The sequence below is a fragment of the Cervus canadensis genome, chromosome 2 (genome assembly GCF_019320065.1).
Source record: "Cervus canadensis isolate Bull #8, Minnesota chromosome 2, ASM1932006v1, whole genome shotgun sequence".
NCBI lineage: Eukaryota > Metazoa > Chordata > Mammalia > Artiodactyla > Cervidae > Cervus > Cervus canadensis.
The window spans coordinates 19,447,217-19,572,511 of NC_057387.1; the positions used below are offsets into that span (position 1 = coordinate 19,447,217).

General features: G+C 48.4%; 7 protein-coding genes and 1 non-coding gene across 17 annotated transcripts; 1 reads left to right on the top strand and 7 right to left on the bottom strand.

Annotated features, from left to right (window-relative positions):
* Positions 1-1,370: 1,370 nt before the first annotated feature.
* MRPL9 (mitochondrial ribosomal protein L9) lies at positions 1,371-8,376 on the bottom strand. Of its 2 annotated transcripts, XM_043458451.1 has the most exons (7): positions 8,134-8,376; positions 7,784-7,940; positions 6,943-7,067; positions 6,681-6,731; positions 4,917-5,018; positions 2,012-2,095; positions 1,371-1,899 (listed from the first exon to the last, which is right to left on the bottom strand). In XM_043458451.1, the coding sequence occupies exons 1-7, from the start codon at positions 8,284-8,286 to the stop codon at positions 1,765-1,767; spliced, it is 807 nt and encodes a 268-aa protein (XP_043314386.1). In that variant the 5' UTR covers positions 8,287-8,376; the 3' UTR covers positions 1,371-1,764. The 2 variants fall into 2 exon arrangements, with proteins under 2 accessions (XP_043314386.1, XP_043314394.1); XM_043458459.1 differs by lacking the exon at positions 2,012-2,095 and having other exon boundaries at positions 8,134-8,324.
* OAZ3 (ornithine decarboxylase antizyme 3) lies at positions 8,330-13,579 on the top strand. The gene is given in 7 exon segments (XM_043458474.1): positions 8,330-8,709; positions 10,615-10,764; positions 11,041-11,104; positions 11,106-11,180; positions 11,925-12,100; positions 12,580-12,665; positions 13,330-13,579. Coding segments are annotated over 6 exon segments (564 nt in total). The 5' UTR covers positions 8,330-8,709; positions 10,615-10,744; the 3' UTR covers positions 13,473-13,579.
* Positions 13,580-15,076: 1,497 nt separating this feature from the next.
* On the bottom strand, positions 15,077-38,640 carry TDRKH (tudor and KH domain containing). Of its 2 annotated transcripts, XM_043458432.1 has the most exons (14): positions 38,521-38,640; positions 22,284-22,420; positions 21,543-21,649; positions 20,741-20,930; positions 19,706-19,845; positions 19,278-19,599; positions 18,018-18,178; positions 17,668-17,840; positions 17,372-17,436; positions 16,939-17,090; positions 16,610-16,711; positions 16,268-16,361; positions 15,977-16,064; positions 15,077-15,798 (listed from the first exon to the last, which is right to left on the bottom strand). In XM_043458432.1, the coding sequence occupies exons 2-13, from the start codon at positions 22,405-22,407 to the stop codon at positions 16,012-16,014; spliced, it is 1,683 nt and encodes a 560-aa protein (XP_043314367.1). In that variant the 5' UTR covers positions 22,408-22,420; positions 38,521-38,640; the 3' UTR covers positions 15,077-15,798; positions 15,977-16,011. The 2 variants fall into 2 exon arrangements, with proteins under 2 accessions (XP_043314367.1, XP_043314376.1); XM_043458441.1 differs by lacking the exon at positions 22,284-22,420 and having other exon boundaries at positions 38,521-38,612.
* A 7,396-nt stretch (positions 38,641-46,036) lies between these two features.
* On the bottom strand, positions 46,037-51,553 carry LINGO4 (leucine rich repeat and Ig domain containing 4). Its single transcript, XM_043458497.1, has 2 exons — positions 50,910-51,553; positions 46,037-48,487 (listed from the first exon to the last, which is right to left on the bottom strand). The coding sequence occupies exons 1-2, from the start codon at positions 51,302-51,304 to the stop codon at positions 46,690-46,692; spliced, it is 2,193 nt and encodes a 730-aa protein (XP_043314432.1). The 5' UTR covers positions 51,305-51,553; the 3' UTR covers positions 46,037-46,689.
* A 145-nt stretch (positions 51,554-51,698) lies between these two features.
* RORC (RAR related orphan receptor C) lies at positions 51,699-76,547 on the bottom strand. Of its 5 annotated transcripts, none has more exons than XM_043458529.1 (11): positions 76,437-76,547; positions 73,756-73,785; positions 61,971-62,056; positions 61,550-61,691; positions 59,768-60,280; positions 59,306-59,427; positions 58,329-58,461; positions 58,093-58,164; positions 57,764-57,874; positions 56,172-56,281; positions 51,699-53,208 (listed from the first exon to the last, which is right to left on the bottom strand). In XM_043458529.1, exons 1-11 carry the CDS (start codon positions 76,474-76,476, stop codon positions 53,047-53,049), a joined length of 1,521 nt encoding a protein of 506 aa, XP_043314464.1. In that variant the 5' UTR covers positions 76,477-76,547; the 3' UTR covers positions 51,699-53,046. The 5 variants fall into 5 exon arrangements, with proteins under 5 accessions (XP_043314464.1, XP_043314450.1, XP_043314459.1 ...); XM_043458515.1 differs by having other exon boundaries at positions 58,057-58,164; XM_043458524.1 differs by having other exon boundaries at positions 76,413-76,531.
* On the bottom strand, positions 69,048-69,120 carry TRNAG-CCC. Its single transcript has one exon. It is a non-coding gene; the product is annotated as a tRNA-Gly (tRNA).
* A 7,940-nt stretch (positions 76,548-84,487) lies between the features above and the next one.
* On the bottom strand, positions 84,488-87,260 carry C2CD4D (C2 calcium dependent domain containing 4D). 4 transcript variants are annotated; one of them, XM_043446619.1, is made up of 2 exons: positions 86,770-87,260; positions 84,488-85,804 (listed from the first exon to the last, which is right to left on the bottom strand). In XM_043446619.1, exon 2 carries the CDS (start codon positions 85,718-85,720, stop codon positions 84,680-84,682), a length of 1,041 nt encoding a protein of 346 aa, XP_043302554.1. In that variant the 5' UTR covers positions 85,721-85,804; positions 86,770-87,260; the 3' UTR covers positions 84,488-84,679. The 4 variants fall into 4 exon arrangements, with proteins under 4 accessions (XP_043302554.1, XP_043302545.1, XP_043302562.1 ...); XM_043446610.1 differs by having other exon boundaries at positions 86,737-87,260; XM_043446627.1 differs by lacking the exon at positions 86,770-87,260 and adding an exon at positions 86,606-86,659.
* Positions 87,261-99,161: 11,901 nt separating this feature from the next.
* On the bottom strand, positions 99,162-111,612 carry THEM5 (thioesterase superfamily member 5). The gene is made up of 6 exons (XM_043446639.1): positions 111,375-111,612; positions 109,170-109,371; positions 107,861-107,999; positions 100,245-100,355; positions 99,681-99,805; positions 99,162-99,361 (listed from the first exon to the last, which is right to left on the bottom strand). Exons 1-6 carry the CDS (start codon positions 111,495-111,497, stop codon positions 99,315-99,317), a joined length of 747 nt encoding a protein of 248 aa, XP_043302574.1. The 5' UTR covers positions 111,498-111,612; the 3' UTR covers positions 99,162-99,314.
* Between the last annotated feature and the right edge of the window lie 13,683 nt (positions 111,613-125,295).

The following is a 125,295-nucleotide window of genomic DNA, read 5'->3' on the forward strand; positions in this document are numbered from 1 at the left end:
TTTCCCAGAACCCGAAGGATCATTTTAGGACTTATGAAGCAAATGGGTCTGAAGAGCACAGTAAGTGGACTGTAGTGGACACTATGGTGTGCTGCCCTGACGCCTGCCTTCAGCACCGAGGCACTTATTTCCCAGGCTGCTGAGAATGCATACAGCTCTCATCTATGTTCCCCCTGGGAACTGCCTGTGCCTGAAATTAGTCACCTCACCCAAGACCCTCTCCTGGTCAGTGTTGGGTTCTACAGATCTGGCCACTTGCCTAAGTGGTACATATCTCTGTAGAGCCATTCCTAGCTTCAGCCTCCTGTGGGACTAAGACCTTTGCTGAAACTGCATCAGCTCAACTTCTGTCTCTACCTAATCTTGCTTCCTTCATTCCCCAACAGGTGTTAATCTAGAGGACTCCCCCCAGTAAACCTCACCCACATCACGGTTTTGCCAAGAACTCACCTTATGACAAGTATTTAAACACTTTTTGAGATTAGCTGTGTGGAATGTTGTCTGTTGCTCAATTTCAGAGAGCTTTAATGTGGTGATGATGGCGGTATGGAATGATGCAGTGTTAAATGACCTTTCCATTTCAAGGACAGCAGGGATTGATGCAAATTTGACAGTAGAACAGCAAATTTCAAAGAATACTAGTGCTCGACCTGAGTTATGGAATTCTGGAAAGTATGAGGTTGGATACAGATAAAAGTGCTGCAACCACTAATGAAAGAACTCTTATTAGGAAGGATGGCTACATGTGGATGAAAGTAGTTAATTGGCTTGGCAAGGCAGGTGAGCTCAAACAGGATAAATCAATTTCTCTGAGCTTCTGGTAAGGGTAGCAAAGAGTCAATGGTCTCATCTTTATCCTTCCTAAAAATCTCACATTTGAGTGACTCCAGCACAATCCTCTTAACAAGAGTTGGTCTTTCTTCCAGGAATGAACCTTGAACTTATGCAGAACTATCTACTTGCCTCATCTCCCAATCCATAATTACTTATGAACTAGCCCCACATCTTAACCTTTGTCTAGAAACCAAGGTATTTTCTTTTTCAAAATTTTAGGAGTTCCCTTTTTAAACTTCTCTCATTCCAGCTTTATTTTCTCCAACAACTGTCCTTAGGCCTTATTCAGACCTCCTTAGACAAGTAGACTCCATTGTGCTTATTTGCATTGAAGACTTTATATTAATATACTTAATAAGTTTTAAGACCATAAGGCATATCAGCTTGTTGAGTAATTTGTCCATAGCAACTGTGGGCTGTAGCCCCCCAAATTTTCTTTTTCCCCTTTTAGCAGCAAACCCCAGGGGCTTTCCAAGAGGACATTCCACTTGGAAGTCCTGTCCCCAGTCTACTCAAGTCAGTAAACAACACCTAAAAAGAACACAAGCTTTTTATTTTTTCTTAGATACAGTGTTCAGTTTGGATGATGAGAATAAGCTAGCTAGCTCTACCATTTATTGCAATGAATTCCAATGAAGGAAGAGGCTAAGTAGGATCTAGACTCTTTTGGTCTATTAACATTTAGCTTATCAAATCCACAGCCTGTACTTCTGAAGCAGGCATCCCCAGTAAGGCCAAACGTGATAACTGTTGAAGATGGCAAATATGGACGATTAAACACATACATACAGTCCGGTCTGCTGTTGCTGCCTCTGTACGTTCTCTAAAATCCCGTGTTTGGTCAGAGCTAGGAGCAGCATCACAGTGCTGGTTCATCTTTGCTCCACTGTTCCTCTGTTTCTGCTTCACTGCTTTCGAGGGAGAACAGGTTCAGATCTTCTGGAAGCTGGTGGAGGCCATTCCCTTGGCAGCCTGCTGGGCTAACCAGTACTTATATCTTTTGGTTTTGGGCCTCTCAAAGTTCACCACGGACATAGGTACCCTCACAGTGTCAAGTCCATTTACCTGCACACAGAACAATAGGAATGCTTCAATCAGTTGGGCAAATAGGGCTACCACCACCCAATCCCAGCTTTCTACCCAGTCAGAAAAAGGAGACCGTATGTGGGACACTCACCGTCACCTCGCACCAGTATTCACCCCTCCGGGTGATGGGCTCTTCGGGCAACTGTAACGCATGTGGGGCAACCACAACGCCAAGCTGCAAAAAGTCACAGCCAAAAGGAGCCCTGCTTACACGGCTGCCACTCCGGGCAGTCTCAAGAGGATTTTAGACTTCCCTGTAGAGGGGTAAGTAAAACTAGGGAGTCTACCCTGGCTGATCCCACGGAAAGGCACAAACCTCCACGAAGAGTGGCAGGGAAACCCAGTCCTGATTTCTCAGGGAGGTGGTTTCAAAGAGAAACAGGGTTTGAGATCAAAATCACTTCATCCACATAAGTAAAAATTCTCCAGTGTCACAATTCCCCAGCTTTTCCTATCTAGAGAAAATAAATGTTCCCATCTTCTATCAGTTTTCAATTTCTTTGTGACCATCCTTAGTCATTTCCCTCCCACACTCCTGCAAACCAGTCAAGAACACTTTCCCTAAGATGGACAGCCACATGTAAATTAGTGAAGTTAGAAGACTCCCTCACACCATACACAAAATTAAACTCAAAATGGCGTACCAATGATTTCCTAGGTTAGTCTCCCAAGGCAACAGAAGTAAAAGCAAAAGTAAACAGTGATACCTAACCAAATTTACAAGCTTTTGCACAGCAAAGGAAACCATAAACAAGACAAAAAGACAACCTACAGACTGGGAGAAAATATTTGCAAATGATGCCACTGACAAGGGCTTAATTTCCAAAATATACTAACAACTCATATACAACTCAACAACAAAAAAACCAACCCAACTGGACTTCCCTGGTGGTCCAGTGGTTAAGAATCTTGTCTGCCAATGCAGGGGCCATGAGTTGAATCCCTGAGGATTTCACATGCTGTGGGGAAACTAAGCCCATGCACACTGGAGCCCGTGCTCTGAAACGAGAGGCCCCGCAGTGAGAAGACTGCGCGCTGCAACTAGAGAAAGCCTGGGCGCAGCAACGAAGACCAAGGGCCACTAAAAATAATAAAAATTGAAAGGAAAAAAAAAAGCCAACCCCATCAAAAAATGGGCAGATGACCTAAACAGACACTTCTCCAGAGAAGACATACAATGGCTAACAGACACATGAAAAGATGCTCATCACTGCTGATGATTAGAGAAATGCAAATCAAAAGTAAATGAGGTACCATCTCACACCGGTCAGGACAGCCATCATTAAAAAGTCTACATGGACCTCCCGGGTAGTCCAGTGGTAAAGAATTCACCTGCCAATGCAGGGGACATGGGTTCAATGCCCTGGTCCAAGAAGATCTCACATGTCGAGGGGCAACTGAGCTTGCAACCTGCAACTACAGAGTCCACACGCCACAACCACTGAAGCCCATGATCCTCAATAAAAGTCACTGCAATGAGAAGCCCATGTACTGCAAGTATAGAGTAGCCCCAACTCACCACAACTAGAAAAAGCCCCCATGAAGCAACGAAGGCTAGTGTATCCAAAAGTGAACAAAAGTCTACAGATAACAAGTGCTGGAGAGGGTGTGGAGAAAAGGGAATCCTCTTACACTCCTGCTGAGAATGTAAACTGGTGCAGCCAGTATGGAAAACAATATGGAGCTTCCTCAAAAAAATAAAACTAGAGTTGCCATATGATCCAGCAATACCATTGCTAGGTATGCACTTAGTCGCTCAGTTGTGCTGGACTCTTTGTGACCCCAGGAACTGCATGCAGCCCACCAGGCTCCTCTGTCCATGGGGATTCTCCAGGCAAGAATACTGGAGTGGGTTGCCATGCCCTCCTCCAGGGGATCTTTGCAACTCAGGGTTCAAACCTAAGTCTCCTGCATCATAGGCAAATTCTTTACCATCTGAGACACCAGGGAAGCCCATTCCTGGGTTTATATCTGGACAAAACTATAATTCAAAAAGATACACGTGGGACTTCCCTGGTGGTCCAATGGTTAAGAATCTGCCTGCCAATGCAGCGGGCATGGGTTGGATCCCTGGTCCGGGAAGATCCCCCATGTTGCAGAGCAACTAAGCTCCTGTGCCACAGCTACTGAAGCCCCCACACCTAGAGCCCATGCTCTGCAACAAGAGAAGCCACCACAGTGAGAAGCCTGCACACCACAACAGAGAGTAGCCCATGCTCGCTGCAACCAGAGAAAGCCTGCGTGAAGTAACAAAGACCCATCGCAGTCAAGACATGCAAACAACCTAAATGTCCATCAACACATGAATGGATAAAGAAACTGTCCTATATATATATACAATGGACTACTACTCACCCATAAAAAAAGAGAATGAAATCATGTCATCTGCAGTAACAGGGATGGACCTAGATTACCATACTAAGTGAACTAAGTCAGAAAGACAAATACCATATGCTGTCACTTATATATGGAATCTAAAATGTAACACAAATGATCTATGAAACAGAAACAGATTCACAAACATAGAGAACAGACTTCTGACTGCCAAGGAGGAGGGGGCATTGATTTACATATAGCTGTCCAACTTAGGGAAAGCATTCCTGACTGGCTTGCACAGCTGTGGGAGGGAAATGACTTGTGGCTGCCAGACTGGGGAGGGATGGATTGAGAGTCTGGGATTAGCAGACTATGAATTACGACTATACAGCACGGATAAGCAGCAAGGTCCTACTGTATACGACAGGGAACTATATTCAATATCCCGCGACAAACCATAACAGAATGTGAAAAAGGATACATATATATAAAACAGTCATTTTGCTGTATAGTAGAAATTAACATGTTTTAAATCAACTATAATTAAAAAAAAAAAGCTTTCCCTAACTTCAACTGGATGATCACACCCTTTCCTAACAGAGGGATCAATCCTGGAGTAGCTGCTGCTTCCCAGGGGTAGCTTCCATCTTAGGGGTATAGTGGTGTTTGGGAGTACTCACATTTCTGAGAAAGTGGCGGGCAACTATTTCAGGGTTTAGCTCCCATTTGACATTGTTCTTCATTCCTACCTCCAGGTGACAACTCCTCAGAAATTTCACTGTCTGAGAGGAATTATAAACAGAGGGTAGGTTAGAGTTGGAATCAAGGAGAGGAAACATGTTAGCAAGAGGCCAAGAGGCATAAAGTCTGAGAGTTCAGGCAAAGCACAATTCCTGCCTCATAGCCAAGCGAGGTGAGATGATGAATAGGAAAGATAAAAATTCCTATTGTCTCAAGACTGACATTATGGAAAGATGTTTTAACAATGCTCTGGAGGGGAATGCTGCCTATACTTGGCTATTCCTAAGCAAGGAGACACAGGCCATGTCAAAGTTAGGCTCATCGACTGTTCGTCTCAGGATGGAAACTTTCATAGACCGTTTTAACCCAATATTCTGGCCCTTTAATCTTACCACTACACCATTAATGATTCCTCCTTGCTTACAGAATGAAGTATAAATTCATTAGCTGAGGATTAAAGATGTTTTATAAATCATGCCTACCCCACTTTCCAGTCATGTATTTCCTAATATACTATTGTCCTCTGCTTTAACTAGACTGGTCTACTTTCTATTTTAAAACATGCTTTAACTGAGCTTTCACTTCACACCTGACATAATGGTGATCATCAAAAGAAAACAAGTAACAAAAGCTGGCAAGGATGTGGAGAAGAGGGAATCCTTGTACACTGTTGGTGGGAATTTAAATTTGTGCAGCCACTGTGGAAAACAGTAGAGCAGCTTCTCAAAAAACTAAAAATATTAAAACTACCATATTATCCAGAAATTCTACTCCTGGGTACATATGTCCAACCCCCCTCCCAAACACTAATTCAAGAAGATACACACACCCCAATATTTATAGCCATGTTATGGATGCAACCTAAGTGTCTATTATGAATGGATAAAGATATGGTATATGCAAATACACACACACAAACACATACACAATGGAATACTATGCAGCCATTTAAAAGAACAAAATTTTGCCATTTGCGGCAATAAGGATGGGCTTAGAGGGCATTATGCTAGGTGAAATAAGTCAGAAAAATATGGTATGATATCACATATATCTGGAATCTAAAAAATACAAATCAGTGAATATAATGAGAAAAGAAACAGATGCACACAGATACAGAGTGTAAGATAGGTTATAAGGATGTACTGTACAGCATGGGGAATATACCCAATATTTTGTAATAAGTATAAATGAAGTGTAACCTTAAAACATGCCTTAATTATCTACTGAGACTTTGTCTCCCTTAATACCTTTCCTACCTTCCTGGTCTATCCAAAGCCTATTAATCCCACAAGGCCTAATTCAATCCCATCTGAAAAAAATCCCTCCTCAGTCACCCTCATCTGTTTCGGTCCACGTCACTCATAGTTTATTGTCTTGAGTTTATGTATCACTTTCTCTGTGTCTGTGTTCTCTCCAGCCTGTCTGTAAACATCCCTGAAGGCAGAGTCCTCATCTCACATTTTTCCATGGGTCCCCTGGTGCCCAGGTTGGGGCCTCCCAATAAGCTAGAGCACTTAACTCAACATGTGAGGATCTCCTAGGAGGTCTTAGTATTAATATCAGTTAGAGTAGCCACAATACTTCCCCTTGCCCCTACCTTGTGCCTGAAATCAAGAGACCTCAAGGAAATCAAGAAGCCTTTTAAGGGAGAGGTTGGTGACTTCTCTAGGTGACCAATAAAGATTTTCTACGTTTCTACTTACCGCCTCACCTGCCTTGGTCTGGATCTTGTCTAGTTTTCCTTCTTGTCTCAGCTAGAAAAGAAAGTTACAGATTGAAAAAGAGGAAGGAGTCCATAGTAACTAACAACAAAGTCTTACTATGCTGGGCATAGTATGGGCTTCTGAATTCCTCTTCTAGTCCCTACCTCATTTTCAAAATAAATATCAAAGGGAAAGAAGTTGTCAGAAGTAATGTTCAGGTTTTACTATCTTTTGAGTCCCTCTGCTTTCTTTTTGGGCTCACCAGTTTCTCCTCTTCAAACAGCTTCTTGTTTTCAGGAGATGCATACACAGCCAGTCCTTCAGGAAGTAGTCGATTACGACCCACAGATTTTTTCACCGAGACCAGGTCACCTCGGACTCCAAGTTCTGCCAACAGAGAACAGGGGCACAGGATCAGAATTATCTAGCAGTCCCTGAAGAGGAGATGATCAAAGAAAAAGAGACCTCTTATTCTCTCTCAGTGCTTACTCCTCCCAGAAGAAATATCAGTACTCACTAGGAACAGCACGATTTCTAATTCATTTCTTTAGGGCCTGATTGAGAAACTCAATATTCCATGTACAAAGTGAAGCATTGTCCCATCACGGAGATTTCAGTATGTGGTGCCTACTGTCAGGCCTTTCTCCCCACACTCTGTAAAAGATGCTGCGCTAAGTGGCTTCAGCCCTGTCCAACTCTTGGCGACCATGTGGACCGTTGCCCGCCAGGCTCCTCCATGGGGAGAATACTGGAGTGGGCTGCCATGTCCTTCACCAGGGGATCTTCCCGATCCAGGGATCAAACCAGTGTCTCTTAAGTCTCCTGCATTGGCAGGCGGGTTCCTTACTACTAGCGCCACCAGGGAAGCCCATGCATAGGGAAAGTAAAAATGAGGCCTTCCAAGGCTCTGGAACATAAAATTAGATGATGCTGCATTCATATTCTAATTTTCTATGTAGGAAATCAATGTCACAATCACTTTTTACTTTTTACCGCTGCTGCTTTTCAGACAGCTGATCATTCCCCCAACGGAGTGAAAGGGCAGAAAAAAGTTGATGCCGAACAGAACCAGGCTGAGTGAAGTACCTCTCCCCGGGCCTTACCGTCCACCGACTGGGTGAGGATGAGCTCCAGGCTGCCTTTGGGCCGGTGTTTCGTATCTTCCACGAGCTTGTAGACGCGGTGTCGCCGGTGCAGGCGCGGTTTCCGGCCTTCCCCCGCTAGCGGCACTTTCCACCAGCGCTCTACGATGACCGTGCCCTGGCGGCCGGGGGAGCGAGGGTGAGCGAGTATTCGAGGAAAAGCCTCCTCCACTGGCCGCCGGCACCTCAAGGAGAGCCCACCACCCTCGATTTGGGGCCCACCCGGTCTCAGCGCGCTTCTCAAAACAAGCCTCGGCCATAACTAGCTCCACCAGAGGCAAGGAGCCCCAGAACTCAGACCCGGCCCTCACCCGACTGAGAGACAGGCTGAAGTCGCGCTCCGAGCCGGGGGTGCTCCCTAAAGGTCGCGGCCGGAGGAGCTCCCGGACCCCTCCTCGCAGCAGCCGCTCAGCGAACACCCGCAGCTGAATTCCCCGCGGGACGGCGAAAGCGGCTGCCGCCATGTTCTCGGGCGCAGAGGAAGGACCGCAAGGCGCAGGCGGCAGGAAAGGCCCCACGGGCTGCCCGCGGCGCGCCTGAGCCGGCGCGGCTCTGCGCGCTGAGCTTCAAGGAAAGCCTGGCGCGGATTGAGCTGCGGTTTGGATGTCTGGACCAGAGATCTGGCTGGCATGAGTGCTCCACGATTCAGCATTTCCGCCACTCCCCTTTCCCGATTTCTTCTCGGGGAGGGATACCCATAGCCATTGACAGATAGTGGAATGACTGTTAGGTGTACTGACACCGGGAAAGACACGCTGTCTCTCCCTTGGCTTCACTCGTCTTTATTAGTGTCTTTATTATTGGGGGCTTTTTATTTAGCTCCAGTCGCTCTCTGAGATCGCTTCCAGTTCTGACGTTCTGTGATAGCTGGATGCTGAGAGGAGAGGGTACTGCTCTCCCTTTTCCTTCCTTCAAATCTATCTAAAAGTGGTGGAAGGATGGAATCCTCTGGAAAACTGCCCACCTCAGGATCTCTTCTTAATCGTTACACTACAGTATTTAGTCCTCCTACCCTGGAATAAGATACTATCTTCCTTCAGGATTACTGCAATAGTCTCCTACCAAGTATTTAAAGAAGTGTAAATCACGATGGAGACAGTTCCCTCTGTGGAGGGTCTCAGTATTGGGGAGTAAACCACATAAGTGGAATGAATAGGGCCTGTTTGGCATAAGAGGTTTATGGAAAGATGCTCTAAGCATCATGTTATACGACCTATAAACAGCCTTTGGCCAGTAGTCCCTTGTAATCACACTTTCTTTAGGTAGCTTCCAGGACACCGATTTACTTTTCTCCTTCCGGTCTCAACATGCTCCCAGAAACAAGCGGGGAGCTTCACTCATTTTCTTCAGTCTCCTTTGCTGATTTCTTCTTTATTCTTCATCTCTTAGAGTGCCTCCAGGACTCAGTCTTTGGATCTTTACTCTTCTCAATGCCAGCCTTTACTCATATGCCAATGACCTCAAATTTGTCTTCACCCTAGACTTCTAAACTCCACACATGACTATCCAGCTGCTTACTTCATCTTCCCCTTATACATCTGTGGACAATTCAGTTAAGCTCCAAACTAAACCCATCTCTATCCTCTGCCCCATACTGCCTCACCTGCAGCCCTTCTCCTCTCAGTCGATGGTAACTCCATTCTTTCAGTTCTTGGACTCACCTTCTCTCCTACTTCAGGAAATCCTGTGGGTGCTACCTTTATACTATTTCCAGAATCCACCTACATCCCATCACCTTGAGCTCTCCACCATGGTATAAGATACTTTCTCCAGGATTACAGCGATAGTCTCCTAACAAATATCCTTTAGAGCTCTACAGTTTATTTGCAATATACCCATCAGAATCTTTTGAAAAACATGTTAGATCATGTCTCATCTGTCCAAAACCTGCAAAGACTTCCCCCTTTAGTCAAAAAAAAGGCCATACAATGGTCTACAAGGCCCTGTATGACCCAGTCCCATTAGCTCTCTTCTTCTTCTACTCCCCCTATAGTTTACAGGGCTTCCCAGGTAGTAAAATTTCTCAGATTAAAAAAAAATCTTTTTGAGAAACTTACCACAAAAATCTCTTTCCAGCTTCTGTTGAAAATCGTATGATCTGGTCTGCATTCCTGCATGGAAACTTGGAGCTGAGCTGTGTCACCACCACCCCCCCCCCACCCCGCCTTTTTTTAAGAGTGTGTGAGCTTTTCCTTTTGCTATAGTCCCACCCAGCAGCTCCACTAATTTCCCCTAGCTGTCCAGGCCCCTGGAGGCATTGAGTTTGCAGTTCCTACCCCATAAGGCACTGAGAAAGTTCAACAACATGTAGAACCATTGGGTTATTAAAGGTAGGGATAATAAAAATATTGAACTGATAGGAACAGGGAACTAACCAATCAAGTCAGATACTGGATCAGGGCCTTAGAAGCCTCCTGCAGTGTCAGACCCCAATCTGTTACTGAAGTGTGTTTTTGCCACATGCACATGCCAGAGGGAAGCCCACGTTTTGTGACCACAAGTGGTCAGCCAGGGGTGTTTACCAACCATACAGAAACAAACAGTATTTTAATTTCTGGTACAGCCGTGAAGTCCATAATAGTTGAACAAGAGCTTTGGGGGCTACCTAAGCGGCTAGGGTGGGGTAGGGAGCAGCAGAGAGGAGTCCTGAAGTGACTGAAGGGCTGAGCCTTTGTCCACGTCACAGTGCTCACCGTGTCACAATAGCACCAGTGGCCTGAACCCCTGCCGCCAGCCCCTGAACCTCACTTTGCCGCGGGGAGGCACTGAACTAAGAAACTGCCTTGTTACAGGTCACGCCCCTCTTTCTACTCCCTTTCTTATATCAAGAGGGGAAAAACACGGAACTACCTCTACCCGTTCTGGTCACCATACGCTTATTACCTTTACTGTTACAAGTACCGGATCACCCTCCGGGAGAAGATGCTGCCTTGCTGTAGAAGGTACTTGTTTTAATCTCTACCTGTAGTTGTTTATATAAACTGTAAAGAAAAATAAAAGAATTTGAAAGGACTCCCTAAGTGGCAAAAGATAATAGCAAAATAGGGTGAAAGGCTGGCATGAAACTTTGTAAACCTTTCTATCTGGCTGGCCTGGGGAAATGGAAATAGATAGGCTGGTTCACGTAAGATACAGAAGACAGTGCCAGAGCTTGGCCCAGTGTACCTGGAAGGTAAGTCTCTCCTCATCTCAGACTCAGAGATCTTTTTCCTCATCAGCATCACCACTTATAAGGAAGAGGAGGACTTGACACTCCGGCCCCGTTGCTGTCTTCAGTGCTCCTGAGTCCCTGGTAGGTCTTCAGGGGGGCAGACGCACCCAGCAGGGTGATCAGGACCAGCTTAAGGAATTATATTCGGTAAGTGGACTGGGAGCTGCTGCTGGGACATGGCAGCCCACTGCTTGCTGTAATATGATATCTTGCAAAGGGACATGAACTAGTTGGAAAATAAATCATAGAAAGCTGTGAACTCCTGTGTAAAAGTGACTTGCTTTTATAGACAAGGATTCTGGTCCAGAGAACTTAAGGCAGGGTCCTAGAGCTGGTGTTGAAAAGCAGGATGGGAAAAGAGGAATTGAAAACAAAGACTATGTTAAGACATAAAGCTGTATTCTGGGACTTAGATGCTAAGTGTTGGGTCTAGAATCCAGAACTCCTGCACTTGCCTTTGTATCATCATGCCTAGGTATGAGCTATGCATTTTTAGATAAGAAGTGGCAGAATTTAGAGAAAACATATATGATGGGGAAAAGTAGAAGAGTATTATTAGTGAGACAGTAAACAGATAGCACAGCTTTGTTTAAAGAATAAGCTGTTTGATGTAAGTAAAAGTTTCTGAACCATTAGTGCACCCCTGAGTGAAGTCAGCAGGTAGTATTGACTCTAGATTCCAAATTTTTATCAAGGAAAACTCCGTGGCAGGGACAGAGTTAGGTCCTAGGACTAAGAGATATTGAGTAAGGCCTGGCTCCACTTTATTGAGGCTCTCCATCAGCCCCCTTCTTGCTTCCAGACACACCCAAACAGGTCTGAGATCTGATTTGAGGGTTAGGTGAGCACAGAAACAGTAGGCTGTTATTCTCACTTTTACTCCTTTTCTAGGCTGGGAACCTGACGGTGCTGTCTACTGACCCCCTGCTTCACAAGGACCCAGTGCAGTTAGACTTCCACTTCCGCCTCACCCCCCAGACCTCTGCCCACTGGCACGGCCTTCTATGCGACCATAGGCTCTTCCTGGACATCCCGTATCGGGCCTTGGATCAAGGCAGCCGGGAAAGGTGACTGAGCCTGGATGGGGGGAGGGAGAGGTGAAGGGAAGAGGTAAGGTTTTCACTCTGATGTCATAATCAGGTTAACGGGCATGCTAGCCAGTGAGGGCTTATTCAGGAGCTGGATACATTCAAAACACTGAACCAGCCGGTGAGCTGAGCCAGGATCTGGATTCAAGGGATAACAGCCCATAGGAGGTTGCTAAACGGATTCAGAATCACAAGGTAGAATCCATAAATACTTGAAAGGAAGTGATCTCCAGCGGTTTGTGGCCCCTCTTCCCCAAGCCCCTTCCACAGCAGGAGTATCAGGCCATAGTGTATAAACCCTTAGCTTCAGAGAAAAATCCATCAAAACTAGTTTGGAACTTTCACTTCCTTGGGTCAGGAAACGCTGAGCAATAAAGTATCTTCTGCTGCAAATTAGCACCTTTCTCGATTTTGAGTTTGCGAAACATGCCATTAACCATTTTCCTTCTGATCCCTAGTTTGACCGCAGCACTGGAGTATGTGGAGGAGAAGACCGATGTGGATTCTGTGTTTGTAAACTTCCAAAACAACCGGAATGACAGAGGTGGGGAATCTGCTCTATCCTTCCTGGCCCTTTGTGCTGAAGCAGCTGACAGTGATTTCCCCTTTATAGGAGACCTTCCTCACCTCACTCGAAAGGGCATGTTCAGGCAGTTCAGGGATTCAACATCCATCCCCTTCTCCCTACCAAGGAAATTAAGGCATCTAGCATTCTGTTCATTCAAGTCATAACTGTCAGGAAGGCCCTGCACACAGATTTCAGAAGCTAGACTGAAGGAGTACTGGTGAAATTACACAGAAGCCATTCAAGGGGTGTGGCTGGTAGGACAAAGTCTCAAATGTATTAAGCACCCATAGTGTGAAAGGGTCAGGCAAAAGGCCAGGAATATATTTAACCAGATGCAAGGTGCACATTACAGAAACCCTCACTCCCTCAGGGAGCTTATACTCTGTTGGATATGAGAGACAGGCAAGAGTTTATTATACCATCATTTGTGTTAGGCACTTTGTAAACATCTCATTTAAATTCTGTGATCCTCATTTTACAAACATGTAGAACACTGAAGCCAGGTTAGAGTCCAGCTGTTTGACCCCAAAGCACATCATCCCTGTGCCCGCACCACACTGCTCCCTGCCCGGTCATTCCCCAGTGGAAGAAGCCAAATCTAGGGGAATGAGAGTATTCTAATTTTGTTCTCTTTTCACAGGTGCTCTGCTACGCGCCTTCAGCTACATGGGCTTTGAGGTGGTCAGACCAGACCACCCAGCCCTTCCTCCCTGGGACAATGTCATCTTTATGGTGTATCCCCTTGAAAGGGATGTTGGCCACTTGCCCAGTGAACCTCCCTGAACATGCATATTCCTACTCTGTGAGGGGCTGGGAGCCTTGTTAAGTGAGAACCAAGCTTCCAGGATGTGACACCTTCCATCTAGGAGTAAAGGGTAGTGCAATCCTCAGGTGTTTACTATTTCTTTGCAGGGGGGCGGGGGGGAGAGGGTTGGCTGGAGTGAAAAATGAGCCTTACAGAGCTGAATTCACTGTAGGATAGACAGACGTTTGATGACTGAAAAGCTCAAAGGGGTCTGAGCAAGACAGGGGAAGGACCCGAGGATTTTAAGCTTTCGCCTTTCCCCTGTCCCCAAACCATTCCCTCATTTGTTTTAACCATCTGAGCACCTGCCAGAAGCAGGAACCAAGCACCAGGGAATTCAGAAAGACTTAAGCTTTACTGGGATATTTTTATCCATATATTTCGGTTCAAACTGGAGACAAGTGAAGGAAATCAGAGAAGGTACATGGTTCCTGTGGCACTAGTTTAAGGGCAGGAACATTCCAGGAGGCTGCAAAAGTAGTGTTGTTAAGAATAGGGAACCCATCAGGATGGGTTAAGAGGTCTTAAAAGCCATATTAAAGGAAAAGGCTTTCATACACAGTAATAAACTGTAGCTAAGAATGAGACACCACTCATTTTTCAGAGAAGTCCTATGAACAATTTATATCAGGAGACCTCTTTTTAGAGTAAAGGCTGATAAACAGTAAGGTCCTACTGTATGGCACAGGGAATTATACTCAATATCCTGGGATAAACCATAATGGAAAAGAATACAGAAATAAAAGAATGTCTGTATGTGTATAACTGAGTTACTTTGCGGTACAGCAGAGATTGTCACAACACTGTAAATCAACTATACTTCGATGAAATAAAATTTTAAAAAAAGAGTAAAGGCTGAGGAAACTGGGGACTGACTAGCCCCATGATCCTGTCGTAGAGTAGCTCCAATTCCAGGGCCGAGCCTGCTTCAGTGAGCAAGTGCAGCCAAGGTCTGAAATATCAAATCAACGGCACGCTTTCATTGATTCCTGTGGGACTACCCAAGCTACCCAGAGATGCTCCTTCACTGAAGTCTTTCTGCTAATTGGTACCGAGGTTTTTCTAAGACAATAAAATTTGAAAATTGTGTTTCTGGGAAAATATAGTTGCCATGTAGTATACGGGTAGACTTCATTAACTCCTAGATTAAAAAGTCCCACATATCAGTGTCTTATATACTAGTTTTAAGTCTTCTACTTTACCTTGCTGATCTTAAAAAAAAAAAGTTAATTTACTGTTATTCTCCCGCCCACTTTCAAACACCTTCACAGTTCTCACTGGATCCTTACAGTACTGTCAGAAATGGAGAGATGCTATGTAAGGAAACAGGCTCTGTAAGTTCACAGCAAAGATGAGTCCTAGAACCCAGGTTTCGATAATTCTAATCTACCTCTTTTAGGTGAAGTGTTAGTGAATAATTAATCCTGAAGTCGCTTTAAGGAAAGAATATGATCTGCACATGAGAGGGACAGCTGTTTCATAGGTGGTGTGAGCTGTTTGGCAATTTTACCAGATTTCAGTACAGAAGGTACCCATAGGCTTGTTTCCACCCTGTGATTCAACCAGCACTTAGTTTTAGATAACTTTCTTAAGAACTTTATTTAGCAAAGAACACCCCAAGTGATCTAAACAGCTCTACAAGTTCTCTGTGGCTCTGTGTATACATATATTGATATAGATACTATACCAGCAATATAGCAATATTTCCTGAGTTACCTTTCTCCTTGTCTACTTGTATTTTAACCAAAGTTTACTGGGAAATAGCTAGAGCACTGTTACAAAAATCTTGTCTCCAGCAACACATCAGCAGTTGAGGCTGGGAAGCAGTATTCTCTTCTTACTTCCTGAGGCTTTTAATATAATTATGCTGATTTTTGCCTTTGCTGTCTGACTTAACTGTAATCTTTGAGTTTACCACTCAAAAGATTTCCCCTTAACCAGAGTCAACCTGATGCGGTGAGTCAGTCTGCAGAATCATCACTTCCAATAACCAAACCCTGGCTGTTTCCCAGCCTCAAGGAGGACATTGCTTAACATCTGCGCATCATGACTGGCAGAGGGGAACAAGCTGGATCCCGAGAGTCTGAGCGCCGTGCGGCAGTCCTCACACTGCACAGGGCGCAGGGGCGGTGGTGGAGTGGGGGCATGTGTCTGTCTCCCCCCACCCCACATGCCCTCTGGCAGTCCAGTGGAAGAAGAAAATGCACTTGGTTCACAGCAAGCCAGGTCATGTATATAACGAAGGAAGAACTGCATAGATCTCTATTACAGGCTCTTCTCCAGGCACCAAGTCTTACGCCAAACCTGCCAAAGACACACACACAGAGACACAAAAACCTTGAAAGGGCTCAAACTGAAAGTAAAACTGCAGGAAGGCAGCTGCAGAGAAGTAGTAATATGATGGGCTACAGGGAAGAGGCAAGGCCCTGTGGTCACCCTCATTACTCTCTGCTTGCTACAGATAGAGGACAGTTCTACTCACAGCAAAGTAGATGGCCGAGGCAACTGAAGGTGACTTCAGAGTAAGTAGTCATCTTCAAGATTATCATCACCAGACATAGAAGCAGCTTCTATTCAGACATGAGGATAAAGTTAGATACTGCCCTACTGTGGCAGGCACTGCCATTGAGGATCAGAGAAAAAAATAGGCTTTTTGGTGTTCAATGACCACTCTGGTTAGGAGATAAATCCTGACACAACTTCCCTAGTTCGGAGAGGCTGACTAAGAATTGGTAACTTCCAGAGATGCTCAAGGGAGCAAATGATGTTGTACCTGATAAACTGAGGCAGGACAGGGTGTTTGCTATCTCTCCAGGGCTCTTCTTGGTCTCAGTGAGCATGCTCAGTGAGACATCTGTTTCTGTGGCCTGAGGGCATAAACAGGAGAAAAAGGAAGAATGTGTTTGGCTGGTGGGAAAGGAGAAGCCACTGCATCATTTTGCTCAAGAGTCTGGTGTGGCTGCTGAGGGACACAGTGCTTCCCTTGATCAACTAGTGGAGCAACTCAGAGTCCTTAAGCGTGCTCTACAAATTGCATGCCTGACTAGAAGCCCCCTGTCTTGAGGCACAAGGTTGGTCCCAGAGCAGCACCCCATGACGGTAAAGGCTCACTTACGAGGTCGTCCAACATCATTGGGGCAGCTTGGCTTTTTTCCACATCTTCTGAAAGCTCGATTGCATATCCTTTACGAACTAATTCTAGCCCAATATCAAGTTTCTGAGAAAAAAAAAAAAATAAGGCTTCTTGGTGTTCAAAGAAGGGCAAATCAAAGGAAGGGCAGAAGAGCTGGGATTGATACTTTAAAAAATTCCTTTGGTGGTTCAGTTAAGCAGGATCTTACGAGGCAGGACTATCATCAAATAAGGATTTCTGGGAAAGGAAAAGAAGATGAGCCTATAAATATACTGAAGAGACAGTGAGCAACGAGTGAACCTCAGTCTTACCTTCCCGTCGCTGGTATCATATAAATAGATCTTGGGCCAAGTTGAGATCCCAGACTGGACATAGCTAGAGATCTTGGCCACCAGGGGCTTCCAGTCAGCACAGTGAGTGAGTCTGTCAAACTCATCCAAAGCTTCCTCTTCCCATTGTTCACCTGGTTAAAAAAAATTGTAGACAGAGCCTAAGAAGGGGTCAGTGCTGACAGGAGTGGGATTATGTCCTGGAGGGAAGCTGGAACTACCTCTGTCTACTTCAGAAGGTACCTGTGTCTGACTGCCAGGCAGGTTTCTGGCTGTTGCTGTCTGGCACTGGTGATGAAAAGGCGCCTGAGCCCCCAGAACTCAAAAAGCCTGGGAATGTGAGAATCCCCACCACATGCCCTATGAAAGTTATTCTATTTGGACGCAGAGTCAATAGTTAATAGGACCAATTTACCTGAGGGGGCAATCCGTGCCAGACTACACTCTATTGCTTGAAACGGAAGGCTTAGAAAATCACTCCTAAAGTGAAAGAAACTGAAATTAGAATCCTAGTGCCAGGAGGGCCTTCTTATATTCCTTGCTTCTAGACAGCACCAGTTAACCCAGCAGAAGATAATTAACTGAACTCTGTAAAGAGGTTATCTTCCAACCCTACCCCCACCCCCTCCCCAGTGAGAAGTGTCAACAGCTCACCATGCTATGGCCAGGACTGAGTCAACGGATGAGACTCCAGCCTGATGCCACACTGACCTGAGCACCCTGAGATCCTTCAGTGGGCAATCTCCATTATCTCCAAAGTCAACAAAGTAAAGGTCCAGGTTCCCATTCTCCAAGGTGCCGAGGACCCGGGCGCGATACCAGGAACCATTTGTCGGTAAAGGTGCAGCGACGATGTCTCCTGCGTGTACAGTCAAGTCTTCAGGCTACACAAGGAAGTGAGGAGTCAGGAGACGGCAGAGTTAGGAAGGGAGGGGCTAAGAGATTGGACACCAGAAGGAAGAACAAGCCACTGCTCCACAGGAAGGGGAAGAGAACACATCACAGTGAAAAGGATATGTCCCCCTTCATCGGACCCCAGCCCTGTCCCCGCAGCGACTCACCAGACTATTTTCGTAGTGCTGGGTCATCTCACTGACAAGCTTATCCAGTTGCAGGCTGCGGGAGCCAATGATTTGGATCCAGAAGTGGTTAGGATGTTCAGAGGCAGAGACATAGACTTCTAGGAATTCATCAGCATGGAAACTGAAGTCCGGACTGGGAACTAACCACAGGCATAAGCAAGTTAAGCTACAGAATCATTGTTATCTAATATGATGACCATTATCAGAATCATCTCCGGTTGAAATGGGAAGACTGCATCGGTGAGGTGACAGGTACAAATACCAAGTGGCTAATACCATTTAAAAATGGCTGGAGGGACAAGTGGATGAATCATACAAGAAAATCCTGAAGGAAAGGTACGATAAGCTATGTTCTCTTCCTTTCTATGTAATTGAATAACTAGAGTTCATTCACATTCTTTGTCATCTGCCATGTATTCAACTCAGCACCAATTAAAATGAAGGGAAATGCCCATATGCTAGCTACAGCAGGACCAGGGAGAAGATATGTGGACAGATGTGGGCCTGCTCCAGATTGTATTCCACCACCGACTCATTACAGACCCCGGACACGTCTATGAACCTCTTAAGGACTGTGGTCTTCCCTGCCCATCCCAGTGCTTATGCATAGAAGAAAAAGCCCACAGCCTTTTCATTCTTCTTGAATGGTGAAGATTTTTAAGAACAGTAATGAGACAGGAAAAAATATTGGACTCAAAAGTATTTTACTTATTTGTATATTTTTGAAGAAAGAATATCATATAATTCAATTATTTGATGTATTACTTACAGACCAATTTCCTGTGAACGAGCATATTTCTATATTGTTCTCTAATTATTAGCTGGTTTGTATTCAGAAAAAAAATTGGTGTTCAGTATTAACCCAAAGAAAATATTACCAGAAAGTCCCATCTGTAATTAAAGAACTGTAAATGTAGTCAAGAAAACAGAAATTTTTTTTTTATTGTTTCCTTATTCTGGGATATTTAAGCCAGTATTTCTGGCTTCCCAGGTAGCAGTGATAACGAACCCACCTGCCAATGCAGGATTGGCAGAGGGCTCGATCCCTGGGTTGGGAAGATACCCTGGAGAAGGAAATGGCAACCTGTTAAAGTATTCTTCTGGGGAAATCCCATGAACAGAGGAGACTGGCAGGCAACAGTCCATGGGGTTGCAAACAGTTGGACACAACTGAGCATACACACATAGCCAGTATTTCTATCTTTCATATGGCTAAGGGGTTCCCCCTTTGTTACATACTTTCAAACATGGACATCTCTGGACTGGTCTGGACACCAGACCTCTGAAAGCTGTCATCATTAGGTTTCTCCCAGGAACCCTCTTCTGGTCCTACAACAGCCACGTCGCCATCTCCTTTGTGGGGAGGAACTGCCAGAGGTGCAGCCTGTTTTAAGCTAGCGCCAGTGTTTTTCCATAAAGCTGGCTCTCTGGTTCCACCTGGCTCTGTCCCTTCCTCTCTTCTTACGCTGATTGGCTGCTTCCGTGGAACTCTGGTTTCTGCAGAATGAGCAATTCTCTTCCTAAGTTCTTCATCTTCTGAAACTTTCTCGAGTATCAAATGCTGTGGAAAATAAGAGAAGGGATGGTATCTACATGGTCAGATACTGACCCAGGATGGAGTGAAGGGTTCTTCTCACTCTCAGATACAATTCAGGTTAGCTACTTGCCTTAGCTGCTGCCACTTCCTTCTGCGTTCCTGAGATTTTTATAAGTCTTGATAGTAGCAATGTTCCTTCTGATTCTTTGTCACAGGTGATTTTGGCTCCTGAGGCCTTACAGATAGAACGAATTGTCTCGCCGCCTCGCCCTGTATTGAATAATACGTGAAACACTGTCCTTTCCTCTGCTACTACTAGTGATGCCACTATCTTGTATACACTACGAGGGGAGAGTCAGGGCTCGTTTTCAAACTAAACAGGATAGTGAATGGAAAACAGAAGCTACTGAAATCCTTACTATAATAAGGGGGGTACTTGATTATTTGCTCTATCCATTTTATTTAAATTCTACACACTGGCTAAGTTAATGTGGTCATGTCACTTTCATCTTCTGGCCACTGAGCAGACTTCACAGCCTCACTTTATTAGAAGATATCCTACATGAAACCACTGGACCAAGAACAGGACACTTCTCTGCCTCTCACAGCAGCATGAGGAATGCTCTAGGGGAAGGCATAAAAGGTCCTTTCTAGAGCATGGTCTTGAGAGATTTAGGATAAAATCAGCATCCTTAGCTTCCCTTTAAAAGTCTAATATGAGGTAAATACATTTACCTGAACCCTTGTGGAACCTATTTGTAAGGTTCAGATCATACTTTAAAAAACTTTTATTATTTATTTTTGGCTGTGTTGGGTCTTAGCTGTAGCATGTAGGCATCCCTCCAGTTGTGGCACACAGGCTTAGCTTCCCTGAGGCTTGTGGGATCTTAGTTCCCTGACCAGGGATCGAACCCATGTTCCCTGCACTGGAAGGCAAATTCTCAACCACTGAACCACCAGGGAAGTTCTCTTACAACTTCTTGAGGTGCTGAGTTTTGCTCTACCACTAGTTCTATAAAAAAGTAAAGCTCTGGTCTCAATTTCCCTGTCTTTTTTTCCTCAGCAAGGTGAAGGGGAAGTAAGCCATGAAAAACCCTCCGGAAGGTGTGAAAGAAAGGCAAGGGGAAACAAAAAGGAGACAGCAGAGAAAGCTGTCCAGGGGTACCTATTATCCTGCCCACAGATCTCTGGGGAACCGAGAGCTGCTCAGACACTGGGGTGTTCTCTGTCAGGATCTGATGAATCGCTGCTTTGGCCTTGCACACCTGAACAGGAAAACCACTGATAAGCAGCACCCGCTCATCTCCTATATCCTCCGTGTCCACATCGATCCGAGCACCTGTCTTCTTTCTTAGCTGCAGAGAAAAAGATACGTGGCAGTATGTTCTGGAAGAGCTCTCATCTGGGTCAGCTAAGGGTACTCTAAACCTAACCCTGGAGGTGGATGAACTGGACACAGCAATCAGTGAAATCGGGTGCCATAAGCAGTCTTCAATTATATGTACTTATGGGAGGAGAGACAAAGGTAACCCTAAACAGCAGTTAATCCAAAACAGCTTCTCTGTGTTTAGACTGGTCTTTCCCCAAATTTGGATTAAAGAATCAATTATTTTGCTTCCTTGACATTCCAACTGAATAATGGAAGATGGTAAAAACAATCAGGGAGCAATTAATTTATTACTGCCAATTAATGAGTTCATAATTCCATTGCAGAAAGGAATGATTCGAACTATACCAGGATGAGAACCATCCAATTAAAAATCCCCATTTCAAGCTAAGTCACCCATTCTATAAGAAGTCGAAGTACTCATCTCTGGAAGGAAAACAGCAGCTAGAAACTTCCTATTTTTGTTGTTGATGTTGTTTGTTTAAAATATACATAGTGTAAGTGGGTTTTACAGAATGGGGACAGAGGATGGACAGCAGAAATCAGTCCCTGGGAAAGCTGCTGCCGCTCACACACTCACTTGTTTAATATTGGCTCCTTGCCGGCCAATGATGAGCTTTACAGCCTCCTGGGGCACTCGCATCTCTATCTCGATGTCATCTTCCCCAACAAATGTCAGCCGTTCTTCTGCACAGATCATCAGATCAGACTTAGACAATACCCAAAGCTATTACTTCCCCTCCCCTGAATCAAAGCTGTCAAAGAGACACTGATGTAAAAGATAAATTGAGGATTTCAATCATAAAGAGAAGGAGAAGCAGCATCTGAGTGGGAACTAAAAGGTCCTGAAAGACCAGAAGATGGGCATTCTCTCTGGGATACTGTTTTCAAATGCTAAAATGGGAAAAGCCATTGGATTCTGGGCAAACTACTTCTCCCAAGACATGACTCCTGGAGAAGAATGAAGGCCAGAAGTTGCCTGAGGAGTCCACTAGGCTCAGAACTTCCCTTGTTTATACACAAATCATTTTTGTAAGTCCTACTCTCTAGGTCCAGCCTGTGGGGAAACTGGACTCAACAGTTAGCAGAATCCCTTACAGTGCTGACGTTGCTGAAGGGAACAAATCAACAGAATTATAAAATGACGCTTCATTTCACAGACTAGCTTCACATTAACATAGAAAAGAAAAACTTTGTTTCAAAGGTCCCTCACAGAGAATTAATTACATCCCAACAAATGATAACTTGAAAGAAGTTTCAAGTTAACAATGCCAGAACATAGTCTAACCATTTCGGTATGTACAGCCATGGATTCACATACCTCTGCTTTCCCTATATCTGCGGTATAGGATATAGGCAATTGTTGCACTGGCAGGGATCCCAAGGCCCAGTGCTATTTTTTGAATAGTGGACAAACTTGTCCAAGAAGTCCGTTCAGTGGACATTTTGGGCCGCCTCCTGAAATAAGCAAATGAAGAGAAAGGAGCTTTCATACAACTTTTATGTCAGAGAGAATGGAACACATTACAATATTACAAAGAATACTACAGCCTAGTTTCCCATTTCAAGAGCTTGAACAGTCTCAAGGTGTACTTCATGTGAAAGGCTACAGGGTATTTTTTCAGAAAGTTAGCTGAGGGACACATACACGTATGACTAAATAGAGGAGTACTACTCCCTTCTCAACCCCTGCAAAGAGAACTATCTATTGATCAGCTTTAAAAGACAAAGGAACAAGAAATTAACTGAATCAAATATTTTAAAAAATTTACATTTCATATCAAACTATTTAAAATTCCTTACATGTGCACTTCTATGCCTCCTGGCCTTTCCAGATGCTGTTGTCTCTGAAAGGAATGGCATTCCAGGCCCAGGTTTAGGTTTTGCTACTTCTATTTCTCTTTCTTGGAAGTGTGATCTATTTATTCTCTGTACTCCTTATTTCTATTTACTCCTCAACTAACAGTGAAAGGGGATTCTCTCTTGCTCCTTCATCAAAACTAAAACTTTCCAGGTAATTAACCTAGATGGCATATATAAGCCTTATCTAATCTCACCTCTGTTCTCTCTTTCCCATGGTTTCTATTTATCTAGAGGAGTTTTCTGAGTTTTGAGCTTGACTTCCAGTGGCCTCTATCCATTGCTATTGTCACTCTGCTCTCTTTGGGCAATTTTATCCATACTTGAAGCATGAACTACTATCTATATGCTAATGACCCTGACACTGTACCTGAACTGATTGCTCATCAAATCTCATTTAGACCACTCTAACGGTCTTCTTGCTATTAGTCTTTGACTGTATCTTCATTTTCTTACCAAGCATATCTCAATATATCCCTCATTCTATTTCTTTATTTCATGTATCAATACTTTCTTATCCTCCCAATTATTTTATACCATCTCTTCTCCAACCTCTAGTGCTTCCTTCCTCATTCTCCCTCTCAACTGATGTCTGCTTCCTATCTCACTGAGAAAGTAAAGCATTTGGAGAAAATATTCACTAACTTCCAAACTGATCCATCCACCTCCACCTCCTAAATATTTTATCTTCCTTCCTGTGGTCATGGATGAACTATCTTGGCTCTAGCACTGAGTCTTTCATATAAGTGTTGCTCTCCTTCCTTATCTTGCATCATCAATCTTTTCCTCTCTACCGAATCTTTCCAGGAGCAGACAAACACGCTATTATTTCTTTCTTAAAATTCTTTCTCAATTCCACTTATTCCTCTAAATACTACTCATTTCTTTTCTTCCTTTTACAAGAAAACTCAGTATCAATGCTTCTGTGATAGATTTCTCTTCTTGAGTTCACTCCTGCTGCTCCAGAGAAGGTCACCAGGGATTTGGATTTGCTAAATCCAGTGACCAAGTCTCAGTCCTCCCTCTACCTGCCCCACCACCAGAGTCTGGCACAGCTGGTGACTCCCTCTTCTCTGACACTTTCTTCACTTGGCTTCACAGTACTGTTTCCTGGTCTTTCTTCTCCCTCTCTGGCTGCTCCATCAGCCTGCTTCGTTGGTTCTTGCTCCATTTTTTAACCTCTAAACACTGGAGTGACCCAGGGCTCTGTCCTTTGCCCTCTTTATTCAAGAATCATTCTGTCTTGGCTTTAAGCCCCATCTATTTGCTGATGTTTAACTCCCAAATTCATAGATCAAGTGAGGACTGTTCTCCTGAACTCCAGGTTTGTACATCCAACTCCTTATGAAATATCTTCATTTGATGTTTAATAGGTATCTCAAACTTAGCAAATGCCAAGCTTGCTAAGCACTCCAGATCTCACTCCTTTCTTCTTTGCCCTATCAGTTAGTGGCAACTCCATTCTCTCCAGTTCCTCAGGCTAAAAATCTTACTCTTCTTCCCCTCAAACAGCACATCTATCCTGGAAGCAAATCTTATTTGTTTTACATTGATTATCCAGAACCTGACTACTTTTTAACCTCTCCATTGCTATGACCAACATCTGCTCAAAACCACCATTATCTCTTGTCTAGATTATTAAAAAGCTTAATTACCTCCCTGCTTTTTATCATCGTACAATTTATTCCCAATACAACAGCTGGAGTAAGTGAAAGTGTTATTCATCTGCTCAAATCCTTCCACGGTTTTCCATTTCACTATGATTAAAACCCAGTCATTATAATGACCTGCAAGGTGTTCATTTTGATTGTTTCCCCATTGGAAAGTTAACTCCCCAGAGGCAGGAATTTAAAAAATTTTTTTCCTCAGTACTTAGCACATGAAAGTGAAAGTGAAGTTGCTCAGTCGTGTCCGACTCTTTGCCACCCCGTGGAAGGTAGCCTACCAGGCTCCGCTGTCCATGCGATTTTCCAGGCAAGAATACTGGAGTGGGCTGCCATTTCCTTCTCCAGGGGATCTTCCCAACCCAGGGATTGAACCCGGGTCTCCTGCATTGCAGACAGGGCTTTACTGTCTGAGCCACCAGGGAAGCCCCTTAGCATATAGTAGCCACTTAATAAGCATTTGGTCAATAATAATCTTTGAATGAACACACTTCCTCTTATTCTTCAGCAACTCTCTTGCCTACACGTAAGCTCAGTGGTATGAAAGGTTCTTTATAACCTAATCTCTGCCTATCATCTCCACAGCCTTATATTCTAACACTACTTCTACTAGGGGAACAGGATGTGCTTTCTTAAGTATCCCTGCTCTGTCACACGTCACTTCTGTCTTCACAGACTTACTCCTTAGCCCATCAATACACTTACAACCATTCTGCTTTTAACTTTAACAAATTACGTGTGATGAAATAAAAATTCATATTCTAAGGCAAGTCGAGGATAATTTAAACATTAAAAAAAAAAAATTTCCTCTGCCCTTTGGCCTTCTCTCTCCTCTCCACTGTGCACTGTGTATCTGCACCACGCATTGACCAAACCATCCCACTGGCAGAAAATACCTGCCTGAACCATAAAGCATAACATTCTTGGGGAGCTAGACTCAGAAGCAGCACACATTCGATTCACTATACTGCCCTTATAATGTTGCTCAGACTGTATCTCATATCTGAATTAGGCTGCCAAGTTAATAATGGGAAATTGTGCCTCGAAGGCCAAACTCCCGTGCAGACAGACAGCCACCTACAGGAATACCAGCTGGGTTTATGTATGCTCGCAAATACTTAACTAAAAATTAGAGGAAACCCCACCCTGAAATGGCCAAGACTGGGTTCTCTTTTTGGCATTCCAAAACTGATTTTCTGAATGCAGTTAAAAGCTGGCAGTCTCCTGAAAACTCTGCCTGCAGGGTCTACTAGAAACAGTGGAAAGAATTTTTCTCTTTTAAAAATTAGGTTAGCAGGGAGAAATATTTGTACAGGGCTAGCTTTTTAAAGCTTTGGATCCTGTGAATTAAAAAACTTCCAAGTTAAAATTTTAGACAGCTCTCATCTTAAACTATTGTACCTATTTTAACTGATATATAGAAGCCTCAAAAGACTTCAAAATTTCAAAATAGCCTCATTTAAAGATTTGTTGTAGAAGGCTAATGAAAGACTAATGATAGGTACCTAAAAACTGCTCCCCTCTATCTTTGAATACTCATTCTAATAATCTTCTGACTTGCCTTTCCACTCCGGAGACACTATTAAATGGTTACCTTTAGAAATGGGACCACCTGAGGAATGCAAGTTGGTATAGCCACTATGGAAAACAGTATGGAGGTTCCTCAGAAAACCAGAGTTATCATACGATCCAGCAATCCCATTTCTGGGCATACACCCAGACAAAACTATAATTCAAAAAGATACATGCACCCCTCTGTTCACAGCAGCATTATTCACAGAAGCCAAGACATGGAAATAACCTAGATGTTCACTGACAGATGAATGGATAAAGAAGATGAGACATACATATACACAATGGAATACTACTTAGCCATAAAGAACTACAAAATAATGTCACTTGCAGCAACATGAATGCAATTAGAGATTATCATACCAAGTGAAGTGAGAAAGAGAAAGACAAATATCATACTTATATGTAGAAACTAAAACACAGCACAAATGAACCTATACAAACAGAAACAGACTCACAGACACAGAGATCAGACTTGTGGTTGCCAAAGGGGAGGGAGAGGAGGGACCAGCTGGGAATCTGCTGTTGGTAGATGCCAACATTTAGAATGGACAAACAACAAGGTCCTACTATATACAGCGCAGGAAACCATAATGGAAAAGAGTATTTAAAAAAAGAAATATATGTGTAAAACTGAGTCACTCGCAGAGACTGGCACAGTACCGTAAATCAACTATACTTCAGTTAAAAGAAAAAGAAATGGGACACCTGAGGCTGTAGACCATAGCTAAATACTTTCTTAAACCCAGGAAGAATCCTTAAAAGTGTTTGTAAATGGATTGCCAAGATGGGTGACCACTGGCCTGACTATACTGATCATAGCTGATATTTAGAACCTGACAGAAATTTTACTGGGGAGAGGTGGGGTCTCTGTCCCCCAAGCTAAATGAGGGAACATAAAATTCCAGCATTGGTCAATGCATATGTCAGTCCTTGCACTGAGGTGGCTACTCAGTTTTATGAGGAATTAAAAACCACTGTCCTTGTGTTGCAGGAAGGGGGACCCCTTCCAGGGCCCAAAAATGGGTTCCTGTCTGACACTTGGAAATGAACTGTCCGAGTAGACACATGTGCTAACCAAGCAAGAAATATTACTGGAAAGGGCTCCTGGGCAGAGAGCTGAAGGGTAAGGGAATCCAGGAAAACAGCTCTGCCACATGGCTCATAGTCTCAGGTTTCATGGTAATGGGATTAGTTTCCAGGTTGTCTTTGGCCAATCATCCTGACTCAAGAGTCCTTCCTGGTGGCACACGCATTGCTCAGCCAAGATGGATGCCAACGAGAAGGATTATGGATGGTGGTTGGACACATGGTGTCTCCTTTTGTTCTTTCCTGAACTCTTCCGGTTAGTGGTGGCTTATGAGTTCCGTGTTCCTTACCAGGAACTCCTGTCATAAAATAACTCAGGCAAATAGTTACTATGGTGCCTGGCTAGGGTGGGCAGTTTTCAGTCAGTGTGCTTCCCCTATCACTTGTTTTTTAAAATCTAGTCTTTATAGGACCAGAGTGTGGCCTCTAGAAATAATACAAACCTCACAGGTGGTGCCAGTGGTAAAGAACCTGCCTGCCAATGCCAGAGACTAAAGAGATAAAAGTTCTCTTCCAGGGGTTGGGAAGATCCCCTGGAGAAGGAAATGATAACCACTCCAGTATTCTTGCCTGGGAAATCCCATGGACAGAGGAGCCTGGCAGGCTACAGTCCACAGGCTCACAAGGAGTCAGACATGACTTAGTGACTAAACAACAACAAAACCTCACTTATTAAGAGGCTTGAAAGTACTGAAGAACAAAAATCTAGCCCTTAAGGAACAAAGTAGTCCAAGGAGGAACTTCTGTTTTTCTTCCCATGCCTTTGGGATGCAAATCTCCTGGAGCTCTTATCTGGACCCTTTGTTTTTTTCCTGCACTGTGTGGCTTGTGTAATTGAACCAGGGATTGAACCTTGCACTGGGAGTGCAGACCACCAGGAAATTCCCCGGACTATTTTTTAAAAACACAAATTTCATGCAAATCAAAACTACAATGATGTACTACCTCACACTGTGCAAAATGGCTATCATTAAAAAGTCTACCGTATATTGAAGAGATAAGATGGTGGAGTAAAAAGACTTAAGCTTACCTCCTCTCATGAAAACACCAAAATCACAACTGTTGAACAATCATTGACAAAAAAGACTTAAACCAATAAAAAAGATATTCTACATCCAAAGACAAAGAAGAAACCACAATAAGACACAGGGGCATTTCCACAATTTAATCAAATCCCATACCCATTGGGTAGGCAACTGACAAACTGGAAAATAGTTATATTGCAGAGGTTCTCCCACAGGAGTGAGAGTTCTGAGCCCTGCGTCAGGCTCCTCAACCTGGGGATCTGGCATCAGAAGCAGGAGTCCCCAAAGCATTTGGTTTTGAGGCCAGTGGGGCTTGAGTGCAGAAGTGCCACAGGACTGGGGGGAAACAGACTCTACTCTTAGAGAGCACATAAAAGGTTTTACATGTATTGGGACCTAGGGCAGTGACTCCATGGAAGCCTGGGCCAGACCTACTTGGAGGTCTTGAAGGTTCTCCTGGGGAGACAGAGGTTGGCTGTGGCTCACAGTGGGGGCAAGGACAGGTGGCAGAGGCCCCAGTGAATATTCAATGTGAGCTCTCCAGGAGTTCCCCGTTTGGGCATTGAGACCTGGCCCCACTCAAAAGCTTACAGGTTCCAGTGCTGAGATGCCTCAGGTCAACCAACCAACAGGGACTCCCTGGTGGTACAGCGGATAGGAATCCACCTGCTAATGCAAGGCACATGGGCAGATCCTTGGTCCAGGATCCACGGATCCCTGGTCGGAGAAGATTCCATTTGCCGTGGAGCAACAAAAGCCCATGGACCACAACTATTGAGCTCACATGCCGCAACTACTGAAGCCTATACTCTGCAATAAGAAAAGCCACTGCAATGAGAAGCTCATGAGCTGCAACAAAGAGCAGCCTGTGTGCAGCAACAAAAGACCCAGCAAGGAAGACCCAGCACAACAACAACAACAAAACTAAGGAGGTGGGAACAGAGCCCCACCCATCAGTAGACAGGCTGATTAAAGTTGTCCTGATCCCACAGCCACCTCTAAACACACTCCTGCTTAGCAGAGGGACAAGACCCAGCTCCACCCACCAGTGGGCAGGCACCAGTCTCTCCTTCCAGGAGGCCTGCAGAAGCCCCTGGACCAACCTCACCTACAAGGGGACAGAGAACAGAAGCAAGAAGCTACAATCCTGCAGGCTGAGGAACAGAGGCTACAAACATAGAAAGTTAGACAAAAGAGAGTAATGACAGTAAACAAATTATATCAAGCATCTTTTCCAATCACAACAATCACAACACTATGAGATCAGAAGTCAACTACAAGGGAAAAAAAAGGTAAGAAACAAACAACACGGAAGCTAAATAATATGTTACTAAACAACCAATGGTTTACTGAAGAAATCAAAGACGAAATAAATAAATACCTAGAGAAAAATGAAAATGAAAACAGTGATCCAAAACCCATGGGACACAGCAGCAGTTCTGAGAGAAGTTTACAGCAAGACAATCTTACTTCAAGAGACAAGAAAAAATCTAACAACCTAACCTTACAACTAAAGCAACTAGGGAAAGAAAAAATCCAAAGTTAATAGAAGATATCATAATGGTCAGAGCAGAAATAATGAAATAGAGATGAAGAAAACAAAAAAGATCAATGAAACTAAAAGCTGGTGCTTTGAAAAGGTAAAATTGATAAATCTTTAGCCAGACTCATCAAGGAAAAAAGAGGGTGCAAATCAATAAAATTAGAAATGAAAAACTGATACCACAGAAATACAAAGGATCATAAGAGACTACTACGAGCAACTATACACCAATAAAATGGACAACCTAGAAGAAATGGACAAATTCTTAGAAAGGTACAGTCTCCTTTCTTGGAAGAAAGGAAAGAAAACCAGGAAGAAAATAGAAAATATGAACAGACCAATCACAAGTACTGAAACTGAAACTGTGATTTAAAAACTTTTAACAAACAAAAGTCCAGGACCAGATGGCTTCACAAGTAAATTCTATCAAACATTTATTTAGAGTGAACACCTATCCTTTTGAAACTATTCCAAAACACTGCAGAGGAAGGAACACTCCAAACTCATTCTATGACACCACCATCAACCTGATGCCAAAGCCAGACAAAGATACCACCAAAAAAGAAAATTACAGGTGAATATCACTAATGAACACACATGTAAAAATTCTCATATACTAACCACGTGAATCCTACAATACATTAAGAAAACATACACCATAATCAAGTGGGATTTATTCCAGAGATGCAAGGATGTTTCAATATCTACAAATTGATCAGTGTGATACACCACATTAACAAATAGAAGAATAAAAATCATATGATCATCTCAACAGATGCAGAAAAAGTTTTTGATAAGAATTCAATACCAATTTATGATTTAAAAAAACTCAGGCTGTATATTGTCACCCTACTTATTTAACTTATATGCAGAGTACATTATGAGAAACGCTGGGCTGGAATAAGCACAAGCTGGAATCAAGATTGCTGGGAGAAATATCAATAACCACAGATATGCAGATGACACCACCCTTATGGCAGAAAGTGAAGAGGAACTAAAAAGCCTCTTGATGAAAGTGAAAGAGGAGGGGGTACTCTTTTGCCCCCTTCTGATGCCAATGTCAGAAGCTTTCTCTATCTCCTTTATACTTTAATAAAACTTTATTACACAAAAGCTCTGAGCGATCCAGCCTCGTCTCTGGCCCTGGATTGAATCCCGCGTCTCATCGTTCAGCAACAACCTTTCATCTTGGGGGCTTGTCCGGGATCCTTTAGGACAAGATGGGCCTGATAATCTATGTCAGCCTACTTCTGCTGACTCCAGAAATCCTGAGTCTGCTGTTTGATCCTCAAGACAATGCCTTCCTGTCCTGGGCTCACTTCTATGCTGCATTCCACAATCAGTTTAACTGCTGGGTCTGTGGAGCACTCCCCTCTTCATCAGTGAAAGGCGTCCCATGGTGGACATCTCCACTTCAAGGAAAGGACTTTCTCCAAGTCTGCAAATACCTTCAACAATCGCATGTGATGCCTCTTCTTAAACTGATGACACCTAACAACCTTAAGATGGACTGATGTAACGATGGACATAATGTGACTTTTCATTTTGATTTTAACTTGGTTTAATGACTATTTTGCCTTACATCTGTAACTGTATAATGGGGTTTTCTAACCGTCTAAAAGCTTTTAGTTTACAAATAGTTGTCCGAGCTCCTATGAGTGCCACAGCCTCCTCCAACTATTACTTGGAGCCCCTGGATCAGACATCCTCACTATGAGGATTAGGAGAATATGTTGCCTCACCAATTTAGGGACAACGCCCCTTGTCAGCTCGGAAGCAGTTATGGAATGAAAACGACGCCCCTTTTCCCTAGGCAACATAATTCTCCTAAAAGAAAAGGGGGGAATGAGAGAGTCATTTCCTAGGCCGGTTGATAAGAAGTCTAGGGGTCCCCAAGGAGAGAGAGGTCTGGGATATTCAAGGAGGAAGAAAGGACAAACTTTTTTACTTTTTTTCCTCTACATTCCTTAGGATTATATAACAATAATGTATCCTGCCTGAGGACAGTCTTTGGATTAAACCCTCTGGCTAATTCTGTTATCTTAAAACATAAATTATGGGAGTAGGTCTGGTCTTTACAAGGATGTATCCTGCCTGAGGACAATCTTTGGATTAAACCTTCTAGCCAGCTCTGTTATTTTAAAATGTAAATTATGGGAGTGGGTCTGGTGAGGTCTTTGCAACCTCCAGACATTCTTTGGATTCATTGGAGAGTATATAACTCCATTGCTAACACTAGCAAAGGGGTACTCTTTTGCCCCCTTCTGATGCCTATGTCAGAAGCTTTCTCTATCTCCTTTATACTTTAATAAAACTTTATTACACACACACACACACAAAAAGAAAGTGAAAGAGGAGAGTGAAAAAGTTGGCTTAAAGCTCAATATTCAGAAAACTAAGATCATGGCATCTGGTCCCATCACTTTGTGGCAAATAGATGGGGAAACAGTGGCAGACTTTATTTTTTTGGGCTCCAAAATCACTGCAGATGGTGATTGCAGCCATGAAATTAAAAGACACTTACTCTTTGGAAGGAAAGTTATGACCAACCTAGACAGCATATTAAAAAGCAGAGACATTACTTTGCCAACAAAGGTCCGTCTAGTCAAGGCTATGGTTTTTCCAGTGGTCATGTATGGATGTGAGAGTTGGACTATGAAGAAAGCTGAGTGCTGAAGAATTGATGCTTTTGAACTGTGGTGTTGGAGAAGACTCCTGAGAGTTCCTTGGACTACAAGGAGATCCAACCAGCCCATCCTAAAGGAGATCAGTCCTGGGTGTTCACTGGAAGAACTGATGCTGAAGCTGAAACTCCAATACTTTGGCCACCTCATGCGAAGAGTTGACTCATTGGAAAAGACCCTGATGCTGGGAGGGACTGGGGGCAGGAAGAGAAGGGGACGACAGAGGATGAGATGGCTGGATGGCATCACTGGACGGACATGAGTTTGAGTAAACTCCAGGCGTTGGTGATGGACAGGGAGGCCCAGAGTGCTGCGATTCATGGGGTCTCAAAGAGTCGGACATGACTGAGCGACTGAACTGAACTGAATGACAAACTCACAGCTAACATCATACTAATGGTGAAAAGCTGAAAGCGTTTCCTCTGAGATCAGGAACAAGACAAGGGATGTCTGCTCTTGCCAATTTTATTTAACATAGTTCTGGAAGTCCTAGCCATGACCATCAGAGAATAAATAAAAGGAATCCAAATTGGAAAAGAAAAGAACTGTCACTGTTTGCAGATGACATGATATTATACACAGAAAATCCTAAAAATACTACCAGAAAACTACTAGAGCTCAATGAACCCGGTAAAGTTGCAAGATACAAAATTAATACACTCTTGCATTTCAATGGGGCTTCCCAGGTGGCGCTAGTGGTAAAGAACCCACCTACAGATGTAAGAGATCTTCCTTGGGTCAGGAAGATCCCCTGGAAGAGGGCATGGCAACCCACTCAAGTACTCTTGCCTGGAGAATTTCATGGACAGAGAAGACTGGTGGGCTATAGTCCATGGGATCGCAAAGAGTTGGACATGACTGAAGCATGAAAGATTAGAAAGAGAAATTTAACAGACAACCCCATGTATCATCAAAAAGAATAAAATATCAATACTTAGAAATAAACCTATACATGGAGGCAAAACACCTGTATTCTGAAAACTATTAAATGCTGATGAAAGAAATCAAAGATGACAAACAGATGAAAAGCTATACCATGTTCTTGGATTGGAAAAATCAATATCGTCAAAATGAGTATACTACCCAAAGAAATCTACAGATTCAATACAATCCCTGTCAAATTACCAATGCCATTTTTCACAGAATAACAGCAAAAAAATTTTTACATTTTTATGAAAACACAAAAGACCCTGAATAGGCAAAGCAATTCTAAGAAAGAAAAGAGCTGGAGGAATCAGGCTCCCTGACTTCAGATTATGCCACAAACAGCTCATGCAGCTCAATTAAAGAAACAAAATAACCCTATCAAAAACTGGGCAAAAGATCTAAATAGACGTTTCTCCAAAGAAGACAGATGGTCAAAAAACACATGAAAAGATGCTCAACACACTGTTAATTATTAGAGAAATGCAAATCAAAACTACTAGGAGGTATCATCTCACACTGGTTAGAATGGCCATTACCAAAGTCTACAAACAATAAATGCTAGAGAAGGTGTAGAGAAAATGGAACCCGCCTACACTGTTGGTGGGAATGTAAATTGATACAGGCACTATGGAGAACAGAATGGTGGTTCCTTAAAAAACTAAAAGTAGAACTACCATATGATCCAGCAATCCCATTCCTGGGCATATATTTGAGAAAATCATATTCAAAAAGATACATGCACCTCTATGTTCATGGCAGCTATGCACAGTAGCCACGACATGGAAACAGCCTACTTGTCCATTGACAGAGGAGCAGTGAAAGAAGATGTGGCACAAGTATTACTCTACCACAAACATTACTCAGCCATAAAAAAGAATGTAATTTGCAGGAACACGTATGGATTTAGAAATCATCATGCTAAATAAGTCAGAAAGACAAATACCATATGATATCACTTACATGTAGAATCTAAAATAAGACACAAATGAACTTATTTACAAAGGAGAAACAGACTCACAGACATGGAAAACAAACCTATGGTTACCTAAGGGAAAAGGGAATGGACAAGGGATAAATTAGGAGTTTGGGATTAGCAGATACAAACTACTATATATAAAGTAGATAAACAACATCCTACTGTATAGCACAGGGAACTATATTCAATATCCTGTAATAAACCATAATGGAAAATATGAAAACTAACACGTGTATATATGTATAGCAGAATCACTTTGCTGTATACCAGCAACTAACTTAACATTGTAAATCAATTACACTTCAATTTAAAAAATAAAATGCAAATTTCAGGAAGGGTGTAGGTAATTTGGAATTTGTCAATGACAAAGTCTTAACTATCTTCTCCATTAAGTATTAGTAAAAAGGGTTTAGCCATCTAAAAAGGTAACTGATTTGTTCCATCTGCCAGAAACCCAATTTGAATCCAATTTGAATTTGTTTGTAACTGATGGGTTTAACATTATTGTCCCTGATTCATGGCTGAAATTTTGGAATGAAAACTATAGGGTGTCTGTTATGTATCTGTGTTGTAGCTGTGCTGCTGCTGCTAAGTCACTTCAGTCGTGTCCGACTCTGTGCGACCCCATAGACGGCAGCCTACCAGGCTCCTCCATCCCTGGGATTCTCCAGGCAAGAGTACTGGAGTGGGTTGCCATTGCCTTCTCCGGTAGATGTGCTGTATTGCCAAAATTAATTTGTAAAAGAACTCTATATAATTGGCTTAAAGAAAATAAAACACCTATATAAATACTCAAGAAATTTCACATGATCTTGTAAGCAGATAGATAAGAGGTCCCTGGACACGTTTTCTTGACAGTAGAGAAGCCATTTTTAGCCTAAGTCATTTTGTGATCTAAGCCTGGCCACAATGCTTGTCCTTGAACAGGTCTCATGACAGTAACTAATGATTTTAAGAGAACAAAGAATCCAGAAAACAATGGCTTATCAGGCAAGAGAAGTAACAACAGCTAAGATAATATTATCAGTTGTTAACAGAACTCCAGGTTCTGTTTCCATCTTAAAGATTAGCCTGAAGCACTGACCCACCAGATCAACTGACACCTAAGGGATGATGTTGTCTTTTCCTGACTCTCCTGACTTCAATCAACTAAAGCTAGGACTCTCAATCACCCAAGTCCCTTCATGAATATGCATGTGCCCTTACACAGCCCCACCAGTTTTGCTATTTGAGGAGACACTGTTTTGGGACAGATCCGCAGTGTTCTCCTTACTTGCTGCAAGTAATAAATCCTTTTTTCTCCCAGTCTTTGACTTGATTTTATGGCTTGACACCCACCAAGAGGTGAAGCCAAATTTGTTGGTAACAGCTGGGAAATACTCAATATTGAATCAATAGCTGGTATTAAAGTTAGCTTAAGTTTGCTGAATTAATAATATATATCTCTTTAGAATCATTAACATAATGGATAATATTTTTATTGTACTGATTTACTAGAAATCAAACAAGACCTTAAATCTGTTGTGAAATTTGCTGGCAAGAAAATAACTTGATATGATGAAACTTTTAAGTAAATAGAGGTAAATGAAATAAAAGTCTTTAGGTAAACTCTTTCGGACTAATTATGTTTTGGGAATGTCTATCCAAAATGCTCTCCACATTTTGGTAATTTGAAATTTTAGCATTTTGCTAAATTATGTTAAATGCTGAAAGTCTACCAAATAGATAATTACCAAATAAAATGAACTACTGTAGCATTAGTGAATATAGATTTCCTTTCACAAAGAAACTAAAGATATCTGAACTATTTAATAGGTTTGGTGTCATGCTAAGACATTTGCTGTTAAAAAGCACATGTTTTCTAGAAACCATAAATAGTATTTATGTACTATTTATGAGCATAAATAGTATATAAATATTTACATACTATATATAAACTTGCCAATCTACAGAATGCTAACATAAAAAAGTTAATTACGTTAGTTTTCATTAAAAATTAGAGTTTTAAGAGCTGGGAATTCTAATTAATACACACAATTAAAGCTACTAGAATAAGGGAAACATTGCAGTATCCAAGGAAAGAAAAATGTTTTCAGGAAAAAGATATGAGGAACAGAAATACATTTCTATATTTGCCTTTGAGATCTTTTATTGTCACTTTGGTTACGTGACTAAGAATCGTTCCACGTACAATCCTATTTGACCAAGTGTTTTAAAGCTTTTTGATATATTTCTTTTTTTTAAACTTTTTGGCCACATGGAGTGGCATGTGGGATCCTAGTTCCCAGACCAGGGATGGAACTGGCACTCCCTGCACTGGAAGCTCAGTCTTAACCACTGACAGAGAAGTCTCAAAACTTTTTGATATTTTTGACAAACTTCCCAAAGTTCAAATTCTAAATAAAGTTCATCTGACCTCTAATTAACTTTGAGGTTTTCCAAAGGGTCTCGAGAACACCTCAAAATGTTCTTCTCTGTCTCAGAGAGGACAGAATGACCCTAGTATGACCCTGTACTAAGCTGGGTTTTATTGCTATGGGTTTCCACAGTACTCCAAACATCCCTTCATAGCACTTGCTTGCTTATAATCATTGATTAAGGGCTATGTCTGTCTTGAGAATGAACTGAAGGCAGCAACAGCCGGTGTAGGGAGACCAATTCAGAGGCTAGTCCAGGTGTCAATGATGGAGATGGAGAGCAGCAGAGTCAGTTCAGAGAGCTTTCAAAGGAAGAATACACAAGACCCAGCAATTGATTTATGGAAAAGTCAGAGGGAGAGCCAAGGAGCCGGCTATCATGTTTCTCATTTGAGCACCTGGTAGATGGTAGTGTCTGAGACAGAATACTGATGATCTGGTGGGGGTGGGGGTGATGAACGTCTGTGACACGGATGAATTTACTGGGTGACTTCCATTTGAAACAAAACCTAAATTTTACTAACATCTCTTCAGATACTACAAATGAGGTTTGTGCTATAATATCAGCTGGTATCTCAAAGAATATCTCCTTGATTAATATTAATCAAGTATAATTGTTTACATGTCCTTTCACATTGCTAAATTTCTCTTAAAAATTAAAAGTGGAAAATATGATGGAAATGAGAATAATTCTACAGTGAAAAAAAGAAAGTGCAAGTGAAGTCGCTCAGTCCTATCTGACTCTTTACAACCCCATGGACTGTAAGCCTACCAGGCTCCTCAGTCCATGAGATCTTCCAGGCAAGAATACTTGAGCGGGTTGCCATTTCCTTCTCCAGGGGATCCTCCTGACTCAGGGATTGAACCCTGGTCTCCGGCACTGTAGGCAGACGCTTTACCGTCTGAGCTACCAGGCATTGCGCCAATTCTACATAACTAAATGCTAACTTGTGTTTGATTTTATTACTTCAAGTTGAACATGAGGAGGAGACTAGAACTTAAGATCATAGCTCCTAGATAAAGAACAGACATGTGGGTCATTTCAAGGTTGAGAAATGTAGTTAGGCAACGGTTTTCAGTAAAAGCTAACTTTGACATTTCCTGATATTTGTATTAAAACAGTTGCTAACAACTATCTGATATACATTTCAAAACACAAAGTGAACTCCATGGGAGCCAGGATCTGATATGTCACTCCAATATCTCCTAACAACCAGAACCTACAAGGTACCTAAAACACGGTGATCGGTTTGTTGAACGGAAGCAGCTCATTCAATTTTCTCATTTTTCTTTAAGCTTTCTCCTTCTTGTTACATTTATTTTTAAACCAGTGAGTGAAAAAAGCCTTCACCCATTTCTCTCAGCTGAGGAAAGAGTACCTGTGACACAGGAGTCTTGAGCCAAAACCCACGATTCTATCTGCATTAAAAACTAAAGAGGGAAACTGGAAAAACAAATACTTAAGACCATTAAAGAAAAAGCTTTGGGAAATAAGAGGCAAACTGATAATCAATGGCTTGGGGCAAACCCTCTCTTACGGTGCAAGGGTCCGCTGTGACTACCTTGGGACGAGCGCACTTTCATGGAAACAGTTACTAGCCCCGGGATGGGAGAAAGCTGCCCCCACATAGCGCCTCACCATGCCAGGCTCAGAAGCTAGCTCCCCGGCCCCACACCCTCGTCTCGCCCGGGGGCACCTTTCTTCTCTCAGCCCCACATTCCGCGCCTTCTTGTTGCCGGTGGTGTCCCTGGCTCAGCCTCCCCCACTCCCCAAACCTCCGCTCCTGGTCCCTGCCTTTACCGCTCCTGGAGTCAGCCGTCGCGCACTTTGCCTCGCACCTCACCCCTGAGGCGGCAGCCGCCTCTCACCAGCAGTAGCACTCCAAGGCGCGCCAGCCTCGCTTCAGCCGCCACTTCCCCGCCCCCGCAGCCGGCCCGCACCAATCAATGCCCGACTTGCAAGCCCGGCCAATCAACCTCCTCCTCGAAACCAATCCTCGCGGGAACTGCCCCTGAGCGACGGCGCTGTGCTGCGTGCTGGTACCCAATTACCCGGATGGAAAGCAAAGCCCGGCCCACCAGGTCAGCCAATAGACTCCAGGGAAAGCTGACTACGTTGAGACTGCACCTGCTGAGTATTAAACAGCCAATTAGAGGCTCAAGGAGTACTCCCAGCCCATCTCCAGGCCAATTACCTAGAGGCTTCCACTGAGGTGGGCGTGGGAGGTGTAAATCAACGCTCCGGAGGTGCAAGGGGGTGGAATCACGCAACCGCATCACCGCACAAAATTAGTGCTTTTGTACAAAGCCAGTGCCACTCTACAACCCAGTGACCATTGGGGAAGCCGCCTCCTGACGGGGGATCCTTTGCCTCGATCGGTCCGCATATCATGACAGAGACTCATGAGACAAGAAAAACGTACCCCCGCCTCATCCCGTGGGAAAACATTAAAAAGGCTTTGTAGAGATGAAGAAAAAGCCAAGCGGAAGGAATTGCGCCGCAGAGCGTGAGGATCTCTATTTCTCTGTCGAGGAGTGAACACACGACGACTGACACCACACAGCAGGAGAGATGAAGGACCCAAGTTCGGGGCAACGCGTGGTAAGGGAGCTGGGGGTAGTTCGGGCATCAGGGGCCCAACCCTTCCCTGGGGTTTAAAGGGAGACCGGTCAAGGCTACTGGCGCGAAGGCACAAGCTGCGGGTAGGGGGCCGTTTCTGTGGGGGCGAGGAAGGGGATGCAGACGGCGGTTTGCTTTGGAAGAGTGTATTCCAGTCGCCGCCTGGGTACTTGGACCGTTATGGACGGTTGGGCCCTGCTACCCACTCAGAACGGCGGAGAGCCTCGCGAGGCGGCCCCGACCCTTCCCCGCCGCCAGTCCCCGCCCCGCATTAGGGGCTCACCCTGCGGGCAGGGGTTGGGCGTTCCATGTAATGTGGGAATCTTCGCACCAGCTTCTCTCACAATGCCTGGCACATGATAAGCACGCAGTAAATGTTTGTAAAATAAATGCAAGATTATGTGTTTAGTTAACTAAGGAGATGCCATTGAGCCTCAGTTTTCAGTTTTGTATTAATCTAAAAAATATATGTGTTTTGAATAAGTAATACATGTACATTCTACCAAGGAATGAACAGGTTTCTCATCCTTAAAAGAAGCAACCCGGTTTTTACCAGATTCTTGTGGATTTTCCACAAGATTTCTATAATATGCATATGTTAAATTTATATATATTATCCAGTTGATAACATGTTAAAAATGACTATTTTGCAATTTCTTCTTGCATGGTCCAGATATTTTTCTGTAGCAGCACATAGGTATCTGCCTAGTAGTTAAGTTTCGCAGCAAGCTTGAGGCATGTATTAAGGTTTATTCAATCAGTCCTTTAACATTATATTGATACCCAAGTATATTTTGTTTGTCTCTTGTATATCTGTACAGTAAATATTTAGGGCTGCAAACATTTAAGTCTGACAAGTGTGTGTATTGTTTTTTTTTTAACTTAGCTATATACAATTTCACAAATTCTCTTTTCTTCCACAAAGATTTTTCTCATTTACATTCCACCAACAGCATTTGAAAAGGATTTGGTAAGTATGATATTGACAAATTGCCTTCTACAGGAGTTTTACAGTTTTCTGTGCCATCAGCAAGCTTATACAGCCTGTTATAAAACTTTTGGATTTTTGACACTCTGGTAGTGTAAATGGCATCTCACTGCAGTTTTAATTTTCATTTCTCTTATAAGGTTGAGCATCTCTTAGTATGTTTAAGTGGCAATTATATTTTTCTGTAAATTGTCTGTTCATATACTTTGGATATCTGATAAGGGTTGGATAAAAGCTTCCCAGGTGGCGCTAGTGGTAAAGAACCCCTCTGCCAGTGTAGGACAGGTAAGAGGTGTGAGTTTGATCCCCTGGGTTCGGGAAGATCCTGATTCCCCAAAGAACAGAATGGCTACCCACTCCAGTATTCTTGCCTGGAGAGTTCCATGGACAGAGGAGCCTGGGTGGGCTACAGTCCATAGGGCTGTAACAAGTTGGACACAACTGAGGTGACTTAGCACACGATACAAAATTGGATCTCTATTTCACACCTTAACACCCAAATAAATTCCAGGTGAACTAAATACTTACATATACAAAAAGGACATTATAAGAGTAAAGAAAACATATGATAATTTTTAAATAATCTTAGATGGTAGGAGGCTTTTCTAAATATGATATGAAACCTAGAAGTTATCAAAGAAAATGCTAACAAATTCAGCTACATAAAAATAAAAAATACTTGCATAACAAAAAAAGTCACAGTAAAAAGAAGATGACATAGGACAAATTGGGACTGGGTGAATTGTGATTTCTTTATTCTCATCTCCAGTCCTGAAGAGTCCATTTTATTTCCTTGAAGAGTATTCTGAACAAGGTGTAGGTGGCAGCAGGTGAAACTAGTTAAAGTATGGGTGGCCCAGAATTCAGTGGGCAGCTGTTTCCACTCCACAAGGCAAAGCAGGGAAGTAGACTTTAGCTAGAGGGCTGGACAGGGAGGGCTTCTCAATACAGTAGTTCCAGAGCCTGCTGCTTACAGAGTTCCCTTCTTGGACAACATGCAAACCATTCAAATGCTTCTCTATCTGAGGTTTTGGAAAACAACACAGTGGCTCTGCCCATTGTAGGATTCGCCCCATCACTCAAGGGTCTTCACCAGAAACCAGCAACTGGGAGCATGGGTCTTAGTATCAGAAATTATGCTGGTGCTACTCTTCTGTCTTTAGGTCAGATTAATGAGTTGTGGCAGGTGTCCTAGGAGAGAGACACTCTTCTCAGCCTCCTTGGCCACCACCATCCAGCTCGAAGTCTTCCTCCTTAATTCCCCTTTACAAAGCAGTTTGGAGGAAGAGGATTCAGGAGTTCTTTATCTCACACACTCTCCAGCCTGCATCACCACCACACTGACTTCTTAGAGCAAAAGTCCTACCCAAAGCTTCCTGCATCTCTCTGAGAGATAGATGCTGCGGGGAAAATGGTGGCGGGGAGGGGAGCAGAGCAGCTGGAGGCAACAGTACCTTTTCTTGTAGGATCTGTCCTATCACTTGCTCTTACTTAAGCAATTAGCTACTTCACACCATAGCCCTTCCTAGCCTTTTCTCTTTGCCGCTAATGGACCTGGAGAGCACAGGCAGCCTAAGCCTTCACCTTTCTCCCTGCCACCTGAGGCTTCTCCCAGCAGAGGTTCTAGAAGCATTTTTGTCCGTTGCATGCACCAGGTATTCTCACAGGGGTCTGTAACTCTCAAAGTTAAGGATCATTGCCTTGCAGCATGCTCTGCCTTTGAATCAGGGAAACAGCCCAGCAAAGGCCGTAGGGAAATTAGAATATCTCAGGAACCAAAATAGGGAGTGTGGAAGTGCTGCCAGAATGTCTTTGGGTCCAAACTTCTATTAGCTTAATTAGATGAGATCGTGTCTGAAATGAAAGAGAGGAGGGGTAGAGAGAGGATTGGGCAGGATGACCTCAGGAAGGTTCTCTCAAGCAGGAGTAGGCAGGTGAATAGAGCTGAATTCTTCTCGAGAGTAAAGCAGTTCACCAATCGTCCCACTGTACTGGAAATTCCTGAGCTGGCGCGCTATAACTTAAGAGGTTGTTGAGCTTAGGACTCTGAAAAGCACCTATGAAATCTGAAGCCTCCATTTTTAATCACAAGAGGCTGTATTGCTGGCATCCAGGCATTTCATCTGATTTCTGGAATTTCTGCTCCTTTCTGCTGGTCCCTGGGGCAGAGGTAAGGGCATTGGGAGAGGAGATTGAGAAAAAAAGATTAAAAACCAACAACTGATCCTCTGCTTCCCGAATCAGGTGCATTAGAGTTACTGAAAGAAAGTGAGGATCAACAACTGACCCCAGTTTTCCTTAAGAGTTGGTCAGAGTAGGTGGGGCGGAGGATGTCCCCTGGATTTTACCTTTCTCACAGGTCAGTTCCTGCAGCTGAGAGACCCTGGGGAAGCGGGTAATGAGAGCAGTGACTGGAGCTGAATGACAATGTCGTGGAAAGCATTTGGCTTTTGAGTCAGACAGCCCTAATTCAGAAGCAGCTCCCTTACTAATTAGCTCTATGTACTCGAGCATGTTACTTAGTCTACCTGACCTTTAGTTCCATCAGCCAAGATTCCCTATCTTATAGGGTTGATGTGAGGGTTAAATTAGAAATCCTACATATAACCACTTATATAAAATAAGTGTTATTTCTTTTCTATCTCCATGGCTGTCACCCCAGGGGAGAGCTGGCATTGGGGTGCCTGTGATGTGGACCATAACATTCCTGCACATACACACATACCACTTGCCCATGTCTTCGGTTGTCATCACACACTTGTCCACACACAGACACATACCACCACAACCCCCCACCCCCACCCCAGCTAAAGCAGCCTTTCCAGACAGGTGAGGTAAGCAGTTGGCTTACTGATGATGGTACAAGCTGTGGTACAAGTGCTCATCCCAGGAACCTTGTTACAGTAATTAGTGTCACTCCTTGAAGGTGTTCTGGAAAGGCTGTATCAGGAGAGCAAGGGGTGGTAGTGGGGGTGGGGGAGCCCCACAGGCATCTCCTCTAGGTTGAATGTATTTTGGGGGAGGAATACTTTTCCTACCTATGCTGAGGAGGCCCTAGTCTACACCTAGAGTTATAACATCTGGAGCTGTGTTGTCTAATATAGTAGCCACTGGCTACATGTAGCTAATGAACACTTGAATATAGCTGGTGTGACTGAGGAGTGGAATTTAAAATTTATTTCATTTCAGTTAATTTAAGTGTTAAAACCAGTATTTATTTATGGAAAACTTTTTTTGGCTACACCGAGCTACACGTGGTATCTTAGTTCCCTAACCAGGAATTGGAACCATGCCCCCCTACAGTGGAAGCACAGAGTCTTAACCACTGGACTACCAGGGAAGTCCCTAGAAAACTTTTAATATGGTTGGAACAACTTGGATATATGAGTTGATTTTTTCAACAGTGAATTTTATGAAACCTAAATACAGACCAGATATTTCTGGCGAAAATTTAGTTACCAAATTGAAATGTGCCATAAGTGTAAAGGATATGCTGTTTCAAAGGCCTAGTATGAAAAAATAATGTGGAATATTTCATCACTCATTTTTATATTGGTAACATGTTGAAAATGATCATAGTTTGGGTACACTGGGTTAAATAAACTATAGTCTTAAAATTAATTGTATCTGTTGCTTTTTTTTTTCAATATGATACCAGAAAATTTGAAATCACCTAAGTGACTCGCGGGATTTCCCTGGTAGCTCAACTGGTAAAGAATCCAGCTGCAATGCGGGAGACTTGGGTTTGATCCCTGGGTTGGGAAGATCCCCTGGAGGAGGGCATGGCAACCCATTCCAGTATTCTTGTCTGGAGAATCCCCATGGACAGAGGAGCCTGGCAGGCTACAGTCCTTGGGGTCGAAAAGAGTTGGACACGACGGAGCGACTCGGCACAGCACAGCACAAGTGACTTGCAGTCTGTTTCTCCTGGGCTGCTCTGGAGGCTGTGGGGCTCAGGCAACAGCAGCTCCTGATCTAGACACATGTCATCTGTTCCCCACTGCCTCAGGGTGGGGGTGCTTCCCAGAGAAGATTTCTCTGAACCTCAATGCTGCTCCTGCCCTTTTCTGCATTGCAGTGTGCACAATCGAAATGAGAATTTCTAGCACCTGTCCTCCGAGTCCCAATCTAACAAGCAGCTGGTGGAAGATTTTGGAGATGGGGGAAGAGGGGTGTGCCCCAGGGGAACCTTTCTGGTGTCTTATAACCTGGAGAAGAGAGGTTGCTGCAAGGCTAAGAGAACTGTCTGTGCAGTGGGGGGCAGGGTTGGAGGCTCCAGGGTACTCAAGATTGCCTGATTCCCCAGCCTCACTCTCCAAACTGCTGGGTTTCACATTCACCTCTGCGTCCTCCCCACCCCACCCCCACATTCCCACCTCTGCCCCGTTGAAGAGTTTGCCTACTGGTGAAGTCTGGCTGCCTCCACATGGCACCGGCTTCTCTCCCCTGTCAGGGATAGTTCGGGCTGGGAGTAGAGTCTCCCCAGAGCAAGGACTATGACAGCAGGAATGGCTCGGAAGCTGATGATGCTTGCAGATTGTTGGGTGAGGGATAGGTGGGGGCCCAGAAGATGGAGGGGAACTGAGGATGCTGTGCAGATGCTGCTGCAGAGAGAGAGGGAAGGAGAAAGAGAGGCTCCCCGGGACCTCGTGACTCTCCACTTCTTGGTCCCTCCTCCCAGCTCCTTTCCTCTCCTTTCGCTCCTATGATGCTGAGACTCCTCCTACCTCTCTTGAGCTCGCAGCATCTCCACTTTTTCTGGCACTGCTTTGCCCTCTCTTTGAAGCATTCAGAGGCAGTCAGCATCTTCTCCTCCCACTCCACCTCAGCATCTGGGGTCTCTATAAGGACAGCGGAAAGGCGTGCAGTTCCTGCTGCTCCTTCTTCCCTCCACTTTTCACTAGAGCTTGCAGTGCCCCTCCCACCTTGCTCCTCCAAACCTAGTCCTGTTGTGTTCTGGGTCTCTCTCCTTTGACAGCTGCGGATTCTCATTTTTGTTAGCATTTTGTGGAGGTTCTCTTGCTTTCCACCAAGGGCACTGCTGCTGCTACTGCTAAGTCACTTCAGTTGTGTCCGACTCTGTGTGACCCCATAGACGTCAGCCCACCACGCTACCCTGTCCCTGAGATTCTCCAGGCAAGAACACTGGATTGGGTTGCCATTTCCTTCTCCAGTGCATGAAAGTGAAAAGTGAAAGTGAAGTCGCTCAGTCGTGTCCAATTCTTGGTGACCCCATGGACTGCAGCCTACCTGTCTCCTCCATCCATGGGATTTTCCAGGAAAGAGTCCTAGAGTGGGGTGCCATTGCCTTCTCCGACCAAGGGCACTAGGGATCTGCAAAACAGGAATGGTAGGGAGAGTCCAACCAGAATGAGAAAGAAAAGGGAGGAGCTGGGTGTCCTGGGTTGGAATTTCTGCAGAAGGATCCTTTGGAAGGCAGAGACTCTGCTCCATCTCTGGAGATGGAGCACGCAGAGGAAAGGGCTGACATGGAACTGGACTGGGGGTGCTGATCTTTTCAGGCATGGCGGGCAACCTTTTGCATAAACCTTTGGCTGTCAGGCTCATTAGATTCAGGCAAGGTCACTGGGTTATAGGTTTAATAGGCAGGCAGAAGGGTAGGAAGCAGGATTCTGACAGAAAGAAGGGGTGGAAAAGACTGAAGTAAAGAAAACTCGAGTGATCACATTTAGTTGTGGCTGCCACTGTCATGGCCTTTTGATAGCAGGTTTAATGATAGGACAGCAGCTTTAATGACATGGCGGGGGTGGGGGCTCATGCAGACCCAGTGCCAGCATGTAGTCTGCCCACCCCCCATTCCCCACTCCCCCGTCACATCCTCTTCCCTTTAGCTTGCGGTCATTGGCCCTAGTTCCTTGTGCCTAGAGAGGGGACAGAGCAGCAAGAGGGAGAGAGAGACACCACCTGGATACGGAGCAGACTCCAAGAAGTAGTTGCACTTTCCAGCTCCAACCCTGAAGTAGCCTTATCGCTGCGGTTGGCAATTGGTATTGGTTATTAAGGGTATGTATAAGTGTGTGGGAAGGAAGTCGAGTTTAGCAGACTGGAGGGTTATAGTTCCTGCTTTGTATGTGGTGTGTGGGTAGGGCTGGGCTGACTACAGGATCTACACCTTCCGTTTCCTGGGACCCTCAGGGAAGAGATGACAATGCTACCCTTAAACTGCAAAAGCCTGAAGAGGCAGGCTATGAGGAGGCAGCATCTGCTGCTGGAATGGTGTGGGCAGGAGGTGGGGAAGATCTGGGCCGTTTGGGATGAACGTCCAGTCTGAGCAGCCTTGGTTCTCTCCCATTGTGGTATCTGAAGCTGGCCTAGATGAGGCCCCACTGTGGAAGGAAAGGTCAGAAGAGCTTGGCAGTGACCCGGTTACCCCCAGAGTTCTTATCCCCAGAGGTCCGAGGTGCCACAAAGTCGAAGGTCATGTGATGTTTGACCCGGCCTTTGCCTTTGCTCCAGAGGGCAATGAGGCCAAAGCAGAGGGTCACTGAAGTGAGGAATGGGAGGAAGCCAACTGCCAGCACCATAGCTATGCCTCTGCTGTCCAAAAAGAAAGGCCCTGGGATCCCTGGTGAGGTGATGTTGGGGTCAGAGAGAGTGCCATTCAGTGGTTCAACTTGGATCACTTCCAGCCAGGTCCTCAGGGAGTCATTCCCTGCCACGTTGCTGACCACACAGACATAGGCCCCTCTATCCCGGAGCTGCACAGAGCGGATCTCCAGCGTCCCATCCTGTAGGACCCTCACTCTCCCAGCCCTCCCCAGCCGAGCCCCCTGAGGCCTCATCCAGGAGATGGTGGGGGCTGGGTCCCCATCTCCAGAGCAGGAGAAAACAGCATGCCCCCCCTCCTCAGCCATGACCCAGCGCGGCCCGGATTTTCGGATCAGGGCTGGTCGGCAGGTGAAGTGCCCTGGAGGTAGGATGTCTGAAAACTCCCTCAGGCTTTTCCCCTGGACATGCTGGGGGCCAGCACAGGCAGGTGGGGTAGAGCCAAAGTCCAGGCGGCGGCGGAGCCGGAGCAGCCAGAGGAGGCGGCAGTCACAGGTCAGGGGGTTGCCTGACAGCCTCAGGGTGACCAGTTTGTCTGGAGAAGGGAAGGCTGCTTCCTCCAGTGTCTGAAGGGCATTGTCTGCCACATCCAGGAGGTGGAAGGCTGTCAAGCCGTGGAAGGCATGTGCCGCGATGGAGGTGAGGCAGGCACCCGACAGCCGGAGCTCCTGGAGCCGCACCAGGGAACTGAGCCTCCGTGCTGGGATGGCCGAGATGGGGTTCCGAGAAAGATCCAAGACCCTGAGGAAGCTCAGGTGGTGCAGTGCTTGGAAGGGCACCGAGCTCAGATTGCAGTGGGTGATGGCCAGGCTGCTGAGATTGAGCCCGCCCAGGCTCCCTGGCTCCAGAGCCTCCAGAGATGGCCAGTGGTGGATCTCCAGCTCCCTTAGCTGCCCCAGCCCCCACAGTGCTCCCGCTGGCAGCCGCCCGATGTCCAATTCTCGGAGCCTCAGGGCCCCCAGTGCCGGGAGACGTGCCAGGGCTGGGCCAGGCACAGTGCTGAGGTTGCAGCGCTCCAGGGTGAGGGTGCTCAGCTTGGCCAACCCGGCAAAGGCTCCCGGAGCCACAAACACCAGGTGGTTGTCCCCAACCTCCAGCTGCTGGAGGCTGCCTAGCTCCCTGAAAGCGCCGTCAAGGAAGAGGACGATCTGGTTGAGGCGAAGGTCCAGCAGTGTGAGGGCAGACAGGCCCGAGAAGACCCCGGGCCCCATGATTCGCAGCCGGTTGCCCTGCAGCCTCAGGGTGAGCAGGCTGTGCAGGCCATGGAAGGCCCCCGGCTCCAGGGTGGAGAGCTGGTTGTAGCTCAGGTCCAGTTCCCGGAGCTGGCCCAGGCGGGAGAGCATTCCCTGCTGAAGCCCCCACAGGCGGTTCCCACTCAGGTCCAGGAACTCGGTGTCTCGTGGGAGTCCCCCCGGGACAGCCTCCAGTCGCCGGTGGGCACACAGCACGGCCTGGGGGTGGGAGGTGCAGTCACACACGGCGGGGCAGGTGCCGCTGCTCCCCACCGCCGGCAGGAGGAGCAGGAAAAAGATGGGGGGCCATGGGGGCCAGGCTTGCTTTGGAGCTGTGGCCACAGCCATGCCCTCTTTGCTCCTGGAACAGAGGATGACATGGCCCTTTTTGGAAAGTGGCTCAGATGATGGGTACCATGGATTTCCCTGAGCCTCCATAGAGGAGAGGGATTGAGTTACCTGTCTCAGCGTGGCCAGGTGGTGTGCAGACACAGGAGAGATTCTGGCATATATCCCCTGGAGCCTCATTTCTGGGGACTCTCTACTCCCCTCCACCACCCCTGGGTAACAGGCCAAGTGCTTACTAGCTCATGGAACCCTAGTCCAGTGGGGAAGGTTTTATGGGAACATGACAGGAAGCAGCAGGGAAGTAACTTTTGAGTTTCCCTCTATCTCAGAGATCCAGAAATACCCAGGTCCCTTCTCCGGACAGCTGCTCTCCTAGTCTCTGCCCTGTCCCTCTCTGCCCACCCTTCTCTCATTTTATCTGCCCACAGCTTTGTCTAAGGCTTAAGGGGGTCATATCCCCGGATCCTGATCGGAGAGAGGCCTCACCTTGACTAAGTCATCCACGCCTGGGAAGCATGTGGGCCTCAATTTGGCCCCCCAGGCTCCACTCACTGCCTCTCTGCCCTCCTCCAGCCTGGCCCAGGGCCCGAGGCCCCAGACTAACACGAGGCAATCTCCCCAGAACGCCTTATGGATGACAGCCAAGCTGCACATTAAATGTGGCAGAGGATACAAAGCACACATGAATCCCTCACCAGGGCCCCAAGGGCAGCCCACCTCCTCTGTGGATGACGTTGCGGTGTAAGGGACCCAAGAGAGGCCTGAGCATTATTTGCTTGGCCCTCAGACTTAGGCTTCTCTCATGCCCCTCCATGGTGTTTTGATTCAAACCCAGTGTGGGAGTCTGAGAGAGATCTCTTGTTGCCTTTGGCCTCTGTTGCCTGAGAAATGCACAAGAGACACACTGGGAGCCAGGGAGGCATAGACGAGTGAGGAGGGACAGTGTCTGACCAGATACCGTGGTGGGAGTAGGCAGGCCCTTGGCTGGCATGGGAGATCTCCGCACAGGCTGTGTGCCCAGCCTGTCAACTTAAAGTAAGTTTCTGGGTGCCAGGTGCCTGGGCAAAATTAGGAAGATGGTGATTATGATGACCACTGGAGACTGAACGAGGTGACAGAGGAGAAAAGATCCCATGGACCCACCCTGTTCAATGACCACTGGGACCCCAAGAGAGGGGAGGTACTGAAATTGGCAAGGGATGGCTGCAGAGATAGGACAAGAGCAAACTAATGCTCCCTGGGAAGCAGGAGGCCTGGGTTTCTTTCTAGCTGCATATCCCAGTCACCTTTGACCTTTCAGACTTCTGTCTTTCTGGGCCCTATGATGTCAACTTTCTACCACATGGACCATTTTCTCCCAGGTGGAACTTAGGAAAGACAGTTTAAGAGAGAGTGTGATTTTTTTTCCCCTTTATTTCCCACACTGTACCCCCTCCCACAAGGATCATTCAGGTGGCTACCCTACAGCTATTTCAGAGGACCATAGTAGTTCAGGAACTGCAGAAAGAGACCGAAAGAGCAAGGGGTGTGGGACACTGTTCTGGGGCTTGGGCATGAGAAAGAATGGCTGAGCTGAGGCTACTGAGCAGGCTCCTCTGTTCCCAACCTAACAGGTATGGATGGCATGCTAAGAGTTCTCCAGGGAGCAATGTCCCAGCTTCCCTCATCCCTGCCCCCCTCCCCCAGTGCCTGTCCTGGGAAGTCCACCTGACAGCTAGCTCTTTATCACTACTGCTGCAGTTCCTGCTCTTCCTTCTTTCCTGCATTGAGCAAAAGTGCAGTGAAGCGTGTAACCCAGCTTCCCTCCTTCCCACTCTTGTGAGCATCCTCTTAGTCTCCAGAGCCCGCCAGACCAGGGGCTGGCAGCTCCAGCCCCCTTCTCTTTAAAGGTGGCTAATGTAATCACAAACTTCCTTTGCCAAGCTCCGTGGCTATGGGACTGGCTCCCGGCCACTGTGCAGGAAGAGATAGGTGTCAGAACCACTTCTTTCTCCCCTCATGTGGGCTGGGGTCCAGGGGCATCACCCTCAAGAAGCAGGGTGCTTTCTTCTTCTTGTCTCTGTGTGCCAGTCCAGGGACACATTTGATCCTGGATGGCCTCTTTAAAGCAGACCTGAGTGAAGCATGGGAAACTACATGTGGAGGGGGCTCCTGGAGGAAAGATCTCTGGAATATCCACACTGATTGCAAAATAATCCTTCCCAGAAGTAGAGAGAGCACCTGGGAAATGGAGGGAGATCTCCTTGGAGTCCTTCTGCCCAGGGGCACCTGGGACATCTTACTTTTCCCATCAGAGTCCTAAGGGGCCAAGATCAATGGTGGGCTGGGGGTGGAGTGGGCACAAACCCTCTAGCCCTCATGGGTCTGGCCTTGTCTCTGAGCATGTTATGGAGAAGGGCAGCTGCAGCTCCAGGACAGGAGGTGGGGGCACTTACCAGAGAAGCCGGAGGGTGGCATCAAGTTGGGCGCTGCATCTGTCCAGGGCTGGGGGCCCGTCCCATTCAAGCTGCCCCTCGGCCCGCACCTCCCCGTGTACCTCACTCCCCGCCTGCCCGCCTGCCGGGCCGCCGCTGCTATTGCTGCTGCGGCTGCCTGCTGCCAAGACCGAGGTAGACAGAAGAGCCAGAAAGCATTTCTCCTTTTTTTTTTTTTTCCTCTCTCTCTTTTTAAACCGGGCGAGAATGAGTCTGCAGCAACCCTGTTGGTGCAAAATAAATAAATAAAGCAACCAGGGAGGGCTGCAGCAGTCGCCACTACAGGCTGGCCGTGGAGGGGAGGGAGCGCAGGGGGAGGCTTGGAGCCCCAGGGGTGGGAGGGTTGGCAGCTCCATAGAGTCTCTTGGGCATCCTGACTCCCCCTGGGGAGCTCTGGGGCTGGCCGGGCACTCTGCATAGGGTTATCGTTCAGTCTCCCAAATGCCGGGCGATTCTGTGCCACCTCTCATTCTCAATGTCCCCTGTGGGTATCATTTGTGGGGGAAGTTCTCAGTCCAGAGCACCCGCTGTGGTGCTTAGTCTGAGATTGCTTCAGTGGTGTTGGGGGGGGCGTTCCTGATAGTCAGCTCCCTCACCTCTATGGGGGATGGCTCAGGGTTGGGGGCTAGCATCTTTACAGTGTTGATGGCTGCCTGGGCTAGGAACCTGGGTCCTCATGCAGAAATGAGGTTTCAGAGAAGTACTAGGATAACCTTCATTAAGGCTCCTCCCACCTGACACACACACCTCTTGCCTTTGAAATCATTTTATAAAGAATGGCACAGGTTGGGGTTTATGTTTACACTCCCCTGAGAGGAGAAATAAAGAAAAAAAACAAACCTCCTGACCACCTGCTGTTTCCCTCCAAGGAGGGCACACAGCTATTTATAAAACCAAGAGAAGTTCTTGGGCAAGATCATGGTCTTCTCCACCTTGCTGGACCCGGCGGTATCCACGTAGAGAGTGCTGGAATTGCATCTGCCTCCTTTTTCATAATAAGAGCAGGGCTGCAGGATGGGGACCAGACAACTAGTACTCCAAGGGTCTGTCCTTGGCCCTGTGACTGATCGGCGTCCAGCCTTTTAGGATTTCTTGCAACCAAAGACAGCTGGGGCTGGCAGAGAGTTTGGGCTACCCCTGGCCTAAGACTGGTGAAGTTGAGCACCAGGTGAAATGTTTTGGGGTTCCTCAGGATTGGGACTCTTCCCTGAGACTGCTAAGTTCCTCTGAGCTGTGACCTCAAGGAAGACAGAGATTGTGTCAGATTAAATGTGTCTATAGAGCCATATGACTGCAGGTTGAGTGTGTGAGTATGTTTCACCTGTCTGTAGATGTGTGTCTCTGACAGGTTTGGGTAACTCCTAAAGTCTATTTTTAAAGTGCACATAAGAAGTCTGAGTTCTAACTGTCTGTGATGTTCTTGGTCTTCATCATACCCTATCCCTATATGCAAATCCCATAAAATTATCATCCCCAGCCCCTCCCTTACTCCCATCCCATCCTTACCCTTCACATATCCAGTTTTTTGTGTTTTTTTTTTCAAAACCCCAGAGTGCCTAACCATTTCCTTGCTGAGCTGGGAGGGAGGGGGAAGGCAGAACACCTAGTGATGCAGATTCATGTTATATACAGGTCCTTCTGGGCTCCGGCCACCAGTCTCCAAGCTTGTTGCACCACCCCAGCCAAAGCCCCCAGGGAAATGCAATGAGGTATTTCAAAGTCCTATTCTTAGCTTCTGAGTCCAGAGGTGAGTTCCATTCATCTAGGGTGTCCTGGAACCCTCTATTGTCCTGAGGATACCTAAGTCCTCCAAGAGGTCCTTGTATCCCACCCCAGGCCTCCCAGAAGCTAGGGGTGACAGGGCATGGGAAAGGAGTCTGGACAAAGCTGAAGCTGGGGATGGAGCCCCTCCATCCCGACCCTCTGGTTCTTGGCCTGCTGCCAGGCAGGCCGGTGGGCTGAAACCCAGTCTCAGCGTTTGTTCACCCATCCCCCCAAACAGACAGAGACCACCCTCCAGGGGCCACAGGAAAGGAAAAGGCCAAGGGAAAGGTGAGCCAGCAGGCTCTAGAAAAGGGAACGGAGTCCCTCCTCCAGGTCACTTGGACAGTCCCTCGGGTGACTCGATTTCAGTGCTGAAGAGTTCCTTGTAGAGTGGAGGGAAAGCAGCTTGGACCACGATAGGGTGGAGATGCTGGAAGGTTTGCAGCTTTTCCACATGCTGGCTACACAGGCTCCGCAGCTTCCCCTTGGGTGGCAGCTGGAGGTGGGTTCATGGGGAAGGAGGGTGAGTACTGCAGCTCTGTCTCCAGGTCAGAGAAGTCCTCCCATCCTTCCTGGGCTGGGATAACCCTCTGTACTCTCTCCCTGCACACTCAGCACTTGTGGGTCAGCCAGATCCCATTGGTAGGGGTAGGTCTGTATTCAAGGAACTGGAGGCACGTGAGAACTGCAGTGGGATAGGAACATGTTTTCTGGCCGAACCCCCAAATGGTGTTCCTGATACTCCTTAAATAAGCCCTGTTCAGGGCTCTCTAACTCAGTCTCTTATGCTTTTTTAAAAAGTCTTTTTGCCGTGCCATGTGGCATGTGGGATCTTAATTCCCTGACCAGGGATTGAACCCATGCCCTCTGCACTGGAAGCATGAAGTCTTAATCGCTGGACCACCAGGGAAGTCCCCATGCTTTTATAATAGTGAACGTCTGTGACTCTCTGGTACATACTGTTAGGTACCTGTTTGCCTTTGTTGATGCTGTTCCCCTTACCTGGAATGCCTTTTCGATTCTTCTGTGCTTGGCTAATTCTTACCTTTGGTGTTACCTCCTCCTCCCTGGATTAAAGGTCCCATTCTTTGGGCTTCCCTCTGTGTAGCACTTAAATCCCATTTTAGGAAAATGATCCAGTTTGTCTATCTCTTCAGCCTAGATTTAAACTCCTTGAGTCTCCCTCCCTCTCCTCCCCCACTCACTCTGTATCCTCTGTACCTATCGTACTGCTTGCGCACGGCAAATGCTCAATAACTGTTTCTTTGGACTAAGCAATTTCCAAACAGATATCCAACACTGAAAATAGTAAGCCAACATTGCCAGCCCTCAGCCAGTGGAGGGGAATGAAAAAGACCCAGAGATCCATGAGGAGACAGAGGCAGAGAGACCTCACTGGAGAAAGACTGAGAAAACCATTTATCTTCTGCAGTTTCCTGTATCACCAAGTGAGGCTTAAAAACACCTCTCACCAGCCACCATCCCTTTCTCCCCAGGTTAATTATCTAGGAAAGGGACAGTCAGGGAAGAGCAGGCAGCATGGGGTCCCTTGATACCTCTTGAATTCATCCTCTCTTCGTTCCTCCTGCTTTATCTTGCACAGCTTCACTCATTCATTCTTTCACTCATTCTCATTGTATGTGTTGAGAACCTTTTGGCTAGGCATTGTGATGGGCTGTGGTGGTGCATCGGTGAATAAAATAAAATCTCTACCTTTATTAAATGTGTATTCTAGTGAGGGAGCCAGAAAATAAATATTAGAAAACTTCTTTAAAAAAACAATAAAGCGGACTGATGGGTAGAAAGCGTTTTGGATGGGGTGGCCTGGGAAAACCCCTCCAGAGTAAAGGGGTGGAGCAGGTTGTTTGGAAAACTAGGGGAAGAAGCATCCAGGCACCTGGAACAGCAGGTGTAAAAGCCCTGAGAAGCAACTCGATGTGTTCAAGGAATAGCAAGGAGGCCAGTGCTGCTGGAATGGGTGACTGAGAGGGCAGTGGAAGGGGAGGAGGTGAGCAAAGAAGTCGGGGGTCATGTCACGAGGCCAGGTGGCCACGGCACAGACTCTGGATTTGATTCTCAGCATGATGGCAGCTATAGGAGCACTGAGGAGTGCCGTGTGGCTGCAGTAGGACGGACCTGGTGGAGCAGGGGTCCAGTCGGAGGCTTCTCTAATGGTCCAAGGGAGCACCGACAGGAGGAGGGTGACGGTGGGGAGGTGATGCATGCCGAAGGTGGATTCCACCAGATTTGCTTTCCAGCTGCTCTCCCAGGTTCTCCTCCTCCTGAACTATCCTACCAGACTTGAGGTTTATGTAGGGCAGAGACTGTCATTTAAGTCATCTCTGTATTCTCAGCACCCAGCACAGTGCCTGGCACCCAGCAAGGGTCCATTGCTTGAACCATTCCATAAATGGTCCCCTTACATTGGTTCCAAATTGAATTGCCTAAAAAATAGCTCTGATGATATCATTCCTCTAGCCTTTGGTGCTCTCCATTGCCTGGAAATAAAGTCTTAATTCTTTAATATGGCATTGAAAGTCCTCTCTGATTTGCTCCCTGACCTAATTTTTAAGCTTGTCTTCAGCAACTTTCTTGCCCCCATCAATCTATCCCAGCTTCTGATCTTACACGTAGTCAAAATGTTCCAGGAACTCTTCTCCATATACACATCATTTTGCCTCCTTATTTTTGCTCTCATGTTGTTCCCTAAGCCTAGAATGCCTACCCCACCCCTCAATGCCTGTTAAAATAAATATTTCATGGCCTAGTTTAAATGCCCCCTTCACTAGGAAGCATTTATGATCCTCTCCTTTTGCCCTCAAGTTATTTTTAATCCCTATTCCACGCTGTCACATTTCCCCAATATTTCTTATTGTAGTAATATATCAGGGGCATAGAGATGTGGTAGAAAGAGCCCTGGGACTTGCATTTATCACTCACGATTGTGTAAACTTGAACAAGTCATTTAGGTTTCCTTATCACTACAGGGAGATTTTAACATCTCTCTTACTGACTGAGTTGTCACAAAGATGAGTATATCAGGGAAAGCATGTTGTTAATCACGTTATTATTTTATCCCATATTACATCCTATTCTGCGTTAGAGTCATTGGTATACAAATCTCTTCTTCACAGCAGGTTAAAAACTCTTGGTGGGGGTAAGGACAGCATCTCTGTATCTTTCCACTCACAGTACAAGCAGGTGCTGGTAAGCGGTGGCTCTATTAAACTGAATTGTTCCCTGGAGGTCCCTCCCAATTTCAGGCTCCCTAACTTTTCATCTGTACCCACACAGAAGTGACTGCTCAGTCCCCGTGTCCTGTGCTGTTGCAAGCTCTCTCATACAGTTTAGCTCTCAGGCACTTCCTCCTCTGGACCCTCAGACCCTGGTTCTCGCAAACCCTGAGGTCACAGATCTGGCGCTGGGCCTGACCTCCTCTGTCCCAGGGACTGCTCCTACCTTTGCCAGGATGCCTTGGCGATGAGTCTTGCAGAGATGATGATGAAAGGCCAGCTCCAGATTGCACTGCAGCTGTTCTACTTTCCTTTTCTCTTGGAGCCCTGGCCGGTCTGAAGGAGGGGATGGGGCCACAGCAAAAACAAGAAAGAACATGGACGTTAACTTCCCCCAAAGGGTGTGTCATTCTGGGCATCTGTGCTGAACAGAGATCTTCTTAGCTGAGTGAGAGACAGTGTAGGGGGTGTGGGTGTGTGTTGTTTTGGAGTTGGTAAGATGTTGGGGCCTTGAGTAGCTCTCTATAAGGAAAACTGGGGAGAGATGAAAGAGATGAGACATTCTGATCTCCCAGTTCCAGGCTGCCTTCTCCCTGGTACCTGATATTTCACATAGCTAATTCAGTGCTCTCCATTAAAACTCTGCTATGGGGAAGAAAAGATCTCCCCTTCACCCCGACGTGGCAAGGATGGCCCCAGAGAGGAGATGGGCCTTGTGTAGCCAGCCACCTAGGTCAGCACTGGGGCTTCTGCAGCAGTCTGTGGCTAACTTCAAGAGACAAACCACCTTTTGTCCTGACTCCATAAAATAACCAGAAGTCATCTTCTCAGTCTTTATTTCCAGTTCAAGGGGCATGTTTCTGTCTCTACTCATTGGCAGAGCCAGTGGACTGATAATGTGGTCTACAAACTCAGGTTAGTAGCACAACCCACTTCCCCAGGTTCTCGGAATCCTTAGCATTCAGCTGGCTCACCCAGCCCACTCCATTCTGTGGAGTGGACATCCAGAGTCCTGCCCTGATGGCAGGTAGCCTTTTGTTTTTATTTTTGGCTCTGTCCTAGGACTTGTGGGATCTTAGTTTGCGCACCAGTGGCTGAACCCGCACCCTCAGCAGTGAAAGCGTGGAGTCCTAACCATTGGGCCACCAGGGAATTCCCGATGGCGTGTTGTCTTAAAATGAGTTCACACAGAGCAGCGGTTCTCAAGCGTGCTGGCACATTACAATACCCTACGAGAGGCTGTGAAACATTCTGGTGTTCTGGCTGCACCTGAGATCCATGATGTCAGAGTCACAGCACTCATTTTTTAAAGCTCCGCAGGTGATTCCAGTGTGGGGCCACAATGGAATCCCTGGCAGGGACTCACATGCAGCCTAATTGCTCTCAGGGAAGCGGCTCACTTCCTCTCTTCCTCATGCCTCCCCACTTCTCCAGCCCCACCTGCGCTTCTCTCTTCCCTCTCTCAGACTCCTCTGGATCTTTATTTTGACTGATCTTATTTTACAGCAACATTGGGTGGGCTTATTCTGCTCTATAAAGCGCCTTCCCAGATTTAACCACAGCGAAGGTCCACACCCTTCAGTATCCGTCAGGCCCCCACCGCCCGCCTGTGGGTTGCTATTTCCTCCTCCAGGGGATCTTGCCAACCCAGGGATGGAAACCCACATGTCTTATGTCTCCTGCACTGGCGGGCGGGTTCTTTTCCACTAGCGCCACCTGCGAAGGCTGTTTGCGCACAGCACACAAGGTCCAGACTCTTCAGTACCTTTCGTGCCCCCACCGCCTGACTGTCCTTTGCCCAAGCCCAGTGACACTCACTGGCATTGATGAGGACGAGGGCTGTGTAGAGGGCGATCTCGTCCTCTGAAAAGCGCAAGGCACTCAGGGAGCGGGCGAAGTCAAAGATGGAGCTGATGAGTTCACTGCAGCCTGGGAGGGTGGAAACGAAACAGTGAGCAAGGTGGGTGAGGCCACGGTGCCCGAGGACACCCGCCCCCTTGGTGTCTGGAGCAGAGCGGGCAATCTGTCCTGAAGAGAGGGCGCCCTGGGTCTGGAAGCCTCGGATGGGGTTGGCATCGGACTCCTCTCGCTCATTTCCCCCTGCCCCTCACCCAAGGCTCGGAACAGCTCCACGCCACCGTATTTGCCTTCAAAAAAGACTGTGTCGTTGTCAGCGTTGTAGGCCCGGCACATCCTGACCAGCACCACTTCCATGGCTCCTGGGGAGCGGGGAGACATGCAGGCGCAGCGTCGGGCAGAGCCAGGAATCTGCCCCTGCCCCCCTTCAGTGTATTGGTTCCCTGAAGGCACCTCCCTCCACGCAGCCCCGCACATTCCACACTGGCCCCCACTACCCCGCGGCCCGCCCGCTCTCCCTGGGCACCTGCTTTGAGTAGCACGATCTGGTCGTTCTGGCAGAGCTCCATAAAGCCCGGGAGCCTCTTAGCGAACTCCACCACATACTGAATGGCCTCGGTGAGTCGGTGGGCACAGCGTCCCCACATCTCCCACATCGACTGCAGAGGAGGAGGAAGGTCCCACTGGAGCTTTTAGGACCCCCAGGACCCCACCGAGGCCCTGGGAACCCAGACAAAACTGCAAGTACCCCCCCACATTCTCAGCACCTGTGTTTTTAGCCTAGTCTTAGCACAGTGCACTTTGGGGCCCAGTGGATCTAAATTTGCCTTTGGCTCCACCATCTTGTGACGTGGAGTATGTCTATGAACTCCTCTGTGCGCAGTTTCTCAGTCCATTAAAAACAGGAATGGCAACCTCATAGGGTGGTTGTTGTAAGGGTCAAGGATAGTTTATGTAAAGTGCTCAGCACAGTGCCTGGCAGAGAAAGAGTGTTGAAACAGATGCTAACGAGGAGTCTGACTATTGTTGATAGAGGAGGAGGAAGGAGAGTATGCTAAGGCCTGTGCTTCTAGGTCTGGGTGGTGAAGGACATGGGTGTGTGTGTGTGTGTGTGTGTGTGTGTGAGTCACTCAGTGGTGTTTCGACTCTTTGCAACCCCATGGACTACAGCCCTCTAGGCTCTTCTGTCCATGGGATCAAAAATACTGGAGTAGGTTGCCATTGCCTTCTCCAGGGGATCTTTCTGACCCAGGGATCGAACCCAGGTCTCCCACATTGCAGGCAAATTGTTTACGGATGAAGACCAGGTAAAACAACCACAGGCAGGAGCTAAGGAGATGCTCTCACCTATTGCTAGGGTGCATACTTAAAAGCGGGCACACACGGTGTCTCTCTGTGATACCCTGCCTCGCCCCAGCCCACTCATGTGTGCAGGTTGCCGTCCCTGGACTCCCTGGGTAGTGGCGGGGCTTCTTCCTCCCCGGCGCGGTGTCCTGGCCTCACCTTCCTCTGGTAGCCAGCCACCTCCTCTCGCGAGAAGATGTTGGAGCGCTGACGGAGCAGGTCCTCCACCCGCAGCTGACACGTCTCCCGGTAGGACTTGCAAACATTCTGCACCAGGTGCTCTGGGGCCAGGGGAGGAAGGCAGAGGTTCCATCTCAGCCAGCTCCTACCTTTCGCATACCAAGGGCGCTCCTCTGCCTGGCCTAGCCCTGCTCTGCCTCCCCCCAGACCCTTGTGTATGCTTGGTTTACATGGGATGCTGACTGGGGACCCCCCACCCCATTTTTTTGCCGCATTGCACAGTATGTGGGATCTTAGTTCCCTGACCAGGGATTGAACCCATGTCCCTGCAGTGGAAACGTGGACTCTTAACCACTGGACCACCAAGGAAGTCCCAGAGGGCCCCTTTCTTGGAAGCTCCTCCCTCATCTTTCTACGCTCTCCGCCTCCCCAGCTGCTTACCAGTCTCCGTCAGGGAAGCATAAGGCACCTCTGGGGTGCTGCGGAAACTGGGGGTGAAGTAGCTGTCCAGGCCCCGTCCTGGCTCCCCAAGCCCAGGACGCCTGGGGTCCTCAAAGTGAAGTCCACACCTGTCCGGGGCCAGTTGGCTGCCTGTGCCATAGAAGTTCTCTCTGCCCTCAGCCTTGCCCCGCTCAGGGCTGTATTCCAGGTGGTATGAGGCCCCGTTGAGCCCGGCCTTGGCCAGGCTGTTGGAGTAGGAGGGCCCGCAGCCTGGAGCTCTCAGGAGACTGGGGGGACAGGCTGATGCCTCTGGTAGGTCAGGCGAGGAGCCCAGGGGTAGCTGCCCATCCGGGAGCCCCAAGGTGCAGGCGAGGGGGTCTGCTCCTTGGGCTCCCCTGGGAGGGGTCTTGGCCGCTTGTTCCCGTTGCTGCTGTTGCCGCTGCTGCAGCTGTTTCTGCACCTCTGCATGCAGGCTGTCCCTTTGCTTCTTGGACATGCGGCCAAACTTGACAGCTGAAAGAGGTCGGGGGATCAGGAGTTTTGGAGGCGGGAGGACGTGGTACAGGGCAGAGTCAATAGGCATTGTGATCATTACAGGATTAACTTGCTGCTCCTTGAAGAGCTCACTCCGAGCAGAGCTTCTCCAGTCTGGCCCGAGATCCTGCCTTCTAGGCATCTCTGTTCAAGACCCACTGCCCCCCACTCCTGTCTGCTTTTGGGCTCTGTCCAGCCCAGGTGTATCAGCAGACGTATCAGTCTTCTGAGCAAACTCTCCCTGTTTGAAACCAGCTTTGACTAAGTGGCAGAACTTGAGCAACGAGTCTGGGCTGAGGAGCCCGGCCTCCTGCTATGGGGCTGGGGATGGCTGAGGAGGGAGCCTCAAGCTGTATCGGGGTCACCTCGCCCATCTAGGAGGGTCGGAGGAAGAGGAGAGCCGAGAACACAGGTCTCCCTGTGGTCAGGCCTGCAGGCTCCCTTGTGACCTAGATACTCACCACAGCCCAACCCAGGCTCCGCGGCTTGCTTCTGAACATCCTCTTCTGCCCTCTTTCCTGCCTTTTCACTCACCCCGCCACCCCTCCCAGGTGTGGGGGCACAGCCCCTCACCCCGCCTGCCCCTTTGCAACCCTGCGTGTTTCCTTTCACTTTGTTATTTTGGGCGCTGAAAAGTGCTGACAGGCTCCTTCTGACTCCCCATCACCTCATGCCTCCCCCAGCCCCACCCTGGGCTCCCTCTGTGGTGTTGGAGGGGGGAGCTGTTTGGGGGCTGCAAGGGGGCTGTGGCTGAGAAAGATGGAAAAAGGCACCAGGAACAGCCGCCCTCGCCAACGTCAGCCTTCCGGGCTGTTCTCAGGGTGACTCTGGCCCCATTCATAGTCACAGCCCTTTGTCCCAAGCTGGGGATGGGGGTTCGGGGAGCCAGGTGGAGTTGGAGCAGTGGGGCAGCTGGGGAAAGATGTGGACTGTGGATGGGGATGGGATCTGGGCTGGAGGGGAGTCGGGTGAGGGGAGTCCCCCTCCCCGCCCCCGAGGAAGGGGAGAAGGGCTAGGAGTTTGAGAAAATAAGGGTTGTTGTTGCAGAGCCTGAAGCTGGGGACTGTGAAGACCTTTGATGAGGGCAGCCTGCCCACCCCCACGTGGGACAGTGGAGGAGACCAGGGCCTGCCAGTGGGAAGGACGGATGGCGGAGACCCGGAAGGCTGTTTAACCCCTGTGTGGTGCAGTAGGTCAGGCCGCCACTCTGGCGACTGAAGCCCTGGGGGGCTGCCCACGTGGCCTCACCGTCTCGGGACATGCCCAGGGCCAGGCATTTCTGCAGGCGGCAGTGCTGGCATCGGTTGCGGCTCGTGCGGTCAATGGGGCAGTTCTGCTGGCGCGTGCAGGAGTAGGCCACGCTGCACTGCTGGCTCCGGCGGAAGAAGCCCTGGGGGGCGGGGGAAGCCGTGCTGCCGATCCTGGCCAGGCCCCGGCCAGCCTGAGGGCCTCCAGATCGGAGGGCCCCTCAGTTTTCTCCCTCCATTACAGTCTGTCCTGCAGTCACTCCCCTAGTTGAAGACAAGGCCCTCCAGTGCACAGGGCTCTCCAAGCAGGGAGCCGCCGGGCAGCTCCCTAGCTGTCTCAGGAGACCAGCCCTGCAGGCAGTAGGAAGGCCGCCGAGCCCCCTCTCCTGTCCTCTGAAGACTGTGTATGAGCGAGCACTCACCTTGCACCCCTCACAGGTGATAACCCCGTAGTGGATCCCAGATGACTTATCCCCACAGATTTTGCAAGGAATCACTTCAATTTGTGCTGGAAGAAAGAGAGAGCAGAGGTCAGCCCGGGAACCTTCAGTGCATCCTACCCCAGCACCTGGGAGGTAGATACAGGGACGTGGTGTGTCCTCTGCTGCCCTATCCCAGTCCATCTTGCTTTCTCTCTCTTGTAAGATGGAAGACTGGGCTTCCCTGGTGGCTCAGTGGTAAAGAACCCACCTTCCAAGCAGGAGACGTGGGTTCAATCCCTGGGTCAGGAAGATCCCCTGGCGATGAAAATGGCAACCCACTCTGGTATTCTTACCTGGAGAATCCCATGGACAGAGGAGCCTGGCGGGCTGCATACAGTCCATGGGGTCGCAGAGTGGGACAGGACTTATCGACTGAACAACAACAGTAAGATGGAAGGAGGAGTGAATGCCGAATGCCACTCAGCAAAGGATCTGTGGGGGCTGTTTTAGTTTTGCGGAGCGGCTGGGGTTGTATCAGTTCTACGGGGGCAGAGAGAGCAGCTGCAGAGAGGCCACCTGCTCAGCCCTTCAAGATGAAAAGCTCTAGTTGCCTCCCTCCCGCCTGGGGACCGAGGAGTCCTCACTACTTCACAACACCTGCTTCCCGCCCAGGGGGCTTCCTCTAAGCTGCCCTCCCCCCGCTGGGGCTTGGCCCCCAGGGCAGAGTGTGGGGCTTGGCGGGAAGATGTGGTGCACCAGGCGGGAGGCACCTGGGGGCCAGGTAGAGCTGCCTGCCATCCTCAGCCGGGCTGTGCAGAGACTGGGGGGCCGGGAGGACAGGGTCACAGGGTGGGGCCCAGAGAGGGTAGAGAGAAGCCAGATGGAGCCCAGGAAAGTGGGGTCAGCAAGCCAGCTCTTCTGGATGTCTGAGAGCCAGGGGGCAGATCAAACAGAGCTCCCAGGTTCCTGGCTCAGAGCAGAGGGTGGCTCTGTGTGTGGATGCTTACGTGTGTGTACGTGGGCCTCTGCCTCCACTTGTGTGAGCCCAAATCATGAATGTTAACGCTGGCTGGGACTAGAGACCATCAGATCATTCAGACCTCTTTTTTTTCTCCCTTTACAGAGGAAGGAATAGGCCAGATGAGATCAGATGGTTGGCCCAGGTTCACACAGCTAGCTTACTCAGGACCTGGGTCTACATCCCAGTTCCCCAGAGCTTTCCATTCTGCTGATCCATGTCTGTGATGTCAGGGGCACACACATCAGTGGGCACGTTGCCTGTGTGAAGGGGTGCTCGTGTGTGCCTGTGTACATGAAAGGTATTTGTGATTCATGAGCCAACAGGCATAGCTGCTTGGGCCAGTGTGTGCATGTGCACATTTGTGTGTTAGTGTTTGTTCACTGGCTGCCAGGACCCTCCCCCTCTCCCACTAAGCTCATTGTAACCTACCTCCCTGGTGCCATGGCTGTGGTTGTTACTGGCCCCAGGTTCATTCCTACTTTGCCCCATCCTTGTCAATGCCCACAGCTCCCTGCTAAGTTTCAGGGAGCCGCCGGCCTCCCCACCAGCCAATCTTTGGAGAGACTGGGCAGGGATGGGTCCCCTTTCAGGTGTTTTCATCACTCCTTAAGGGCATGCGCGTCTCTCCTCTGCCCTTGCTGACCTGCTGCCTCCCCTCTGAGGGAGAATGCCTGGGATGGAGCAGGACGTAAAAGTGGTCTAGGACCACAGCCCCTCCTCATCTCTGATTCCAAGGGTCAGAGAAAGCAGCAGCCCGCCTACAGGCCAAATCCACAGTCCTGTGAACTCTCTTCTGGCCTAGGCCTGGATTCTGGTTGTGGTGTAGGGCCTGCTGATGTGAGGTGGGGAGGGTGACCATGGCTTGCCCACCATTCCCCCAAATATTGTTTTTGTCACCCTTAAACCATCATCCCCTCAGGCTAGCCTAGACCTGAGTCAGAGTACAGCTGCCTCTCATGGGGGACAGGGTGTCTGAAATCCTTCCATTAGAACGCGAGTCTCTCCTAACTTGAGTTCTCAGGCAGGTCCCCTAGCCTGCCCAGCACCCACCCAATAGGCTGTCCTGATCATCTAGGACAGATGGCAAGAGAGCTTTCAGATTCTTTCCAGTAAATTAAGAGCAGATGGGAATGAATGGAGGGAAGAGAGAACAAGGGAGGACTGGATACCTAGAAAAGGGGCAGAGAATGCAGGGACGCCTGCCCGTCTTAGCCACTGGATTCTCTAGGTCTCAGGGCCCTTGTCAGTGAAATCAGGGTAAGCACAGCCTTCATTGCCGGTGCAGGGGGTGACGGGCGTTAGCATAGAGGGGTACATGGAATCACCCGAGGTAAGTGCCTTGTGGCTGTAAACACTGTGTGCTGTGCCGTTGAGCACAGCGGTGGGAACAGAACCCCGAAGGCATTTGAGGCCCAAGAGAAGTTATTTGTCTCCTGCGGAGTCAGCTCTTGCCTCTCCCCCACACAGTTCCCCTCCAGCATTGTGGGATCTCACTCCCCAGTGGCCCTCAGCCCGGAGAGGGCAGAAACCATCGTGGGTCACCCAAAAAGTAAGCGGGAGGGAGACTAGGCCAAGCCACAGCGGGAACTTGGGCTCCAGCCCAGCGCTCAACCACAGGCCTCCCTGCCTCTTCCCTTCTCCAAGGGCCACATCCGTGTGCGTGTATGCGCTGACCACACGGCTGACCCAGACACGTCTCTCGGCCCCACCACCTGACCCACTGCTGGTCCCAGCCCCAGGAACCTCACAACAGTGTCACCGGGACCTTGCCCTTTTCATAGGACGATGTGGCCAGCCACAGACCACCTTCACAAATACCCGTGTTTGGGGGAGACCAGCGTTTGGACCCCAGCCACCAGGCCAGCCAAACATAGTCCCACACTCCCCAGCCACAGTCCAAGACAGAGGTACAGAGTGAGACAGGCACACAGGGTCAGGGGTTTGGGGCTAGACCCTCCAGCCTCTCAGCTAGAGAGACCAAGAGGTTCGGGACCGGGAGACGACAGAGACAGACGCAGAGATGGAGAGAGAGCCCGGAAACACAGAAAAAACCCACACTGGCGTCCTGGCCCCATGCCCAAGCCCTGGCCCTGTCAGCGCCGTCAGACCCTCTTATCCTACTCCTCCCTCCTGGCCCTGCCACCTGTACCCCAGCCATGCCATCCACCCAAAACCTCAAAGAGAAAGTACCGGTGCACACGAGTGTGACTTGTGGAGGAGGGGCGGGGAGAGGACGGGAAGGGGACTGGCAGAGGTGGCGGTCGGGTGAGCTGAAGCTGAAAAACACCTTGAATACCTCACCTTTGCAACCTCCCCCCATGAGCCCTGTCCCTGAAGCAGCAGCTGGTGGGAACCCAGATTGGGGAGGGGAGCTGAGTAATCACAGGATTACTCAAGCTGTTTCCCAGGAGCCTGGCCTGCCAGGAACTTACCATCTCAGGGCCTGACAGTGCCAGGAACTAGAGCTAAGCAGAGGTCAGGAGCCTCGAGGTCAACCCCTGCAGCATGGCTCCCGCAGCAGCCCTCTATGTCCAACCTCGCCTGCTGCTTCAGGAAGATCCGTGTAGCTCACTGCGGTTCTCTCCCAGGGCCCATCAAAGGAGACCCTTCAATTCCAAGGAGGGAGACGACGTGCCCACGTACACACGATACCTCCTGAAACCACCTAGTGACTGCATGACCCTAGACCTCTGAGTTGCCAACAAGGTCCCCTAGGGAGCTAGTCAAGATGCAGGTCCCTACTCAGGAAGTCGGAGGGCCCCAGGTTCTGCATTTGAACAAGCTCTTGGTTGGTGCCCAAGCTTGCTGGTCCTCACCCTACATTTCAGAGTAGCAAGAATGTAGTCCCTCTTCCTGCTTCTGCCTCTTCCTGGGGCATAAGGGTGGGGCTGGTGGTCTCCTCCCCAGCTCATTCTTTCATCTGCCAACCGGTGTGACTTCTAAAACTTCATTCCAATAAGGTGCTAGGAAAAGAAAATGAATCTCTTGCGGACTGCTTTGGGGACTGAAGGACCCCCAGGGAGCCTCCTCTGAGCACGTCCTTTGCGGGGAAATGCGGTAGAGACCAAGAAGGCTGGCCCCTCCCTCCAGCCTCCTCTGATCTCACCCTTCTCGCAGCTGCAAGATTCATTGATAGCGCTCTTTGAATGCATCCCGAGCTTGGCCCCGTGCCACCTTAGAAAGCCAGCCCTGGGCCCTGTCCAGGTGCCCTCTGCCACAGAGAGGAAGTGGTAGGAGCAAAGGAGGGGCTGCAACCCATGGGGATCTTTCCCCTCAAACCCCAGAACCACCCCAGCTCTGGCAGAGAAAGATGCAGGCAGAGGCACCCTGAGGTCCTCATCTTCCCCTGGTGCTCTATCCACCCAAGGCTAGGCTTTTCCTCTCTCCTCTTTCTCTTTTTCTCCAGAGGACATTGATGAAGGATGATGATGACAGGTGGCATCTTCCCAGGTGGCAGAGTGGTCAAGAGTCCACCTGCCAATGCAGGAGACACGGGAGACATGGGCTCGACCTCTGGGTCAGAAAGATCCCCTGGAGAAGGAAATGGCAACCTACTCCAGTATTTTTGATCCCATGGACAGAAAAGCCTGGAGGCTACCCACCCCAGTATTCTTGCCTGGGAGGCAACAGTTGATGGGGTCGCAAAGAGTCAGACATGACTGAGCAGCTGAGCACACACAAGGATGATAGACATAAGCATTGGCGGAATTCTTACTCTGTGCCAGGCTGTACATACACTTTTCGTTCAATGACCACAACAGTCCCATGAAGTAGGTACTCTATGTATCATCCCCATTTTAAGAATGAGAAAACTGAGTCCGGGGAGAGTAAGTGGCTTGACTAAGTTTGCACAAGCTTGCTGGTCCTCACCAGAAGTGGGAGATCTGGTATGTAAGCCTAGGTCTCCGTAACCTGAGAGGCAGTGTCCCCAACCATTGAGCCTTTCACTCTAGAAGGATGAGACACCCAAATGCACTAGGCAGATTGTGGGTAGGGGCATGTTTACCGGCTGCAGCGGAAGTGTGAAGTGAGGGGGGTGGGCTAGGACCAGAATTCAGGGAGGACACCTATGGAACTAAAGCTGGGCCTCATGTCTAGTCTAAAGATCCAGAGAGTCATTATTCCCTCTGTCCCATACCTTACCCTGTGGTGTTAGCCCCCTCCTGCCTTTAACCATGGTTCGCCCACCCCAGCCGAGCTCCTGACTTAGGACTCCTCGCAGGACCACAGCTCCTCTGGCGTGTGGTCTGGCTTTCAGGTCAGGCATGCTGGCAGGCCTCTTTGCAGAAACCAGTGAGTGACTGAGTGAGAAAGAGGACTGTATCTCTTTTCTTAGCTCAGGGGCCCTCACCCCACAGCTCCAACTCAGTCCCTCTCCCCACAGAGACCACACCTCCGGCCAGGGGATCCCTGTGTACCCCAGCCGGTCACCAGCCTCCCTCCTTTCTCAGCTCTCAGTTCCCGCAGCTTCTGCAAAGCTGGAAACCACGGAGGTGGGCTCCCCGCCGCAAAGAGCAGGAGGGGGAGGGCAGGGTGGGGGTCAGAACAGAAGCCGCTGTACCTGGGGAACGCTCCTGCCTGCCCTTCGTGAAAATTTTCTGCTGATACACCCAGGTCCCAGGGCTGAGAAAGTAGCGAAGCTAAAACTCAGGTGGGCGAGGGAGAGTCTGGGGTTTTGAAAAGCTACGAAAGACAGCCAGCCACCTGAAACCCCCTCCTGGTGCCCCCGCCACCCCCGCAGTCTGGGACAGGAGAAAGGAGGGGAAACAAAAGAATTGAGTGAAAACAACCAGGGGATGGGGGGAGGGGATGAATCACCAGGAGGAAGCAGTAAGGAGCAGGAGCCCAGACGCACTGCCAGTGACCTTCCCGAGGCTCGAGTCTCCTTTCCAGAGGGCCTCTGCTGCTGTGGGAAGGCCAGGGCACCCAGAAAAACCCAGGCTCTGGCCCCGAGCCCCTGCCCTGTTGCCTGCCATCCCTCCTCCTAGATGGATATCTCCATCCTTTCTGAGCCTGGAGTCCCAGGGAGGGGGCAGCTGGAGGAGTGGAGATGAGATCTCAGAAAGGACTAGTCATTGGAGGCGACCCCAGGGCTGCCTCTCGAGGAGAGCTCTCAGCATGGGAAAGTCCCAGTTCCCCGTCTGAATCAGGGGACAGAGGCAGGGGACGGGGAGGGAGCCCCTGGGGGGGGCAGCCACACCAATACCCATGTTTCCTGGTGATGGGACAGGCTGGGGTGCTCCCAACCTCTAGAGCCCTGAGCTGGAGGTGTTTGGGATTCCTGTTAGGAATGGGCAGAGAGAAAAAGCCAAAGGTACAACAGCAGTTCGAGGAAGGAGGGGGCCCTTTGTGTGGCCCTGAGCTCTCTGGGTGAGGTCTGTGGCACCCTGGGACTTGGACTTCTTTCTGGGTCACAGGTCCTCCTCATCATGACCAGACTTGAGAAAGATCAGGGCACAACAAAGACGAGAACGCAACCTCATAGCCCTTGCCCTCCCACCTCCCCATCCAGGCCTAATGCCAGGGCCTTATGTCCATTGGCTCCACCCCAGCCATGCCCCGGAGTGAGCTGGCGGGGCCACCCTCCCCTCTGACTGGCTGGGGAGTTCTTCTGGCTAATGGATGTTCCCTCTCTACTCGGCAGCAGGTCATGATGGAGTCCCTATCATTCTTTTGAAACTTCTATAAATTCCATCCCTCCCACTTCTGCCTTCCTACACCTGATCAATACTCAGCGTCTCCCCTCTCCTGCCCACCTTCTTTTCTCTCTGTCACCCCGTGTCTTTGTGCCTTTCCATCTTCTGCACTTCAGTCCTGTCTCAGGCTACACGTTGTAATGTTTTGGCTCTCCTGGCATTTCTCCAGTTGTAGCTCTATCTAGACATCCCTCTCTCCCCATGTATTTCATAGATCTTCTGTCATTTGAGTTTGGCCTCTGCATCTCTTTATTTCTTGGTCTGGTTTCTTTCTTCTTCTTCTTCTTTTTCATTTGTTTGGCTGCACTGGGTCTTAGCTGCAGCATGCAGAATCTTTTATTTTCAACATGTGGGATCTAGTTCCCTTACCAGGGATTGAACCTGGGCCCCCTGCATTGGGAGTACGGAGTCCTAGCCACTGGACCACCAGGGAAGCCCCACTGGTCTGTTTTCTGCTCCTTGTGTGTCTGGACCTTGGCCTTTGTGTGGGTCGCAGTTCCAAGCCCCCAGTGCTGTGCCCGCCCCAGAGAAGGTCAGAGGACATGGTGGTAGCTGGTACTCACGAGGGACGGTGAGGTACCCAGAGATGTCCAGGTGAGAAGGACTGGTGGCACCAGTCCCGGAGGGGAGGAGGCCCCTCTCCAGCCTAGCAGCTTGGTGGGGGGGTGGGCTTGTCATGGAGAGCTGCTCTGTTCAGTGTCTCCCCCGTTCAGTCCCGGGCTCTCCTGCCCTCCTGCCAGGCTGTGAAGCACATCCGACCATTGCTTCCCAAGGCGGACTGGCTGATTTGAGACCATTTCTGGGAAGACTAACCTTTGCTAACCTTTCCTGCTAACCTTTGCTGCTACTGGGAAGAAGCTAGAAGGGAGACTGAAGTTTGGGTCTCCTCACCCCTCCTGACTGCCCCACTCGTACACCTGCACTGGAGTCTCCACCCCAAGTGTGGAAGTGAAGCCCCTTCCTTTCCTTGGCCACCTCTCTGTGTCCCCCGAGTTTTCCCCACTACCCTGGGGGATGTTTTACTTGGAGACCACCGCTCTCTTCTTGGTCAGAACGGGAGTTTCTCTAAAGTTAGTTTTGTTTTTAAATTCAGCTTACTTTTTTTTTTTTTTTAAACAAGAGACGGGGCCCAATGACTTGCCTAAGGACAAGGCTAGTCAGGGACAGAGATGGCTCAGAACCTGGTATTTAGACTCAGCCCATGGGTTTTTCCAGTATACAATATGGACTCTTTTTTGTGGGTTGTGGGAAGACCCCCAGTTGAGGCTGGGGGTGCCTCACGCCTCAGGCCACAGGGGTCCAGGGCTTCCCTTTTCGTCCTTCACCCTGTGCTCTGGGAGGTTCTCTGGCTCTCCACATGAGGACGATTTGCCCACCCCTGCTCTGCTAGAAGGCACAGGGACCCCAGACATCTGCCCACCAGCTGTTGGCCCATGGCTTTGGGCCAGGAAGCCGGTAAAGTTGAAGGCTTTTTGCTCTCATCTCTACTGCCTGAATCCTACTCATCAAATGGGCATCTGAACCTGGGATGAGGGGTCTCTCCCTCATACATACACACACACACACACACACACACACCCCACCACCCTGGCTGGATTCCACTTGGTCCTCATGATCCTGCAGTGGGCAGGGAGTATGATGGCCCAGAGGCCTGGATGCTGGGGTTCTGACCCCCGCTGCCAGCTCTTTACCCTCGCTGACCCTCTGCTTCAGGGCACAGTGGCTCCTCCAGCCTCCTTTCTCACCCTGCCCACAGGTAGTTTGGAGGCGTGGAGGGAAACGCTGCAGTGGGTGCCGGGACAACGAGTTCAGGCTGCCTGTTCATTACCAGCCTCCACCTACCACAGCTGTGTGATCTAGGGGTGAAGCACTGGGCCCCTCTGGGTCTCAGTCTCTTTATGTAAAACAAGGCGCGGGGCACCTCACCTACCCTGGGAGATCCTTGCCAGAGCCCATGACAGAGGAGCTCCTCAGTAGTCCTTTCACAGCGACTGTTCTACGAGAACCGCTTGAGGAACGAGACTCCATGACTACGCCACCCAACAGCTCCTAGCCTTGACCAGGACACGCCTTGCCAGGGAGGAGCACTTGGCTTTTGCCCACACTGCTCCCTCCTTTTCAGAAGGCCCGGGAATGATGATGGGCCCCAGGCTTCCCCGCTCCCAGGAGGCCCATTCACTTACTTCTCATGACTGAGTCCTGGGCTTTGCCGCCTGGGCTCCCTGTCCTTCTCAGCCGGGGTGGTCCAGGGATGGGGTGCAGTTGACAGCAGGGTTGGGGGCCAGGCCCTCTTGGCAGAGCCTCAGTCCGCAGCTCTGCACCTAGCTCTCCCCCAATGCTTCTGGGCCGGGGGGTTTAAGATCTGCACCACACAGGTGGCCGAGGGACAACCCCCCCCAACTCCACCCCCCCACCCCCCTGGGGTGCAGCGGGTAGGATGACAGGCGCCCCATGTGGCCAATCTGGGCCTGGGGCAGAGTGTGAGGGGCGGGGCAGCCAATCGCAGGGGGCGTTGGAAAATTCCAAAACCACAGGCGACAGCCACACGCGTAAAAGCTGTTTCCACCCGCCGGGGTAGTTCTGGCTGGGGAGCCGGAATGGAGCTCACAGGAGCCTGGGGCCAGGTCCTTACTCCCCCTCCCCCCGAGGATCCCCGAGAGCCTGACCCTCTTTGCCAGGTGACTCCAGGGACGGGGCTATTTCTAGAGGTAAGTCACAGAATGTCTGCCTGGGGCCACCTGCGACCCTATGGCCTGCCGACAGTCGTGCTCAGTGAGATGCAGTCTGGGAGGCTGCCCACCACCCACCACGCTCATGCCCTCCCTGCAGACACCGTGCGTGCCCTGGGCCAGGGCATAAGTGATTCTAGTAGCAGTAATAACCATCAGACAAATGCCACTATCTGTAGGAGGGATTAGTCGGTCAGAAATTTCCTCAGGAGCAAAACTGCTGAACTTGGAATGAAGATGGTGTTAACAATAATGTGTAACCATGTGCCAGAAATGGTTCTTAAGGCTTTATGTGGATGATCTAATCCTCACAGAAAACTTTGTGTTGTAGGTACCATTATCCCTACTTCAAAGATGAGGACAGTGAGACACAGAGAGGTTAAGTAACTTGTCTGAGGTCACACAGCTAGCAAAGTGGTGGAGTCAGGATTCAAAATCAGGTGTTTCCCAGATTACACTTGAGAAATGGGAAGCTTTCTCTGGTTCAGGTCTGCTTAGGAGGGTGTCCTGCTGTGGGAGTCTCCGCAGAGTTTCTTGGTCTTGGAGTCCTTCTCGGGGTCCATCAACCTCAGAGGCCCTCTCAGCCTCAAATCTGCTCTGTGGGCACCTCAGCCTCGGGGCTCCCTCTTCAAGACCCCTTAGTAATCAGGTGCCCCTCTCAGTCTGGGAGTCCCTCTTGGCCTTCTCCCTTCCTGGGTTTGTCTTGGAGCCCCCTTTTATGACTGTCTCCACTCTAGAGCCCACTTTTCAGAGTCTCTGGGCCTGGGGGAGGCATTAATCTTTCCTGGATTCTCTGGGCCAAACCTCCTAAGAGGTCTCTGATCTTGCTGGGACTCTAATGGCGCCTGGCACAGGCCTTTCCCTGCTGGCCTTCCTTGGGCATGCAGAAGCTGGCAGTGGGTTGCCGGAGGGGCTGTCAGCCCATGTTCTCCTGAGGACCCTCACGGGTGGGGGTGGGGTGGAGGTATGGTTGCACAGGGCCAGCGGGTTGGAAGGGGATGAGGGGGTGTGGTCCTGGCCGAGGTTTCTGTGGTAAGGGGTTGAGGGTAGGAATGGCGTTTAGCCTCTTCCAGTTCCAGATGCTCCGAAAGTCCCCCTTCTCCCCCCCACCCACATATGGTCCCTGGCCCCCACCTCCCCCAGCTCACCCGCGTCACTCCTTGACCCGCTTTCCTCCCAGGGCCCTGCTCAGCATTTCCGTGGGGCCCTGTGGCTAGGGGCAGGCGAGGCACTGATCAGGATTGTGCTGAGCAAAGCAACCCCTCACTCAGAAGGATGTAGCCTCTTGGTGGCCCCCCAGCCCCTATCTGACCAGCTCAGGGAGGAGGGTGATGCTTGGGCCCTCTGAGATCTCTCTGCTTGGAACAGGGAGCTCCAGGTGATGATGGCAGCAGAAAGAGCTGCAGTGAACTCTCAGGAGGAACTAGTAGGCAGCCCAAGGGAGGGCCATGGAGAAAGGCAGGTGACCTCTCATGCCCTGGTGTGGTCCTCCTCAGTTCAAGGATTCTGAGAAGGCATCCTGGGGCTGGAAGGGCATGTTGATGGGACGTGAGCTTTGAGACCAAGGTGCAATGGGTGTATTTTCTGGGGGTGTATCCTCTTTTATGAACTAGGAGGATAGATCTGATGAGTTGAGAGTTCCCCAGAGAAGGTGTTCCTTGCTAGTATCCATTGGTGAGTCCTTCCTGAGCTCTAATCCCTTCCTCACATGTTGCAGCCTCAGCCTTTCAACGTCCCCAGGACCCAGAGTGTTTCTCTCCATGTGTTTCCTACCAAGATGAAGGCTTTCCTGTTCTCCTGCTCTGCACAGGCTGGCCCCAGGCTTGTTCATGCCTTGGGATGTGTTAACCACAGAGATGCACAGCAAACCTGACTCTGCCACCTCAAAGCCTGGTGCAGGCTCCCTGAGTCCCTGAGGCCACCCTGCCTGACCTAGTGATCTCCGCCACCGCCCACACCCCCCCACCCCCAGCCCCACCCGGCATCTCCTGTGCCTCTGTCCAGCAACTCCTTCTCCTTCCTGGGGCTCCCCTTTCACTGTCCTCTTCTTACTTCTTTGCGATGTTCCCTCGCACTTTTCAGGCTTCTCCCTTATCTCCTCCCTTTGTCCCCCAATCTTGAGGTTTCCTCACTCCTCCTCCTCCTCATCTCCCCATCTCCCTGGCGTTTCAGCTCCACCTCCACCTCCTTTCAGGCCTGGCCACCTCCGCGCGGATGCCCCAGCTCTGTGCATGCAGGGCATGTGCCTTGCTTCTACATGAACCTCCTAGCGCCCTTGCTGAATTCTTTGCCATCTCTCCACACCCCAGCACCAGTTCCTGCCCCAATCCTCTACTCACAGGTGTGGGTCTTCTTTGCAGCCAGCAGCTCTGTAAGGAGAAGAGAGGGGGTCAGGGCCAAAAGTTGAGGACCATGGAGGATCAAGAGATCCTCCCCAATGCTCAGGCCCTCATCCCTACCCCAATCCTTCCTGGAAGAACCTGGCATCTGAGGAGAAGGTGGGACCACCTCCACTGCACTGCTCTCTTCACTCTGCCCTACAGTCATGAAAAGCCTCTTCAAATCCTGAAATGTGCCAGGCTCCTCACCACTCTGGGACTCCCCCACATTCTTCTTTCTGCCTGGAAGGCCCTTCCCTGGCCCCTCCTCAATCTAGACAACTTTTCATCCTCCAAGTTCCCAATCAGGTCTTTTCCTCAGAGAAGCCCTCCTGCCCTTGTGCTGACACACTCAGCACCAGCAGTTGATTTCCTGGCGCTCATCACATCATCTCACTGCTATAATTGTTCATGATCTAAGAAGAGGGCGCTTTCCTGCTAGACAGTAAGCCCTATGGAGGCAGGGACTGTGTCCGCCTTGTTCATATTGTTATTTTGTAGGGGCTGCCCCTTAGAGATACACAGTAAATATTCTGCTGGCTGCACAAGCATGCTCAGTCCTGTTCAACTCTGCAACCCTACTACTGTAGCCTGCCAGGCTCCTCTGTCCATGGGATTTTCCTGGCAAAAATATTGGAGTGCGTTGTCATTTCTTCCTCCAGGGGAATCTTCCTGACTCAGGGATTGAACCTGCGTCTCCTGCATTGTCAGGAGAATTCTTTACCACTGAGCCAAGTGGCAGAGTTAAAACTCTTGACTGCTTGTCTGTGCCCACAAGCACCTGGGAATTTCGAGGTATAGAGGTTGAGGGTAGGGTAGTGAGGATGTTAGGAGGAAGAAGAAGGGAGAGCTGCAAGCACAGACACCCCCACCATACACACTGCCTCCTGCAGGCTCTGGCTCCACTGGCCCCCCAGCCTGCAGAGGAAGGAATGCCTCGTGCTGTGTGTGGCTGGTCCAGGTGAAGAGAAGGCTGTAGGGAGCACAGGTGGGTTGATGTGGGAGGGAGGCAGGGAGGCACAGACCTCTAGAGGGGCAGCTGCTGAGGGGGAAGCCTTAGCTAGAGCCTGGTTGGAGCAGGGAAGAGCATGTCATTCATTCATATGGTTAACTTTTATTAAACACCAATCAAAGGAGTCCCTGCGAAGCTTCCCTTGCCAGACCTTACTGCATTTTGTACATCCACACAGCAGCTCCTCACGGAGCACAAGGCCAGTCTCTCATTTCAGTAAAGGCTGCAGGCCTGCCTGAAGCCCCCTGTATGTTCCCTGACCTCTGACCCTGCTCTCCTGTTACTTTTTCCTTCTACTTGCCCAATGGGCTTCCCTGGTGACTCAGATGGTAAAGAATCTGCCTGCAATGCAAGAGACCTGGGTTGGATCCCTGGGTTGGGAAGATCCCCTGGAGGAGGGAACCCACTCTAGTATTCTTGCCTGGAGAATCCCCATGGAAGAGGAGCTTAGCGGGCTACAGTTTATGGGGTCGCAAAGAGTCAGACACCACCGAGCGACTCAGCACAGCACTTGTCCAGTGCTCAGCATCTTTCCCTTCTGCCCACCCTCCCGGCTCACACACTGTCCCTCTGCCCAGGAGATGCCCCCTACAAGCCAGTTGCTCCACTGGACTGGGTGGCAGTGAGGCACTTGAAGGCCTGGTCTCAGCTGGGGTGGGGTAGGGTGGGGGGAGGACTGCGCAGAGAGGGAGTGGCTCCATCCGGCCCCTCCCGCCTGCCGCCAATCCTGCCTGGCCCCACCCAGCTTCCTCCCTGACGTGGCACCCTCTCTCTAGCCTTTAGCCTTGAACCTCACAGCAGGCCTGGGGTGGGGAAGCTCCCCTTGCTTGCCCGGGCAGTGGAGTTCTTCCTCCACCAGGTGGCCCCACCACTTTTTACTTCAGGGCTCACACCTCACCTAGCATGTGGCCATGGGATCCTGCTGAGCGGCCTCTGAGTTAGACCCGCCTTGGGGCCAAGGACTGCCTGACTCTCCACACCCCTCCCCGCCCCACGCTACCCCTGGCCGAGTGTCCCACATTTTATGCAGAAATGAAACCGCATCCTCCACCCCCCACCCTGAGCCAGTGGGGGTGGGCGTGGGCAGCGGACAGGGTTCTACTGCTTGCTCCCCTGACCTTTGCCATCTTTAGAGGCAGGACAGCTTCCTCCGTCGCTGAATGAACAGACGGTGGAGTGGTCGGCCTCTTACTGCTGCCTGGGGTCCCAGCCGGATGAGCAGTGCCCGCCCCTCCTCCCAGGGGGCGCTCTCACTTGAAACCAGACCCGGCCCACACGCGGGCCCTTCTTCCCTCCAGCTTCCCTGACTCTCCTCTCCTCTCTTCTCCTCCCCCAGCCCACCTGTCTCTTCCTTCTTCACGTCTCGCTTCCTTTCCCCTCCATGTGCTGCCTGCTTCTCCCTCCTCTTTCTCTCCTCTGTCTGGTCCCCGGCCCTTCCTCCCATGTCTCCTTCAGTCTCTATCAAGACCTGTCCTGTCTCAGCGGCCTACCCTCCCCTGCCATCCCATCTTTCTCTCCTTCTCTCTTCTCTTGCCCCACTCCTCTCACTCCGGACCAGCGCCTTCCCATCTCTCCTCTGCACCTCCTGGGAGCCCCTTCCACCTGCCTGTAAGGCTGCAGGGCCCCTTACCCTGCGAGGCTCGGTGGTGTCTCTGTGGGGCCCTGTCCATGGGGCAACTCCCTTGGTGCCGTCCTTGCTGCCCTGGCTGCCCAGGAGGGCAGGGAGCAGGGCCCAGGGGAGGGAAACGGGAGGAGGGAGGGAGCACCTGGCCCGAGAGCAGGCAGGGGAAAGGAGTGGCTGGCAGAGCGTCCCGGCATCAGGAGGGGACACAGGGAGAGATGGGAGGAACAGAGTCTGGGGCCTTGAGGAGAGACAGGATAGGTGACGGGAAGGGCACTGGCCTTTCTGCATCACCTACTGTGTGCTGGGTCCTTTGCCAGTCACTTGCTGTAAATCCATGATTTTCTCCAATCTTCCCAATGTCCATCATGGAGCAAGCATAGTTGCTGCAGATAACTATGTGATGCTTATAAGCTAGATGATGCTCGAAGATAGTCACAACTTGCCCAAGGATTGTACAAGGACAATAAGTGGTTGAGCTGTGATTTGAACTCAGGTCTTTGTGACTTGAGAATCATGTGCTTTCTATCTGACCAAGACATGCGTGCCCAGTCACTCAGTTGTGTCTGACTTTTTGCAACCCCACGGACTGTGGCCTGGCCAGGCTCTGCTGTCGCTGGGATTTTCTTGGGAAGAATACTGGAGTGGATTGCCATTTCCTCCTCCAGGGGATCTTCCTAACCCAGGGATCCAACCTGAGTCTCCTGCACTGGCAGGCGGATTCTTTACCACAGAGCCACCAAGACAGATGACTGGTGAAGGGGAGGAGGGGAGGGGAGAGATGAAGATGGGATGGCTTATTTGGGGGATGGTGCCTCTTCTACAGGGTGAGGTCGGCTTCATCCCAGCAGTCCTTGGTTTCCTTGATTCCTCTGCCTGCTTAGCCTCTGCACTTTGCTGACCTTCCCGAGAACTCCCCGGCTCCCTGATGCCTTCACAGCCTCCTGGTCTGCTGGGTGCTGGGGGCAGGCCTGGGGGTGTGTGCCGAGGCAGAGGAGCAATGGGAGAGAAGTGTAGAGGAGACACGCTACATGCAGTAGTTGCAGGAAGGAGACCTCCCCTCCCCCAGTCTGGCAGCCCCCATGGAGGAAGGGCTCTGGGGAGGCCACAGGTTTCAGCATCTGAGGGTCCTGGGTGCCACTGATCCCCTGCACAGCCTCGGCCCAGAGTTTGATTAGCTGGGCCTGGCTCTCCTGGTTACCCAACAGGCCGGCTGGCCAGGGGCCAGGCTGCAGTGGGGAGGCTCCCTGGCACCTCCTCCTGCTCTCACTCCCAGCTGGTAAACAGCAGAGCAGGAGCCAGACACGCCTCAGCCTCGTGACTGCAGCCCACTCCCCCCGACGTGGTGCACGTGGCACCTGGCGTGGAGAGGGCGGGTGGCTGTCCCCTCCCGGGCCTGCCCTCCCATCTCGCCATCCTCCACTTGTGCCCCACCCTGGAGCTTCACGCTCGGCTGCCAGCAGCACCTCCGTTCCCAGGTGGCTCCCAGAGTCTCCGAGGGCTGCAGCTTACAGGACAGAGGTTAGAAGTAGAGGAGGACTTTCTAGCTCCCAGGATGGTTGACACGGGGGTAGGGAGTGAGGAAGAGTGAAGTGGAAACTTTCGGGGACCTTCTCGTACTGAGAGTCTGAGGGCGTGTGTCTGTGCCTCTGAGGCTCTGATTATCCACGTGTCCTTTTGGTAAATGCATGGCCCACGCATCTGTGTACACTTCTCTGCACAGAACAGGATGTTGGTCTGTTTTGGGGTGCAGCCCCTTGGACAGGCTTCAGTAAGCGAAGCTCTCTGAAGAACCCCCAGGCAGATCAATAGAGCCAGTGAGAGGCAGGGGGGCAGGGGCACCGGGAGTGCTGCTCTGCTGGCCCCTCCCCACCCACAGTTGGCTTTGCTTCCACTCAGGACCCTCTCTCTGTGTTTCCCCCTGCCAACCCCCCACGCCTATGGCTCTTCTGTATTCTGTGCCTCATCTCTCTCTTTTCTTCTCTTTAAGCCTCCCTTCCTCTGAGACTCTGGGTCTCTCAGGATCCTTCCTGACCTCCCAAGCATGGGCACAGAGCAGAGGCCATGCAGAGCGCCTGGCAATGGGCACTTGGCCCCGGCATGGTGCCAGGCAGCCCTGCCTGCCCCAGATACCACAGGTCTGGTTGCCTGTCTCAGCCCCGCTGCTTTGGGTCATGGTGTAAGGTGGGCAGGAAGTGACTGGTGGATGGGAAGACAGGGTCCTCCTAGACCTAAGCTAATTACATCCCTCCTGGACATTTCTATCCCTTCTTTGCTGTACGCATGGATGGCTGGTATTCTTTCTCCCTGGGGCAAGAAGATAACTCAATCCTTTTGGGAAGTCCCCTCGTGCCTACCCTTCCTCTCTTCTGCTCCAATCACAGCCCCCTTTCTGGAGGTTTCAGTCCTTTCAGAGCAGGGCATTGGTTATTTCCTCCTCACATTTTTATGCAAGGAAGAGGCTGATAGGGATCAGAGAACCATTTCACCCCCCACGTGCCCAAGTTCCCTTATCAGGGGAATCTGAAAGTGAGGGGCAAGCAGCCTAGAGGGGGTGGAGGGTGGTGGTGGCGGCTTGGAACTGGGGAACAGTCACCAACTTCTCTTTCCCTTCTTCCCCACCCCTAAACCACAGAAACCACTTAAAGCTTAGGGCAGGCCTGCCCTCCTGGGGGGGCCTGGGGTGGAAAGGTGGAAAGTACGGGGGACCTGGGCAGCCTGCATGCCACATACTACCTCAGCTCCATCCTTCAAGGCCCACCCCCTCTGGGAAGCCCGACCCTGTGATTAGGAACACTTTCCTTTAGGTCCTCCCTAAGAGATCCATGCCTGGGGAGACCTCAACCCACTGGAGTGACTCGGGAAGGGGACCCAGGCCCCTCAACCATGAAAGAAAAGACATCCCACTTCTACAAACACCTCACAGTCACCAGCTCTCCCCTTTCCTGTCACAAAGGCCACTGTGGGTGGAGGGACAGTAGAAATTTGACCCTAGTTCCTGGCCGTGAACGTTCCACATGCCCCTGCCTGTCAGTTAACATTTGTGGTCATTTAGGCTTGGATGCAGCAAGGAGGGTTGAAAAGCAGGAGCTCTGATTTTTGGAGCCAAAAGACAGATAAGAATGCAGCCTACTATTATCAGGCCTCAATTACCACATCATTAAAAGGGGGACAATAGATTCAGGATGGGGGACACATGGACACCCATGGCTGATTCATGTCAATGTATGGCAAAAATCACTACAATATCATAAAGTAATTAGCCTCCAATTAAAATACATTAATTAATTGAAAAAAAAATAAAAGGGGGACAATAATATCAGTCCAGACTTGTGTCTGAACATACTTTGAGGCCAGAGCAGTCTGCACACTGGAGGGGATCTTCTGACCTTATTGGCCCCAGGGCAAGCTTTTGTGGCTTTAGCTTGCCAGGAGGTTCCTCCTGAGACATTGTGGCCCCCGTGGTGTGGGGAGGGGAAGGTCACAGCTGTGGACACTGAGTGAACTGCTCCTGACTGGAATGGACTTGAATTCTCACCTCTCAGCCACCTCTGAGCAGCAGTGGGAGGTTTGGAGGAAGCCACAGTCCTGAAATTTCCCTGCAGCCAGGGCTGATCCTCAGGCAAGTTTACTTAACCTCTCTGATCTATCGGCCAGGTCAAATGGTAACAGAACCCACCTTGCTGAGTAGTTGCAATGATTAACTGGCATAATGAGTAAAATACAGGACCTACGGGTACAAAGTACTGTGGTTAAAAAGAAATGTTTCAGTCTCTCTCTCTCTCTCTTTCCATTCCTCCCTTCTTCTCTCTGTCTGACTTTCTTCCTTTGCCCCCTTTCCTGCTTCAATTTTCTCTAAAACATCATCAAGTAACATTTTTACATTTTACTTATTCATTTTGTAACTTGTCTGATTCCCATTTCTGTTTTTTTTTTCACTGTTTATTTATTAATTGGAGTGTAATTGCTTTCAATATTGTGTTGGTTTCTGCCATCCATCAACATGAATCAGCCATAGGTATACATATGTGCCCTCCCTCTTGGACCTCCCTCCCACCCCTCTAGGTTGTCACAGAGCACCAGGTTGAGCTCTCTGTGTCCTATAGCAACTGCCCATTAGCTAGCTCTTTTACATATGGTAATGTATATGTGTCAATGCTACCCTCTCAATTCATCCCACCTTTCCTTCCCTGTGTCCACAAGTCTGTCCTTTATGTCTGTGTCTCTGTTGTGCTTGCATGCTAAGTCGCTTCAATTGCGTTAGACTCTGCGACGCTGTGGACTGTAGCCCCGAAGGCTCCTCTGTCCAAGGTATTCTCTAGGGTTCTTTACCACTAGCTCCACCTGGGAAGCCCTGAGTCTCTATTGCTGCCCTGCAAATAAGCCCATCACTACCATTTTTCTAGATTCCATATATAAGTGTTAATATCGATATTTCTCTTTCTCTTTTTGACTTGCTTCATTCTGTGTAACAGGCTCCCGTTTCTGTTTTGATCACTGCCGTATCCAAAGTCCAGCACCTGCGGTGTGTGTGTGCTCAGTTGCTCAGCTGTATCCCACTCTTTGCGACCGTATGGACTGTAGCCCCCCAGGCTCCTCTGTCCATGGAATTCTCCAGGCATGAATACTGGAGTGGGTTGCCATTCCCTTCTCCAGGGGATCTTCCTGACGCAGGAATCAAACCCAGGTCTCCTGTGTTGCAGTCAGATTCTTTACTGACTGAGCCACCAGGGAAGCCCCTGCTGGCCCTCCGTAAGTATTTGTTGAAGGACTGCAGGAATGAAGGGTGAATGGCCTCTTCTTTTTTTTCTCCTTTGAAATAGGCATCAAATACAGCTGCACCAAATATTGTTAGGGGAGGATTTGGGGTTGAAGTAGGACAGTACTAGGGATAGAACTGGACCTATGGGTGGACTTCACATGCTGAAAAGATTGGAGAGCTATCATCCTAGGGAAGGAAGTGACCTGATTGGGAGGTGGCAGCTGGCACTTAGGATATTATGTTGCTGTTGTTCAGTTACTAAGTTGTGTCTGACTCTTTGTGACCCCATGGACTGCAGCACTCCACGTTTCCCTGTCCATTACCAACTCCTGGACTCATGTCCATTGAGTCGGTGATGCCATCTAACTATCTCATCCTCTGTCATCCCCTTCTCCTGCCTTCTATCTTTCCCAGCATCAGGGTGTTTTCTAATGAGTCAGCCCTTCATGTCAGGTGGCCAAAGTGTTGAAACTTCAGCATCAGTCATTCCAGTGAATATTCAGGACTGATTTCCTTTAGGATTAACTGGTTTGATCTCCTTGGAGTCCAAGGGACTCTCAAGAGTCTTCTCCAACACCACAGTTCAAAAGCATCAGTTCTTTGGCACTCAGCCTTCTTTATGGTCCAGCTCTCACGTCCATAGGTGACTACTGGAAAACCCATAGTTTAGTTTGGACTAGACCTTTGTTGGCAAAGTAATGTCTCTGCTCTTTAATATGCTGTCCATGTTTGTCATGACTTTTCTTCCAAGGAGCAAGCATCTTTTAATTTCATGACTGCAGTCATCATCTACAGTGATTTTGGAGCCCAAGAAAATAAAGTCTATCACTGTTTCCATTGTTTCCCCATCTATTTGCCATGAGGTGATGGGACTGGTCAAAAAACTAAAATCATGGTATCTGGTCCCATCAGTCAGTCAGTTCAGTCACTTAGTCGTGTCCGACTCTTTGCGACCCCATGGACTGCAGCACGCCAGGCTTCCCTGTCCATCACCAACTCCCTGAGCGTACTCAAACTCATGTCTATCGCATCGGTGATGCCATCCAACCATCTTATCCTCTGTTGTCCCCTTCTCCTCCCATCACTTCATGGCAAATAGATGGGGAAACAATGGAAACAGTGACAGACTTTATTTTCTTGGGCTCCAAAATCACTGCAGATGGTGACTGCAACCATGAAACTAAAAGACATTTGCTTCTTGGAAGAAAAGCTGTGACCAACCTAGACAGCATATTAAAAAGCAGAGACATTACTTTGCCAACAAAGGTCTAGTCCAGACTAAACTCTGGTCTTTCCAGTAGCCACATATGGATGTGAGAGTTGGACCATAAAGAAGGCTGAGCACTGAAGAACTGATGCTTTTGAACTGTGGTGTTGGAGAAGGCTCTTGAGAGTCACTTGGACTGCAGGAGATCCAACCAGTCCATCCTAAAGGAAATCCTGAATAGTCCTGAATATTCATTGGAAGGACTGATGCTGAGGCTGAAGCTCCAATACTTTGGCCACATGATGGGAAGAAATGACTCATTGGAAAAGACCCTGATGCTGGGAAAGATTGAAGGCAGGAGGAGAAGGGGATGACAGAGGATGAGATGGTTGGATGGCATCACCAGCTCGATGGACATGAGTTTGAGCAGGCTCCGGGAGTTGGTGATGGACAGGGAAACCTGGCGTGCTGCTGTCCTTGGGGTTGACGAGTTGGATTTGACTGAGTGACTGAACTCAATGGACCAGAAGCCATGATCTTCTTTTTTTGAATGTTGAGTTTTAAGCCAGCTTTATCACTCTCCTCTTTCACTTGCACCAAGAGGCTATTTCCTCTTTGTTTTCTGCCATAAGATGGTGTGTCATCGGCAATGAATATTAAGGGGTTGATTTCCTGTAGGATTGACTGGATTGATCTTGCTGTCCAAGGGACTGTCAAAAGAGTCTTCTCCAGCACCACTATAGTGAAGTGACTGAGAGCTCAGACTCTAAGGCCAGGCTGTGGTTTAAATCCTAGTTCTTTCCCTCACTGGATTAGTAAAACTTGAGGTCACACTGGGTAACAATATTAACGATAGTACTTAACTCTCATGGGAGTTGCTGACAAGTTGTTGGATAAGATTCCTTGCATGCTGCTGCTGCTGCTGCTAAGTCGCTTCAGTCGTGTCCGACTCTGTGCAACCCCATAAGTGGCAGCCCACCAGGCTCCTCTGTCCATAGGATTCTCCAGGCAAGAATACTGGAGTGGGTTGCCATTTCATGGCGATCATATTTTTTGGTAGCTGTTAGCGCTTAATATTAGTTGATCAATGCTACCACCTGGTGGACATCTGGAGCAAGACTTTCCCTGGCCTGGTGGGTTGGGGAGGGACCTAATCAGGGGAGGGAGAAGGAATGGAGCAGCCTGGTGGGTGTGTGGGGGGGTGTGTGTGTGTGTAATGCTAGCATTGTATATGCTGAGGTTTATCTAGGTAATGAAGGCTTGGCCTTGGTTAGGGGCACTTGGCAAAATGAGAAATGGCCCAAGGGGGTGGGAAAAAGAAGCTGGGTTGGCACTGTGTCTCCCTTCCTCCCTCCCTCCCTCCCTCCCTCTCCTCCTCCCTTTTTTCCTCTTCCAAGCCTGGCCTGAGCCAAGAGGAACCAGCTTCAGAGAAGGAGGGGTGAGAGAGAAGGTCACCGCTGACGTCAGGGACATTCAGGTAGGAGGTAAATACAATGTGACCTACATGCATTCATCTTCCTCATTCTGCCCCTGCTCACCTGGGTAGCCTTTTCTGGGCATCCATGAGAATAGCTCTCACAGTCCAGTGGGACCCCTCTGCCCCCAGGACCTCCATCCCTGTGACTCCCCAGGGAGGCCCAGGTGTGGAAGGAACAAGCAGGAGAGAGAATCCCTAAAGGCATAGTGTGCTAGTCTGACATCCTCTGACTCACTCCCAAGACCCAGAAATTTCATCTCTCTCTTCAGATCAGATGTGGGTGTGAGTGGGCTGCTAGATGGGTGGGGAGTGTTGATTTCCCCTGTGTGGCCCCCAGGAACCCCCAGGGGAAGGTGAGTTATGCTGGCTTCAGTCACAGAGCTTTTCAGTGATTGGAGGGCCCCCTGAAGGGGTAGGGGCCTTGTTGACCAGGAAACCTCTGACCCACTCAGCTCAGACCTAGTGAACTAGTGTCAGAGTCTCTCAGGAACAGAACTCACGATTCTTTCCCTGTGTTTAACAAGCTCATCCAGGATTTCTGATGTCTGGTAACTGTGATACTCACATTCAAGTTTGAGAACCACTTCTTAAGGTCTGCTCCAAATCAGAAAACCTGAATGAGCTTCCTCCATCCCTTGTAGGGCCGGGGCAGAGGGGGGAGAGCAGGCTGCAGATCTGAGAGCGCAGTGTGCAAACAAGGGGAGACAGATATTTTATTTGCAAAAATAAATACATGCTGGGCAGATGGAAAGAATGAAGACTGCAGACCCGGGGGAGCCCTCCTGAGGAAGAGACAGTCTTTCAGGCTACAGGCTGAGATGGGCAGGCACCAGGGAGGCCCCGGGACCTAGCCCACCACCCAAGGGCGGCAGCAGGGCAATCAGGGGCGTCTCACACTCCCCCAGCAGCACGTCCCTGCGGAATCCTGCGCCCCTGTCCAGCACCTTGGCCCTCAGACTGTGGGCGGCCAGGTCCGGCGGGCCGAGCCCATCGAAGAAAAAGTCCTCGTTGAAGATGGGGTTGGTGCTGCATTTGACCACTCGGCTCCGCTGGCCCCGCGGCCGGACGCGCGGCCGCAGCCTCAGCACCACGCAGCAGCCGCCGCCGCCGCTCCCAGGGCCGGCCCGAGACCGCGGCAGGCCCTCGGCGCTCACCAGGCGCAGCCGCAGCCGCCCGGGCCCGGCCGGGTACTCGGCGGAGAGCCGCAGCTGCCCTCCCCGGGGCTCGAGGTGCAGCACGCTCTCCTGGGTCGGCCGCAGTTGGCAGCACAAGAAGTCGAGGTGGAAGAGGGGCGGCGTGGGCGGTCCCGCGCGGCGCGAGGCGTACGGGCTGGTGTCGGCAGAGCCCGCCTGCACCCGGGACAGCGAGCGCGGCCGGGGCCGGTCGGGGCCTGGCCGCGGCGAGCCGAAGGGCGACGAATCCGGCGACGAGGCCGTGTCGCTGTCGGGGGCCCGGCAGAGGCGCAGGTCCGGGGCGGAGACGTGCAGCCGGGACGGCGCGGGGGGCAGCCCGCCGGCGGGGGTGGGCGGTGGCCGGTGGAACAGGGACTCGCGCCGGCGCGTGTGCGGGCTCTCGGGCAGGAAGGCCCAGCCTTCGCGGCCCGCCAGGTGTGGCAGGGAACAGGTCGCGGGGAGGCCGCGCCCGCCGCTGTGGGGCTGCGCGACGCCTGGGTCCCGGAGCCGAGGCGGGATGCAGAACTGCGGGATGCGATCCGGGGTGAGGACGTTGGGGCAGGGGCGAGCCAGCGGGCACGGGGTGCGGCGCTTAGGAAACAAACTGGAGGGCGCCCACCCGGCCCTGGGCTCCGCGGCCCCTACCCTGTAGCCAGCTTTCTCCAAGAGCCACATGAGGCGGCGGCGGTGGGGGGGTGGGGTGGGTGCTGAAAGTCCGAATTCCAAGAGGCCGAGAGGATCCAAGTCCAGCGTGGAGGCCTGGGCACGGAAAGAAGGGGAGCCCAAGGTGAATGATGCTGCAAACGTACACCACACCGGGTGATCTGCCGCCGCTCCCTTCTTTGGGGGCCCAACCGGCGCCCTAGACCCTTTTTGAGCGGCAAAAACAAAGGGCGGCAAAGTCTGGGGGTGCGGAGAGAAACAGAGGGAGCCCAGGGCTAGACAGTAAGGCCTCGGACATCAGACTCTCCCACTGCTCTCCCCGGTACTAAAGATGTACACCCACTTCTGAGTGAGAAGGCCTAACACACCCACTGGAACCCTAGACTCCTATTAGAAGAATCGAGTAACATCACATTATCAACAGGTCTGTAGTCACAAACTGACCCAGAGCCGAATTATCAAAAGCTCTGAAGTCACAAACACTGACCCAGAGCTGGAACTCCTTCATATTCACTCTCCTCCTCAAGAGACACCGCGGCCCTAGGGAAGGCGTGGGGGTCACCCCCTTCTCCCATGCCCATTCCGGAACACTGGGGCTCTCCTCCAGGGTCTGATCTGGCGCCGCTTGGGACTCCCCCCACCCCCCTCCCCACCCCCACCCCTTGGCTCCCGTCCCCTGCGGCTGCGCAAGTTTCTCCAGGCTGAGCCATCCTTCGTCCCTGCCCCACTTGTATCCTCTTGCTCCTCCCTCGCCTTCCGGGGTCGTTCCAGGCCAGAAGCAAACTGCCAGCACATTTGACTGCTGCCCTGAGAGCACCCACGGCCTGCTCAAGAAGAGCACCCCTCGGGGGCACAGAATGCCACCCCCACTTAAGCCCTGACTGTCCGGCTCCCTACCTCCCAGTCCTACCGCATCCCGAGTCTGCAGCGGACCGAGTAGTTGGGCCGCCCCTCCCACTCTCCCCTCCTTTTCTCCCTAGGAAACCGCTGAGCACAAAGACAGCATTGATTCTCTGTCACCCTCTGACCTGATTCCGGGAGGCCCTCCGCAGCGCGCTTACCGCACCCGCTCGCCGCACTCCCAGGGAGCGCGATGTTCCGACTTTCTCTCTGGGAGTTTGAGCTCCAAGGCAATGCTCTCGGCCTGACGCCCAGAGTTCAGGCCTCACCTGTGGGCCGCCTCTGGGTCCTGGCCTCGGGCCAGGAGCCGTTCGGAGCCCGGAGGGGAACAACTTCCTCTCCAGCTTGCTCCCCCAGCCCAGTCCTGGGAGGAGCCGGCAGGGGCCTCCGTTGCCTACGTACGACCTCTTTTCCTGGATAAACACAGTTCTGTCTTTCCGTCCATCAGCCCGGCCTTCTTAACTCTTTCCTTCAGGTTTCTAGCAGCAAGCTAGCCCTGTGCCCTGGGGCCTTCTCTGCTGGGAGTTGGGGAGGGCTGCTGCGAAAAGGGAGACAGCCATTCGTTCGCAGTGGCCTCCATCCCTTAATGCTACCCGTGCCCCACCCAACCCTCCTAGGTGAAACCCGCAGCCCTGACCACACAAACGGTAACTTCTGCAAGGCCCTCCTTGCTGGAATCCTGCCTTGGCCCCCACTGTTTAGTTCTGGAGACATCCCAGTGACTGCAGTGACTAGTTCTTTGAGTTACACTGGACCAGGGAAAAGTGACCAAGCTGGAAATATCTGGACATAGAGACACTGAGGACAGAGCTGTTTCCATCAGTGAGTAGAGGTCAGGCTTGTCAGATGTGTGTTAAACTGTAAACATAGTGTCTCCCCCTTCCTTCCTGTCCTTGAAGGCAGATTCTAGGAAACACAGGCCACTGCTGGCAAGATGAGACCATCAGCTGTACTTCAGGAACACTCACCATCCTTCATTCCCTCCTTAGGACAGTCTTCTTCGAGGACCACTTCGCCTTCACCCTTCAGATCTGGAGGTCCTCACTGACATTCTTCCACTGAAATTAGGACATTCTGTTGTCTGTTTTCATAGTACCCCATACTTCTCCCTTATGGCCCTGTTCACAGTTTCTTTTTGTGTGTGTGTGACTTTATTTCTGTGACTGTTTAATATCCTCTTCCCTTAGTAGACTATAAACATCACAAAGACAGTGCTCAGAACAAGTCAGATGTTTAATCAGAACTGTGAATGAATGAATGATATTAAGCAGGTGGCTCAGCCAGTAAAGAATCTGCCTGCAATGCAGGAGACCCAGGTTCCATCCCTGGGTTGGGAAGATTCTTTGGAGAAGGGAAAGGCTACCCACCCCAGTATTCTTGCCTGGAGATTTCCATGGACAGAGGAGTCTGGTGGGCTACAGTCCATGGGGTCTCAAAGAGTCAGTCAAGACTGAGTGACTAACATTTTCACTTCAAGCAGAATTGTATCTGAATTAGTTCATTTATCCCTTCATTGTGTTAAATGCTGGGGATACATAGAAGGGGGAAGCAGACAGAGAATAATGACAGCAACAAGGCAAATTGTGAAATTCAGGAAATGAACAAGATTATTATTTTGACATCTGATACTTAAGAGTCTTCAGGGAGCAAATGTTTCCTTTATGGAGGTGACTGGCAGCACCCAGACCCTCCAGTCCAAAGGCTTCTGACTTAGCTCAGCCTTGGTGTCGTTTCTGGGGACGGTGGTCTGTGTGGAGTGCTGCAGCTAAGAACTCGCAGCTGTGGCATCAGTCAGGTTGGGATTTGAGCCCTGGGACTTACTAACTGTATGACCTCTGGCAGGTAACTTAATCTCTCAGGAGTTCTCCTTTCTCATCTGAAAAATGGAGAGAAAATATCTAAACTTCAGAGTTAGCATGAAGATTAAGATCACACATAGGGGCTTTCCTGGTGGTACAGTGGTTAAGAATCCACTGGCCAATTCAGGGGACACAGGTTCCATCCCTGGTCCGGGAAGAGCTCACAATCTGAGGGGTAGCTAAGCCCATGTGCCGCAACTACTGAACCCTTGTGTTGCAACTACTGAAGCCCATGCACTTAGAGCCTGTGCTCTGCAACGAGAAGCCACTGCCATGAGAAGCCCATGCAGTGCAATGAGTAGCCCTCATTTGCTGCAACTAGAGAAAGCTCATGCATAGAAGACCCAGGGAACTAAACAGAAATTTAAAAAAAATGTAAAAGAGTGAAAAAGGTCACACTTGGGTATCAGTTAGATTGACTTCTGCTACAAGTACATGAAAACAGAAACCGCAATTCAATCTTATTTGACAATAAGGACATTTTTGTCTTCTGTGATAACAAGTCCAGAGGAAGGGTAGGATTCAGGGAAGTTTGATTCTTTAGTTTCATTCATTCATCCATCCATAGTTATTGACTACCTACCACATGCCAGGTACTGTGTACTAGACTCTGAGGATATAGCAGTGAGAAAACAGAGAAATCTTCTGGCCAAATGGAATTTATACTTTAGTGGAAGAAGAAAGACCGTAGACAAAAATAAATTAGTTAAAAATACAGCTTGTCAGATGAAAATCAGTGTTGGGGAGAAAATTAAAGTAGGGGAGGATCATGGTATCAGGAGAGCATACGATTTTAAATAGTAGCGTCAAGGATGGCCACCTTGAGAATGTAACATTTCAGTAATGATATGAAGGAAGGAGAAAGGAAAGCATTCTAAGCAGAAGGAATTGAAATGCAAAGTCCCTGAAGCAGAAGCATGCCTGGAGTGTTTAAGGAGGCAGAGTCCAAGGTAGCTGGAACAGAATGAATGATGGGAAGATGACCTTAGAGATAAGGCCAGAATCTTATGGGGCTTGAAGCCACTGTAACAATTTTAGCTTTTCCTTGTGGTTAGCTAAGGAGTGATACAGCTTGACTTATGCGTTAAATAGGTTGCTCTGGCAGCTGTGTTGAGGGTAGAATGAGAGCGATAAGGGCATGAATAGGGAAAACAGATAATATTGAAATAATCTTTGAGCAAGATGATTGGGGCGTCGATCAGCATCATAGTAGTCAGTTTCTGGCTATATTCTGAAGATAGAATCAACAGGATTTCATGATGGACCCATCCTTATCTAAAGGGAAAGAATTATCCAAGGTTTTTGGCTCTAACAGTTGGAAGAATGGAGTTGCCATTCGCTGAGGGGGAAAATAGGAGCTCAATTTTAGATCTGAAGCTGAAGCTCCAACACTGTGGCCATCTGATGTGAAGAGCTAATTCATTAGAAAAGACCCTGGTGCTGGGAAAGATTGAAGGCAGGAGGAGAAGGGGATGATAGAGGACGAGATGGTTGTATGGCATCACTGACTCAATGGACATAAGCGTGAGAAAGCTATGGGAGATGATGAAGGACCGGGAAACCTGGTGTGCTGCAGTCATGGGGATGCAAAGAGTTGGACACGACTGAGCGACTGAGCAACAATTTTAGATCAGTTAACTTGAGATATCTGTTAGACATCTAAATGGAGATACTGACTAGAAGGATGGAATTGGGTGGGAGGTAGGAGGGAGGTTCAAGAGGGAGGGGACATATGTATAGCTATGGCTGATTCATGTTGATGTATGGCAGAAACCAACACAATATTATAAAGCAATTATCCTTCAATTAAGAATAAATAATTTTAAAAATGGAGATGTAATACATTTTTTAATAAATAATTTTAATAATGGAGAGTAAGCAGGTAGATATATTAATCCAGAGCTCAAGGAGAGGCCCAGACTAGAAGTATAAATGTGGGTACAAAGAGAAATGTAAATGGAATTTAAAGTCAGAAGACTTGATGAACTGTAGGTAGAAAAGAAAAGCCAATCAACAACTGAGTCCCGGATGCCCCAGCAGAGTGGGAGAGGAGGAGGAAGCAGCTATGCCAGATGCTGTGGCAAGGTCTGATAAAATAAGGACTGAGACTTGACCATTGGATGTAGTATCTGCAGGGTCATTGGCACCTTTGACAAGAGCAATTTCTTGGAGTGGTGAAGGCAAAATACTAATTGGAGTGGGCTCAAGAAAGAATAGGAGAAAGAGAGTGAAGACAACTCTCTGGAGGAGTTTGCTCAAAGGGAGAAAGAGGGGCAGTCACCAGAGAGGGAGTAGAATCAAGAGAAAATATTTTAAATGACAGAAATAATATGTTTGCCAATGGGAAAAATCAAATAGAAAAGGAAAATGATAATGCAGATGAGACAAAGGAAAATATTTGGAGCAATGTTGCCAAGTAGATTAGAAGAAATTGGTGTCACGCATAAGGAATAGAGCTAAGGGTGGTCCCTTGCCTGCATATGAACAGTTCGCCCACAGTTACTGGAGAGGAAGTGGAATAAACTGGTAGAGGCAGCAGGTGGAGAGATATGGTGGTGGGGGCTTGCTCTCTCTGAATACTTCTAATTTCTCAGTGTCACAGGAAACAAGGTCTTTAGGTGAGAGTGATGATGGGGGAGGAAGATGGTGCTTGGGGTTTGGGTAGAGGGGACCAGGAATGAAACAGTCAGCTAGGAAGTCAGGAGAGTGAATGATCTACAAAACCGCAGGGTGATTGCTGGACAGTATTATGGGCCCGCTTTACAGCCTTGTGGCTCAGATGGTAAAGAATCTGCCTGCAATGCAGAGATCCAGGTTCTGTCCCTGGGTCAGTAAGATACCCTGAAGAAGGGAATGGCAACCCATTCCAGTATTCTTGCCTGGAGAATTCCATGGACAGAGGAGCCTGGCAGGCTACAGTCCACGGGGTCAAAAAGAGTTGGACACGACTGAGCAACTAACACTAACTTAGGATAGTGAGACTGGACAGGAAGGTTGTGTGGGTTTTCTCCAGCTGTGCTCAGCTGTGCTGTGTGCAGGGGGAAAATGGGCCGAGATTTGGGTTTAGCCAGTATTGTGCTCAATCTCTGTTCATTTTCCTCCTTCCTCTTGCCTTCCATTTTCTCTTCCTGGTAGATATTAAATGAAGGGAGCACAGAAGATTGTATACTACCTAGGCTGTACACCAGTGGGACTGAAAACTGACTGTAGACAATCCACAGTCTGACTCTATTAGTCAGGGTCTGGTGAGGAAGACAGTCTTCCCTCTGGTGGCTCAGACAATAAAGAATCTGCCTGCAATGCAGGAGACCTGGGTTCGATCCCTGGGTTGGGAAGATCCCCTGGAAAAGGAAATGGCTACAGACTCCAGTATTCTTGCCTGGAGAATCCCATGGGCTGAGGAGCCCGGTGGGCTACAGTCCATGGGGTTGCAGGCAGTTAGGTGGTTCAACAGAGAGCATTTATCACAGGGAACCTGTCACCAAAGTGGTGGAAGAACAAAAATAGCAAAATAGGAAGGTGAGGGCTGTCTAGCAGGATCTGTAATTATTGAGACACCGCCACTACTTGAGTTGCCTCTCAGAACAGAAAAGGGTGAGAAATACGCTTACGTCTCCCGACTTCCCACTTTCCAGTCTGCCACCAGAGCCTTTCAAAGCCGATGACAAAGGAGACTGGGAAACGTAGACTGCAGGCACTGGGCCTCTGCAGTCCACGGCAGAGTAGGACAAGGATGGGGACCTGAGAGCAATCACTCAAATGACTGGCACACCAGGGAGCTGAAAGTTGACTTAATTAGAACAATAAGACGTCAGACCTGGAACTTGGAGGTCACCTCATCTACTCTTTCATTTTTATAGAGCAGGAAACAGACCCCAAAAGAAATGATGTGCCAAAGAGTAGCAAGAGTTGAGACTAGAATCCAGATCTTCTATCTTAAAGAACCTCTGTTCTTTCTTGTACTCCAGGGGTCTTCATCATTAAGCAGAGCTTCTTCCTGAATGAGGGCCCACAGTGTGGCTTCCCGCCCCTTCCAGCACCATTGCTGCCACTCAAGAACTTTATAGGTGACCTGGGGCCTCGACCTCCTTTTTCTTGCCAGTGCCACTGTAGAAGGACACTTAAAAGGACTGGGCAGTACAGAGTGCTTCCCTGGGTTCAAGCCAGAAGAAGAGACACAGAGGGGAGAGGCGTTTCTTCCAGGTCAGCAGACAACGACAAGACTTCCTGGGCTTTTGGGCTAAATTGTCCCGTGTCCTTGAGCAGTGGCCTCAGGCAGCATAACTTGGCCACCCGCGCACATTGCAGGTACTGGCAGGTGAGAGGATTGGTGATATACGATGTCTTGTAGCTCTGGCTCCTCACCCAGGACCCTTGATGAATGACCTAACTCTCTGATCTTAGTTTCAGGAAGACCTTAGGGGGAGCTGATATGATGCCGGGGTCCAGCCTCGGCAGGATCCAGGGGGTACCCTCAGGATGAACGGCGTCGACGAGAGAGAGAGAGAAGACACGTGAGACCAGCCTTGATAGGGCCAAGTCTGCGAGGGAGAGAGAGAGAAAGGGAGAGAGAAAGAAAGAGAGAGAGGGTGACCAGATGGGGGGTGCAGAGTCTGGCAGAGTCTGGCAATGCTTTATTTTTTACCGTGGCTTTTATACCCTAAATTAGTACATTTCTAAGGGGAAGATAGTTTAACATTACATCAGCTTATTCTTCATGAAACCAGGGTGTTTTCTGCATACTTCTTTGTTTATGAGGGTCTTGTACATTATCTTCTGGTCTTGGGGCCTATTAACATTTTATGCAAGTCAGGTGTATGTAAACCTATTTTCTGTTTCTATGGTGACCTTAACTGAAAGGTAGCAGTCTCATAGGGCAACAGTACAGAGTAGAAGTATAGCCTTATTAACACAAAAATTAATCCTTCTGCAGAAGTTGTCAGTTGCATTTATCTAAGAAGTTTACCCCACACTGACTCTGCGACTTTGGTGAGGCAGCTTCTGCCTAGCACTCCTGGCTGACAATTAACAACCATCTCATTGTTACCACACTAGGGCTAAGTTCTTATTTCTCTAGATCTTTAACTATATTAACAATGGTTTCTATAACACAACCTTAGCACATTAAAAGCAAAAACACAGCAAGCAAAACACAGCAAGCAAATGTCAACCCAATAACCACCTATAGAATAATTTTTCTTATGTTTTCTAATAGGACTCCTTCACCCCTCAAAAAGGCTCTATGTCTATTAGGGCTTTTATATAATCAGGTTCTTTTTTTTTTTTTTTTAAATTAGTTGGAGGCTAATTACTTCACAACATTTCAGTGGGTTTTGTCATACATTGATATGAATTAGCCATAGAGTTACACGTATTCCCCATCCCGATCCCCCCTCCCACCTCCCTCTCCACCCGATTCCTCTGGGTCTTCCCAGTGCACCAGGCCCGAGCACTTTATAATCAGGTTCTTTATGCTATTTTATGATTAGGATATTATAAGCAATCATGCATATTAGTACCAAGCGCATAAATGCATTTGGCTAACAAACTACCAGCAAAGGAGTTTAAATTAAAACACTCCTTTCACCCTGTATAATCTCATAAAATACCACCACCTGGGAAACTTATTGATTAAAGTTCTAAACTGATTCTTATTTGGGAAGAGATTGGGGAAGGCCTTCTGCCTGTGTCACAGAAATTAGGGAGTAGTCTATTGAGGCAGGCATCAGAAAGACAGATATCATCTTTAAGGTGAGCGCCGGGGGCAGCTTTTCGAAATCCCTGAAAACCTGATCTGCCTTGCCCATCAGGTTTTCTCCCTCATGGCCTTGTCATGGGTGGGATCTCGTGTGTTGGCTCCCAGCAATATGAGCTATTGATATCCCTTGCTTTCTGAACTGGTTAGTCTTATAATTGCTTTATTCACTCTTTGGTTTCTCTTGGCCCTTGATTCAAATATTTGGAGAACACATATCCTTTGCTTCAAGCAGAATAAGCTATCACATTTGCCTGGATGGCCTGTTGGATTCCACCCCATCTACCTGAGTAGTAGTTGCATTCCAGATGAACGCACTACACATGGAATTGGTTTTTAAAGTGTGGAGGTGGCACTTCCCCTTGTTTCTGCCTAGAAAGCTGCAATACTTGGCCCTCTGTGAGAAGAGAGGCATCTGTCAATGCTCTCAATGCTAGAAAAGCATCCAGCAGCTGGTGATCTCATTTCCATTCTTGAGATCCCTGCCTGCCCTGCAGGCCTTTTCCAATCAAGGCTGTCACTCCCAGCCTGGCTGTGGGTCTTGCCTGAGACCCTCCTACTTCTGTACGTTTTTTCAGCTTATGTTTGTTTTCTGCTAGAAACTGGCCCCAGTAGGGAAGTGACAGGGTGTATTGAACCTCTGCCATCCTCAGCACTTGGCTTTCAAAGTCATCCTGAGTGTTGACATCCAGTTGCCAAGTAAGAAAAGAAAGAAGCAAGTTGTATTTGGGTTTCCAAATACAACTGTTTTGGTTTTCTTCCTTTTCTTGACTGTATGGGAAAGATGGAATATATTTCCCTTCTTCTCTTGGAAGTGTTTAAATGAAGATTAGGCCCTAGATGGTTGGATGGCATCACTGACTCAATAGACATGAGTTTGGGTAAACTCCAGGAGTTGGTGATGGACAGGGAGGCCTGGCATGCTGCAGTTCATGGGGCTGCAAAGAGTTGGACACGACTGAGCAACTGAACTGAACTGACCTGACCATGAATAAAGGACAATAGGTTTTTGGTGTACACTGATTTAGACTCTGGGTTTAATTGGTTTTCAAAGGCAGCCGTGAAAGCACAAGAGAAGGGTGTTTTGTTTTGTTTTGTTGCTGTGCCATGCAGCATGTGGGATCTTAGTTCCCCAACCGGGGATCAAATCCATGCCCACTGCATTGGAAGTGCAGAGTCTTAACCACTGGACCACTAGGCAAGTCCCTGAGAAAGGATTTTTATGTGAGTGTGGGGGAGGGAAGAGCTGCCACAAGGTTTCTGGCTGTGGCTTCTAGTAAATCTCCAGTTTTTGGAAGGTACTGGATCAAGTCCCTTCAAATCCATGTCAACTGATCTTTTGCTTGTCATTCAAGACTGATGGCTTAGGAAGTTTGTGGTCTAGTTGCTAGAAAGAGAACCTGATCTACCCACCACTGCTGAATTTGTGTCCAACTCTCTGACCCTGTTCCATGCCACAAAAACCTCATTTTTCCCGAACCCCTGAATTACTTGGCAGGATGAGAATTTGGACACAGACTCACCCTCCTCTGCTGATCCTCCTTTCAAACGGAGGCAGTGGTAGCTAGCTATTACCAACCCCATTTCCCTTTCTTCCACAACATGGAATTAGGCCATATTTTCCAGCTAAGCTCCCTTGCAGTTTGGTGGAGTCTTGTGACTGAGGAGACACTTTGAGGCTTGGTTCTGAAAACCTCCTTGTGATTATCTCTTCTCTCATTTGGCAACTAGGCATCGACCCAGGATGATTTTGGAAACTGCATGTTGAAGATGACAGAGCTTTTGTCAGTCAGGTTCCTGAATGACTGCTAAAAACCAAACACTAGACCTAATATTAATGAAAACCACAGTCTATTTACAAAAAGGGTTAGACTATGGAGATGCAAAGCTTTATCAGTTTCAGCATTTGGCATCACCATACGTAATAAAGGGTGTCCCGGGTGGCTCAGTGGTAAGGATCTGCCTGCCAACGCAGGAGACGGGGTTTTGATTCCTGAGTTGGAAAGATCCCCTGGAGAAGGAAGTGGCAACCCACTCTGGTATTCTTGCCTGGGAAATCCCATACACAGAGGAGCCTGGCGGGCTATAGTCCATGGGGTTGCAAAGAGTTGGACATGACTTATCAGAGAAATATCAATAACCTCAGATAGGCAGATGACACCACTCTTATGGCAGAAAGCAAAGAGGAATTAAAGAGCCTCTTGATGAAGGTGAAAGAGGAGAGTGAAAAAGCTGGCTTAAAACTCAGCATTCAAAAAACTAAGATCATGGCATCCAGTCCTATCACTTCACAGTAAATAGATGGGGAAACAATGGAAACAATGACCAACTTTATTTTCTTGGGCTCCAAATCACTGTAGACAGTGACTGCAGCCACGAAATTAAAAGATGCTTGCTCCTTGAAAGAAAAGCAATGACCAACCTAGATAGTGTATTAAAAAGCAGAGATGTCACTTTGTTGACAAAGGTCCATGTAGTCAAAGCTATGGTTTTTCCAGTAGTCACGTATGGATTGAGAGTTGGACTATAAAGAAAGCTGAGTGCCGAAGAATTGATGCTTTTGAACTGTGGTGTTAGAGAAGACTCTTGAGATTCCCTTGGACTGCAAGGAGATGCAACCAGTCCATCCTAAAGAAAATCAACCCTGATATTCATTGGAAGAACTGATGCTGAAGCTCCAATATTTTGGCCACCTGATGTGAAGAGCTGACTCATTGTAAAAGACACTGATGCTGGGAAAGATTGAAGGAAGGAGGAGAAGGGAATGACAGAAAGTGAGATGGCTGGATAGCATCACCGACTCAATGGACCTGAGTTTGAGCAAACTCTGGGAGTTGGTGACGGACAGGGAAGCCTGGCGTGCTGCAGTCCATGGGGTCACAAAGAATTGGACACCAATGAGCAGCTGAACAATGACACAGCTGTTCTCACATCAAACCTTTCCTCCTTAGAAATGTGCACCAGCCATATCAGTCTTTTTCCTCCTTTACCATTGTTCTCACCTGATGCGTCTGCCATGGCCCCTTGGTTTTGCTGGCTGCTTCACACCTTCCTTTCACTCCAGGTTTGTGCCACTCCAGAGGCCTACGTTTCACCAGCAGCTGGGCCTTCAGCATGCCTTAGCCCCATGTATCGACAATTTGTTGTCCTGATCCTCACTGTGGCTTATGCAAGTCATTGCCTTTCCTCCAGACCCCTTTCCCCACTGGTGGCCTTGCCTCCTATCTCACTGAGGAAGTCAAGGTGCTCTTATCAACTTCTAATCCCTGTCAACTTTTTCTAATCCCTCTCTGTCCCACCCTCCAACTCCTTCCTTTTGGTCTCAGAGTCACATTGATGTTCTTCTGTCTCCACTTGTGTCCATCTGTGGACTCCAGAGCTTTAGTAGTTGTGGCCCACAGGCTTAGTTGCCCCTCAGCACGTGGGATCTTCCAGGACCAGGGATCAAACCCATGTCCCCTGCATTGGCAGGTGGATTCTTGGTTAAGAATCCCTTGGATCGCCAGGGAAGTCCCTCCATTTGTGCTCTTGATCCATCTCTAAGACCAGATGGCTATTCTGCGAGATGACACCTCTCTCCTCAATACACTTAACTCTTTTTCTTTAAATAACGTAATAGCAACAAAATTCCTAGAAAGACTCATCCCGATTCAGTTTGTCATTCCCATTCAGTTTTTCATCTACCACAATCTAGATTTTGCTCCTACCTCCTGGCAAAAAAGACCACCACCTTCCTTACTGCCAAGTCCAAAGGCCTCTTTTTAATTCTTGTCTGCTTTCTCTATAGCATTTGATCCTGCTGATCTAACGGGGGTCCCACCTGTCCTATTCTTGGCCTACTTAGTGGGTGTTTGATTCTCTGTCCCCACTTTAAGCCTTAGTGTGACCACATGTTCCGTCATTGACCCCTTTCCCCATCCTTCCTTCCTGTCTCATCTTGTCCCTCTCATGCTCCCTGGCTCCTCCTCACTTTCGTTCTGCATAATCCACTCTGTGGGATTCCATGTCAGTTTTTATATTGATGACTTACAGATTGAGTCAGTATGGAATCAATTCTGAGTTCCAAATGATAATATCCAGGGATCTTGCTGCTGCTCCCCTTGTGGTGAAGGTTCCATGGGTATTTCAAGCTCAATTTGTGTGAAGTTGACCTCAGTATCTCCCTCCACTGCAAACCTGCTCCCCTGTATGCCCAGTGATGCCACCTGGAACCATCAAGCCAGAAAATGTACTCTTTGCATCATTTTCATATCTCTCATCTTCATTGCTTAGAACCATGTTAGGTCATTACTGTCTCTTGTTGGAGCCCCACAGGGGTCTCCTAACCAGTGCTCCCACCTTTAGTCTTGCTGACTTCTTGTTGTCGCCAGAGTCATCTTTCCAAAAAACAAAACTTTATGCCATGCCCCAGCCCAAACCCTTTAAAGGATCCTTGTTGCCTACAAGACAAAGTTCAAGCTCCACTGCACCGTTTAAGGCGCCTTCCATGGCCTGCACCCGCCCTGCCCTCTTCTCTTTTCCTAAACTCCTGCCCCATTCAACACCTTGCTGTTCTCCAAAGTCACCGTATCTATGCCCCCTGTTCAGAATATCCTCCTCTCCCCTGCCTGCCTGGTGGACACCACTTAACTTTTGAGACTCAGTTCAAGCACCGCTTCCTCTAGAAAACCTCTGATTGCTTTCCTAGAGTAAAACTGACCTCTCCTCCCTTTGTGTCATAACCGGGGCCTCGGTGGGGTGGGAGGAGCTGACGGGGTGCTGTGCTCCCCACCCAGCGCCGTGCATGCTGAGACCAAGGGCCTTGTCTTTCATCACTATGTGCCTGGCGCCTCACCCAGCGCCTGGCAGGCCTCAGTACACCGCTCCTCTTGGTGCTGAATGGGAAAGTGGGTATGTGGGAGGCCCTGGGAGAATTTTGAGTTTCAACTATAGGAGCGTGTTGGACTGAGAACAGGCCTGTGAGACTTTATTTATGCAAGGGAAGCATCCCCTCCCTCACTTCACCCGTTACTTCTGGGGCACCCCCCCTGCTCTGCGGGGGGTCCCTGGTAGGCAAGGTGGTCGTTGGTAGTCTCTCCTGAAGGCACTGTGTCTAGTGTTGAGATGAATCCTCTTCCAGCTGCATCTGGAGGAAAGTGCCTGCAAGAGAAGGGTGAGTCGAATGGCAGGGGCCAGAGCATGGACGGCAGGAGCTGATGGGGTGCTCAGAGCTTTGGTACCCAGTTACTCAGTACCTGGGTCCTGTCTTTGTGAGACATGCTGGGCCACTCATATGCAGAAAAAAAAAAAGTCCTAATTCGGTTTTTCCTCACTTTGTCTGTGTGTACAGCACGTCCCAATCCCGCTCTAAAAAGCTGGAGCCCGCCTTGGGATTGGATCCTTAGCATTTCCCCTTCTGTTTGTTCCGGGCATGGCTCCAGCAGGACAGGGCCAGGGGCTGGGGTTCAGGTCCTCTTACCTGAGGCTTTAGCGTAAACTGTCTGCTGGTCTCTGCTCTGGGTGACACAGGACAGGTACATCTTCTGGTCCTCGATCTTTTCCACGTTGACATTCAGCACAGCCAGAGAGCCCAGGGGAATCAAGCTGGGAGAGGAGGTGGCTTAGCCCCGCTCATGTAGGCCCCTGGGCCCTGCCCCTCAACTCTCTGTCCTCCCCCATACTTCTCTTCATCTTACCTTGTCTCAAGGACTTAAGTGGCTCCCGGATCAGGGCCCATCTGCCAGCAACCAGAGTTGCATGGCAGAGGTTCTGATCTGTCCAGGGGACCAAGGGACTGTGTGGCTGGGGAAGGAGCATGACAGGTCTTCTGCACCCCAACTGCCCCCTCAATGGCCAACACCCCAAAGATCTGTACTTACTTTAAAAAAAAAAACCTGATTTTTTGTTTGTTTGTTTAATTTTTTGGCCACACCATATAGCATGTGGGGTCTTAGTTCTCTGACCAGGGATTGAGCCCACACCCTCTGCATGGGAAGTGAGGTGTATTAACCACTGGACTGCCAGGGAAGTGCCCCATACTTACTTTTTGAACCTGATGTTGAAATTTACTGTTAACAGCCCCTCTCCAGACAGGTAAGCAGTTTTAGAAAAGGTCTCATCTATCAAGGCTGCCAGGGACCCTCCGTGGGCAAACCTGGGGGAGAGGGTAGGGAGTAAGGCCAGGGACAGAACCCCCCCCACCACCACTTCCATCTTTCCCCAGGAAAGGGAAGGAAATGGATCTGGATCCTGTCTGGCCAAACCAGTCAAAATCAACTGGTTTTTCTTTCATGTTACTACAGCCTGTGTTAGCAACCATTGATACCATTATTGTATTTCACCAGGAAAAAAAAAAAAATTTCTGATAGAATGAATGGAAGAAACCTTTTTTTTGATTCATCACCTAACTGCTGGTAGCAATCACCCTAGTTTGGAAGGGTACACTCCTTCAGGGGATGGAAAAGTCCCTGAACTTTTGGGCTTTAGTCTCTAAACTGTGACCTTCGGCAGCTCTCACCTCACCAGTCACTATGGCCAGTGTTGAGCCCACATTTTCAAGGTGGGTAACCATGACACTTGACCTAGGGCCTATTCAGTGATGACAAGATGGACTCCAGAGCGGCGCTGACTGTGGAAAGCTGAGAGCCAGCTTCAGTAGATGCTGCAAACACTTGCTTTATTTAAAGGGTGCAAATTCTCGTTCTAACTTGTGTAACCTGACTTTCTTCATGCCAAAGCTCCGTTGCTGGTTAAGCTGGGGGAAATAGAAAGGCACCGAGTTTTAGGAAGCAGATAACTCCAAAGAGATTCCAGTTTCTGACTTTCAACAGTGTGATGCTGATTCTCCACCAACCAGGTCAGCTTCCCTGCTGGGCTATCACGGGTTACCCTGCTGCGCCTGCCACTAGCAGGCTTCCCACACCCACCTGCTTCTGCTCCCTTTGGTGGAAAGTACTGGGGGCCACGCAACCACACCCGCCTGGTTTGACTCCTTGCTCCACCTTCACTACCTGTTTGATCTTGTGCAAGTTGCTAAACCTTTCTAAGCCTTAGTTTTCTCACTGTGAATTGTGAATAAAAATAATTTGTGTCTCATCAGATCAAATGAGGTAATGTTTATAAAACTTCACATACACCTCAAGAAACTTCCCTTCCCACATGGCTTGAAATGGAGGAAGAGTTGTAGCTGAAGAACAGTAAGCCTTCTCTTCCCTCTTTGTTCAGGGCCTAGGACCCAGTGCCAAGTGTGAAGATGCTTCAGGGTAGCTCTTGGTCAGTTATTCTACCCTGCCTCATTGCCGTGGGGCTGGACGGGTACTTGTAAGATAATAGAATATGTATATATGCTGTGCTGTGCTTAGTCGCTTAGTCGTGCCAGACTCTGCGACCCCATGGACTGTAGCCCACCAGACTCTTCTGTTCATGGGGATTCTCCAGGCAAGAATACCGGAGTGAGTTGCCATGCCCTCCTCCAGGGGATCTTCCCAACCCAGGGATTGAACTGCTTTGCAGTTCCACTGCTTTGCAGGCAGATACTTTATCATCTGAGTCAAGGAAAGCCCAGGAATCCTGGAGTGGGTAGCCTATGCCTTCTCCAGGGGATCTTGGTCTCTGCCCCTGGGTCCTGGCACAGAGCTCCTGAAACCCTCATAATTTCCTGTGTGATAGGAATGTCTCTTGTTCTAACAAGGTGTCTCTGGGTGGGCTCTTGGTTGAAGGCTGGTTACCAGAAAGACCATGCCATGATTAGAAGCTTGGAATTTTCAGTCCTGCCCCCACAACCTCTAGTTCTGTTGAGAAGGGAAAAGGGCTGAAAATGAAGTTAATGATGGACCATACCTATGTGTTGTAGCCTCCATAAGAATTCCAGTTAGTATGGCTTGGCGAACACATCCATGCTAGGAGGGTGATGCGCCACAACTCCACAAGGACAGATGCTCTTGCACTCAGGATGTGTTCCCAGACCTTCTCTTACAGACTTATTCCATCTGGATGTTCATCCTTTGGTGGTGGTTTAGCTGCTCAGTTGTGTCTGACTCTTTGTGATCCCATGGACTGTAGCCCGCCAGGCTCCTCTGTCCACTGGATTTTCCAGGCAAGTATACTGGAGTGGATTGCCATTTCCTTCTCCAGGGGATCTTCCTCACACAGGGACTGAACCTGGGTCTCCTGTACTGCAGGCAGATTGTTTACCGACTGAGCTACTAGGGAAGCCTGTTCATTCTTTACCATATCTTTAATAAACCGGTAAACATAAGTACCCCATTTCCAAGGTCAGGAGCGGCGGCCCAGAGGAGATACCCCACGTCCAAGGTAAGGAGCAGCGGCTGTGCTTTGCTGGAGCAGCCGTGAAGAGACACCCCACGTCCAAGGTAAGAGAAACCCAAGTAAGACGGTAGGCACTGAGAGAGGGCATCAGAGGGCAGACAGACTGAAACCACAATCATAGACAACAGGCCAATCTGATCACATGGACCACAGCCTTGTCTAACTCAATGAAACTAAGCCATGCCGTGTGGGGCCACCCAAGATGGACGGGTCATGGTGGAGAGGTCTGACAGAATGTGGTCCACTGGAGAAGGGAATGGCAAACCACTTCGGTATTCTTGCCTTGAGAACCCCATGAACAGTATGAAAAGACAAAAAGATAGGACACTGAAAGATGAACTCCCCAGGTTGGTAGGTGCCCAATATGCTACTGGAGATCAGTGGAGAAATAACTCCAGAAAGAATGAAGGGATGGAGCCAAAGCAAAAACAAGACCCAGTTGTGGATGTGACTGGTGATAGAAGCAAGGTACGATGCTATAAAGAGTAATATTGCATAGGAACCTGGAATGTTAGGTCCATGAATCAAGGCAAATTGGAAGTGGTCAAGTAGGAGATGGCAAGAGTGAACATCGACATTCTAGGAATCAGCGAACTAAAATGGACTGGAATGGGTGAATTTAACTCAGATGACCATTACATCTACTACTATGGGCAAGAATCCCTTAGAAGAAATGGAATAGCCATCATAGTCAACAAAAGAGTCTGAAATGCAGTACTTGGATGCAATCTCAAAAATGACGGAATGATCTCTGTTCGTTTCCAAGGGAAATCATTCAATATCATGGTAATCCAGGACTATGCCCTGACCATTAAAGCTGAAGAAGCTGAAGTTGAATGGTTCTATGAAGCCCTACAAGACCCTGTAGAACTAACATCCAAAAAAGATGTCTTAAAAAAAAAAAAAAAAAGATGTCTTTTCATTATAGGGGACTGGAATGCAAAAGTAGGAAGTCAGGAAACACCTGGAGAAACAGGCAAATTTGGCCTTGGAGTACAGAATGAAGCAGGGCAAAGGCTAATAGAGTTTTGCCAAGAGAACGCACTGGTCATAGCAAACACCTTCTTCCAACAACACAAGAGAAGACTCTACACATGGACATCACCAGATGGTCAACACTGAAATCAGATTGATTATATTCTTCACAGCCAAAGATGGAGAACCTCTATACAGTCAGCAAAAACATGACAGGGAGCTGACTGTGGCTCAGATCATGAACTCCTTATTGCCAAATTCAGACTTAAATTGAAGAAAGTGGGGAAAACCATTGGACCATTTAGGTATGACCTAAATCAAATCCCTTATTATTATACAGTGGAAGTGAGAAATAGATTTAAGGGACTAGATCTGATAGACAGAGTGCCTGATGAACTATGGACGGAGGTTCATGACACTATACAGGAGACAGGGATCAAGACCATCCCCAAGAAAAAGAAATGTAAAAAAGCAAAATGGCTGTCTGAAGAAGGCTTACAAATATTTGTGAAAAGAAGAGAAGCAAAAAGCAAAGGAGAAAGGGAAAGAGATACCCATTTGAATGCAGAGTTCCAAAGAATAGCAAGGAGAGATAAGAAAACCTTCCTCAGTGATCAATGTGAAGAAATAGAGGAAAACAATAGAATAGGAAAGACTAGATATCTCTTCAAGAAAATTAGAGATACCAAGAGAACATTTCATGCAAAGATGGGCTCAATAAAGGACAGAAATGGTATGGACCTAACAGAAGCAGAAGATTTTAAGAAGAGGTGGCAAGAATACACAGAAGAATTATACAAAAAAGATCTTCATGACCCAGATAATCACGATGGTGTGATCACTCACCTAGAGCCAGACAGCCTGGAATGTGAAGTCAAGTGGGCCTTAGAAAGCATCACTACGAACAAAGCTAGTGGAGGTGATGGAATTCCAGTTAAGCTATTGCAAATCCTAAAAGATGCATGATGCTGTAAAAGTGCTGCACTCAATATGCCAGCAAATTTGGAAAACTCAGCAGTGGCCACAGGACTGGAAAGGGTCAGTTTTCATTCCAATCCCAAAGAAAGGCAATGCCAAAGAATGCTCAAACTACTGCACAATTGCACTCATCTCACACCCTAGTAAAGTAATGCTTAAAATTCTCCAAGCCAGGCTTCAGCAATATGTGAACCGTGAACCTCCAGATGTTCAAGCTGGTTTTAGAAAAGGCAGAGGAACCAGAGATCACATTGCCAACATCTGCTGAATCATCGAAAAAGCAAGAGAGTTCCAGAAAAACATCTATTTCTGCTTTATTGACTATGCCAAAGCCTTTGACTGTGTGGATCACAATAAACTGTGGAAAATTCTGAAAGAGATGGGAATACCAGACCACCTGACCTGCCTCTTGAGAAACCTGTATGCAGGCCAGGAAGCAACAGTTAGAACTGGACATGGAACAACAGACTGGTTCCAAATAGGAAAAGGAGTACATCAAGGCTGTATATTGTCACCCTGCTTATTTAACTTATATGCAGAGTACATCATGAGAAACGCTGGGCTGGAAGAAGCACAAGCTGGAATCAAGATTACTGGGAGAAATATCAATAACCTCAGATATGCAGATGACACCACCCTTATGGCAGAAAGTGAAGAAGAACTAAAGAGCCTCTTGATGAAAGTGAAAGAGGAGAGTGAAAAAGTTGGCTTAAAGCTCAGCGTTCAGAAAACTAAGATCATGGCATCTGGTCCCATCACTTCATAGTAAATAGATGGGGAAACAGCGGCTGACTTTATTTTTTGGGCTCCAAAATCACTGCAGATGGTGACTGCAGCCATGAAATTAAAAGACACTCCTTGGAAGGAAAGTTATGACCAACCTAGACCGCAAATTAAAAAGCAGAGACATTACCTTGTCAACAAAAGTCCATCTAGTCAAGGCTATGGTTTTTCCAGTAGTCATGTATGGATGCTCCTCCATCCATGGGATTTTCCAGGCAAGAGTACTGGAGTGGGTTGCCATTTCCTTCTCCAGAGGATCTTCCCGACCCAGGGACCGAACCCAGGTCTCCCACATTGTAGGCAGACACTTTACCGTCTGAGCCACCAGGGAAGTCGTATGGATGTGAGAGTTGAATTATAAAGAAAGCTGACCTTCAAAGAATTGATGCTTTTGAATTGTGGTGTTGGAGAAGACTCTTGAGAGTCCCTTGGACTGCAAGGAGATCCAACCAGTCCATCCTAAAGGAGATCAGACCTGAGTGTTCATTGGAAGGACTGATGTTGAAGCTGAAACTCCAATACTTTGACCACCTGATGCGAAGAGCTGACTCATTTGAAAAGACCCTAATGCTGGGAAGGATTGAAGGCAGGAGGAGAAGGGGATGACAGAGAATGAGATGGTTGAATGGCATCACCGACTCAACGGACATGAGTTTGGGTAAACTCCGGGAGTTCATGATGGACAAGGAGTTCTGGCGTGCTGTGATTTATGGGTTCGCAAAGAGTCGGACATGACTGAGCGACTGAACTGAACTGAACTGGAACATAAGTAAGTGGTTCTTTGAGTTCTGTGAATGGTTCTAGTAAATTCATCCAACCAGAGGAAAGGGTACTGGGAACCACCAGTTACTGCCAGATCAGAAATTGTGGGTAACCTGTGCACCTACACTTGCGGTTGGCATCTGAAGAAGGGTGGAAGCAGTCTTGTGGGACTGAGTCTTTAACCCGTGGGGTCTGACACTATCTCCAGGTAGACAGTGTTCTATTGTGGGACCCCCCCATTGGTGTCATAGGGAATTGCTTGGTGTTGGGGGAGCTTCCAGCCATTTGGGGGCCGAAGTGTCAGAAGGGAAGTGTTTTGTGTGAGAGTGAGAAGCTCACAGGAAAGAAAGACAGCAGGAAGTACAAGACTTTTCCTTACACAGGAGGTAGACTGACCTGGGTGTTTCTAATTCAGTGCTGATCCCTTCTTGGATCCCCCCAATCTTCTAGCCTCAGTGTTGAGTGCTCCTCTTCTGCCTTCCCAGCCCCACTTCCGTGAGCCCCCAAATCAAAGGCCACATTCCACCCTATCCTTGCCTCTTTGGGGGGTTTTCCTCTTCATAAGGGAGGGGACTGGTGGCCTGGGTAGATCTCTGACCTAGTCCCCCAGTGTCTGCACGCACTCATGTGGAAGCCCCCATGGAAGATACCTTCAGGATGGCCAAGGGGACGAAAGGGCTGCAGTCGGAATCTGTGGCCTGCAGAGGTGCTGATATCTAATAATCTCTTTGAATTCTGTTTAACTGCAACTCAGTCTCTCTAAGGTCTTGGGACCCTTAAGTTTCTCTTTCCCTCCCCTCTCTCCTCTCCCTTGCAAGGATTCTGACCCCACAGTTAGCCTTCAGTGACTGTCTAAAGCAGGAACAGGGATCAAGAAGGCAGACAAACATGGACCTGGTGACGTGGACCCAGCGTCCTTAAGCAAGAGGCTCAGGGCCTGTCTGAGTGTGTATTTATGTCCAGTGTGAATGTATTTACATCCACTGTGAGTTCTTTCCTGGGTCCCTTCCCAGTTTGGAGGCAGCAGAGTACAGAAGAAGCAATGGACTTGGAGTCCCGCCTCCTGGGTTAGAGTCCTGGATCTGACCTTAACTGCCTGTGCTACCTTGGGCAAGATCACTTACCTCTGTGTGCCTCAGTTTGCCTACTGGGCAAAGGTGAAGTTTGGAGAGATAGCCTGATAGCTGTATTGTGCTTTATGGTTTATGAGTACATACACACAGGCCCTTCATATCATATCTCTCAGCTATTCTGGGAGGTAGATATTACTGCCCCAAGATTTAGGTAAGGAGACTGAAGTGCATGCATGCTAAGTCATTTCAGTCATGTCCAACTCTTTGTGACCCCATGGACTGTAGCCCACCAGGCTCTCTGTCCTTGGGATTTTCCATGCAAGAATACTGGAGTGGGTTGCCATTTCCTTTTCCAGGAGACTGAAGGCCAGGAGACAGAGGTTAACTTGCTTGCTTGGGGTCTTCATACAAGCAGTGGCAGAGGAGGACTGGAAGTCTGGCCCTTAACTCCAGATCTTGTCATCTTCTGAGTCCACTACACCCTTCTCAGAGTGGCTTCTAAGGCCCCTTTTTACTGAAAAATTCCCAGGCCTGGAATAAGGAGACTGTTTCTTATCTGCCCAATGGGGACTGAACCAGATGACAGAATATCCTTCCACATCTGACACTGTGAGACTGAAGCCCAGTGCCTCCCACTCTCTACCAAACTCCATAGAGAGAGGTACAGAGCCTAGAGGCTGGCCGAGCCCAATCCACCCCCTTGGCCAAGCCCAGGAAGCAGCCAAAGATGTCCCCCACCGGGGTTAGCCCGTTATCTTACCCTGGGACCCCCTCCAGGTAGGGTCCTGGTTGGAAAAGACAGATGGACTTCTTCTCAGATGGTTGAAAAAAGATGACATACTCATAGCCTTGTCCTTCCCTTTCAATACACCTGGTGAAGAGGCGCCAGTCACTTTTGTCTGGGGAGAGATGGGCGGTGACACAGCTGAAGGAGGGAGTGTGTGAGGCCAGGGGGACCAGTCAGGAGGCAGGGTCAGTCATTCAGCAGCAGAGATGGAGCTGGCCTCTGGCACATTGTTGAGGAGAGAACCAGGGGACACATGGGCTCTGCTCTTGGGGAGTCTTCAACTGGAGAGTGAGGCACTGACCCGTCCTCAAGGTCTTCGGTCTGAGGGGACAACAGCCCTGTCCTCTGGAGCCCTGGGTCTGAGGGGAACACAGCCCTGTCCTCCGGGAGCCCTGAATCTTGAGGAAGAAACATTCATGAAGTTCCCTGGCTGAGAGTAGTTGTAGGGTCATAGGCAAGTCAGACTTTAAGAGACCTTAAACATTGAAAATTAAAATGTAAGGCATTTAATACACATACTGTTCAAAATAACAATATGGAACAGAAAAATAAGTGAAAATGGAATCCCACAAAGTTCTGATTTTTTTTTTTCCTCAAGGTGACTATAAGAACCATATCTTTCTCAGATGAAAACCAAAATCTTCAAAAATTTTTGATGCAACTTTGTTTTTTCCATAAATTGAATGGACCATCTAGTCAGCACTTGGCTGGAAGAACACGTATGTGAGTGAGAGAGACATGTTAACCTGTCCATGTCCATGCACATGCAGAGAGATCAAAGTAGAGAGCTCTATTGCTCTGACCTGTGGGTGTTTCAGGAATCTCTGGGCCTAGCAGAACAGGGATGGTGTGGAAGGAGTTTCTCCAGTGGGCAAGGGGGAATCCTCAGACCTTTGTGGGGTGGGGAGGAGGACTTGGGATAAGGCTTGACAGTAAGGCAAGCATCCCTGGTGAGGAGGCAGATGGGTAGAGGGCTGAGTCAGCAGTTCTCTGGAGGGTGCACTCTGGGCTGGGAGCAGAGGCAGTTGCTTGGGCATGCTCTCATCCCCCAGGAGGAGGGGAGTAGGGGACGGGGGCTGAGAGGACGCTTTCCTCATCCATGTGCCTGGGGCTGCAGCATGAGGGGTGGACTTGCCAGAAAGAACTTCTGGCTGAGAACTGGCAGAGAGCTTGTGAGTTTCCTCCCGAAAAGTCCCTGGCCGCCAGAAAAGGGGCTGGCCGAACTGATTCCAGTGGGCTGGTGCATGTGCATGCCAAGGGCGGCTCTCAGGCCAGGCCTTACCTGAGTTAGCTGATGACTCTAGTGGGAGCTTGAACCCCTGGATGTGGTCTCTGTTGGACCTGAAGGAAGGCAGTCTGACCCAGCCTTCGGTCTTGGTCTTCTCCAGAAATTCATGATACAGGCTCAGCATGTCTGGACCCCAGCTGGCATTGGGGAGGGCGTAATTCTTACTCTCTGTCATCTCCCAACAGAATCTTGAGACCTGGTCAGGAAAGATTGGGGAGACTAGATGGCTTTCTGGAAGGTGGCCCATGGTTTGGGCTGCGGGATCTGTACATAATGTAACCCAGCTCCTGGGTTCTTGGGCTCCTCAATCCCTTCTGTCAGTGTTGAGGGAAATGGCCCTTGGGGACTCCTGAGAGTGACCAGGCAAGGGGAAAAGTGAAAGTCACTCTGTCGTGTCCGACTCTTTGCAACCCCATGGACTATACGGTCCATGGAATTCTCCAGGCCAGAATACTGGAGTAGGTAATCTTTCCCTTCTCCAGGGGATCTTCCCAACCCAGGGATTGAACCCAGGTCTCCCACATTGCAGGCAGTTTCTTTACCAGCTAAGTCACAAGGAAAGCCCATGAATACTGGAGTGGGTAGCCTATCCCTTCTCCAGTGGATCTTCCCCCACCTAGAAATCGAACCTGGGTCTCCCACATTGCAGGTGGATTCTTTACCAACTGAGCTATCAGGCTAGGGGACACTAATGTGCAAAGGAAGGGAAGGAAAGGCGTTGGGGCTGACAATTAGAGGCAGCATCTCTGTAATGGTGCAGTATAATTGCCCTGCTTTAAAACCTGAGAAGGAACTTCCCTGCTGGTCCAGTGATTAAGAATCTGCCTTGCAATGGAGAGGTTGAAGGTTCAATCCCTGGTCAGGGAACTAAAATCCCACATGCTGAGGAGCAACTAAGCCTGTGCGCTGCAGTACTGAGCCTGTGTGCCACAGTACTGAGCCTGTGTGCCGCAGTACTGAGCCTGTGCCACAACTAGAGAGTCGGAGTGCTGGAATGAAAGATCCTGCATGTCGCAAAGAAGATCCCATGTGCTGAAACTAAGACCCAATGCAGCCAAACAAGAACAAAAATGAAAACCACCTGGAGCTGTTCCTTGAGGCTGAAAATGGCTAGTATTAGCCCCACTGTACATATGGGAAAACTGAGGAAATATGGCTAAGGTTGCCAAACTTATGAGCATATGAGCTGGTGGTTGGACTAGAGCTCTTTCTGTGTGTGCTAAGTTGCTTCAGTTGGTTCCGACTCTTTGTGGCACCATGGACCATAGCCTGCCAGGCTCCTCTGTCCATGGAATTCTCCAGGCAAGAATACTGGGGTGGGTTGCTGTGCCCTCCTCCAGGGGATCTTCCTAACCCAGGGATCGAATCTGTGTCTTTTTTGTCTCCTGCATGGCAGGTGGGTTCTTTACCACTAATGCCACCTGGAAACCTCAGAGCTCATTCTGAGCAACTGTCTACCTCGGCGGGGGCGGGGCGGTGGGGGTGGGAGTGGGACCACAGGTGAGGACCATTGTTACTCACCTCAGGAGCTACTTCGGCTCTGTCCATAGCTGTGCTCACCCTGAAGTGAGTAACAATGGGGAAGTGGGGAGTGGGGGCTCTCTTGAAACATGTTTTGGGCACCGGCAGTGGTGCAGTACTGTCTATGGGATGAAGAGGAGTCCTCTGTGGCACCAGATGCTCATGCACCAACTGCAACCATGGGCAACAGGCCAGTTGTTTGCTAAGGCCGCACACAGCATCCTTCACCTGGGGATGTCCCAACAGTCTGAGCCCCATTGGAGGAAAGTGATTGGTGGCCACACAAGATTCAGATCAGGAGGAAAGTAACCTGGTGGTCTTCATTCGGGATCTGGGCTACTTGGTTTCCTTTGCCTAATCAAATAGCTCCCAACAAGCTGCTCACCTACCCTGGCCATGATCTAGGAAGAGGAGATTTGGGTTGGTCCCTATGGTGGCTCAGATGGTAAAGAGTCCACCTGCAATGAAGAAGACTTGGGTTCGATCCTTGGGTCAGGAAGATCCTTGGAGAAGGAAATGACAGCTCGCTTGCCTGAAGAGTCCCATAGACAGAGGAGCCAGGCGGGCTACAGTCCATGGGGTTGCAAAGAATCACAACTTAGCAACGAAACAACAACAACAACTATATCCTTGGGCTCCAGAAGGCTGTGCATTTGGTTGAACTGAGAACTCACTCACCAGGGTCTCCGTGGAGGATCCGAAGGCTGAGGCAGGGTTGAATCTGGGCAGGAGGTGGGTGAGACCAGGAAGAGCTCCATGGTGACCAAGTATCACTGCCACCTGGAAGCCTGTCCGTAGCATGACTGAGCGCTGAGCTGCAGGGCTGTAGCAGCGAGGCCAGTGAGGGATTTCCAGCTGCTTCTTGGTGCTGTCGGCGCAGCTGCCTCTCAGACAAGCCTCTCTCCTCTCTGTCTCAGGCTTTTATTAGCAAGCTGCCAGCACAGATGACTAGCAAGGCTGGGCTGGTTTGATGCAACACCCACAGATGCTTGGGGCTTCTAGCTGGTGCAGAGCCCCATCCAGCCCTTGGGGAGAGGCAGGTGCTGCTTGGGCATGAATGCGGAGCAGGGCTGGCCTCAGTTCAGAAATATTTGTTAAAGGAGAAAAAGAGGACTTAATGAAATAGGATAGTGTATATGAAACTTCAGAGAGTTGCCCTGGAACTTTTCTGGGAAGAACCCAATAATACTCCCGGAAAGGAAAGGGAGGTCTGATCCTTGCCTGGAGGTTGTTGATGGAGAATCTGTGTATGTTGGTGGAGTTTTGGCAGCAGACAGTGCTGGGAGTGAGATGGGGAGCAGCGCAGCAGAGGTTTTGTCAATGACAAGTCTAGGGAAGAGCCAGCTTTGAGTGGGGGAGCGGGGAAGAGGTGCTCAGTCTGTAAGGGTGTGAAATCTTTTTGGAGGCGGTATTTCTTCTGCTGAATTAAAATGGCCAATTTCCAACTAAAAGTCCCAGATTTTAATTCACCAGAATAAACATGGAAATTTAAAGATTTTATCCCACCTTCTGTAGTTAGCTGCCCTAGAAGACTAGAATATAAGTATTTTCCTCATCTCTTGTCAAGGTTTGAATGAAACTTCTTCAGGGACGGGGGGAACTCAGTTTTTTTGATTGATTCAGTCTCTGGGTCTAACCATAAATATTTGAACTAGTTGCCGACATTTAAAAACAAGGAGTTTCATAGACAGCAGAAGGCCACAGACCTCCAGATAAGTGAAAAGATCTGGCAACAGGACATCTTCATCCCTGTGTAGCAGCCACGGGCTGGAGTGGATCCCCTGTGCCCTCTGGCTTGCCCCAGGCCTCCGCGATCCTGAACATTTCTTCATTCCGTCTGCCAGCCTCTATGTTCAGTTCAGTCACTCAGTCGTGTCCGACTCTTTGAGACCCCCATGGACTGCAGAATGCCAGGCTTCCCTGTCCATCACCAATTCCAAGAGTTTACTCAAACTGATGTTCATCGAGTCGATGATTCCGTCCAACCATTTTATCCTCTGTCGTCCCTTTCTCCTGCCTTCAATCTTTCCCAGCATCTGGGTCTTTTTATGAGTTAGTTCTTTGCATCAGGTGGTCAAAATACTGGCGTTTCAGCTTCAACATCAGTCCTTCCAATGAATATTCAGGTTGATTTCCTTCAGGATTGACTGGTTTGATCTCCCTGCAGTCCATGGGACTCTCAAGAGTCTTCTCCAAAACCACAGTTCAAAAGCATCAATTCTTCGAGGCTCAGCTTTCTTTATAGTCCAACTCTCATGACTACTGGAAAAATGACCAACCTAGACGGCATATTGAAAAGTAGAAACATTACTTTGCCAACAAAGGTCTGTCAAATCTGCCAGCCTCTATGTGCAATACTTGATTTGGAAGATGAGACTTGAGGAGGAGACAGGAGAGAAAAGAGGAATCTTAGAAAGGGTAAATGGGGGACTTCCCTGGTGTCCCATGGCTAAGACTCTGTGCTTCCGATGCAGGGGGACTGGGTTCAATCCCTGGTCAGGGAACTAGATCCCACGTGCTGCAACTAAGACCTGGAGGAACCAAATAAATAGTTTTTAAAAAAACGTAGACAGACTGAAGAGGAGGCAGAGGAAAAGGGAACAGGGAAGAGAAGGATTCATGGGGTGGCAGTGTTGGAGGCTGGGAGCTGATCCCAGGAAGGTTGCCCTGGGAGAAGAAGGCAGGGGCTGTCATCCCAAGAAGAATCAGTAGCTGAATCTGGGAAAGGAAATCCTTGTTTCATTGCCTTAGGTTCACTGTCTGGTTCCTGACACAGAGCTCCTAAATCCCTTGAAATTTCCTGGGTGATAGGAGCATCTTTTATTTTATTTATTTATTTATTTTTTACCTTTGGGTCATATTTATTTAAGGGTTAAGAACACAGACTCAGAAAGCCACACATAACCTTGGGAAATGATCAATGTGCCAGAGAATGCTGATTGCTTACCTCTCCAATCCCTTTTCCCTTTCTACTTTTCTATCAACATCCTGGTTTTATTTTGGATAATCATGGGCCCAATGGAAAGGTTTCTTTTCCTCGCCTCCATTGTAGCTAGGTATAGACAATGATGTGCAAATAGGCATCTTTTGTTTTAATGAAATGACTCTGAGTGGGCTCCAGAGAGCCTTAGGATGGGGGCTGGTTACCAGAAAGACCAAGCCTTAGTTAGAAGCTTGGAATTTTCAGTCTCATCTCCCATCTTTCAGGAGGGGGAAGAGGTTGGAGGCTAGTTAATGATTCATCATCCTTACATGATGATAGTGAAAGTTGCTCAGTCACGTCTGACTCTTTGCGGCCCCATTGACTATACAGCTCATGGAATTCTCCAGGCCAGAATACTGGAGTGGGTAGCTGTTCCCTTCTCCACGGGATCTTCCCAACCCAGGGATAGAAGCCAGGTCTCCCGCATTGCAGGTGGATTCTTTACCGGTTGAGAGGCCTCCATAAAAACTCCAGAAGTGTAGGGTTTGGAGAGCTTCCAGGTTGGCACACTCCTATGCTCAGTTCAGTTCAGTTGCTCAGCCGTGTCCAACTCTTTGCAGGATCCTTCCAAGTCTTGCTCTACATATCTCTTCATCTGACTGTTCATCTACATCTTTCACAATACCCTTTAATAAATCATAAGCCAATAAATGTAAAACTGTTTCTGAATTTGATAAACTGTTCTAGCCAATGATCAAATCTAAGGAGAGGAGCGGTCATGGGAAGATCTGATTTGTAGCCAAGTCAGACAGAAGTTGTGAGTAACGTGGCGACTGGCATTTGAGGTGGGGCACAGTCTCATGGGACTGAGCCTTTAGCCCATGGGGTCTGTGCTAACTTTAACTTTGGTTAGTGTCAGAATTGAATTATGGAGCATCCATCTGGTGTCATAGAGAATTGCTCGGTGAGGAGGAAAACCCCACACATCAGACATTAGAGTGTGTGTGACAGGAAGGGGAGTGTGTGTGTGTGAGAGAGAGAGAGAGAGAGAGAGCAAGGGGAAAACACAGGAAATTTTTCCTATAAGCACCCTCCTGCTTTAGTTGTTTTGCTGGTTTTGATTAAATTAACTTTCAAAACCTGACATCCCTATGATTATGTAAATTTTGTTCTCAGCCTTGCCGTATGCTATAGTTACACTTTCTTTCTGTATAACTTTTATTTTCTGTGAATTGATCATTTCCAAGGTTCAACTAGACAACATGGTCCAGGGGAATACAGGGAAATTGAAGGACAGTGGTTGAGATGCTTACCTTCACTTCCCAGCTGAGAGGGAGGAGAGAGAAAATTTTTTTTAAAAATGAAGATCTGGCAATGGCTGTGATATTTAAGAGAAGATATAATGAGGTCAAGGGTATGACAGATGGAGCGTAACTAGAAAGATATCTGAGGAGAATATCTATGGTGATGGCAAAATTGTACATGAGGTGTTGAATTCTGATGGCTCGTATAGGATGTTGTTGTCCAAGGCCATCTAGGAAGAGAAAAATTAAGATTGTGGAGAAAGCGCTCTTTTCCTCCCTTTGAACTCCTTTCCCTCTATTTCATACATCTTGTGGATTCTTTCTGCGACACAGAGCACTTCCTACACGTGGGCTGGGAATTCAGCTATCTAGAGAGGTGGAAAGGTGCTTGGCTAGTGCCTTGAATGTGGGGTCTGGCCACAGCCCTTCTCCTTCTCTGAGAACTCAGCTCAGAGAGAACAAAGAACACTCAGCGCAGAGAAAAAACTTTTCTCCAGACCTGGATTCTCAGGATAAGCAATTAGAAAACAGAGGGAAGTCAGTGAAGGTTCAGCATAATTCAAAACTCCTGTCGGATTCTTATTTAGTTTGCTGTCTGCCTCCTGCATTTCCTGTTTGGGATCTTGTAGGGGAGTGTTGAATTTGGAGGTTTTTCTGACTGAGATATGACATGTTCCCAGAAGCATAGAGGAGGCCTGACCTGGCAGGGTGTGCACGGAAGAACCAGCTGTGGTGTGCTAGTAAGTGGTAAGGGATTAACACCTCTTAGCAGGGAGGAGAGGGGCTTGCTGGGTGGCTTAGCTGGTAAAGAATCTGCCTGCAATACAGGAGATCGCGGTTTGATCCCTGGGTTTCGAAGTTCCTCTGGAGAAGGGAATGGCTACCCACTCTAGTATTCTTGGGCTTTCCTGGTGGCTCAGCCAGTAATGAATCTGCCTGCAATGCGGGAGACCTGGGTTCAGTCCCTGGGTTGTGAAGATCCCCTGGAGAAGGGAATGACTACCCACTCCAGTATTCTTGCCTGGAGAATCCCATGGACAGAGGAGCCAAGCAGGCTATAGTCAATGGGGTTGCAAAGAGTCGGACATGACTGAGTGACGAAGAACAGCATAGCAGGGAGGAGAACTCTTATTAGCATTTGCTAGCTTCTGTTGTATAAATGAAACTGGCAAATACTACCAATTAGAGTTCCCCTGCCATTTGGAAAACTCAGCAGTGGCCACAGGCCTGGAAAAGATCAGTTTTCATTCCAATCCCAAAGAAAGGCAATGCCAAAGAATGTTCAAACTACCACACAATTGCATTCATCTCGCAATATCAATAACCTCAGATATGCAGATGACACCACCCTTATGGCAGTAAGCAAAGAGGAACTGAAGAGCCTCTTGATGAAAGTGAAAGAGGAGAGTGAAAAAGCTGACTTAAAACTCAGCATTCAAAAAACTAAGATCATGGCATCCCATCCCATCACTTCATGGCAAATAGATGGGGAAACAATGGAAACAGTGACAGACTTTATTTTCTTGGGCTCCAAACCACCACAGATGGTGATTGCAGCCATGAAATTAAAAGACGCTTACTCCTTGGAAGGAAAGTTATGACCAACCTAGACATCATATTAAAAAGCAGAGACATTACTTTGCCAACAAAGGTCCGTCTAGTCAAGGCTATGGTTTTTCCAGTAATCATCTATGGATGTGAGAGTTGAACCATGAAGAAAGCTGAGGGCCGAAGAATTGATGCTTTTGAACTGTGGTGTTGGAGACGACTCTTGAGAGTCCCTTGGACTGCAAGGAGATCCAACCAGTCAATCCTAAAGGAAATCAGTCCTGAATATTCATTGGAAGGACTGATGCTGAAGCTGAAGCTCCAATACTTTGGCCACCTGATGTGAAGAGCTGATTCACTGGAAAAGACCCTGATGCTGGGAAAGATTGAAGACAGGAGGAGAGGGGGACACCAGAGGATGAGATGGTTGGATGGTGTTACCGACTCGATGGACATGAGTTTGAGCAGGCTTTGGGAGTTGGTGATGAACAGGGAAGCCTGGTCTGCTGCAGTCCATGGGGTCTCAAAGAGTCAGACACGACTAAGTGACTGAACTAAATTCCCTGCTAGGGGGCTTCCCTTGGTGGCTCAGATGGTAAAGAATCTGTCTGTAATGCAGGAGACCCAGGTTCAATCCCTGGGTCGGAAAGATCCCCTGGAGAAGGGAATGGCTACCTACTCCAGTATTCTTGCCTGGAGAATTCCACGGACAGAGGAGCCTGGTGGGCTATACTCCATGGGGTTGCTAAGAGTCAGACATGACTGAGCAACTAAGACTTTCACGCCCTCCCTGCTGGGAGTTGTTAATCCCTTACCACTGACAGGCACACCACAGTTGGTTCTCCTGTGCACCCCGTGTCAGGTCAGGCCCAGGCTATGCTTCTGGGGACATGTCTTGTGTAAGGAATATTCCTATGGTGGCTGATTTCAAGCTACCAATATGAGGCTACTGACCCTGACTATGAAGTTGGGAAAAGGTGTGCTCAATCGGTTCTCAGAAGCTGGTAAGCACTGGCTCCAGCTCACCACTGAACCAGAAATTTCTTTAGCTTGGGGTGAAGCAACACAGATAACCAAGTCCGAGGTAGGTTGATCAGATCCTTTCTTGGCCCTGGGTCCTCCCAAATGTAAACCTGCAACCACTTGCCTCTTTTCCAGTTCCCTTCCCTCAAAAGACCAAGAGGCAATAGTACTTCATTTCCCCAGCCTGCCCTCCTTCCTTGCTGCCTGGCAAGCAAGTTCATAGGACATGTTTTTTTATTTGTTTGTTTGTTAAAGATTTCTGTGTTGTTTCAAGATATTTAAGAGGAAAATAGAAATCTTGCAAAGTCTTCCTCATCTTGAGGGGCACTGGAAGCCTTCTCAGATCATTCAGGACTGGCTGTGGACCTCTCCTGAGAGCCAGCCCTGCTGGCTGGCTCCCTGCCAGAATGGGGATTCCCAGCACTTCGGAAGGGTTCTGTCTGAGATAACCCCCTGTTGGCCTTTCTAGATGAGGAAAGAACTTCCCTAATAGCCTTCCTAGATGCCACTGCTATTTCGTCCACTGTGAACTCAAATCCCTCCTGAAGACTTGGCCCTGTTGGCTCACACAGGGCACCTCCTGGAGGGCTGCACATCTCCCTGTCAGTTCATGGTTAATCTCCAGACTCCTTCCCAGGCTGGCCCTGCCCTCAGAGATGTTGGTTTCTTGACCTTCTCATGAGTTAAGCATCAGGGGGCAGGCTGGGCAGGAACCATTGTGCACAGCAAAAAGTGATGGGCAAACTCAAGGGACCCTAGAGGGGGCTGCCCTGGCCATGTTCCGTTTGAGAGTTGCCATAGTAGAACCCAGGCCCAGTTGCCAGCTTTTCACATTTTCCCAAAAAGCCAGCACAAATCCAAACCTTTTAAGTAGTTTTTAGAAAATTAGTTTATTTTTGGCTGCCCTGGGTCTTCGTTGCTTTGCTCAGGCTTTCTCTAGCTGTGGCCAGTGGGGGCTACTCTTCTTTGTGGTGCACAGGCTTCTCATTGCGGTGGCTTCTCTTGTTGCAGAGCACGGGCTATGGGTGCATGGGCTTCAGCTGTTGCGGCACACGGGTTCTGTAGTTCTGGCACAGTCTCAGTTGTGTGGCTCTCGGGCTCTGGAACGTGGGCTCAGTAGTTGTGGCACATGGGCTTAGTTGCTCTGCAGCATGAGGAATCTTCCCAGACCAGGGATCGAACCCACATCCCCTGCATTGGCAGGCGAATTCTTGCCTACTGTGCCACCAGGGAATTCTGCAAATCCAGATTTTTCTTATATTAAACCTTATAATGTTGCAACTAGTGTATAAAAATTTTTCACGAGCCACTATGACAATCTATGGGGTGGGATGGGGTGGGAGGTGGGAGGGAGGTTCAAGAGGGAGGGGACATATGTACACCTATGTACATATGATTCATACTGATGTATGGTAGAAACCAACACAATATTGTAAAGCAAATTATCCTTCAATTAAAAATAAATAAATCTTAAAAAAATTTGCATGAGCCAAACTTGACATCCCTGATTGGATCTTGGCCTGCAGGCTGCTGATCATGCCATCTGATTCTAAGCTCATTCCTGAGCCTTTCTTACATCGCTCTTCCAGAAGTTTCTTGTCTGCTCCAGCTTTCTTCTCTCTGAGTATTCCTAGATCAGCCAGGCTTGTTTTTCCCAAGCCTGGGGTCCTGAGTGGAGGTAAAAGCAGTGGTTGCTAAGTCCTCTGTCCAGAGGGAACCGGGGTGGTGGGCTGGTGGGTTGTCCACCTGGTAGAAGAATAACACAGGTAAGGCAGGGCTGTGGCAGGGGACCTGGTGTCCAGGTGAGCTGATCGGCAGGCCCTGGCTGCAAGTGCTGCTGCCTGGTGTGGTCCCTACGCTGAAGGAGGGGGTCCTGGAAGAGTATAGGGTCAGGGAACTAGGCCAGTGGAGGGGAACCTAAGCTCCCAGAAATGTGAGCGCTTTCCCTTGCTGCTCAGCTGGGTCTGTGAAATGCAAAGAGGCAGAGAGAGGCAGGGCCGCTAAGCTCAGAAAGTGACAAATCCTGAAGGTGTGTGTTTGCACGCGTGTGCTCATGCTCAGGGTGGGCTCAGAGGCATGGCCAGGCCAGCACCTGGAATCCCCTCTTTCCCAAACCCAGACAGTTTCTTGAGAGGTGGTTCTTTCAAAACCAATGGACAGTTACATCTGCTTTCCCAGCTTTGTGCACAAAGTAAGGTCATATTCCTTTTAAAATGACCCAGCAATCCCACTCCTGGGCATACACACCGAGGAAACCAGATCTGAAAGAGAGACTATGCACCGCAATGTTCATCACAGCACTGTTTATAATAGCCAGGACATGGAAGCAACTTAGATGCCCATCAGCAGACAAATGGATAAGGAAGCTATGGTACATATACACAATGGAATATTACTCAGCCATTAAAAAGAACACATTTGAATCAGTTCTAATGAGATGGATGAAACTGGAGCCCATCATACAGAATGAAGTAAGCCAGAAAGATAAAGACCAATACAGTATACTAATGCATATATATGGAATTTAAAAAGATGGTAATGATAACCCTATATGCAAAACAGAAGAAGAGACACAGATGTACAGAACAGACTTTTGGACTCTGTGGGAAAAGCGAGGGTGGGATGTTCTGAGAGAATAGCATTGAAACAAGTATACTATCAAGGGTGAAACAGATCACCAGCCCAGGTTGGATGCATGAGACAAGTGCTCAGGGCTGGTGGGTGCACTGGGAAAACCCAGAGGGATGGGATGGGGAGGGAGGTGGGAGGGGGGATTGGGATGGGGAACACATGTAAATCCATGGCTGATTCATGTCAATGTATGGCAAAACCCACTACAATATTGTAAAGTAGTTGAAAATTACTTTAATAAATGAATGAAATAAATAAATGAATAAATGAAATAAATGAAAAAAAATGAATAAAAATAAATGAATGAATAAATAAAATAAAATGAAATAAAAATAAATATAAAAATAAATGAAAATAAATGATAAAATAAAAATAATAAAATAAATAAAATAATATAATAAATATATGAATAATATATTAATAAATATAGATAATGAAAATAATAAAATAAATGAATAAAATAATAATGAAATAAAATAAATAAAAATAATAAATGAAATGAAATAATAAAATAAAATAAATGAAAAATAAAGTGAAATGAATGAAATAAATAAAATAAATGAATAATAAAATAAATGAAAAAATAAAATAAAATGAAATGAAATAATAAGTAATAATATTAATAATAAAATAAGTGAATAAATGAAATAAAAATAAATGAAAAAAAAAGTACGTTAAATGTCTGACACCCATTCCTAGGATACCTGAGCACTTTCTCTCCTGAAAACTCTGAAACAGGGTTTCACTAACTGTTGAACAGACTCAGGGGCCAAGTTCATGGGCCCTCAGAGTATAGGTGATGTGGCTTCACCGACAGCTGCTAAGTGCCCATGACCCCTGTCCTCTGGGCCACGGGCATCCTTAGGTTGGGGTGTGTCCACACGGGATCATCAGACGGTTATGGAATCACGTCCTCTGGCCCTGGTGGATATCGCTCCAGCTGCTTAGCCATGGAAGGGTGAGGGTGCCCATGAGGGCAAGTCCTTTTCAATCCCCAGGAGGAGCACGGACAGGCCTTGGGGGCAGGGGGTGCTTTGGCTCCTGAGTGGCTCCCAGAGCAGGTTTTGAACACTGTCCCTCACAGGGAAGCCTCTGCCAAGACTCTCCCACCTCCGCCCCCAACCTTGGTGATTCCCAAACAAGGAGGCCTCATATTTGTTGGGCAGTTTCTCCTGCCACCCACTATCCCATATCCACCCTCTCCACCACAGCCACCTTCTCCACCTCCCCTCTTCCTAATTAGTCCTCAGACCTAGTTGGCAGGGCTTCTGAATCCTTCGTCTTCTTTGTCTGAATTCTTCCCTCTTTTCCCAGAGTTCTCTGCCAGAATGGTTAGCATCTAAAAAAAAAACAAACAAACTGGTTCTTCCTTTCCTGGTGGCTGATCTGATTCTATCTTCATACTTCTGGGGGGCTGAGGGGAAACACTGGCATTCCATTCTTTGAGTGTTGTAAAAAGATTAAGTTTCATATTAAACTGGCCTGACCATGGATTCCATCTTTGAAGTCAGGTGGTCCAAGCAGTTCTGCCCTAGGTTCTGCCCTATTAAGACAGAGAAAGAGCCCATTGGGAGGTCCCTTCCTTCCTGCTGCTGTAGTTCTGGCCCTTCCTTGGGAGCTTGAGATGTGGCCTCCTCTCTTATCCGCAGCTAGGTACATGCTGGGCACATCCACATGCCGGGCAGTGGATACCCGGCATGACCACTGTGCCTTGGTGGCCCCGTTAGCAAAGAACAGTGTTGTAACAGTTTTGGTGTAGAGTTCCTCGGTGCAGAGAAAGACTTGCTCCCTTCACAGCGCCCTCCGCTAGGCCAGGTTGGCCTGGCTCCTAGACGCCATGAATCCCTGTGCCTCACTCCCCACCCCATCTCTGGGAACTACAGTACCGGAGTTACCTGGCTCTTTAGTGCCTGCAGAGGCATGCGAACACATATACACAGAGGCACATGCATACACTCAAACATACTAGGCATGCCCCCCCCTCTACATTCACATGCACACTCACACTCATACATGCATGCACACTCATAAACATGTCTATACAATGTTCACACAGGTGATTTAGGCTGGTCAAGTGCCTTCCCCAGTGCCAGAGGTGTGATTGGTCCCCTCCCCTGTGGAATCACGTGTAACCCAGAAGGGATGTCTGCCAAGTCAGCAGAGTTCCTTCATCAGAAGACAAGGGAGGAAGGGATGATGGACAGACAAAAAACAACTGACATCTATGGCTGTATCTTAACAATAGTCTAGAAGCCTGAATCCCAATCTAGACCTGGCACTTTGAGGAGACTTGTAGCCACTTGTTTAGTTTCATCCAAGTAGGTTTTAACCTTTGATGTGGTATTAACACATATACCAAAGCAGTTGTCACTGTTAATAATTTTAGTCTTTCTCTGGATATGAGAAGATGCAAGAACTTGGGCTCATAAAAATCCTTACCTAAAAATATCTAACTACCTGAAGGCTTGTTCTGTCAGTTTTTTTCAGAGTACAGAGTGTCTCATTCCTGATCTCTGAACTCTGTTTGGGGGATGTTGAAGGTTAGCAGCTGCAGCCGTTCCCGATTTAATCTTTGCAGAAGCAGATGGCAAGTGTTAGTTTTCAATCAGTAGGGTTCTGTCATGGCCATAAATTTGACCATGGTTTGGGTAATGCATTTTATGTTCATTTTGTCCCATGGTGCTAGGAATGTTCATTCCCAGGTCTGATGAAGATTTTGCCAAGGGGCCACTCGATATGCTATTATTGGACTAGGACTTGTTAGCAGTACCCCAAAATCTCTGGACCACCTGTCTTACCAGTCTCTTAAGGTCCAGGAAAATATTCCCTCTTGTTGCTTCTTCCCATATCTATAGTTATACTATTACAATCATTGATTTTGTATGGGACTATAGATTATCATTTTATTAGAGCCTCAGTCACATATTTGGTAATGTAAGAAACAATAATTTTGTAAAACAGGCAAAAAAAAAAAAAAAAGAAATAGTATAGCTAACAGTATTAGTAAGGTCATACCATAAGTATGACTTTAAGATCTTTCATTAGGTGCAGCCTAGTATATCCCCAGTTTGTCTGGCTTAGTCTGTTTCATACTAGTCCTTATCTTTAAGGGAAATTGTATACACTGGCATTGTTTACAAGGCATTTGTACCAATTTTCTAATGTTACTAGATTAGTTATCCTTGGTATAGTTTTGAATGTTCCTTTAAATTTAAATGATCATACCCCAGTGTTAATCTCCTGGTTGTAGATCATGGAGTATCTGATCTTACCCCAAAAGTGAGACTTTAGAAACAAACTTAGAATGTTCCTTTAATAATTTAATTAAATCTTGTAACAGTATAACATAACAGCAAGGAATTATTGAGAACTGAGTCTTACTAACACAGAGTTTAATTAATAAAACTAGAATTTAATATTCAGTGAAACACATTTTCTTTCCTAAAATTATCCCACTTTTTTTTTTATCAAACACAGCCAAGGCTAATTTGTTTTTAAAATCAGTTCAGTTCAGTTCAGTCACTCAGTCATGTCTGACTCTTTGCACACCATGAATCACAGCACTCCAGGCCTCCCTGTCCATCACCAACTCCCAGAGTTTACTCAGACTCATGTCCATCGAGTCAGTGATGCCATCCAGCCATCTCATCCTCTGTCATCCCCTTCTCCTCCTGCCCCCAATCCCTCCCAGCATCAGGGTCTTTTCCAATGAGTCAACTCTTTGCATGAGGTAGCCAAAGTATTGGAGTTTCAGCTTCAGCATCAGTCCTTCAGGGCTTCCCTGGTGGCTTAGAGGGTAAAGCGTCTGCCCGCAATGCAGGAGACCTGGGTTCAATCCTTGAGTCAGGAAGATTCCCTGGAGAAGGAAATGGCAACCCACTCCAGTACTCTTGTTTGGAAAATCCCATGGACGGAGGAGCCTGGGAGGCTGCAATCCATGGGGTCGCAAAGAGTCGGACATGACTGAGTGACTTCACTTTCCTTTATCAGTCCTTCCAATGAACACCCAGGACTGATCTCGTTTAGGATGGACTGGTTGGATCTCCTTGCAGTCCAAGGGACTCTCAAGAGTCTTTTCCAACACCACAGCTCAAAAGCATCAATTCTTCGGTGCTCAGCTTTCTTTATAGTCCAACTCTTACATCCATACATGACCACTAGAAAAACCATAGCCTTGACTAGACGGACCTTTGTTGGCAAAGTAATGTCTCTGCTTTTTAATATGCTAGCTATGTTGGTCATAACTTTCCTTTCAAGGAGTAAGCGTCTCTTAATTTCATGGCTGCAATCACCATCTGCAGTGATTTTGGAGCCCAGAAAAATAAAGTCAGTCACTGTTTCCACTGTTTCCCTATCTATTTGCCATGAAGTGATGGGACGGGATGCCATGATCTTAGTTTTGTGAATGTTGAGCTTTAAGCCAACTTTTTCATTCTCCTCTTTCACTTTCATCAAGAGGCTCTTCAGTTCCTCTTTGCTTACTGCCATAAGGGTGGTCTCATCTGCACATCTGAGGTTATTGATATTTCTCCCGGCAATCTTGATACCAGCTTGTGCTTCTTCCAGCCCAGCATTTCTCATGATGTAATCTGCATATAAGGTAAATAAGTAGGGTGACAGTATACAGCCTTGACGTACTCCTTTTCCTATTTGGAACCAGTCTGTTGTTCCGTGTCCAGTTCTAAATGTTGCTTCTTGATCTGCATACAGGTTTCTCAAGAGGCAGGTCAGGTGGTCTGGTATTCCCATCTCTTGAAGAATTTTCCACAGTTTATTGTGATCCACACAGTCAAAGGCTTTGGCATAGTCAATAAAGCAGAAATAGATGTTTTTCTGGAACTCTCTTGCATTTTCGATGACCCAGCAGATGTTGGCAATTTGATCTCTGCTTCCTCTGCCTTTTCTAAAACCAGTTTGAACATCTGGAAGTTCATGGTTCATGTATTGCTGAAACCTGGCTTGGAGAATTTTGAGCATTACTTTACTAGCATGTGAGATGAGTGCAACTGTGCGGTAGTTTGAGCATTCTTTGGTATTGGTCTTCTTTGGGATTGGAATGAAAACTGACCCTTTCCAGTCCTGTGGCCACTGCTGAGTTTTCCAAATTTGCTGGCATATTGAGTGCAGCGCTTTTACAGCATCATGCATCTTTTAGGATTTGTAATAGCTT

Coding starts and splice junctions, on each gene's coding strand:
- MRPL9 (XM_043458451.1), bottom strand. CDS start 8,286: ATGGCGGCAGCCGCTTTCGCCGTCCCGCGGGGAATTCAGCTGCGGGTG. Junction 7,941..8,133: donor TCAGCCTGTCTCTCAGTCGG/GTGAGGGCCGGG, acceptor CCCGGCCGCCAG/GGCACGGTCATCGTAGAGCG. Junction 6,732..6,942: donor TGTTTGAAGAGGAGAAACTG/GTGAGCCCAAAA, acceptor TTTCTTTTCTAG/CTGAGACAAGAAGGAAAACT.
- TDRKH (XM_043458432.1), bottom strand. CDS start 22,407: ATGTCCACTGAACGGACTTCTTGGACAAGTTTGTCCACTATTCAAAAA. Junction 18,179..19,277: donor AGAGATGTCCATGTTTGAAA/GTATGTAACAAA, acceptor GCCTGTGGTTAG/TTCCCAGTCCGGACTTCAGT. Junction 16,362..16,609: donor CAATGATGTTGGACGACCTC/GTAAGTGAGCCT, acceptor TTATGCCCTCAG/GCCACAGAAACAGATGTCTC.
- LINGO4 (XM_043458497.1), bottom strand. CDS start 51,304: ATGGAGCTGCCAACCCTCCCACCCCTGGGGCTCCAAGCCTCCCCCTGC. Junction 48,488..50,909: donor GCCACCCTCCGGCTTCTCTG/GTAAGTGCCCCC, acceptor CCTCTGTTCCAG/GAGCAAAGAGGGCATGGCTG.
- RORC (XM_043458509.1), bottom strand. CDS start 76,476: ATGGACAGGGCCCCACAGAGACACCACCGAGCCTCGCAGGGTAAGGGG. Junction 58,462..59,305: donor TGGCTGGCTACCAGAGGAAG/GTGAGGCCAGGA, acceptor CCTCCTCTGCAG/TCGATGTGGGAGATGTGGGG. Junction 56,282..57,763: donor CCTCGTCCTCATCAATGCCA/GTGAGTGTCACT, acceptor CCCCTCCTTCAG/ACCGGCCAGGGCTCCAAGAG.
- C2CD4D (XM_043446603.1), bottom strand. CDS start 86,216: ATGAAGGAGTTCCAGCTCTGG. Junction 85,805..86,195: donor TGAAGGAGTTCCAGCTCTGG/GTCAGTGTTTGT, acceptor TTCCGTGCCCAG/GCCTCCACGCTGGACTTGGA.
- THEM5 (XM_043446639.1), bottom strand. CDS start 111,497: ATGCTACGGACAGGCTTCCAGGTGGCAGTGATACTTGGTCACCATGGA. Junction 109,372..111,374: donor GATCCTCCACGGAGACCCTG/GTGAGTGAGTTC, acceptor TTTCCTGACCAG/GTCTCAAGATTCTGTTGGGA. Junction 108,000..109,169: donor AGAGTCATCAGCTAACTCAG/GTAAGGCCTGGC, acceptor ATCTCTCCCCAG/ACAAAAGTGACTGGCGCCTC.